General features: G+C 43.1%; 2 protein-coding genes and 1 long non-coding RNA gene across 3 annotated transcripts; 1 reads left to right on the top strand and 2 right to left on the bottom strand.

The window, feature by feature from the left end:
* Positions 1 to 10,548: 10,548 nt before the first annotated feature.
* LOC139685346 (uncharacterized) lies at positions 10,549 to 25,368 on the bottom strand. Its single transcript, XR_011700091.1, has 3 exons — positions 25,292 to 25,368; positions 19,949 to 20,095; positions 10,549 to 11,464 (listed from the first exon to the last, which is right to left on the bottom strand). It is a non-coding gene; the product is annotated as an uncharacterized lncRNA (long non-coding RNA).
* A 2,719-nt stretch (positions 25,369 to 28,087) lies between these two features.
* SPRED2 (sprouty related EVH1 domain containing 2) lies at positions 28,088 to 88,228 on the top strand. Its single transcript, XM_071582079.1, has 6 exons — positions 28,088 to 28,733; positions 61,516 to 61,693; positions 63,022 to 63,190; positions 65,976 to 66,040; positions 84,194 to 84,343; positions 84,750 to 88,228. Exons 1-6 carry the CDS (start codon positions 28,687 to 28,689, stop codon positions 85,398 to 85,400), a joined length of 1,260 nt encoding a protein of 419 aa, XP_071438180.1. The 5' UTR covers positions 28,088 to 28,686; the 3' UTR covers positions 85,401 to 88,228.
* Positions 88,229 to 108,758: 20,530 nt separating this feature from the next.
* ACTR2 (actin related protein 2) lies at positions 108,759 to 133,826 on the bottom strand. The gene is made up of 9 exons (XM_071582078.1): positions 133,650 to 133,826; positions 126,181 to 126,291; positions 121,074 to 121,289; positions 117,414 to 117,486; positions 115,446 to 115,582; positions 114,347 to 114,496; positions 113,498 to 113,643; positions 113,016 to 113,148; positions 108,759 to 111,799 (listed from the first exon to the last, which is right to left on the bottom strand). Exons 1-9 carry the CDS (start codon positions 133,695 to 133,697, stop codon positions 111,629 to 111,631), a joined length of 1,185 nt encoding a protein of 394 aa, XP_071438179.1. The 5' UTR covers positions 133,698 to 133,826; the 3' UTR covers positions 108,759 to 111,628.
* Between the last annotated feature and the right edge of the window lie 10,353 nt (positions 133,827 to 144,179).

Here is a 144,179-nt window from a genome sequence, read left to right as displayed (position 1 = left end):
GATAATTAAACCTGGCACACAAGAGAATTCTTTCTAATTGACTTTCTGGATCAGATTTTGCTGGCAACCATTGGAAGTGAAGATTAAAAGAGTTTAACAACTTCCATCTTCAAAAAGTGATTTTTAAGGGGAAAATACCATACTTCATTAAGACTTTCATTGCACTTGCCATGAATTATGTTTTAAACAAGACATATTTCATCACTATCTTTGCTTACACTGGTCCTGTAGGTTCAAGTGCATTCTAGGAGAGATTTTTTGTTACCATGATGAAAATTATTTCAACTGTATAGGATCACCATTGCTCCCTCTGTTTGCTCATAATCTCTTCTATTCCTCCACTTTCCCCTTCCAAATATATAAGCATCAAGATCTTTTCCTTCTTCTTTTAACCCACGCAGGTAACAGAACATCTCTCAAACTTAAGCAGTGATGACACCTGTTTATTTACTGGTCTGGATAAAAAACAGCTCTCTTTGTATTCAAGTATTTTAAAAAAATTTTAAAAAATTAATAGCTAGATGCTAAAGTCTCTTTTTTTCAGCCTGGCTTCCAAATGAAATGAGGCTTATGCGATCCTTCTGTTAGTTTTCCTCTCCTTTCCCACCCTCCTCCTCCATTCAAATGCTTTTAAACCTGTTGGCCAATTCCAGCTAAATTTGGCATTATCTTTGCAACCTCACCAAGCTTAATGAAAATCTGCACTGAGCTGAGAAGAGATACCCAAATGAATGCCCTTGTTTTAGGAAAGACCCTGTAGTTCCAGAGTCACCAGTTGGGTTAATGGGGTGACCCAGACAGGTGGACACACCAGCCAGTCTATCCACTGGTTACTGGAGCTTTCCCAGTACGCTGCCAGTGTCTGCTACATGGCCAGCTGGCACTGTGGTTTAGGAAAGCAGGTGGGACTTCTCTGATGAGGGAACCAGAGGTGGTGTGGGGCTGTGCAAGTCACTGGGTAGAGCTGTATTTAAAGGGTTGTGTGAACAGAGGAATGGGATAAAGATTCATAGGAAGCAGTTTTCACTGCATCATCTGCTCCCAGAACAACTACTTGCAGTGACTGATACAACCCACTTGGTAATAGCCACCTTCAAATAGCACAGTAATCCAAACAGGCACGACTCTTTCCCCATGGTACATTTTGCTGTTCTACATGAGCAATTTGGGTAGGATATGTACAAGAAGGTTTCCTGTATAAAATACTGAACAGGAATATTCCTCATCTTTCATGGCCACTGCCTCCAGACAACCTATATTACGCCCTTTGCATCCTGGGTGGGAGCCAGGACTGCTAGAGTGATGAATCAATAACATCCATAAGGAAAATGAAATGAAGGAAGCTCTTATCCAGTAGATTTTGCTTCTGTTAATTGTTGCTATATTTCATTCCAGCCCCACATTCTTTCAGACGGCTGTGACTGTGACTCAGCTTCAGCAACTTACATCCTCAGAAGAGAGAGGAGTCACCATCCTGGGGCTGATTTCACTATGGCTTCATAAGCTCCATCACTTGGCAGGCTTGTCCATCACACAGAACCTTTTGCAGGTCTCACCCATCCCACATCCCAGATCCCTGTCTTGTCCCAGGCAGCTGAGCACAACGGGCAAGGAAAAAGACAACTACAGCACCAGGAGCCAGCAAGGTAGTCCCACCAGCATAGGGAAATACTAATTTTGCTCACCTGGTATCATTGTCCTATCCTCAACAGACAGGCAATGGAAATGACAGAGTTTGAGCTGGGGCTAAAGACAGAGAGAAGTAAAACCAACTCTCCTACCCTGCTGCAGAAATGTCAGGACCTGATGGACAGGCAATCCAAACTAAGAAGGGCAATTATTTCTTTGGCTGTGGCACTTAAAGCCAGTAGATTTGGTTTGTCAGTCATGAGTCAGCTCTGAAGCAAGCTTGTGCCTTCCAGGTATGGTATAGATGCTTCAGAGTTGACACCTCATAAGTCTCTCTGTGTATGGAAAGCTTAACATTGCTGTTCCTAGGTAGCAATTACACTAGACAGCAGGTTGGAAGGAGGGGTTCACATAACTGGCAACCAGAAAGGAGTCAAAATAAAATTAATTAGATTTCTTTTTAAGATAACTGCTATATCCTCCTCAAAATAGATCAAGGCCCCTTAGGTGGAAACTGAGGGAAAAGCATAATGAAAGCAAAACAAAAAAGCAAGAGGAAAATAAACTAGAAACATACGTAAACCAAGCACAGAGGCAAAACTGACAGGCCTTTCCAAGCCTCACCCTTTAAGCCCCAGCTCCTAGAGCCAGGAGATTGCATATGGTTCCCAGTGTCATCAAAGAAAGTTAGTTTCTTCTTCTTGCTATCCTCTGCAAAGAAGACTTCAAAAACCTGACATAGATGTGCTTTAAAGAAAATCCAGAGAAGGCACCCAGATTTGGCCAGCAAACACTGAGTCTTTAAAACCAGATCCACCTGGTCATTCTTTGAGTTTTCCCCACAACTTTCAAACAGCAAGAAAGTGTTCAAAATGCTGGTAATACTGCATGGGTTGGATGAATTAATAGTTCAGACCCTGGAAACACTATACAACTATGCTGCTTTCTAGACATAATGAGATTATTTTCATGGGGAGGGCAGGGGGAAGTGTTTATAAAAGGTGTTTATGTGCAAACGTAGAGCTTTCAGGTCAAAGAGAAACTTAGTATCAGAATGTAAACCAGGAGGACTGAGATGTCCAGAGACACACTGAAGTCTGTGAGCTTTGTATTGTAAGGATAACATTTCCCAGTGCTTCTGGAAACAGTACATTTATGTAGCTAAAAGACCCAGCTCACACCACAATGACAATGGGACAGTATAATGAGATTGGTGAGACACTATAATGATATTGGCAGCTGCCTGCTAGTTTTCTACTGCTAATGTTTTAGAATAGGTCAGACACCACAACCCATATTTAGAGCATGCTTTTCAGAGACATTGGCCACCCACAATTCCTACAGGGCTGGGCACAGACACCAAGCCAACAGCTGTAAAGCTCTTATTTCAAATGTTGTGTTTCCAGTCAACACACAAAGCTTAGGTAGGGAACATATTGTCAGGAATGCCTTCTGGGTTTGTCTTTTTTTTTTCCCACTCAGCCTATTTCCCAGATAGTTTTACTGAGGAACAAGAAAATCAAATGACTTGCATGGAGGTCACAGACTGAGTCATCAGCTCAGCCCAGTGACGGTCAAATAATGCTTATTTGTAAAACTATAATTTTATAGTGCTCTACTGCATAGCTTTAAAAATGAATGTATGGGAAAAATACACCCACATATGACAAACATACTTATACTCTCTCCACTTTGGGTGGACATTCTGTTAGTCACAGGGAAGCATCTGTGTGAAGCTTTTTTTGTTGCTGCTTCTCTAGACATTTCATCAAATGGTCCCTGAGTCAGAAGAAGTGGGTTTTGCTATTAAAGTCTGTGTGGAGGCTGCATTCCAAAGCTGTTGGAGGATTCAAAGATAAATAATCCTACTTTGGGGAAAAAGGAAAAAAAAATGGAACATCTTTGATTTAAAAAACAACAACAACAATAATCCAAACTGAATGTAATGTTTACAAGATAGCAAAAACCTAATGATCCTCCCTGGTAGTCTCTTTGGAACTGAAACTCAAGAGGAGTTTCATTAAAGAGCAAGTTCCTTTAAAACTGGTTTCAACTGTATAATGTATGCGCCTACTGCACTAAGAAAATGGTATTGATTCATATTGAAACTAATTCCAACAGCAACAAAATATTAGCCAGCAACCTCATACAGCCACTGTGCAATGAACAAAGCTCTTTGGAGCAGGAGCCATCTCTGTTCTGTGATTTGTATTTTGTGTGGTAAGGGTGGAATGCAAGCCTGCAATAATCTGTCTCAAGGGAATATTTGGGGGTGAGCATATAGGCTATACCTCCTTTGGCTCACTGCTTTGGAAGCCTCATGTATCCTTGCAGATACACAGTTTGTAACAAGAAAAGGAGGGAGAGCTCTGCAGTGGAAGATAGTGAAACCATCTCATCCTGTTGAAAGCATTTCCCATACATATACAAAACCAGCAGCTACAGAACACATAGGAGGTGTAACACAAGTAGGTTGCACTTAAACCCAGGTACCTTGCCTTAGTTTAGAAGATTCAAACCACAGTTCTCCCTGCTATCACCTCTCATAAACAGCAGAAATGACAAGGAAAGTCTGTGCTCTCTCTGTGTATACCTGTCATCATCCCTTCCATGGGAACACTTAAGCATAGATGTGCTTGGAAAGATTTTGCCCTCCCACCTGAGGCAGAAAGTGTTTTCTTTTTTGCCCTGGGTGTGCTGATGCGCAGGATGGACGGACTGAATTGTTCAAGGACAGAGAAGCCCACAGCAAAGCTGGGCACAGAGGCTGAGTTCTTACCCCATCCTACTTTGCCTGTGTCCAGCAATATCCCAAGGCTGGAATAATCTGCTTCATACTAAAAGTGTTCTGGATGAGAGGAGGCAGTTTAAGAAATTCATCTTGTCTCTCTCACTTCTGGAACTTTAACTCTTTCTTGCCTGGCTTAGCAGTGAACAGCTGAAGAGCTCTGCTCCACCAGCCATTCAAGATGGAGCTATACAAGGGAAGGTAAAGCGTCTTTAAAAGTGGAGCTTTGTGGAAGGAAAGCTGTTGAGCTGCACAGGAAAATGGGACAATTTTGTTTGAGTTGGCCTGGTCCCAGCCTCAAATTGCCATTGTGAGCACAACCTTGGCAGAAATAGTCCTAAAGTCACTTTGATCACAAAATCACAGAATCACAGAATATCCTGAGTTGGAAGGGACTGACAAGGATCATCAAAGTCCAACTCCTTGCCCTGCACAAGTCAGCCACAAGAATCACACCATGTGCCTGAGAGAATTGTTCAAATCCTTCTTGAATTCTGTCAGGCTTGTTGCTGTGAGCACTTCCCCAGGGAGCCTGTTCCAGAGCCCAGCCACCCTCTGAAGAACCTTCTTCTAATATCTGACATAAACCTCCCCTGACACAACTTCAGGCCATGGAGATCATCAATAATTCAGCCCAATTCTATATCATCTGCAAATTTAGTATCCCTTCAAGTCCAGCAGCCAAGTCATTTATGAGGTTGTTGAAGAGCACAGGGCCCAAGATGGAGCCCAGCAGAACCCCACTAGTGACAGCTCACCAGTCTGATGTTCCCCCATTCACTATTACCCTCTGTGCTTGACCCATGAGCCAAACACCTCATGATATGTGTTCATCGAGCTGTGCGCTGGACATTTTGTCCAGAAGGATCCTGTGACAGAAGCTATCAAAAACTTTCCTGAAATCCAAAAAGATTACATCAGCTGGTTTCCCTGGATCATTTAGGTGGGTTACCTTGATAAGCTGGACTTTCCTCTCCTGAAGCTGTGCTGGCATGACCAATGATTGTGCTCTCCTTCAGGAGTTTTTCAATACCTTTCAGAAGAATCTTCTCTATAACCTTACCAGGCACTGAAGTGAGACTGACAGGCCTGTAGTTTCCAGGGTCATCCTTTTTGCACTTTTTGAAAACTGGGACAACATTAGCCAGCTTCCAGTCAACTGTGACCTGTCCAGGTGATGAGCCTGGTGCATCTCACCTCCAACAGCCAGTCCACCAAGCCAATTATAGTTCACATCCCAGAAAAACTAAGAAGATGAATGAATAAACAGATACAAACAATGTTATTGCTTTTTTTCTTTTTTTTTTTTAACTTCACACTGTAAACCTGTTTGGGCCAGAACTCTTTAGAATGCTACTGAATGTGCCTATAGTTAGGAGATAAAAAAAGAGGCGTTAAAGCTGTTAGGAGATGTGATCATCACAATGAGGGACTGGTTGCAGCCTGCTGGAACCTGAAAAGAAACTGGTGAGTGCAGGAGTTAGAAGGCATTGCTATGACAACAAAGCAAACCACCCCTGAAGAGAATAGAAAATATGTATAGCCATGCCAAGATCATAAGCAAAGAAAAGTATATTCTAAGAGGAGGCAAATGAAACATTGACTTGGAAAACAAAATTATGCCTTTAGCATGATTTCTTCTTTATGCATGGCACCTCTTCAGGAAAAGCATGCATTTAGCAGAGGGAAAGAAACTTTCCTTAAAGCACCTTTTTGACCAGTCTTTACACTTGGAGGAGGTGGCAGAAAGACTGTGCTCTATGTTGGCTTTGCACTCTTAGATTTTGGTCAGCTGTGGTTGTTTAAGTTATCTATAAGGTGGTCTCTATGCTTTTTTCCAAGCAACATTTACCATACTTGTGAATAAATTTAATGCTAACTTTCTTACATTTTCCCTCCTACTAAAATTAATCTCTTTTACCAGAAGATGCCTTTTCATTCACATTCAAAGCCTAGGATACTCCATGGAGGGTTAAATCTATAAATTCCTCCAGCATTCTGGCAGAGAAGGTTTCCATGTTCTTCTACAGCTGCACATAAGTCATTAGCAAGATCAATCCAAGGACTTGTCTGGACCATACCTAGCAGAGAGCTCCCTGGTGGCACTGATGCTTGATGACAGTCAGCTCTTGAAATCAGAGCCAGCATGGATGTTGACATAATGGTCCACACTTTGTGTGCTCAGCCAGGAGGGGGAAAATCCTCTGGTTCCCAAAGCGAAGGAGCAAATGAGCAAGCTGGAGTAATACACCAAACAAGAGTGTGCTGACGAGGTGGTGAGCAGCATCTCGGATTTGTGTCAGGGAGCAGAGCTGGGCAGCTTTGTGCACAGGATTGTTCTGCAGAGGGGATGGCCTGTACTAGGAGAATGGAACAGATGCTGCTTGAGACAGAGCAGTATCAGGCCCTACATGGACAGTCTTATGGTGACTTTTGAGACATCATCTAATTTAGCTGTGGAATGATAGGAGAGAGGCTCTCAGTGGGTTGTCCTCTGTTTCTACAAGATCCTCGTGATGCAGCCCCCTGCCCCTCTCCAGCAGACCTGAGCAGTTCTGCATCACTTTCTGGCATAAATACTTTCCTGCTTCAGTCTGAGACTTCATTCCACTGTGGCTCTCCTTAGCCAGAGCCTGAAACACAGAGCTCTACTGTTAAGAACATGTGCTGTACCCCGTAATACATCTAAAACATCAGCAAACTAACACATGAGAAACATTGTCCTGGGCTAGGAGGTATCTTGCAGTAACCACAACAGCAGCAACAACAACAAAATAAGTGAAATTGTCCTTGCCTGTACTACTGCCATGGAGGGGCGTGGGCTGAATGCCCTCGCAGAGATGTGGCCTGTGCCACCAAAGGGAATTTCAGCCTACGGCAATGCCACCGACGTACTCAGACATGCTAAACTGTCAGAAACACTCATCTGTCAGCACAGCTCTGTCTACACCAGCACCTTGCCAGCAGTGGGGGAGTTGATTTCTTTCCACACCCTAGAATTACACTGGCAAACTCTGTAGGTTACACTAAGCCACAGAGTGCAAGCCACGTGTGCATACACTTTATTGGCCTTCATTTTGTCCTGTGCATTAAAGGCAGCTGGGCTTTCTCTCCTTCCAACTAAATAATAATTACACCTATTGTTCCCAGTGGGCAAAGAGACCCTGTTCACACATATCCAGAAAGACAAGGCATATAATTAACACCTTACTGGAATAGAGAGCTTTTGTTCAGGTTAGTCATTGCATGTCTTGCTGCCTGAAAACAGTGCTTCTTACATTCATTTCAGCTCATTTCCTCCCTGCCTCACAGCTTAACTCCCTGATTTTTTCCAGGTCTTTGTATATGACTGTGTCCAGCAGCAGTGCTGAGTAAGCTGAGGCCAACAGCTTCATCCCAATGTCCAGAACAGAGTCCTGAATCATCACGTACATCCCATGGTCCTGTATGCCAGTAGGTACAGTAACTGTTGCTGATGCTGCCAGACCCATTTGCCAAAAAATGGCAAAGGTTTTTGCCGAAGATGCAAGGCAAAGGATGGGTCTCTTACCTTGAGGGAAAAAGTGAAGTTCCATCAAAAGGATGTACTTAAATAACAGCTCTTTGCTCTCCTCATCTTGTCTTGCCTTTTTTTTTTCCTGATCCCAATTCCATCCTCACTGCATGTCTCATTTGCACTCTGCATTTTGTCCCATGCCATGTGCTGGATTCCACCCGCCGCTGACCATGCTGACCAGTGTGGTCAAAAATCTCCTTTTATTTTTTTTTTTTGTATGTGTGGATTTAGGCTTTTTACTGTTTCATTTGTATCAACCCCTTGTTCAGTGCTTTCAATTGAAAGATCCCAAACAGGCTGAAGACTGGCACAAAGGGGGAAGTAGAATAGTCATAGTTAAGGACAGAAAGGGGGTGGACAGAGAAAAAGGGAATATGCCTCTCTCTTCCAGCAGGAACCTGCCATTAGATCAGCTCAAACTCTCTCCTGTAACTTAGCCACTTGTTTTACCAACACAGTGATTTGGGTGGCAGTGCTATGAGGAGGTAGGGAAGACTGAACATCATTTTGTCAGTAATAATGTTGCACAGGTACGATTACAGCAGTAAAGAATCACTCCAGGTCCAAAATTGCATAGATAAAAGCATTGTATTGCCAGAGTAGGGTCTGTCCTTATGACATGAGCTTACAAGGAAGAGAGCAGGAGCTGAAGAGCAGAAGCTGCGCTAAAGACCTGAGGAACCAAAGCAAGAGCAGAAGCCACTCAATACAGGTTTGGACCACTGACTGTCAAAGGAGCAGCTGTGGCTACACCTTCCAGCAGTGAGTCCTGGCAAGCAGCAGGGCTACCAACACCCAACCTACAGGCATTTCATGTAGCCAACATTTCATCATTTCATTTCAAGCTCAGTCCAGCTGGTACTACCAGATTTGGCAAGATCTCTGCAAGGCCAGGGTGATGTTTTGCCCAATGACAGCTTTAACTATAAATACCCAAAGCATAATACCAGTACAACCTGAGTGAGAAGGAGCACTTACATCAGCTTACAGACACCTAAGTACCAAGTTCCTTTGATGGTGCCACTCTCTGCTGCCTGTCATCAACACGAAGCTAGAGGTCAGCTCTGTATCAGAGCACTCCCAAGTCAGTTGGATTAACTTAAAACCCCTTTGTCAGCTCCACAAACTACCATGGTGCACAGCTGGGCTGGTAGCATATAACATTTTCTCTGCCTCAACACAGATAAAGCAGTGCCACTGCTGTGAGGAGAAAAGGTCTAAAAGAGACCATTTCACACCTGTACTAACTTAATAAAACAAAAATAGCTGTGTTTTGTAAATGGATAAATGGAAAGTTCAGCCACACTCATGCAAGCCTGGCAGACTAAACACTCCTGTAGCACACAGTTCTGTATTCTTTTGTAGCCTCTAAATGCAATGGCATCTGCTGCCTTGGAGTTTCAGCCCTTCCCTTTAACTAACAAGCTTTATCTCCCACTCGTGCAACCAAAAGGTGTCTCTGTGATCGAAGGAAGCACTAATTGATCTTTTTTCCCTCATCCTAATTTAAAAAACATGCAGTCCCACCCTACCAAATATCCCCTGTAAAGAGCTTTACAGGGTCTGTATTTAGCACAAGGAGATTGCAGCAGACAGGTAAGAAATCAGGCAAAATAAGCAGCAAGTTTTTCTAATACAACAGCCATGCAAAAGTACTGTTAATTTTCTGTGGCAACTACTGTATCTAGATGATGTAGGATGTTTAAATGGATTTGACATGTAATATTTTGTTCATGATCCCTGGTTTCAGACCTCAGTGTTACAGAGTAGCGTGAAGGTCCTTTGTACATACCCCACCCAAATTTATAGGAACTAGACAAGCACCTAAACCCATGACATCAATATCCTTAAAACAGATGATGGTATTACTGGACTATGATTTGAAACAGTTTAAAGCCTGATGTAGCAAAAAACCCAAACAATAACAAACTAAAATAAAAAAACCCACCAGCATCAGTTGTCCTTATTTTCCAATATTTCAGCAGCTGCCTCTGGAGAGGCTAAAATATCCCTGCAAGAGTCAGGCACTGCCAGGAGAAGGACATAGAGTGCTGAAGATGCACACTACTCCCCCCATTCCACGAAGGTAGCCCAGGACAGCAGCCAAAGGAGTGTTAGTTTGGATCCTTTTGCAGCAGCAAGTAAGGAGTGTTCAGCAGTGCTCAATGGGAGAGGCAGAGGCAGAAAGGATTTGTCCCAACTGCTTGGGACACTCCTTTCCTACTTTCCATGAAAGCATGGGAGGTTCCTAATCTGCTTTTGCTGCTACTATCTGGAGATAACAGTAGCAATGCTGCCTTAGGCATTTTTCTCCAGGATCTCATCTGGTTTCTTGAATGAGGACAGCAGATTCACTTCCCTAGGTTCCCAGTGCATTCCTTGGGTGAAAAGTTATCTACCATCCCAGTTATCTCAAAAGGACAGTTCTGGGAAGTGTGGCTTAGCCCTGGAAAAGGCCCTGCTGTGAGGAGACAGGGGAAGTAAAATTAAAGAGAAAAGCAGCAGCAAAGTTGGACCACAACATCTGATTTAAATCTCATGTTTTACTCACAGTTTACTGGAACTTCCCCCCACTTCCAATTTTCTCATGATAGAATGAATTGGTCTATCAACAAGTGTAAAAGGAAATGATTAATCTACCCCTCCCATCCAAACTGATTAGCAAGACTTCCATATCTTCAGGACCTGCGTAATGAATGAGCTTCCTGTGATTATAGCCAGGCGCAGCAGAGGACTCTGGTGTTGGCATTCACACCTCTGGGTCAAAAGCTGTGAGGGCCACACAGTGTATCTGTGCTCATCAGAGACAGCAGCACCTTTTTAGCATAGCAAATGGTAACTCCTGTAGTCTTTGACCTTGTGCATGTTAGTAATCTTGACTAAAATATTTAAAAATCTCTGTTTCTAACCACACAGTGTGGCACAGGGAGCACTAGGCTAATGGAAAAATGCTGGAGTCCTGGATTGCCTGCCATGCAGACCAGAGCAAGGGGAACATGCCAGCTTGGACTTTCTTTACAAAATGTGAGGCCCAGCTTGCTGGGAGAAACACAAGAGGAATCGGAAGCTTGTATCTCACGGAAAGACAAAATGCTGCCAGCAATTAATGGATGGTATCTTGCTTTCTTACACAACAAGCCTCACTCCTGGTGAGACAGGAATTCAGTGTGAGCTGGAAGCTGCAATTTCTGACAGCTCCTTCTCTTGTTGGTGGCATGGTTCCCAGTTGCTGATCTTACCATGTGCCAGGCAAAAATCTGTCCTCCTGTTATCTTTGGCCTCCATGCTATCAAAAGCTGCCCTTGATTCAGAGCTGCTCTGGTCTGAGTTAAGTGGCATCACAGTGAGACAGTGGGACTTCTCTGCATTAATGTGCTCCTGTTGCCAACAGCGATGTGAAAAGCAGGCTGGAGATCCAAGCAGGGACGTGATGGTCACTCTCCTCTCTTCTGTCCTTCAGTACAGATGTTGAGCCAAAGCCTCTTCTCCAGCTGTGTTCAAGGCAGAAATTACAAACTGTCACCATCATTCTCAAAAGAATGAAAAAACAAAGCTCAACCATAGTACATAGGCCAGCATCCCCCCTTTACCCCTGGAGGAAAATGGTTTCTGTGTTAAACTTTCACAACTAAACCCGAAACCCAGAGATGTTTGTTTTAGGTTTTGTTACAAAGCTAGAACACAGGCCAAGTTTGGAAAAGTTAAAAAAAAAAGAAAAAGAAAAAAATCTGGGCAAAGTTTCAAGCAAACCAAGACCGATTTATGGTTTTGAGTGGAAACCCTACTCAATTCACTACTTTCACAGGGGTTTGATCTGAAACCAGGCACAATCTGGCAGCCTCAAGCTGACTTTTGCTTCAGGTTACACTGCAAACCAAACCCAGCACATCTCCCCAAGTATCCAAACCTATGGGGTCCCCCTAAGAAGGAAGGATATCATGAGTTCTCTAGAAATCCCATAATTGCACAGCAGTACCTGCACAGTGGTCTGTCACTCCAGTCTCACAAGGACAACAGATCTGCTTTCAAAACAATACTGGAATATATGCTGAGAGTTTTTAGTACAAAAGGTGTCATATAATTAAAATTCTAGTCTGTAATTTATCATTTGGTGGAGGCATTTTTTTCTCCACTCCATTTCCTTTAATTATTTGTTTTGTTTTTAATCTCTTTGCTGCTCTGGTACAGTTGTCCTTTTATCAGATTGCAGGCCAAAATTCTAGTGGTCTTGTATCAAAGTTTTAAGTTGTTGCATTAATTCAGAACACTGTTGTGGCACTGATCGTAATTTACCAATTTTGCTGAACAATAAGGTGCATATCTTACCATGTGCACATACTGCATTTATCTCTGAGCTTTCTCTCCCTCTGCCTAACACTGACACTTGTGGATGTTTCAGGCCTGCTTTCAAAATATTAAACAAAAATGTCCATTTGGAAAAAGTTGTGGCATCTGTGCCATTACTAGATGGGCAGTCAGCATTTCACAGAGGCAAAATGAAGGCTGAAGTAAATAATGGCAAAGCAAAGCCATTACTTAATGAACCTGGGCCTGGCTTCTACTGTTATTTCACATCATTAAATGTAACTTCTTGCCTCTCTGTTCCAGCCCTCCGTTTTCCAAGTCCTACTTAACACCCTGTAGATCCAGACAGTGAGGGTTTAGGCATCCCTGAGTCTGAGGATACACTCCAGACATGAGAACACTCACAACTGACAGCCTTAAGTCAGCACATCAGTATTAGGGCCGTGCAGTCCGTGCCTATGTACATGTACATGTGTACTTGACTATATGCTGGGAGTAGACTTTCATGGGATTAGCCACTGGGAACATTAAGTGCATGTTTAAATTTCAGTGGGACTGGCAGGCCTATCTGTTAACAAAAGAAACAGATACATAAATACTACTGTGTAAGTACCCAGTCCCCCATCCTAACTCTTCATAAAATAATCAGATTCAACTTTGCAGAAACATATTATTTCATGACAAAAACAGCATGAGGAACAATTCTTTGTACAGGATATCAAAGAACCATCTTGAGACATGGCTCCAGTCGAGTTGGCATGGAAGAGGCAAAGCATCCCCAGCCATGAATCCTTCCCAAGCCGGCATGAAGCCACGGGGAAGTTTGATTGCTGGAGCAAGGCTCCTGGAAATGTGCTGCTCTCTGTAGTGGTTTCAACAAGAAAAACAACAAAAAAGTACTACAGTGAATATGATGGGCTTAGCACAGGAGTTGTTCTTCATGCAGCCCACTTTATATGCTTCAACAGGTGCAGGTGAATAACCTTGAACCCCAGGTCCCTACAGTGGGTTTTACCTCTCAGGCAGTCCTTTCCAAGTAGGAAAATATGAGTGGAGCTGCACATCCTTCTCCAGCTGCAGCTGTGCTGGTCAATTTGCTTCCACCACAAGGCCCCACAGGTCCTTTGACCTGCTTTCTTCAAAATCTGCTCTTTTAAGTCACTTACCAAGTTTGTTTTCACCTTGCTGTGACACACAACAGGAGACAGGCTTTGAGCAGCAAACATCCGCCTGCACCTTCACAGGCACATTTCCCACAGGCCAGGGGGCCTGCCAGATGCTTTGGCTTCCTTCTCCATGACACCCTGAGCCCCAACAAACCATGACAGCCACCTCTGGGCACTCCTCTGAGCTGGGGGACCAGCCAGTGGGTTTTCCCTGCAATTCTTCACGTCTACATGGACTTTGCAGGGGGTTAAACTGAAGTAGTGAATAGCCAAGCACTGCCAAGAAACATGAGTAACCATAATGCTTGCCAGTCAGAAGGCAGTTTGCGTTGCTATTCCTTTATTTATCCTTCCCGAATTTACCAGGCTATGTGATCTTTTCAAGTGCAAATCCCCTGAGGTGACTAAGGTTAGGAATGAATTTCTAGATGTTAATAACAACGGCCAGCTTGAGCACGGAGCTGCCAAGTAGCAGACCAAATTCCTCCCTAATATAATCCCAACGAAAGGAAGGTTATTCCAGCAGTAATTCTTACTTCTTCATGCTAGACACATGCCACTTCTTAAAACCAGTTTTCTATTTACATTTCAAGTATCCTCCTCAGAAGAAAAGTGAGTTAAGCAAACGTACTGTCTACTAAGGCTGACTGAAAAAATGAAAAGAGGAAACTAGTCCAGCTGAAGCACAGCTGGACAACTTTTCTTGATGCCCTTCAGGATATAAAGAAAGTCCACGCTCCATTGTTCCAGTGACAGAATAAGGCCTGCTGAGACCCCACCACTTCATTACAAAACATCTCATGATGGAGCAACCACAAAAGGCCACAGCTGGCCAGCTTTGGGAAAATCAGAAAAAGAAATTGCTAACTTTAAACAGCTTGAATTTAGAATGTCTGTCCCCTGCTAGTCAAAGCACACAGCATTATTTGTTTGTTGGGAAGGAAAGGCCTGTGACCTAAGCTACCAGTTACCATACATCTGGTTTTAAAGGGTTACTGCCTTCACAGTAGATGTTATGGCTGGAAAGAGAAGCTCTAGGACCTGACTGTCTGCTGGACATAGTAGTGCAGCACAGTACCCCTGGACCAGCTCTTGCCTGCCCCTGCCTGAGAGTGCCAACAAGTCAGGCAAACACTTGAGCTGCAAACCACATTTCAGCTTCAGTCAGTTGCTTGGGATGTTTCTCTCGTACCTATCAGCATCACCTCTCTTATCTGGAGTGAGCACAAGGCATTTTGCTCCTCCATGCATCCCTAGCCTGCCTGCTGGTGAGCAAGCAGGCCCACAGCTTGAACAGAGGGGTAGCTCCAAGGTCACCTCCCCATACATAGCCCTGAAGGAGAGAGCCCTGCAGATCCCCACAGGAGATGGGGTGCACAGTAATAAAACCGGATCCCAACACCTCTTGCATGACTCTACACATCTACCTCTCTAGGACCTGCCAGCAAACTGAGAAAACCTGGGATAAAATGTTTGTGCTGGTGATCTGATGATGCTGGAGATCTGCAGTGGCACAGACATTTGAAACTGGGCGCCCTAAGGCCACACACATCCATCCCCTGTGCCTACAGTTCTTTTCTCACTGCTGCTACTTCATTAGATTTGCTGGGGAATAAGAGGGCACTGGTAATGCTTTTACCTTCAGCCATAAACTGGCCTCTGCCCCAGGTGCTGTTGTCCTGTGCCCTGAAATCTTGTGATTCTCCCATTCCTCAGGTCACACACCCCCCTTTTGTTGTTTCTGCAGGGCCAGTTGCTTCAGCAGGAATTTAGTGAGGCCAAAAAAAAAACCCCTAAAGTATCTAGGAAAAAAAAAAGACAAACTCAAACCATGCAGTTTTGGAGCTTCTAAGATTAATGAAACATGGCAAACATTTTCAACTCTATCCAAAATTTATGGCAGAAAGACATACATAGCTACATTTCTTGAAAGAAATGGTTTGTTTTGAACATGCCACAGCATTTTATTTCACTGCCTTTTAAATACAACCCTTTGATTTGCTATTTTGAAATGGCATTTTCCACTCAAAAGAGACCTGAAATAAAAGAAAGTGTGAGAAATAAGAGGAGCAACTAACCTCAAAACAAAACATTACATTCAAAATGCTATTCGGGTTGACCCAAAATAATGCACTGGGTTTTTTCTCATTTCCCCAGAACAAAAACAAAACAAAATTAAAAAAAAAAAAAAAAAGGAAAAGGAAAAATTACAATTTCTTCTGCTTTGACCCAATCCAGTTGTTTTTCTCTCCATTTTCCAGCTCGGCCCCTGTACTGAGGTAGCTTTTATTTTCCCAGGTCTTTCAGTGGGCACACTTTCTGCTTTGTGCCTCTCTGCCATACAGTGCATGGGCAAACATAGAGCAAGCAACAAACCTCTGCTCCTTTGGGGCAAACTGAACCCTTAGGTCGCTCATTTTTACTCCATCTTTAGCTTCTACACATGAAGTGAGTCAATACTATCCAGGCCACCTGACTTCAGGATTTCAGGAGCAACTGAAGCGCTCATTGCAGATACCACCTTTGCATGAGTGTGTGAAGCAGGCAGGGTAAGGGCAATCTGTTCATATTTAATCTTTCTAACTCTGTCACACTTGCTGTGTGCTGTTGGCAAGTTAATTTGCTCCCATGGCTCAGTTTGCCTTATTCCAGAGCAGCGACAAGCTTTATCAGCACAGCAAGCTGCTGTGCCTGCTTATGAGTGCACTCTTCTGAAAACATGTTAACCACTGCACTGGTGTGCAGTGAAATTTCTTTCCCTCTATTGCAACCTCTAGGTTTAATAGTCTAAAACTGCCTAACATGTGTGTCTCTTTTGTGATGTTACTCTGCTTGCAAGGGCAGCCAAGCTTTGAGAAAAACAGCTTCTTCCCTCCCTGGCTTTTTCTCCCTTTTTTTTTTTCTTTTTTTTTTTTTTTTGCATCTTCCTCCACGGGTTTCCGGCGGTTCCTTACAGCCCCACAACAGACAGCTGTGCTCACTGTACCTGTGTGTGTGTCTGACTTTTCCTCCCCAGGAGATTTGTCTGCAAGATAAGCACAAGCTTGCGGAAATCCTGTGTCACCGACCTTAGGGCAGCTTCTCATAGTGGGGATCCCAGTGGTGTTTTGTCCCTCTGGAGGTCCTGCTGATGGACACATCCGTGTATTTTGCATCTCTTGAAAATCTGAAGTAAAAGTTTGGGTGTTTTACACCATCTTCACAAACATATGAGGCTCCAACAGGGCTCTGTGGTTTTGCTGTGGCCAAGCTTACTTTCGTTTTCACGTGGTAGGAGGGGAACATGGTGTTTGGGTTTTGGCCAGGGACTCCTGGATTGAGATGCTGCATGATGCACCCTAAAGTCACTGCACACACAAGAATGTTCCCTCTGCATGGAATCAGCAGGGAACTTACCCATCAAGACCTGGGGAAGCAAGGGTATAAATGCACCAAAATAATAAGGTGCTTAGTTGGGTAATGGCTCTGAAGCAATGAAGGGAGGAAGAGCCAGAGAGGGTGGTGAGGAGGGCCAGGCACAAGTCTCCTACACAGGAGATTCCTGTCTTCTTGGCATGGAATAAGGTCAGATTAAAAAATTATTAAAATTAATGAAATGAAAATGAAAAAGGGTTTGCTGGGAGAAAAAAACGTCCCTAATAAAAAAGACACACCCCCAAAAAAAGAAACCAAACAGGACAAAACAATATCCCAAAGACTCTTGTTAGGACTCCAGAATGGACCTAGACCTTGGACATCTGGTTGCCCTGAGTCAGAGAGAAGTGAGGTGCAGAGCCCCTTCAGTTTGACTCAGGTTTTAGAGGGGTTCATGGACATCTGAGGGCAGGCAGCCACTTCAGCCTTTCCAAAGGAGCCCCTTTAGTGCCTGAAACAGCCGCCTTCTCTTTAACATCACAGCAAAACTGTTTAAGAGTGACTATACAATACTGATAACAAAGACAGAAAAATACATACAAAAAGACAAAGCCAGACTCTCCTTTTCCTGATGCTGGCACTGCACATGACACAAGACTTCTCCAATTCCACTGCAACCAAAATGGTATACACATGCATTTCTTCTCCTAGTTAAAAAAGCAAAAAAGTATTTCTGGGGCTTTTGTTTCAAAAATCACTATGCTGTGACATTTTTCAGCAAAATATTTCGATTAGGGTTTTATTGTTCTTCTCTTTCTCTTTTTTTTTTTTTTTTTGTTACTTTCCAGTAAGATGGATTTAGTATCTGGTTCCACAGACTCAGCAAGAGAGTAAATCAGAATTTATAGGAAACTGGGAAGTCCCAAGTGGAAATACCTGGGTACAGAGCAAAGATTATGACTTATTTGAGGATGTGGAAGTAAAAAGAACAACATTTCCTTTGGGAGGAGCAGCTCTTGTATTCAAGGCTTCCAGTTTAAGAAGAAATGTCTTCCTCAGCAATTTTACATCACGGGTAACTTGGGAGAGGTAGCACAACTGGAAAAGGACAGGGAGGGAAATTCCCCCAGGACTTGATGACAACATTAAGGAATTCAGAGACTCTCCTACAGGAAACAAATATCCAAAAATGTAAAAGAAAAAGGCCAACAACACCTTCCAGTTCAAAACTCTCTGTAAGCCATTGTTTTGCAGACAGAAATGTCAAGGGCAGCAGTGTCTTCTGGTGGCAAATATTCCCATATTTCCTCTTCCTTATGAGCTTAGCTAGGACACTTGTGTCAAGCCCAGTAAACCCACAGGATAACCACATTTACTGCAATATTTAGACACAGGAGGGTCTTGCACCTCCAAAGTTAGCCCGGAATACTCCCCAGCCATGGCACTCTAGGAGAGAGATTGTTAATATCCATTAATTGAAATGGATTGCAAAATCTTTCCCTGCAACAGTTATGAGTAAAAACTGACATTGAATAGGGGCAGGAAGGGAAGTCTCACTCCCATTGGAGTTTGGGAGTTCCCTCTGTAAACCCACAGGCTCATGGCTCTCTGAAGCTGCTATTTGGCTCCTGGGACCCATAGATGTGAAGAATGAACTTGGCATTAATTCCATATGAACCTAGAAAGGAGGTCTCTCGTTCTGCAAGGCTGTACCACCTGTGGCAAGGTTTCCATATCTGCATACTTTCAGGGTATGTTAAAGGCCAGCTGCTGGTCCCAGCTGCTGGTCCCATGATGTCCAAAATAAAGGTGCTGGTGGTCATACTCCTGGTCTACACCACCACACCACAGAGGAAAAATTTTCTCCAATAGGCTTAATGAAGAGAAAGCACCTAAAGCTAAACAAATAATTCTTTACACAGGGCCTTTAAACTAGCCCTTCTCAGCCTGCAAACCACTAAGCAAAATATTCCCACCATGGTGAGCCACCAGATCCTGATTCCTGAGCCTGAAAACCATGTGGAGGAGGAGCTGAGAGCCAGAAAGTGAGAGTTACCCCACCCCTGAGCTCTGCAGCTCTCTGGGTCATGCTGGGAGCTGGGCCACAGGGGTTCCTGCACAGGTTCACATCCACCCCCAACCCAGCACTGGGCGTCATTTTCACAGGCACACACATCTTCAAACCAGTGGGAATTAGAGGCTTTATGATCCAACTTCCATGATTCAGAAGCTTACAATTTTGCGGGATGTGGGTGCTTCTCTTGCGTGGGACATGTGAAAGGCCAAGCCTTGCTCATCTTCAAAATTACAAGTAGTGTCTGGGTATCTTTCATGTCACAGTGCAATTTCCAGGATGAATGCATATGCTGCACCCCTTTATGGTAAGTGTGTTTTAATTTAGGTCTCTGTGATGTAAGACCCTGAAAAGTGCATTTAAAATTGAAAAGGCAGCTCGTCTTCAACACTAAAGGCACAAATATGACACCACAAAACATTTTCTGAAGGGTGTGCCTTCTTCAAACACACCTTCGTTGGAAAGATTAAAATTCAGGAGAGAGAAGGCACATGTCTTACAGTCATTATTAAAAAAAAAAAGTCGGGGAAAGCATTATAACTAAGATTCTGAGTTTAATTCTTTATCCAAGTTACATGTTGGCACAAGTGCAAAGGAAAGGGCTCTTGTTTAGGCAGCAAGAAGTATTTGTAGGTGCAAACACTTCTTTGAAAGGTGAAAAATGTGTTTCATCTGTAGAGAGTTATTTTTGAACTTGGAAATCAGGGCATAAAGAATTTTCCTAAGGTGGAAATGCACACTGGAGCACTTTTACTCAGGCCACACCAGGCAAACAGCTACAACCACATTCAGTTTGATGGGGCAGCTTTCACAGCAGCATTAAATTTTAATCCATGACAATATAAACTATAAGAAGAGAATTAGCAGAGTGGTATTTAGGCTTTGAAGCATTTAACTTTATTCCAAAATTCTCCTAAGTGTAAAGTAATTCTGATATGTCTTACAAACATGTTAGTATTTATTTCTGTCCTTTCTGATAGTAAATTACAGGGAAATGGAGGAGCTTAGGGCATTTAAATACCTCTCACAGCCAAGCAACTAGATACACATAAACAAGCATAGGGAGTTAAACTCACACGAATGTTGTTTTCCTGTCCTAGATGACTCCAAAATGCTCCCAAATGCTCGAGGTCAAGTCCTCTCCTGGACACCTGGGTATCTCCTTGGACTGATTTCTTCTACTGTAATGGAAGACCAACACTCTTCTCCCCTCCTACAAATGACTGTGAAAGATACTAATGAAAATTAACATATAAGACCAGACAAGATTACACTAACTATATCAAAAGTCACAATATATAATTTATTAAAATTTTTGATTATTTTTCAAGATCTCATGTTACCTAATGATTCTTTTCCCCCTGGTACATGGAAAATTAATATAAGAAAATTCTGTATAATGAAGCGTCATTGTTAACAGGTCAAAACCCCTTTTGGGGTAGTTGTGTGCAGCAAAGTAAGTTACTGCAGAGCTTCCATCGCTTCCTGCTGTAGCAGATTTTATGATCAAATAAACCTCTGGTTGGGATTTTGATGACAGCTGTATGGTAGTGGCATGAAGCCCTTTCCACTGCTAGCATTCTTCAGAAAGCACAAGACAACAGGTTCTGGTGACCTTTCTCGAAAGGTGCCTTGCTCATCATGTTACTTGGGGAGGTAAAGTCCATCCAAAGGGGATGGAGTTGTCCTGGCTCCAGGAAGGTGAAAATCAGCTCTGCTTTCCACCCTCATGGGATTTTAAAGACAGCTATTCATGGTTCTTTCAAGAAGACAAAGATTTGTCCTGGTTTGCCTTCCTCCAAGAGAGGAAGGGCCATAATTCAGACTGCCATCTCACAGGACTTTGATCAAGTCTTGTAGGAGAGCTTTCACATTTGTTCCTTTCTTAAACTGAGAAACATCAAAGAAAAGACCCAAATCTCTTTAGAGCTGAGCAGGAACCAATTCATAAGAAGCTTTTCAATGCCACAGCTATCCAGACCATTTTGTGTAATAATAAATTAAATACTGGTAGCGTGGTAATGGCTTTGGCACAAGGAGAACCAATTATATGCAAGGTAATGCATCTGGACCATGCAGGCAATTCTTTCACCTCTCAATGAGTTTTGGACTACAGCTCTTGCTGTATGGGAGGAACAGATGAAGTGGGAGAGAAGAAGCAGAAACCAAAAATAAAGAAACAGCCTAGACTTTGTGATATGTTTGGTGAAGACAAAACCAATGGCATTAAAAAAATATATAATTAGTCACCAAAACGTCATTTTCATAAGCTCTCTGATTCAATGTTTTGCTTTTTTTTCTAAAAAAGGTGATAAAACGCAGCGATTCTTGTCCACATTGAACATGTGTGACCTTGAAGACATGCATGGCTCTGGCATCCATGTGGGTTCTCCAGTGTGTGAAATCAGGAGGCAGGAATGTACCATAAGCCACTGAAGGTGCATAATTGCTATCTAAAATAAAATATCTCTTTTGGTTGGCCTGATCCTGCTGCCACTGCCTTCAGTGGGGCTGAATCAGGCAGTTATCACCAGTGCCATGTAACTCCTCCCTTACAAACCATCCCTGCAGCCATACTTTGTAAAGCTGCAGTTGAATAATTATCATGTGTTAAAAGTACATGCAGGAGGGGATGAAATTCTCTTCCTAAACATAGCTTACAGCACATCCATTTAAGTGTAAATGCTGGGGTTTTTAGACTTGAAGAGAAAAACAGAATCAAAGGCAAATGTTTACCTGCAATGGATCCAGGAGGTTTCCTTCACAGTCCCTGCAACTTAAGTCAAGTACTCCTGACTACAGAAATGAAGCCTATTTTTCAGAATGTGGTCCATTTGCTGTTTTCTAAATAATTGTTCTTGGTCACACTAAACCTTAAATTAACCCCCACTCCTCCCCACTTGCAATTTTAGCACGATGGTATTAACTGTAGAAGGAACAAAAAAAGCCCTTCAGCTGCCACTCCAGCACACCCCATATCTTGGATTGTTTTTACTTTCTGCTTTTACGGTCAGAACATACACCCAGCAATAACCAGCTCTCTTTTTTTTTTTTTCTCTAAGAGACTGGAGAGTCTGCTATCTAAAACAAGGGAGTTTTGTGAGCAGGAGTCAAGCCTGTGCTTTCGGCATTGCAGGTGTGAAGCTCTCAAAACCTGGGCTTGCATTTCTGGGCTTTGTTAAGCCAGCAAACACAGCTGGAGATGCAGCTGGCAGGGAGCATGTGGAAGGCCTTGCACCTAGTTACTGGAAATGGCAGCTTCTGTTAATAACCATGCACAGAGCAGAGCTGTGTGTCTTTATTTCTTTCTAGACAGAGCTGGATTCCATACTGGAGTATATGTCCAGTCCCAAAAGGCTTGTGTGGAGTGACTAATTACTTTTCTCCTTAGAATTGCGCAGGGAAGCATAATATGTGTGTGATTACAAGGACATAAAAGGAATGTAGGATTATTTTCCATGAGAATCCTTGGGAACATCTTAGAGGATGGCTGTTTAAGGTACTGCTCTCTGCAGGACCATTAAACTCTCCTCCCAGCTTCTTCCTCGTGTGCTGCGACTTATCCCTGGCGAAGCTATTCAGTGGCACATGGGGTTAACCATGAACCTTCTTTAGCTCTAACTCTCCACCTCTGAATCCTTCCAGACACTCATAAGCCATGTGCTATATTTGCGTAGCTGGACTTGTTATGAGGATGTTGACACAAGGCAAAATATCTGCCTGGAGAAGAGGGTGGACTGGCACCCTTTGAAATCAAATTTTGTCAAGTATCTGTAAAGTTCTCTGTGGGTCAGTGTCACTAACCAGCATTGAGGTCTGGATTAAGGATACAAATGGTACATACAACTTATTTCCCCTGTGTACCATGTGTTGCTAAACACCTGACTCAGCCATGTCCTCATTTCCATATTTCAAAAGCTTAATTTAACTCCAGAAGCCTTTCCTGATCGATACCTGGGTGGGGGGTGGGTTTCTCCTACAGCTGGGCCTGGACTGGGTAATCCTGCAGTTACAACTGCTCAGACAGCAAAGAGGACCCTCTACTCCCAGCAAGACACCAGGTGGGAAAAGGAGGTCAAGCCACAAAAACTGGTTCTGCTGAAGTAATTAGTCAACTGTTCATCATCATGTCACCTGCTGAGGCCAATCAAAGAGCTTTGCAATAAAGGAGAATGGGTGTTCGGAAGGGCTGAACAGCTATGCAAGAAAGGGAGGAACACCCAAGTGAAGTTTGGCAATCAGAGGCAACATTCTGAAATACACTTAAGGGTTCAAGCCTAATTCAAATAATCCCCAAGGAGGGGAGAAAAAGGTGTGCACAGCTCCAGTGTTTTTCCAAGATCCATCCATCCACTTTTGTGCTCCCTGAAGTAAAAACAGATTATTTGACATCTGTTTGTTCAGCTCCCATGAGGCCCTGGAAACAGCTGTATCAAAAATGCAGAAACCTCTCGAAGGTGGAAAGGCATCTCAAGAGAAGAGCTGCTCTTCCCTCATTCCAAAAGTAGCCCAGCTTTAGGACTCATCCTAAGGTTCTCGTGACACTTGCAGAGTTCATGCACGTTATTTCTTTGATTTGATGGGCCAGGGCATGCTAAGTTGGAAATACACAGAAGCAAAGCACAGCTGGGGAACTGATAGTGGTAAGTGAAGGGTTTGTAGCAGTTTTTCCTTCTAAGCATGCAGCACAAAAAGGTAAGCCAGAAGCTCAAGAAGCAGCTCTGCACCCAATCTCTTGTTGAGTCCATGCCAGGGACTCAACTCTAGTGGGACTCACAAAAACGTCATCCTGTATCACCACGTCTGAAGGAATCACCCACCAACACTGCTGTCTCACTAAACCTGCTAATGCCACCCTCTCCCCAGGGTGGGGTGGGGGTGGGAAGGCTGAAGTGCTGAACTCAAGATCAGAGTATTTTCCTGCTATCTGCACCACAAAGACAATGTGTCATGTGCTTGTGAGATTACAATTTAGGTTTGTTATCATCCATTTATATCAAAAAGAAGTTATGCACACAAAGGAAACACCAAACCATCGTGTCAGGAGCACTATAAATCACATACTGCTGAATATTATGAAGGCAACAGAGTGCCCAGTAAAAAAGCATGGGTTTTGAAAAGACCCCTTTTCCTCAAAATTTCCTCATTTCAATAAACTTTGCTTTTATTTTGGGAGAGGGTGAAGGAAAACGCATAGTTTTGTGAAATCAACTACAAGTGACACTGGATTTGTCCCATACAAGTGACTCATGGCTGACTGAGCATGCTGGTCAATGCCTTCCCAGCCATCAGCAGAGTCATTGCTGTTGCCCAGACTGGTGTTCTGAGACTTGGTGTTCTGAGAAGTCACACAGGCAACAGCACAGAGATCGCCTAAGCTTTGTTGCCACTTTCCAGCCTAGTAAAACCCAGTGTTACAAAGAAACAGAACACAGAACAGTGCAATAGTCAGTTCTTGGGCAAAGCAGCCCATCTGGCAGTGAGGGTCCTTTCTGCTTTCCTGCTCTGATCTTACTACCTCTCCAAAAGGACATCCTGGAAGGACTGCAAAATGCTCTCCACCTCCTCATCCCCTGGCAGGTGCCTGAAATGATTCCAACAATTTTCCAAACCGTATGCTGAAATCCCACTACTGCTGAAAAAATCCTTTAGTATTTCCAAAATCTGTGACCTCCCAAAAAGTGTCAACTCTGAAAGATTTCAAACTGACTGCAAATGTTGCAGATTGTTTCTGTGGCTCTTGAATTCTGAACCATTATAATGGGGGAAAACACAGATGTTATCATTGCTTTTAAAATACGATTGCTGCTCGAAAGAGTTATTAGGGAGGGGGGTATTGTCTGGAGAATGGCATGATTCAGGACTGCTGACTTCCACTCCTCATTCATTCAAAGTCACTGAGTGAGTCAGTGGAAAAACCATTGAATTCAGCACAGTCAACAGGGTACCGAAATTCATATTTAGGTTCCTAAATCAACTGTGTGGAAGATTTCACCTCAAATGTTTTAGCAGCAAGACTAAGTGAAGGTAGGAGGTTACGTTGCAAGCCTGTAGTAAATGCCATCCTAAAGTTTGCCACTTCAAATTCCAGTCCTTCTCACCCTAGATAAGTGCTAGCTAAAGGTGTAACAGCACTCAGGGAAGTCCATTTCAATCCAAGTAGAATCAAGGTCCATATGCCAGATTCTCTGCCACAGCTAAAGCATTACTTTGCAAAATAAATGCTTCTTTTTAATATAAAACATAGGATAGTCATAGCATGCAAATAGTTAGTATGCAGAAGCTGCTGCCTTGAAGCTCTGCCACCAATGGCTAATTAATTCTAGGTACTATAAAGATCACAACACAGGGAAGCGCTATTCTGTGCCTGAGCAGAAGCTCTGTATACAAACAACACAAGGCACAAACAGAAATCACACCTTTGAGAGGGAGCCCTTTCATTCAGAAAAGTCAGTCATCTTGAACGCGCCACTCGCAAGAACCGGCACAGTAACCTGAATATCAGAAAAATAAAATTGAGTATCTATTGGCATGAAAGAAATAGCAAGAGGGTTGTGCAGTGAGAGAAATCATTCAGACAATACATCACTCAGCAGCTTCTAAATTAACAGGACAGTGAAAGCAGAGATCAAATATGAGATCTTGCAAATCCACAGAAAATGACTCAAGAAGCTAGATCGAGTAAAACTTCAACTTCCAAGCCTCAGACACATTTGCTTCTCACCATTGAGGTAAATGTGTACACACAAAACATGAATACATAAAAATACATCCAGATCACATAGACAAGCTCTCAAGTATTAATCAGAGAGTGATTAATATCCAGTCCTCCTCGGTGGTATATATATTATGATGGCCTTTTAATTACAAGATTGTACCCTGGGTTTTTCACATGGCCATAAACTCTCCCCTTATTTTGTAGTAACTGACTGCTAAATGCCACGCTCGCCACTTCAGACATATCGATGTTTCTGCTGACCACAGAAATTTTTGGCATGAAAGATTTTAAGGATGTTGGAGGTCTGTGCAATCACAACATCCTTTGGGAAAAAAAATATATATAGGATGGGGAGAAATGTGTCAAATCATTACATCTGGTCTTTTATTGTACAGCAGCTGAAGATGTTCCTGCCATTTCCTTGCCCCCAACTGCTTACTCCTACCCTAACACTTCCTTTTGCTGCCAGCTCAGATATGCCAAGATGTTTATCATGCCATTCTGCAAGCTGGATCCTTGAATAACTTTCCAAAATAAAGAGGTACTGCAGGGTATTATTAGCTGGGACCATTCAGCAGATCCAGCAGTGTCACTCTTCAACTGGGGGGATGTGTTAGCAGAGCCCAGGGAGTGACAAACGGTGCATTGCAGAGGAATGAATGGGTGGGAAGAGGGTGGGGAGATAAGGCAGCATTTCCACCCAAAAATGCTCAGCCATGGGCTGCCAAGGGTTGGGAAGCAGGCTTGCACTGTCACACATTGTCTGGTATTACGGCTGAACCTCTGGCAGTGGCAGGAGCATTACCATAGTATTGCAATGCCCCCAGAGCAGTGGATTCTGGTACCAACCTCTGAGGGACACGCTGCTTCTCCTTGAGGCATGACTGCCCAAAAAAAAGACTTCAAAGCTTTCATTAGTTCTTGCCTTCATGGCATAGCTAGCAGTCCACAGATTTTTCTCCAAGTTTCCATTCTGTTCCTGAAAAGAAAATTAGCAGCACTTGGAAACTGAAACCCAATGGAGTAGAAACACAATTTCCACACCAAAATATGAAGGCCCCTTGAAGACTAAATGCCACAGACTAGACTTTATAGATGAATCAGTAAGTGATTCCCTCAGGAACTGCAGCTGTATCGAGACTGGATATCCCTATGCAATGAGAGTAGAGACAGTGCATCTCCCTACCTGCAGTGGGAAAGGAATGTTCCAACTGGACAGCCCTGTGGAAGCTGAAAGGGCAAGGACATTCCTTTTCCCAGGATTGCCAGATTACAGAGGAACTGGTGGAGAAAGCAAGTCCAAAACTCACTACTGGTTACTCAGCTTCATGGGCCAAACTTTCTCTTCAATACTCCCTCCACTGTGGACCAAGTAAGTCCCAAGGGCAGATGTCAAGGTGTAGCTATGGACACAAGCTGGGAGGGTGTTTACAGTTATAGCACTGTTCATGGCAGCAAAAAACACTTAAACTGGCCTACAAAAAATGCTGCATGAGGCTACCAACATGCCAGCACACACCCCACAGTGATGCTGAACAAGGCTACAAGGGCTGATTTGAGCTCTTGTAAAAGACAAGATGCAGTGGGAAGAACACAATGGTGATGAGAAACCAGATGTATGGGTTGAGAAGCCACATCACCCCAGAACACACTGCTGTGGGGGCAATGCTGGGTCCCTGGGCTCTACTACCGACCAGCTGCCAGAACCCTCAATGGGCACGTGGCACCAAGGAATGGAAACTCTTCCTATGGGTCCCATCAGCCATGATGAGGAGCTGCGCCAAGCCAGGCTGCCCTGGGCCAAACTAAACCTATCTGAGCCAGGCTGGAGTGGTCAGGTCAAAGTCAACCAAGATGTCCAGAGAAGGGCAACAAAGCTAGCAAAGGGTCTGGAGCGCAAACTCTTGTGAGGAGCGGCTGACCGAGCTGGGGGTGTTTACCCTGGAGAAAGGAGGCTTAGGGGTGATCTTATCACTTTCTACAACTACTCTACAACTGAAAGGAGTTGTGGCCGGATGGGGATTAGACTCTTCTCCCAGGCAACCAGTGACAGGATCAGAAGATGTAGTCTTAAGCTGCACCAGGGGAGGGTTAGGTTGGACACTAGGGGGAATTTCTTCACAGAGAGGGTGATTAGAAGTTGGGATGGACTACCCAGGGAGGTGGTGGAGTCACCGTCCCTAGAGGTGTTTAAGAAACGACCGGACACGGCACTTAGTGCCGTGCTTGAGTTGGCACAGTGGTGCTCGGTCAAAGGCTGGACTCGGTGATCTCAGAGATCCTTTCCAACCTCAATCCTGTGATTCTATGATTCTGAGCGCGGCCTGGCAGAGGTGGGCCAGGTCCTGCTGGGTCAGGCTGAGCCGGGCGGGGCGGGCCGGGCCGGGCCGGGCCGGGAGGCGGGAGGTGGGAGGCGGGAGGCGCTGGGCGGGGCGCGGGGGCTGCGGCGCGGGGGGCGGCGCCGGCGGGCGGGGGCGAGCGCGGCGGGACCGCACCCGGGGCGCTGCGCTGCGCCGCGGGGGCTCGGGGGGCCGGGCCGGGGCGGCGCCACCGCCGGCCGCGTCTCCTCCTTCCCCGCCGCCGCCGCCGCCGCTGCGGCTCCGTCCCTCCCTCCCGGGTCCGGCGCTGCCCTGCCCGCTCCCGGCGGCCGCGGCAGCGCCGCCGCTTCCTGCCGGGACTGCCCACTCCCTCCCTCCCTTCCCCGCTCCGCCGCCCCCCGCGGCGCCCCGCCATGGCGTGAGCGCGGCCATGGGGCTGGCCCGGCGCCGCCGCCTGCCCCCGGGCGCTGCGCCGCTCCCCCGGGCCCGGACCCCGCGCCGCCGCCGCCGCCGCCGCGCCCCGCCGCGCCCCCGCGGCGCGCTGACCGCCGCCTCTCCTCCTCCTCCTCCGCCCCCGGCCGCCGCCGCCCGGCGACGAGCGCGGCCGTAGCCCCCCCTCCCCTCCTTCTCCTCCTCTTCTTCCCCCCCGCCGCCGCCCGCGCTCCCGCGCCGTCGGGCCCGGCGCGGCCGCCAGCCCCGGCCCGCCGCGGCGCGGCCTCCCTCGCCATGTGAAGCTCGGGAAGATGCGGAGGCGCAGCCCGGCCGCCCGCGGCGAGGGATGAGCCTAGACGGGGAGAAGATGACCGAGGAAGCCTACCCTGACGAGTGAGCGGGGCCGCGGGCGGAGGGCAGGGGGTAGGGGGGACACGACACGCTTTGTTGGCCCGGCGGGAAGCGGTGCGGGGTCGCGCACTACCCCCCGGACAGACGGACCGGCCGCGGGGCGGACAGAGGGACGCGGACACGCGCGTACGTGTGCGCGCCGCCCGCCCGCGCATCCGCCATTTCGCGCTCCCCCCTGGGCCGCGCTCATTTGCATACGGCCCTTCCATTCATAAAAACCCCCGGCGGGGCGGCGCGGGGCTCGGGGGCGCCGCGGGGAACGGGGCGCAGCCGCGGCCGCCCCGCAACGCCAGCGCCGCTCCCCGCCACGGCCCAGGGGGTCGGAGCGCCCTGCGGGGGCGGCGGAAGCGGCGGGGAAAGGAGGAGGGGGAGCGTGGCGCGGCCCCAGCCCCGCGGCCCCCGGGGCTGCAGGGTGGGGGGGTCAGGATGCGGAACTGGGGAAGAAGGAGGTGGCGGGGGGGACACACACGACGTCGCGGGTCCCCGCCCCGGCCGCCGCCGTTTTGTGAATAGGAGGGCGGCCGCCGCCGCCGTCACATGACGCCGCATTCATAAACCCGGTCACCGGCGGCCTCCCCATTCACCGACACCCCCCGGGGGGTTGCGGGTGCCGCCCCCGCTCCGGAGCCCTCCTGCCGCCTCCCCACGAATAAACCACCACCCCCCGCCCCGAGAGGCCGCCCCGAGGCTTTCAAAATGCCTGACGGTGCCCTTTTCCCTTTTTTTTTTTATGTTTTCTTCCCTAAAATAAAACCTTAAAGCTATTGTATTAGGATGGCAGGAAGGGCTTTTTCACGCCGTGCTGGCCCAAGGGCTGCTCCTGGCTATCTCCTTCGGGGTTTTGACAGTCAAGAGGAATGACTCACTGGCGTGCAGGACTGGGCTGATGCCAAGCGCCATAGGATGTACTGTGCTTTAAAATGACTCCTCGCAGGGCTTATAAAGCAGCGTCAAAATTGTGCAACTTTTTGGCTCGTTTGGAGCCTGAAAAAATATCATAATTGGTGGCATGTGCCACACTCGCACCTTCGTCATGGTAAACTTATTTTAGGGAGATTGACTGGAGAAGGAAATGGCTTCTGCCTGCAACATGTGTGTTGAGAGGAATTGTTATTTTGGCAGCTCTTAATGAAGAGACTATAAATACGTGTTTATATGTAGCTTCTAAAATTGTGGTTATTTTGAAGTTGGTAAGGTTCTTGCAACAAAAAAAGAGAAAGTTGAATTTCTCTCACATGAATTGCCATGATCTAACAGTCTGGAAAAATGTGGCCTACTCGTTTCCAATAAAAACCTGCTGGTTCCTAGTTTGGTTTTTGTTTAATTTTGCAAATTGGACAAGAGGACGAGAAGTGGGTCCCTGTCTCTGGGTTTAAGAACATGGGCCCAAACCTAACCCAATTAATTCAGTGGACAAAGTCTAGCACTCACCAGCCTTCATCTTGTGGCAAGATAGTGCTCCAGATGTGTTTTCCTGCAGGGCTTGGTGTAGAGGTGAGTGTCGGTGCAAAACAGCAAGCTCTTGGCTCTGATGGTTGGTTGGGGTTTTTTTGCATTAATTGTAGACTGCAGTTTGTTTTGCAGTAAATTCTTCCTCCATGAGCCACTGCTCTGCCGTGCTGAGGGAGACTTCAGCTGATGGGTTTTGTGTGTGTCCCCACCTGAGCTGGGGAGGGGAGCTCTTGGGTCACACCACCACTCCCAGCACCACCAGTCAACCCAACAACGTTGTGCTTCAATCCCTGGGAGATGGGGAATGCTGGTGGCCATGAGGAGCTGGTACCCAACGCATTCTCAGGCCACCAATAACCTTTTTATTGACTTCTGGATGTATTGGCTTCCAGGGTAAATGATGCCTCATGATCCTTGCCCTGGTGCAAATCCCAGCTCCTTCGGAGGCCGTGGTTGAGCTTGTCAGAGTTTAGTCCAGGCCTTTTCCTTGCAGGGCATGGCGAGATGTTTTAGGTAAGCCATGGTTTCCTCTGTAAGCTCCTCGCTTCCAGCCTTGCATTGATTGATAGCGTCGCTGAAGCCGGTGACTCATGGGTTGTTTTTTCATTTCAGTGGTGGGTGAAGTGATTTGATTTTTTTTTTCTCCAATATATATGGTGTTAAAAGAAATAAGGACAGGCTCTCCTGATAAGTTTTCTCAAGCTGTCAGAACAATGGTAGTATAGCGTGCTATTTGCCCCAGATATCTGGCTTTAATTTGCATAACTATTCTTGTTTCACTGAGTGCACTGTGAGCAAATGTTAACAGCCAGATTACAAAAAAAAAGGTCCACTGTCAGGATGCCTTTTAAAATAACCCTCTTCAAGTAAATAGCAAGGGTGTCTCCCCCCATTTTTTTGCCCTTTTTTCATCATTACTTGAGAACAGCTCAATAAGATTTTGGGGTTTGAAACAATTTATAAAACAGAGGAGGGGAAAAAAATAGGGCTTAGGATGCTAGAAACTCATCGGTCCCTTCATGACTGCACCATTTGAGATCGATACTTAGAGGTCAGTTTGTCATTGCAAAGCAAGCGCCTCGTTCTGCATCTCAGCCTTGATTTCTGCTTCCCTCCTTTCCCCCCAACACGTTGCAGGGTGGCGAGAGAATGGGGACGCCTGGTTATAAATCAGAGGCTCGAAGCTGCGGCGCTGCCTGTAAGTGGTGGGAGAATTTTGGGCAACGCTGCCTCTGCACCCAGAAGATGGGCAGCGAGCAGTGACCTGCTCCAAAACCACTGGTTCCCACGTGGACTGCTGGTGTCTTTCCATAGGAGAAGGGAGCTGAAGCCTTAGAAGTGATTCGGTTATGCCCGGAGGCTGCCGCCTGCTCGTTCCGATGCATGGTTCCAAGAAAGTCACAGGAAGTAATTAAATGGAAAAGGTCAGAGAACGAGGAAGTGTTGGTCTGCAGCCTTTTGCTGGCTAGGATGGAGCCGTGATGCCCTGCCCGAGCCTGGTGGCAGTCGTGTCCCTAGAGTGTCCCCACTGCTCCTCCGAACGCACACTTGATTTATTCCAGCAGGCACGGAGCGCGCCTGCCAAGTGTTTGCAAGTGGGACTGGTCCCCCAGAGGTTTTTAACCAGCTGGGTTAAGTGGGATATGTGTAGGGCTGCTGTGGTGTTGTCCAGGATAGCAAAATGTCGTGTGAGATCACACCAATGCATTTTCTCTGGTCTAGGGAGAGAAATTTAAGCTTGACTGTCATTTTTCTTTTGCTGGTCACCAAACCCCACTTCCCTCCACCACTGAGCAGAGCCCAGTGATGCTGACTCTGAATACTGAGTCCATCAATGTTGCAGTTTGCCCTTTACACTGAAAAAAATACTTTATTTCTTTTTTTTTTGCCTCATTTCATTTTCACTGTTTTTGCCCAGTCCAATACTGATGATTTTTCTGTAGGTATCAAAGGCAGCTCATTCAGCCAAATTATTTTGCTGCAAGTTCCAACCAGGGAGGAAGGCATGGGACACGCTGTGTGTCATGACTTGCTCGCAAATAGGACAGGAAATGAAGGATTGCCAAAATATAACTGTTTATTTCTTGGACTGAAAACATGCCTGTTTAAAATATGACATGTAAGTAGCTGCTTTGTTCAGTCACTGGAAGAAGTTGCTGTTTATAAGGCAATAATAGCTCTGTTAGATGAAAAAAGAAGAGGGAAGAAGGGATTTACCCTTTCTTTTCTCTCTACCTCTGTCTTGGAAATGCCTTGAAAAGTAGTTGCAGGTGGAAGACGTATGGAGAAAGTATTTTGTTGGACAAGTGGAAGAGAAATCTGCAGGAAGAGGGTTGCCACAAGCAGAAGGGAGGTGGATTTTGAATTTCTCAGCACATTAGTCCACACTATGGGCCTGGGCAGCCCTTGGATAACCCTGATTCTGGATTGAAGAGTAGAAACCTAAACAACCCACCTTTGGGTCAAAAAGTGAGGGATTTTGGTGTGACTCCCCTCCTCCAGCAGTGCTGTGGATTGGTGGTGGTGGGACATTGTTGGAGCGTGGTGCAGATCATCTTTGACCTGTTTTAGCAGCCTGTTTTTTATCTTACCGGGGCACACCCTCGAGCGTGGGTTAAAAGGTAGGTTTTATCTACCTGTTTAATTAAATCCCGAGGCTGCAAACAAAAGTACGTTGTGTGGCAAGGCTCACTCTTAACATGGGCTTGGTTTGCTGTTAGCTGGATTTAAACCACAAAATCGTTTCCTGTTGGCCACCAAATTGTAGGGAGATGATAGTAGTTATCCTCCTTCTTCCTGGACCAGGCTGGAAAATAGGAGCCTGGGAATGAGACACAACTTAACTATTGCTTTTAATCCCTCCTGTTTCTTACACACTCTGGCATGCTTGAGGAATTGATAAATTCAATTTTCTTCTCTCCAGCGGAATGGCCATAGGAACAGCTCCCTACAACAAATTCACTGAAAAATGTGAGGGGGTTGGGGTTTTTTTTTCTTTCTATACCCTACTTTTTTTTGAACAGCAGAAGGTGATCCTTCCTGCAAGAGCAGGGGTAGAGAGGGCACAGAGATCAGTCAAACTAAAAGTATGGCTCTGAAGACTGGTTTTGATACATGCCCTGTTTGCATTGTGAAGCATTTGATTTTTGGAGGACTTACACTTCTAAAGCAGTGCAGAATTTTAAAAAGAAGAAAAATAAAAAAGGTCAGTTGACTAAAAAAAGACACAAATAGACTGCAGAGTTGATTGACAGCAGATGCAAGCCGCAGCAGTCCCCATTTCTGTGGACTACCAAAAGCTAGCAAGAAGCTGTTTGTCACATAAATCCCAGCAGTGGAAAGAGAGGTCTGCTCCAAGCTTGGCATCATGCAGGGCAGGGCAGCATCTCCCAGCATCTTGCTTTCACTGACCATTTCTTACCACCCTGGCCATGGGTAAACTCAGCTGATGGTTTCTAATGCTTGCTTTTTTTTTGTGTGTTTCTTTTCTTACGTATTGGTTTTCTGCCAAGATCTTGTGAGTTTTCCTTCCTTCCCGTTTCTCTACCCACGTCCACCCCCTTTCCTTGTCAAATTTCCTTTAATCATTTATTTTTCTGGTGCTTGCTCAGTACTGAAAACCTGACCCTCTCAAGCTGCAGAGAAATGCAGCTGGGCTGCGCTGGCCTCCTTGATGCTTTTACTCTGCATCTGACCCTCACCTTTAGTTTGACATCAGCTTTTCAGAGCAAAGGTTGGGTTTGCCCATGTAGTTTCTCAAAGGCAAACCATCCGCTGGCCCCTTCTGCTCGGGGGGTCAAGGGTGCTGGGTTGCAGAATGGAGCTGGGGAAAGGGGCAAACCGTGCTGAGGCAGCAAGAACAGCAAAGCAATGCCCAAACACTGCACTTCTGCCCACTGGCAGAGCTATTTTGGGGGGGTTTATCATATCAGTGTGACCATCATTGTTGGTACCCAAAAATAGAGCAATGCTCCCAACCTCTTTTTCTTCTCCAGCTTGTTGTCAGACAAATGTTGGGTGGGCAGATGAATGTAATCTCAAAGTCCGGAGGATGTCTTTGCTGTATCCCATTTGCTGTCGCCATTTCCTTTTCCCTACACTCTTGAAGGGTGTTTTTTTGCCTCGTGCTTATTTTGTTTCTATACCTTTATATGGCACTCTTGACTGGAAGCAGGGCTTCTCTCGCTGCTGCCAAATGCTCCTGACGGTGTTTTCTCCTTACATCAAGAGAAGGTGATCACCATAACATGGATCTGGTGTAGCCATTGGAGTGAAATACTGCCTTGCCCCGTGCAGTAGAAGTAGATGCTTCACCTTAAAATAAGGTGTGCTTTATCAAAAGCAGCATTACAAAGTCTGCTTTCAAGGCTGTTGGAGGTCTTTCTGCCAACAGCTGGCAGGTTCTACCTGTTGCAGTGAGATTTAACCCAAATTACTGTTTTTGTCTCCAACCTGCTTGTTTTTAGACTCTTTGAATAACTTTAGTCTTTGACTTTCTTTGCTTGCAACTCACACTTCAAGGACTGTGTTTTGGGGGTTTGTTTTGTCCCCCGCCTCCCCCTTCCTTTGTTCTCAACTCCTACCTGTGCTGTAATCAGAGGAGAGATCTTGAGTCTATCAGCTGAGTATTGCTGATGGCTATTCCAGGTAGGAAGGGAACTTCTTACTGGCAGGCGTGGGGAGGAGGGCTTACAGGGCTTTCTAACAACATAAGTTGATTTCCCCATCTGTGGTGTTTTCAAAAACTGGGACTGCAGAGTTGCCCAAAGTGCTTGGACTTTGACAGCAGTGCCTGGCAAGGAAAGAAGCATTTCATGACCTGAAGACTGATGTGGTGATGGCACTTGTTCCTTGGTATCTTCTGCTTTTTGTCTCAGGTACTACAAAAACTAGGCAAAAACGCAAGCCAGAAGTAGTGTCTTCAGGGAACTGCCTAAACAATAAATGGATTTTTAAATTTGAGAATGCACTAAATGGGCTTTCAAAAGTAACATTAGGACTCATTGCCTGAGTACACCTTTCCCTAGGAACAAAAAGTGTGTGTCTCTTGTTGAGAGCAACCACTTCCCCCCACTTTTCTTAACAGGAAAGTTGAGTTGGTCGCGGTTCCTCTGCTGCTGCTCTTTGCCAGACGCGCTGATGGTGCTGGGAGATGTGTTGTAAAACCTGATAGCGTCTTTTGATCCTGCGTATGGGAAACGCATCCCTCTGCTTGTAAGAACCTGCGCTGCCGTGCAAGGACAGGAGCATGTTCTGCACATGCACTCAAGTACCAGGGAGATCTGGAAACACTTAGATTGGGTTTTTTTCCTTAACTGCATTATACATGCATCCTGTTTGGAGAGTCCTATTACTTCTTCTCTTGCCAGTTAAAAGGTGGTCTGAAGACTAGGCAGCTTCCATCCCAGTGCTGTACATTAAAATTTTGAGCATTGCTTGCCTGTTTGTTGAGTAGTTGGGGGCAAGATTAGTTTCTGCTGCAGTATCTGAAATACACTGAAGGCATTTGCACAGCAGTCAGAGTTTCAAAACACTGTGGGAAATCACAAACCTTTTTTCCCTAAACACCAGAGCCTGTTGCAGCACCACAGTCTCGACTACCAGCTCCTTCCTGGTCCTCCCTTGCCTGCGGAAAGACAACATTTCTTAAATGGTGCGGTTTTATAGGAGTTAAGTCCATGCTTAGGATTAGTTGATGCCACTAGTAGCAATTAGCATCTGAGCTAAAGCACATCTGTGAGATTTTTTTTTTCTTTCTGAGTCTCTAGACTATTTATGTGTTCTAGTTTTTAATTCAGATGCTGGTGGTGGAAAGCATTTTTGGTGTGGGGAGAGACATGAGGTGAAAGAACGGTCTCCCATAGCCTTGTGTATATCTGTTTTTAGGGGTGAGGTTCCCCCCTTTAAATATTGGCAACACTCATTTTTCTGCAGCTGTAATAACTCTTCACCCATAGCACTTTGAGCAGGTCCCTGTGGTGAGTGGGATGCTGCTCAAAAAGATACTTATCGTGTTCACCCCCCTGACTGAAAGCCAAGAGCTCAGCTCACCTCTGCTTGCTGCATTTCTTCCACTGACATGTTCAAACACTCCCACCTGGGTTTCCAAGTGCTTGGAAGGCATGCTGGCTGTTTACCTGGTTTTACAAGTGGAAAGCTATGCCCTCGAGCTGATGGAAGGATACTAACTAATGCTTCCAATTGCAGCATGTAGGGAGTGTGTGCTTTGCCTCAAGTTGGGACAAAATGAGGCAAGGAGTGGGTGAATTGCTGGGATTGTGCCTTGGTAGAGAGCGGCATCCTGGGCTCACTGCTGGGCTGGTGTGCCAGGAGGGTAGCACTGGGACAGTTGTCCTTGGGATCTTTGTGAAACCTTGAGGTCTGAGAAAAGGTATCCAGGTGTTAGTACTGCAGAGCTCTCTCTTTTGTCTTGCAGTAATCCAAGGGATGCCATAAAAAGCTGCTGGAAGGCATCAGCAGAGCCGGCGAGTGCACTCGGCTGCTGCTGTTGCAGTGATCCGGCTCTGGAGTTGCAATTATTTACAAACTGTCTAGTTGTGCAGAGATCTCAAAAGTATCACCTGGGCTAACTTAAAGCATGCTTGGAGTTTCTTAACGGTATACCTTAGTTTATGTTCAATTTATTTGAGTGATTTCTGTAACTCTTGGATCTTTGCATCTCTCCATCATTTGTCTGTGTGGGTGAGGGTGTGAGGTCACAAGTCTAGTGGCTCAGTGAGGCGATGAATGCCTGAATTTGCCTTAGATGCCCCACGCAGTGGGTTCTGATCATGCCAAGCTGAGACATCACCCACCTCTGCTGCCAGGTTGGCTGTTGAAGAACTGCATGGGAAAAGCATGTTGCTGAAAGTGGGGCCGCCTTCCATTCTCTCCACAATTTCACCAGTGCAGCTGCTTATGTGATCACATTCCTAGAACCCAAGGTGTTTGACTCCTTAGTGCTGATTTTTATTTTTCCCCAAATTTTAATTCTTTAAGTTATATTAAAACCCCTGATTGCCTCCATGGCAATAGAGAGCTAGGATAGACACCCCTGTAAGACCTCAGTGTAAATCCCTGTGTTTCAGGAGCTTTTTACACCCCATGTATTTAAAGTGTGTGTGTATAAATTACTGAAAAGTCACAGATACTTCAGCAGTGTGCTTTTTTTTTAATACTAGTGAAATAACAGCAAAAACTTTATCCCTGCAGATTTATAGTGCTGCCAACATAATTCATCCTTGACTGAAACTTGGCATGGGAGGTGTTAAGCTGGTTGCAGCCCGTCATTGCTTTACATGTTGTTACTGGATGTATACAGTTTCATGGCTGTAAAGATAAAAAGGTCAGGAAATGGGACAGAGTTTTATAAAACAGTAATTCTGATACTTGCATTGCTTGAGTGACCTCGTGTTTTTAAAAAGGCACTTGGTGTTTAATTGAACCACAGGAAGAAGTTAGTGCAGAGATTGTTTGGTCTGTTTAAAAGCAAGAATGAAATGATGCAGTACAATTAAACCACTAGAGCTTCTTAAGAGAAAAAACTCCTTTCTTTTTTTTTTTTGGCCATGAAGGTATTTGGCATTATGGTGTAGTAGTACTTCATAAGAGTGTGTTGAATGGCTGGAAAGTTATTAATCAGTGCTGGATATGAGCTTCTGCTTGTTGTCTGAAGGAAGTGAAATGTAGAGAGTTAGCTAGGTTGGTTAAAAGCAATAAATCAAATAAAGGGGGAGTGATAGGAGAGGGCAGGCTGGTGTGGAGATGAGCTAGAGACATACAGAGAGCACGATCTCACAAATGCAATCAGGAAGTTCTAGAAATACCCTGTATAAACACTGCATCCTACAGGAAGAACCTTAAAGCCCAAATAAACCATTTCCCCTTGTGCCTATGTATACATAAACTCCACTGGTTTGGAAGATCTTATCAGGTCAGTGATGTGCCTTTTTACAGTAGTTCCTAAAACAAGTTATGTGATAAATGTCAACCTTTTTTTTGTTGGTTTTTTTTTCCCCTGAGCTGTTCATCAGGTTTGTGTATGCCTTTATCTTGACCTTAGCTAGAAGTCCCAAACCTTCCCAGGTCAGTCTGTCTGGCTAAGTGACCATTTTTGGTTAAAATCCTTCCAAACACACAAGTTGTGTAGATGGACAGAGTCAGGAGGGAGGTGGGGGATTTTATCCATTCAACTTGATGTGTACGTGGGGGAGGATGATCTTCCCCCACCTAAAACTTAGGATTTTAAGTATGTGGTATATGTAGAAATTTTTAAGAGACAGCACATAAAGGGGAAGCAGAAATAGACTTCTTTTGATGCCTTGGATCGAACTCCTGGTGTTGCCGTGTCCATCTTTGCACAATGCTGGGCTGGATGATGTTAAAATATGTGTACTTGCCACACAGTGATGTTTTACCCAACTGCTCTGCTGTGCTTGAGCACTAAAAATCTTCTTGCTTTTGTCCAAGATTTATTATTAGGTCTCAGAAATGCTCATTGCCCAGAGGGCAAGATGTAGCCAGGGTCTCCCAGTATTTGGGTGTGGAGATAGTGGTTGGTGTTCCTGTTGACCTCAGCTGTGCTGATCCTCCCCCAGCAAGCGGTTGAGGAGTCCTTTAAAATCACAGCCTGTGAATGAAAAAAATTATGGCTTAACAGAGTGTGCCACCAACCATTCATTTTGTTTGGTTCTGCATGCACGCCTTTAAACAAGATTCCTGAAATAAATTTCCAGGGCATGCAAAAAAGCCTCCCTCTTTCATCCCAAACTCCCATAAGCAACAAAAAAGGCTGTTCCCTTGAGTTAGAAGCCAGAGGGACTATTTTAGAAATGGTGGTCCTGAAGAACCATAAATTGAAACACAAAAAGCCCCATCTAAGGCATTTTTATCTTGAATACAAGGGTTTGACTGTGGAGCACTGAGGTTCTACAGTGCTTAGTGCCTCTACATCTGTGTGCTCTGTATTTTCTTGTTCAGGAAAGCTCTAGGTGAACTGTAAGCTGGGTTAGTTTGCTGATAAAATTCACTGTTCTGTACAAAAGTCATTAAAATACATCTATGAGCTTTGTTGCTGGTGAGGGTGTTTTGGTGGTTTGGGGTTTTTTTTCCTCCTTCCCTTTGCTGTATCTGTAAGGAAGCGTGGGATACCTTTATCAGAGTATTGGTGGAATAGCTTCCCCAGCCTTTCATAAGGTCAAGTAAAAAAACAAACAGCCCTCCTTATGGGAAGGAAGGGATGGGGAAAGAAGGGTGTTTGTGTACACTTTCCCATTCATGTTTTAAAAAGAAAATATATAAACTTCTGGAGTCATTGCCATGTATTTTGTGTGATTATAGGAGCTGAGAGTTGGAAGCTTAATTTGCTTTCTCAGTGCTGACTTAAATCAAAGGGGAACAGCGGTGAGCAGGAGAGCACTTACTGCTTTGGGTTTGCCTCCGTTGGCCAAATGCTCTCCACGTTCTGCAGTGATTGAAGCAATAAAATCACAAGGTGCTTTTCTGAATCAGTTCTCTTTGGGTTACAAATGTATCTGAGGTTTCTGTGTTGATTTGAGCTAAGATGATACAGAAGAGAACATGTCCTTTGTTCCAGCACTAAAATTTTGAGATTTCAGTAAGCACATACCTTTTGTGCAAACTTGTTATGAAGGAAGAAAAAAAAGCAGCTAAATATTATTAGACTGTTTCCCTCTTCTGCTTATTCTCTGCTGCAGGAATGGGGAGAACAATTTTTCACAAGACCAGTTACCAGGTTGTGATTCTACATGAATCTGGTACCTTTCTGAAAATACTCAACTAGTTGTGAGTAACACTTGCCTGTACTCAAGAAGGAAAAAGTTGCTCTGATTTCTGTGCTTGGGGTACAAATCATAGAGGTAGGACTAAAAATGATCACCCCTAGTTGGACCTTCTCCAAATGATCATGGGTCACTGATAGTGAACCCTGGCTGTACCTACTCATGGTATGGATGTTTAAAGTAGTCAGGTGCCACCTTTGTCCAATATTAAAGCAACCCTTGTCCTGAAAGCAAGGGTGGGAAAACCCAGCTGCTTTGGGAGAGGCATCTGGATGTGTTGTCTCTGACCAGTTCTCTGTGGAACAGTTGGAGACAATCTATAACATGTGCTGTTTGTTGTGATTAATGATATAAAGGACTCATTAATGGACTTTCAGGGATCTAACTGAAAGCTGCTGCTGGTGGTTGCAGGGAACGTGCCTGTGCCTGGAAGAGGTTGTCTCTTCAGATGGTCAACATTAACTGGCCTTCAGCTGAGAACTGAGCATCAAAGGCAGATCCTTTACATTCTCTCATCTTTTTATGAAAGGGACAGTCCAGATCTTAGCATGCATTAAAAAATATTTTGCAAATAGCTACCAGTGTTACTTTTGAGTGTGCTTAGCACTGGATTTTTTTTTTGCAGTGTATATTGAAGGAAAAATCTCTGAATGTTATGAGAGCAGCGGGGAGAGTAGGCAAGGATATGATGGCAGAGAAATTTAACTGGTGATGGGTCAGCAGAAAAAAAACACTAGTTTTTTGGTACTGATTCATTCCAGTTTGTTTTATTAAATGCCGCAGTGTGAACTGGGGCTGGTTGGGTCACCCCTTGCTACAGGGGCACAGGAAGGTACTGACTGTAATTTTCGTAGTCCAGGAGAAGTGAATCTTCTTCCTGTCTGCAGATGGTATATTCTAGTGTCAGATGTGATGAGTCTTCTTTGGCTTATCATTCAAAGATGTATTCCTCACCAGATACAGAGCACCTGGCTTTTTTCTTACCTGTTAAGCCTTACCATGTCTTACTTTCTGGATTCTGCAGCAGGCAGATGCACAGCAGTGTGACAGGAACATGCTTTTGTCTTCAACCCCAACTGCTAGTTCAAGTTTGCATGCCTTGGGTTCATCCTCATCACCTTGTCTGCTTGATGTCCCCCAGATGCCTGATAGTTGTGCATCTCAGGTGACTCCAGAGGTACAACAACACTAGTTTTGTGCATTTCCATGGCAATGCTGAGTTGCATGCTATTTCCAAAAGTAAAGCAACTCTTTCCCATGAAGTGGTGGGAAGCAGAAGGTCACACCAAACCCCTCTTTGCAAAATGTCCCAAGAGAGAGGGGACCTTTGAGTTTTTGCAAGTTCTTTAATTGAAAAGGGCTCTCAGTGATACACAACTGCTCCTTTAAACTCTTGTTTCCTTAGGTGGATGTAATAAATGTTCAGCCCCTTTCCTCTGCTTGTGCGTGTGACTTTGTCAGCAAGAAACTTCTGCTCCCTGAGCTGCTGAGTAAAACCAGCTCCTCAGGGCAGAAGAGGGAAACTCCTTGAGAACACTCTCCAGGCATCAAAATGCCCCGTATAAAAGCCCATTTGTACATTTTGTTACACGAAGAAATTCCTGGCTGTACCCAGCCTTAGGTAAATAGCCAGGGAGAGGCAACTGAAGCATGACGGATGGCTGTGGTTGGCGAGAAGGGACGTGCGGCGTGGAAGTCCACAGAGCAGAGCAAACAATGGAGGGAACCGTGCTGTGTTTTACAGAAGTGATGTTGTGTTAGGAGGAAACTGTCTGGTGCCTCAAAGCTCTGCTCAAGATCTCTTGCAACAAGTACGGAAAATGCAGAAAAGTTTGTTGGTTTGTGTTTGGGGTTTTTTTTAAATCCATAGGTGAAATTTCCTGTTATATCATGCATTTCAACGATACTTAAAAATCGTAAGTCTTCATCAAGGAAAGGAAGTCACCCATGGGGGTGTTTTACTGATTTGATGTTTAGCCCCAAATTCTGGACAGCAGAACACTTGGAAAGTTTATAATATTTTTCTTGAGGGTGTGTTATATAAGGACCAGGAAATTCATACCTGTAGATTGCCAGAGCTGTCCTTACAGCTCCCTAGGTTGGTGAGATGGCAGAAAACAGAGCAGTGTTTTCCTTGCGTGGCTTCAGTGGGATTGTCCTTGGTTGAGCACCTGTTTTAGACATCTCTTGCTGTGTAATTCATAAAGGGGGTTTAGAAACTCCCTTGACAGCAAAGGTAAATTTTTAAAACCCAGAGAAAACGTACAACTGGAGAAAGGGTAAAGTGCGGCTCGTTGGAAGGTGCTGCATTGCAGGGAACATGAATGAATTTCTTCACTTAATTGAATAAAGGAAAGTTGAAAAGATTGTGCTTTTTCGCAGCTTGTGCACACTCTTGCTGCTTTATATTTAATTTACTCTGAAAACTAGACCTTATTATGGGGAAGGAAATACCTAAAAGGCTAAAATCCAGTCCCTCTATTCATTTTATTTTTGAACATTTGAAATACAGGAAATTCTTTTGCAGCACTTGTGGCTTTGTCATTCATGATCTAATTAAAATGTAAATATGCTAACCTCTTCTGTGCTTCAGAAAGATATTTGCTTCTGTATGTGGCAACTTTGCTGTGCAGGATAGCCTTAGTTTTGTCAAGAGTGCCTTGTTGGTAGCCACAAGGCTTTTGTAGCTCCAAGGTTTGTGCAACCTATCTCTTCACATTGTGTAGCACAGAGCTTTTGGCTTGTGTTGTCCTTGGTTGTACCTCTAGTTTTGTGAACACTTTGTGGCATTTATCTCTCCTCTGTATTATGGGACATGCATATATTAGTTTGCTCTTGTCATGGAGCAGGATTGTGGCAGAGTGGATTTTCTTTTTATTTTTATTTCTTTAGCTAAGCAGTGTGCTGAATGTGTTCTTCCTTTTGGCTAAAATTAAAACTTTTCTGCACCCCACAATGCTCTCCCACTCTTGGACTTCCACTACACAAGGCATGAGACATGCAGAGCAGACCATGGGTTGGCATGAAGTTTCAATTAACTATTAAGTTTTTTTAGCCAGGGATAGGATCTAATTAAACTCGAAGAGCGTGCTTGCCCCAGGTGAATAGAAAGCCTGCCTGAACAAGCATTGTGGCAGCGAGCAAAAATTACTTCCTATCAAAGGAAAAACTTAATTTTATCCCTACAAATCTCAATGGGATGTAGCACTTTCAGCAACCCATGGATGCAGGTTATTGCATTGCCAGCTGTTAGCAGGTTGAAGTTAATAAAACCAACTATCTGGAAAGCCTGTGAGCACTGCTGAGCTCAACAGAGCCATCCTTGCCTGTTTCTTGTCAGCATTTCAGGAAAGCAAGTGAGGAGCCACATGGAGCTTGGCATGTGCTTGGCAGAGGGTCACTAAGAAGTCAAGCACTATCCAGGAGTGAAGTTTTTGAAAGAGTCTGTATCATTCCCCATATTGGCACAGCAGCTGGTCATTATAGGCATGTTGGGCATCTGGGATCCATGGCACCAGAGCCAAGCCTTCCCCTTGCTACACTGGTTGGCAGGAGAGTCCACAGTCTGTAAGTACCATGAAGATTTTTGAAGCTGCTTGACTTTTATTTCTGATGTCATTGGCATGCAAAGTACCCATGGACCTCAAACACTGGTTTATTTAATGGATAAGGCAAAAATGCCCCATGCAGCCAGGGTTGTAGAAAGCCAAGAAGCCATGAGATGTTTCAGAAGAAGAAACGTTCAATGCTTTCAGCCTCCTGTGGCTTACAACTGCCCTGGAGACTATGTTCTGTCACCAGGGCTGCCAGAGTTCTGGAGCCTGCTTTGGACAAGGCACCCAGCATTTTATTTTGCTTTTCTGTTACTTCATACTATTTTTATGTGCTTTGAAGAAAGGGACTTGAAGAGCCAGTCTATGACTTGTGAAAGTGTCTCTTGGGATTGGCTCTCACCTGATGATCTGCCTGAACAGCAGGAGACAAAGTTTGGTATTTTTGTGGAAGTACTGCACATATTTTTTGGTAGCTCATTTCTCCATCTTCGTCTAGAGTGAAGAAAAGATAAAGCCAAAATATCTGGGTGTCATTTCAAGGTTGGAATGACATTTCTGGATGACTTTTAGAAGCATGAGGAACCTTGGTGAACACTGCATACAGGTCCACCTCAAATACTTAATTAGCCAGAAAGCATAAACTTTAACAGTCGTGATAGTGATTTACTAGAAGCTGATGTTCAAGGGATCTGTTTCTGGGTTACTATTATTCTAATTTCTGTTTGTAATTGATGTGAGATGTTTAATTACCAATAGTTAACATGAAATGCTACAAGGTGGTGTAGAACGTTTGGACTCATAAAACCCTGGTACACTGGGACATATGGGAGACAAAACCAAAAGGTAGCAAAGGTAACAGCTTGTCCGTTGAATGTGCAGCAATATGACGGAATTTTAATGTAAGGAATCACATGGAGAGGGAATATGAATGGGCAAAAGGCAGGTACCCACTGTTGACCATACTGTTATAGTTCTACTTAATCCAAAGCCAGAAGACATGTGGCTCTGTATACTCTGTCTCAGATGAAAAGCAAATGCTTACTATTTGATCCAGTATATAGATACATAACATATTGGTACAAATGTTCCATGCAGTAAGCATGCAAATAGCATCTACACCTTCATTCCACTTGTGGTAGAGGTCAAATCCATGTGGAAAGCTGGGTTGATGGTATTGCACTTCCTGTTTTTTAATGTAGATCACTTCCGCCCTGATAGTTAACTAACATCCACTAACCAACATGGAAATTTAATTATATTTCCTAAACTATGAATGCCCTAGTTCAAAGGGATCACTTTTGGTGAACAAAAATAATTCAACTGTAAAGGACATATTAGGAGCATAAATATTTAAACCTTTTTTTCGAGATAAGTTAAACTTATTTTCTGCATTAATGGCTTTCTGTGCTCTGGGACTTCTGCAGACAGATGTGAGTTTTATTCTTTTAGGTTGGCACTCCATACATGTGCATAGCATTGGTTGCAGTGGGAATTATCTAAATTTCTTGCAGGCTTTTGCAAGAAAAAGGTGGAGAAGTTGCTTCAAAAAGATACTGTGTGAAGACAGACTGATGTGGTGTCCCTGTCTCCTACTGCCCCCACCTCCTTTAATAGCAGAAGACCCCTGGGCAGTGCTGTCCCTCAGCCTGACTCACTTAAGTAAGATGCCTTATGTAGAACACGACAAGACTGGCAAAATCCTTCATTTCCAACAATTATTACCTTAATATTATTACAATAAATATACCAAAATACATATCTGGAGGGAGTGCCCAGTCCTGTGGCTGTGGGGGGAAATGCAACAGCAAAAGAACTTGATTTATTGGCGTCACTTACCGAACATTGTCTACACAACAACTTGTAATGACTTCAGATGAGGTGAAAACCAAATAAAAATGTTGGTTAGGGAGGCAGCAGATCTGTAATGTACAGGATGGCCTCCCCATCTGACAGCTCTGGGGACCTGGGTGAGGAAACTCTGTGCAGCTGCTTTTGTATAGAGAATAGTGTGACCTGCAGATGGAGGCTTTTGGTGGTATCTTAAGCTTCAGAAAAACAAATATTCCCTCAAAATAACATAAAAAAATAAACTTCCACTTCTTCCTGTTTTTATAGTTCGTTATTTCCTCAGTGTCATGGTTTTGTCTCCAGAACTGTAGATTGTTAATCTTCAGAGGATCAGGATCTTCATAGAAGTATTTCCTGTACATGTTTATCTGTCTTTTTAACAAATTAGTATCTACTTGTTCTCTTCTGAATTTTCCTGCAAATAACAGAAAACACTCCCTTCAGTAATAAGACTTTTTGCTAGAAAAAATATCTTGATGAATCACTGCCAGGGGTTAAAGTACCTTTTTTGTGACTTAGTTGATGGCATCCTTTAGGACATCTGCAAGTAGCACCAAATTCCAGAGGTCACTATCTTTGTGTTGGTTTTGGCTTACCATTGTTTCAGCTAAACTTCATTTATTTGGTTGTAAGTGCATCTGGAGGTCTGCTGTCCAAGTGTTAAGCTGGCCTCCTGGAAGAGGGATGCCACTGTGTCTGGGCTTTCTTTTGAAATCACAGAATTCCACCTGATTTATTAGCAAGATTGAGTGTTGGCCATTAGTTAACAGAGAAGTGCTCATTTTCTACATCCAGCTCTTGCATTGCCTTGTTATAATGGGATAGGGACAATCTTTTCAGCCACTACATTACCAACTTTTGTTAATTCTGGCTTATCTCAGCAGTTTTAAAATACATGCATTAAATGTGTGCATGTAAATACATTCCTCCTGAAACGTGCACGCACGAGTGTGTTGGATGGAGACTGAACTCCCAAGTCCTCCATGGACTCATTACAGCCCAAGCACATCTGGAGAGGGTGAAGACGGGAGAAATGTGGTTTCTCCCCTCTCAGAATTGATGGTATGCATCATCCATGCATTTCCAAGGGAGAGCACTGCATTTGGATGAGTAACTGGCTTTCCACCTCAGCTTTCTATTTCGAATGGAGCTGTCATCATCAGACTCTGTCACTGAATCTGCTGGAGCTGGGCCTGTAGCTCAGTCCTCATTCTGGCACTGCCTCAGGTTTCCATGATGGGATTCACTGGGTTGCATTGATATCCCACAGCATCTTCACAACATCAGCCTGGTGACTCCTAGGGCTGTCCCCACAGTGAAGGGAACACTGGTTGGGCACCAGCCTCTTCATGGTGTTAACATTAATACAAAGGCATCCCTGGACAAAGGAGCAGCCTGCAGGTCCTTGCCCCACCTTGCAGATTAATATTGGGAATAGCATTTGATCAGCCTCAGACTCTTGGATGAGGGGTTTTTGGGGTTTTTTTTTCAGACATCTTGTCAACTTGTGATCTCCCATCATGGTGCAAACTGTTGAGCAATGCTTGTATTCGTCTTGCTTTTGGGCACTGCATGCATATGTCTCTCCCTTAGGAGGCCAAAAAACCATCAGTGTTTTCTCAAATATTAATTTGTAGTGCAAAACAAGGCCTTGCAGGGCAGTCTTGACACCATCACTCTTCCACTGCTTTCTTGTCTGGTAGCCAAAATATCAGGATTGAGTTGCTGAGTCTGGAGCTGCCCTCCCTTTGCATGAATGCAGCAGAGACCCAAGACGTCAAGGTCTCAAAACCAAGGCTCTTCCTTGCTATGATTTCTCCAAGATATTAGTGCACACAGTGGTAGAGGCAGGTAAATTCTAGACAAGGAAGTCAGACTTGTAACTGGATGAAACTGTCTTGAGGAAAAAGAAAATGAAGTTTGTAGATGAACCATCGAAGGCCACCTCCTGTCAATTTTGCATCCTTAATAAACAGGATTTAAAACCCTAGTTAAATCTGAGTTTAAGGGGAGGAAAAAAAAAGCCATTTTAGATTGAGATAAACACTTGTGGTTTCATTATCATTTGCTGAAAATGCGTGGAGTGGTTGTAGCAGAGCTTGAGACAGCAAAAAACCAGTGGGAAGCTGGGAAAAAAATCAGGATATATTTTCTTTCTCCCTTGTAGATACTACTGTAATAATTTATCGGAAGTGGGCAATGTATGGCATAGATGGGGCTTTGCATGAAGAGAAAAAATACTTTCCTCTCACAGATCTTCCACAAGAAGATAATGTTGCTTTCCTTCAGTATTCATTTTTTTATTTTTTTAAACAGTGATGTGGCCTGTTAAATGAATAGACTTGGGTTAGCTGTTGCTTAGCACATTTTTTGGCCTTATGGTGAGCATCGATGTTATGGTATTCCCAAAAAACCCAGAATATTTGAGATGTCAGCTCCCAGCTGATACTGAGTGCACCAAAACAAACCCCTGATGGATGCAGGATGAGAAGTTCCTTCAGTATCTTTGGTGCTGGAAGGAAATACCGTAAGAGGCTTCAATCTCCTTCAGGTGCCAGAGGACTCCAGTTGTGGCTATGCTGAACGTTTTTGGAAGGAATTGGTGTCAGAACATGAATATACAGCATGTTGAACAACTCATCCTTACCTGCCAGAATGAGAATAGGGGATGACTGACCCCAAGATGATCCCCCTGACTGTCTTCTCTGCAAGCAAAATGCCTCTTGTCAATGAGACGTTCAGCAGGCACTTTGCACCATCGTATCTTTTAACATTTCAAAGATACGCATATTAAAGCAGATCCCAGGAAATATAGGCTGTTAAATGCATGTGACACTGTTGTGACCAGGGGAGGGGACGGCTGTAGGGAGAGAGGCACAGGCACGCAATTGCCAGCATCTTGAGGAAACGCTTGTTTGTTTGTTCTTTTTTCCAAAGCCCTCCGGCTTTGCAAGGGAAGCGACGGCGGAGATGTAAACAGGAAAGCTGACTGCAGGGAGAACAAAGCAGAGGTTAGGAGATGCACACAGTGGGCCAGAGGAAACCAAAGGTATTGGTGCTGCCTCCTATAGAACTTAAATAATAAAATCAGAAAGCTAAGAAATAGAATCATGGAAGCATAGAATGGTTTGGGTTAGAAGGGAACTTAAAGCTTATCTAGTTCCAAACCCCCTCCCACGGGCAGGGATGTGTTCTACTAACCTAGGTTACTCAAAGTCCCATCCAACAACCTGACCTTGGACACTTCCAGGGATGGGGCAGCCACAGCTTCTCTGGGCAACCTGTGCCAGTGCCTCACTACCCTCTGAGTAAGAATGTTTTCTTAATATCTAAACCTGCCCTGTTTCTTCCTTAAAGCTGTTCCCCCTTGTCCTATCACTGTATAGCCTTGTAAAGATAGTTAATGCTGGATGTCCTGATCCAGAGCAGGCGTGGTAAAGCTTGCCGTGCTCCATAGAGGAGAAGCCTGCCCAGTGTTTCCATGCTCTGAAGGAGGCAGACTGTGAGCATCACTATCATAAATGAGCAATAAAATAAGTCCCACGCTACTAAAAATGAAAGTAGAACCATAAGCATTAACCATCTTCCTTTAAGTCTATAAAGTAACAGCTTGTTCCCAAGAGCACTGGAAAGAGCTGGACAAGGTACATTTTAAAGGCAAGATAATGTTTTACTGACCCTGACAGGAGAAGCAGAGTGATCCTGCAGATTTAGTCTGGTTGGCTCAAATCAGTCCGCAGCAAAACAGAGAAGAGCTGGCTGACAAGGTGCAGTCAACATCAGAGTGAGAGTATGAACTTAGAGCTGGTCAACAGGGTTTTGTGGGAGTTTTCAATGAATTTAGAAATGTAGGTGGATAAAGGTTATCGTATCATAGTGCTTGCCTCTTGGTCTGCTTTTGCAGGTGCTTCCAGCATGGAGTATTGAGTCCTGGCATGGGGGCTTTGCAAAAGAAAGCACCAGTCCTCAGAAAGCAGTAAAGATGATTTGAAATCTAGAAGGAAGAAATTAGAGAAGATAAGAAACAGATATGTGTTGTCTAGGATGGGCATAATTAGTCTGAGAATGCTTGCATGGTAAAAAAGAAAGAGAAAGCAAAGATGCAGTGGTTAACAAGATTCCCATGTAAAGTACCTCTACTTTGAGTTGAAGTGCAAATAAAGGGGAGGAGGAAGGCCTTGCTTTTTTCAGTACCCTCTTTTTTTAACCAGTTTTCTGTCAAAAAAATGAAAGTTTGCAGTGTGCCCTGTGATGATTAGGTCCATGTCACACAAGTAAAACGAAGTACAGGGTTAGATTTCCTGGGGTATATTACAGCTGTTTGTCCAGGTATCAATTAGGAGCCATGGAGGAAGGGTTTAATTAGAAGAAAAGCGCATGAGGCTCTTCCGGTGCGGAGAAGCTCCGTGCATGTCATTTGTGTAACCTCTTTTCTGGTCTTGGATGTTTATTTGGAGTCAAGTAAGACGCTCTGAGCACTTTCCTTTGATCTCTGTGCAGGAAAATTAAATCCATATGGCCTCCACCCGGAGCCTTTCTGCGTCCTGGCTGGAAATACCCATCTATGCTGGAGTCATTTTTTTGTTGTCATCCATATGTACAAAGGTCCATTCATCCATGAGAATGTCGTGGAAAATAAAGAAAACATGGTGATGATATCCAGGGAGGAGCATTTTGGTGCCCCCAGAATGTTCGGCAGCCCCGAGCACATCATACAATGTTTGAAGTCTTTTCTAAGGATCTACTTCTGTGCTCTTTTTCCTATCTTTACCATACTTCTGGCTGTTTCCTGGAATGCAACTCTTAAGCAAACTTTGCAAGCAACAAGGACAGCATGAGTGCAGTGGGTGTGTCTGAAGTGCTGGCATAAACCTACACTGACCGTGTCTGTAAAGTCTTCTGTTTGGGTTTGTTGCTTTTTGTGGGGTTTTTTTGGTTGTTATTTTGTCAGGGTTTTTAGTTAAAACAAAAATGGAGAAAGGCAGCCTTCTTTACCTCTCACAAGGCACAGTAAGCAATGTTCAGGCAATATTCTGTAGGTAATCTGGAATGCTACACCTAAGGTAGGTCACCAGGTGTTCCCAGATGATGGGGCATGACAGGTTTGTGTCACTCATACGGACCTGCGACTGCAGATACCCAGCACTGCACTGAAATTATGTGGTGAAACATCTTTGTGCCTGGTTCACAAGCTGTCAGGCTTGGTCTCATGCTCTATGTTAATGTTGTGCTGTGGAAGTTCAGCCAATTAGTGTGACTGGTATTAACAAAGTGACTGAATTTCATTTTCTTCATCACAAGTAATCCAGCAACCTCAATGAAAATGGGCTCCTCTCGCTCTGACCACAGTCTCAGCCCTTTGAACTGTGCTTGCAGCTGCTGGTAAGCAGCAAAAAGCAGATCCACCATCTTGTTGGTTCTCCAGTTGCAATGTTTGCTTTAGATTTTTAATAGCAAAACCCAGTAGCAGTGTGCACCTTACTGAGAAATGGGGAAAATGTGTGTGTTGCAACAGCCACTCACCAGTCCAAGGTAGGAATCACCGGAAAGCTTTGGAGGATATTTGTGTAGCACCAAGCTAGTAAGGATGGGTCTGCAGTCTGCTGGACAGGGCAGTATTTAAATGGAAAAGTAATAATTACTATTACAGTAATAATTAAAGGGAAAAGTGCTGCAGCATTGCCAACCCTGGAGCTGAGGTTTGTCAGCTTAGACTTAAGGTTAAAGAACATGTGCAAAGGTGAGAACCCAACCAGTGATTCAGTTGATGCTGATCCAGTGACTTGATACCTGCTTCCCTTTGGAGAAAACCCTTGGGAGCAGGGCTTGAAGGAGGCAATGAAGTGGTGGTTCTTCTTGACTGATGCAACAGTGTAGGCAGAAGGCAAAGGCTTTATTTGCATCCCTTTGGATTGAGCACTCTGTAATATGTATAACAGAGAGCTTTTCTCTGTCTTGCATTTTTGCATGCAGAGTGTTTCTCCCTACCTGCTCCTGACCCTGGGCAGACCAGCAAACAGGCAACTTTGCAGAGAATACCCAGCCCAGCCCTGTAAGCGGAGAGCTGCCCCATGGCAGCTGTGAGCCCATGTTACCTGAACAGTGTGATGGCTTTTCTGTGTAATGTGTAGCGCTGGAATCCTGTTTGTTAATGTTGCTCCTCCATAAAAACCTTCTGACAGCCCCAAGTTTCTCCATGTGCTGAGTCTTGAGTGTCTAGGAGGACCAGTGGCAGGATGGTCTGTGGAGCAGTAGGAAGGCGAGAAAACATGGAAGCTTTGGGGAGATTTAACCACTCAGGATTATTGTTTCAAAAACATGATTACAACACAGCTTATTCAAATATAGTTTTGTCCTAACACAGGGAGACTAATTTCATCTTCCATCCCTTGGGAAAAAAGCTTTAGAAATTGGACTTGCAGCAAAAAGTGCCAGGCAGCTTTTTTAAATTTTTCTGGCTGATGGTGCTTGGATGGACTTGTGTGCTGAATTCTGGTTGGAGACAGCTGAGAACAGAGCTGGTGGCTGCTCCTTTAAGGATTTGAGGGTAGAAGCAGGGCTGCTGCAGAGTTTAAAGAGAAAAGTAAGGCAGCAAATGTTACTAAACCTGAATAGGAGGATGAGATGTGGACTGGGGATGTACAGTTAAAACTTAAAAAAAAGAAACAAAAGAAAAACCAGCAAGAACAAAAAACCCACCTATTTTTAATTGCTTGCATAGCATGATACTCTGACTAAAGAGCTACCCACTGGTTGCAAATGCACTGCTATCAACACAGCACCCTTTTCCAATTAAATTAAAGACCATTTTATGTTGTATATTGAAATACAGTATAAGCAGCTGTCACTTGATACCACTATAACAAACTTAACATACTGCCTGTTGCCTTCAGCATGACTTTGGACTGAGCTTGATTGCACTGTCATGACAAAATCCAGCCAAGCTGCAAATAGGTGCCTGTGGCTACACCTGCACATGTGCTTGCTGGGTGCTGGAGAGAAGCAGTGCACAAATGGTGGTGACTTGGAATGTCATAGAATCATAAAATAGCTTGGAATTGAAGGGACCTTTAAAGGCCATGTCGTTCAGCCCCTTCAGGTGTCCTCAGCATCCTCTGTGCAGCCTGGTGTCTATGCACTGAAGCTGGGGTTGTTATGTCTGTAAAGTGGGGATGCACCCTTCAAAGGATGCTTTCACTTTCAGGTACCATTGCCTTGGTCACCATTCTCCATCTTGGGGGGGAAAAGGGATTTTTGCCCTGAGTCAGGGTTAAAACAGTTTGGATTTAAGGAAGGCAGAAGTAGCTGAGCCTGGAAACACTTAAGTTAGCTTTCTTCTCCCTTCCTGCCTAATCATCAACATAGATTAGTTCAGAAACTGGACAAGTATTTTTAGAAGCTGCTTTTAGAGCCCCAGTGTCACAATTTTTATTCTTGTCATTGGTGCCGAGGTAGCTCCTGAGCAACATTTCTGCTTTAATGAGAGGGTGTTTAGGGATGATCATATAACTTGAGGGGGGACTTACATGACACACTGGCTGAGCTGTGAGGAGTTCCAGCAGTTCAGAAAGCTTTTGAGCAGCAAGGGAGCGCTTTGAGACCAACTGTCCAAAATGAAGGTCATGTGTAGGAGGGATATTGTTGTGTTGGCACCCGAGTAGCATAGGCTGCCTGCAAAGGTGTGGTATACAAGGATCTATAGCTGATACTTAGAAATATCAACTTGCTGCAAGCTGGAAGTATTTAAAATCTCATTAAAAGCTCTGATGGAGGCTGAGTGCCTCCTCCAAGCCTGTTGAGTTGTTTGGACCCTTGGTCCCAGCGCTGTGTTAGCAGCTTTTGGGGAATAAAGTGCTGACAGGTTTACCAGAGGATATGACACCTGCTTTCAACTTTGGACCTGTTTGTAGTCCTGTGTGAGTGGGTGCCGCGCCTGCCGGGCTGGCGCAGCCTCGGGACCGCACGTTTGCCCCGTCAGCTGCTGCTCAACACCCCCGATATGACTTTATGGGGGTTGTATCATAATTATTTTATTTTTTTTCCAACCTATAACGGGGTGGGGAAGCAAGGATCTTTGGTCGATGCGTGCGCTTGTGCTCTTCGAGCCGGGAGGATATTGCGAATGAGTAATGGTCCGGCTGGGGCTGTAATGTGCAGAATACCTCTGGGATGACTCACCCGGTACAATGCAGCACATCCCTCAAGGAGACTGAATCACGCATGGGGGGAAGCCGCTTCCTCGCCCGGCAGAGGCCAGCTGGGACACTGGGACACGGGGTGGCCACTGCCACGGGAGGCTGGCGGTGGCAATGATGGTAAAACGCAGCAAAGAGGGTGTAAAATGTAGAGGAAATGGCATCCCCCAGCAGGTAAGTGTGTGCTCTGGCTGGGTATAGTTTCGAGGGTTTTTTTTCTCTTGGGTTTCTTTTTTTTTTTTCCTGCCTCCGCCTTCCCCCATCTGCCCCCACAGCCTTTCTGAATGTTGGCTAAATCAGCATATGATTTATCAGTGAATATGTAAGACAACTTCCATGACACAGGCTTTTATTTCTGGTTACATATATTTTTTTTTCCCAGAAGTAATGGTTTAGCATATATACTTATTTACTGAGAGGAAAATAGATGCTGCCTGGGCAGCTGCTTCCCTTGATGTCCCTGTCCATGGACACTTGATCAAGTGGGGGATTTAAAGGGAGGTGGAAGACAAAATTTATGTGCATGCTGGTTTTGATGTAGCTAAGAATGTCTTCTTTTTTTTTCTTTTTAGTTAATTTATCTGGCAAAAGATAAAACCCTTAAGATTTAGACCACAGTTATCCTCCTTACTCCCTCACCCCTCCTCTGATAGAGATTCAGCTGGAATTGAGTCAGAGAATTTATTTTTCTTTATATTTGCAAAATATTGTCTGCCTTTGTAGTTGTAACGTGCATGTCATGGAGGATGTTTACAGAGGGATAAATAGTTGTAGTCTCCACTGATCAAAATGGAGGAGAGTGGGGGGAAATTTGTCTTGCTTTGGGTGAGCAATTTCTGGATTTTTTTTCTTTTCTTTGTAAACTTTGAGTTTTCAGAAGTGCCTTGTGTATGTGGACACTTCATTATTTTTAATTATTTTTATGGAATACAGGTGCTGTGCTTATCAGTTTTCTTACTTTTGCTAAATTCATTAGGTAACGTAGGTTAGCAGTAACAGGGTTTATGTTCAGAAAATGTTAGACAAAAAATTAGGATAGAACTTAGTTATGTCTTTTTCTTGAGGTGTGGGGAAATCAATTCAGGATGCAGATCTTATGGATCTACCTCTTTGGCTGGCTAAACTTTTATGTGATCTTTGCTTATCTTACATGTGATATAAAACAAATACCATCTGTCATGCAACAACTTCCTTTCTCATTACAGCAAATGAGAGTACTAATTAGCTTCCTTGTAATCTGTTAATATTTTGTACTCTTGCACAAAAACCAGAGAACTTGAGTGTGCAACTCTTGCCTGTACTGGATGAGCTGCAGGACAAATTATTGAAATGTATTATGTTATTGAACTGATTTTTTTGTGTGTTTTGCTGCTCTTTATAACTTTTCAAGACATACCGCCATGTGTAGCTATAATTTATTACAAAATTGATCCATTCAAACAATTAGAAGAAAAGTCTTTTTTAACAGATTTCATTAAACGGGTTCTCGTTAAAAGTTTTCTTGTTAATGTGCGTCCCAGCGATGTCACATCTGTCTTTTAGAAAAAAAAACCTATTTCTTGGGAATTTTTGTAGCAAGATTTGCTGTGGATTTTGATAGCTCTAACACAGTTTGAACAACATGTTACATAGATGCTTCTATACAGACATAAGTCATAAATTAATCTCCTCTGATGCCATTAGACTTTCTTTTTAATTCAATGTTGTTTGCATAATAAGGTGATTGCTGTGAGAGCCCTTAAATTCTGTGGGCTTGAGCTGCATTAGTGGATCTTTCCTTGTCCATCAGCATGCTTGCAAGCCAGAATTTTTCCATAAAAAACTGCTTGCCAGTTCATTTTGAGGTTTTGCCTATGTGTATAGCACTTTGTGGGGATCACCAGGCAAGCCTGGCATGGGAGAGGATGTTATGCTGGCCAATAAAATGGATTTAGTCCATGCAGGACTATGTATGTATTTTCATATATATATATATATTAAAATGAGTTTTCATGTACTTCGTGGAAGCATCTGAAATAATTATGGGATTATGAAATCCCATTTGAGCTAGTTAGGATAGAGCTGTTTCTTGTAAACTCAATAAAATCTCCCTTAAATGTTGAGCACACGTTTTGGTGAAAGGGTTCCTTTGTTCCTCATGCCTTGGTATTTAAGGGAGCTGTGGAGGCGGGTGGCTGGGTTGTTGCAGGTGTCTTGATTTTTTTGAGCGTCCTTTTCCTTTGGAAAAAAAAAACCCAAACAAACAAAACTGCCATTAATTTTTCCTATGGAGGGTTTTTGGATGTGCTACAGTGCTTGAAGCAAACCCAAGCTTGCTGAGCACTGGCTGTGGAAGACCTTTCCCCGCTTTGGGGCTGCTCTAGACTCAACCAGCCTCTCTGGAGTGAGGAGTGTGGACACTGAACTGTCTTGTATTTACTCTGACCCTGTGGAAACTAAAATTTCTTTTTATTCTGGTGGTATTAGATTTGAAAAACAGAAAAATACAGGTTGCAAATTTGTGATATAAGAGTTGGGCTACAGATAGAGTGATTCTGTGTTCCTGGTGTGGTGCAGAGGAAAACTCTTTCATGGTTTTCTTCAGGCTCCGTTCTAAGGTTTGATCTGACCAGAGAGACACAGATGGCTTTGTTTTCTTGGTGATACTTACTGAAAAAGCTTCAAACCTGCTGGAAATCTAAATGGTATGGAAATACCAACTTTATTTTGCTGTGTGCGCTCAGCAGTTTTCTTTCCAACACATTGGTAAGTTAGGAGAAAATGCTGGTCATAATCTGCAGGTATTTCACCCTTGCTAGAAAAGTCATGAACCAAGCATCAGGTCAAGAAAGTGTGATTCCAAAAATAGCAGTTTTTCATGTCTTCCACCAAAATGTCGCTGCTTTCTGGCTGTGGGAGGGACTACAGAGAGGATGCTCACAGTATAATTTGCAGCAATCACCTGGGCAGAATGGGATGGCTTTAACTCCAGCTGCCAGAGGTGCTGGGGCAGGGTAGATACCTGACACTGTGAATACATCCATCTCAGCTAAAGACAGGTTATGCCCCAGTAATCGTAAAGTTATGTTTCTGTGGATCCAAATAGTTTGAATTGTGTTTATGAGCCCAGTTCAGCTGAATAGCTTGACCTCTGCTGCTGTTGAATTAGCAGCCTCCTGCTGTCCTTTTGGCTCTTCCCAGAAACCTGGGATCTGGGAATGTTGATGCATTTGTTAAATATTTGAGAGCAGCCTTGCAGTCTGAGACCTGAATCTCTTCTGGCCTTTTGGGCTACAGAGTTGGGAAGGAAGGAATATACCTGCATTAGCATGGATGTTTATAAGCTTGTATTTTGGTCAAGTAGCTTGGCTAGAGGAAAATACATTACTGAATTAGGGAAGTGGTTTAGATGCTAAATGTGGCTCAAAAAAGAATAGTAAATGCGGTGGGTTGGACTACTTTTATTTTTCCCCGTGGGATTTCGAGACCTCTCAGATGGTATTTGCAGTTGCTGCGTTGGAAGGAAAGTGCAAAAGAAGAGCAGCTGGTGGAAGGGAGCTGTCTACTTTGACCATCCCTTTCCAAAGACACTGGTGAAATGAAACCCCAACTACCAAGTGAATTATGTGGTGTTTAGTCCTAGATGCAGGATTGCAGCCATAAGCCCACACCGGGCATACAAGGCAGCTCAGGGCTTTGTCCTCCTTTGGTGTTGCTGGAATGGATGTGGCTTATGTTGGAGAGTGCTGGATGGTGTCAGCCCCATTTGTACCTGCTGCGGGAAAGTACTTCCATCAGCCTTAAATGTCACATGTCTTTTAGACACAGAGATGCATTGTAAGTTGAGCTATAGGTAGTAAAATCGGGTTCAGTAATGGCAAAGGTAATCATTCAGTCACTTCTTGTTTAGGAAAATTCTCACTGTCCTCCAGAATAGCAATTATACACACACACACACATACTCTTTTTAATATATTTATCTATATATTTATGCACACCCACGAGCTACAATTTTTAAAGAGTTTTCCTTCCAGTAAAAACAGAGCGTGCTTTTCAGCACTACCTTTAACTCCCCAAGTCCATTCTGGTTTGTTTTTTTCACTCAGGGTGGGGTGGGCAGACAACCTGGAGCAGCCCTGGAACATGCTGGCCAGCTGCCATGCAGCTGGGTAATCCCTTCAGATACTTTCTTCCCAGCTTTTAAGGCTATTGGAGACAAATCTGTAGGGGTAAGATAGCAAAGTATTCCATTTAAGAGCATAATTGAGAATAGTTTGCATGAAACACGTAACACGTAGGCCATAAACCCGACAATTAGAGTAGTCTTAAAAGTTTTAAGAAGCCAGTAAAACAAGGGGAACTAAGGCTACTGTGGGGTTTTCTTCAGCTGTTTCATTTTTAGCTGTTAGTATCTCATTAATTGTAACAGACCAAACATTTTCACATGCCTCGTTAACCATTTCTCCTGAAAGAGTCAAATTGCAGGTGCCCATGATAAAAATGCAGGTGTTTCACTGTGTCAATGCCAGTGGAAAGGTTTCAGCAGTGACTCGAACATGGAATTTGCAGATTGCCCCTTTCTCCTCAGGATTTTAAATGCTTAGAACCAGCCAGAGCAGTCCCGTAAAATTAAATAGCAAAGAAAATAAACAACTTTTACACTAAGGAAGCAAGGTCCTTATATGGACCTGAAATATTTGAGTACCTCCCAAGTATTTATCAACACTGGCATGAGGGAAAGAAGCATTGCCTATTCTAGGCTTGTGGATGGAAGCAGCAGGCAGGATTTAGACATAGAAGCCTGAAGGAAGCTGTGCGTAGCCTTGAAAATTCAACATGCAACTTCTGAGTCCTAATCCAGTGATTAAACCAAGATGTCAAGCCCTGAGAACCCTTAACCACCTCCTTTCCTTGTATCTTTTTTTTTCCCAAGTCCCTTGGCACAGGTTGTGCTTTGGGAAGCGTGTGCCTGTGGCTGGAGCACAGTGGGAGTGGGGATGGGGCTCTGCAGGAAGCCCAGCGTCACTGATGACTTTTGATCCTGCAGGAAAGTGTGCCAAGGGATTACGTTAACAGAGCCAGAGCTCTCTGCTTGCCCTGCCAAAGGTGAACCCTTCTGCTGGACAAGGCTCTTGTCTAATAGGGGAACAGAGGTCGACTTGCCATGGTAGGGGGATGGAAACTCGGTTTTCGGCTTGTTACATTTAAGGAGGTAGCCTTCAGGATGGGAAGAATGCAGTTTATGTGGTGTTGTCTTGGCATGTGGTGGCAGAGTTTGTAAGAGCTACAGGTCATGGTATCAGTGTGGATATGAAGATGAAAACCATGTGGCTCTGTGCCCTACCAGATCATCATGATAATGGGCAGGCATGGTAGTTGGGGCACCTACGTTTAATGTGTAAGCATCCACTAGTATTCATATGTAGCTACAAGCCTAGAGAATTCACTGAGAGATGATGGAAACACAAATAATCCCAAGGGATCACGAAGTACTGAGTAGCTGCTACTTGGTTAATTTCTGCTATAACTGGACAATTTTTGCAACAGAGTAACTGAAGACAGACATTACTTCTGGGACAGCCAGAGGCTCTGGCTGCTGCTGTAAAAGTGAATGGTAAATCCTGCAGGAAGCTATAATGCCAGTGGCAATTTTCAAGTGTGGAAGGAGAAGCAGCAGTTCGTGTGGATGACATTTGCGGAAGGATGGGAGGGAAGGTCGTATTGAGCGGCTCAGACTTCAGAAGAGAGCTAAAAATAAGTCTGGAAAGGATCCTTGGGGAACAGTAGAACGATATAGAAATGTATAGTTGGCTTTCTTTTTTTCTTCATCTGCTAATTGCTAATCCTTATAGACCATATGGGAAAGGTATAGAGAAGAAAACAAAAACTGTCTCGCATGGAAGCAGCTCAATTTTTGCACAGGAGGAAATTAGCTGAGGTATTTTGCTTAATTCTGAGTACCAGGAAGTCAAGAGATTTAAGTTGCTGTTGTAAAATCTAGAAATGGGTTTTCATTAAAAAATAAAATGTAACTGGATCTATTTATAGACACACTTGCCCTGTTTCCTGTACCAGGATGCTGCTTTAAGGACTTGAGCAAAAATATTCTTAAAAACAGTGTCTTATTTCTGTGAATGCCTTTTGTGTGTCAGCTGTGGTTCCCCATGGGCCATGTATCTGTCTGTGCTGAAAAGTTTATCAGCCAGTGCAAAGTCCTCAGAGCAACAGAGCATGAACTTTAAGCATCTTGTGCACTGCCCTCTTCGTGTAGGTGCAGTGAGAAAATTGGTGTATCCATAAAATAAAGGTGGTGAAGGGAAAATTGCAGCATGTGTTTGGCAAGATCTGTGTGGCTGCAGAAGGGATGAGCTGGTCCTAGAAGATGCTCGCTGCTTTTCTTGGTTTGTCCTCAAAGCTGCCTTCAGGTAGGATCTGTGAGGCTCCTTGCTTAAGTGTTAGATTTGGTCATGTTAGAGAAAGATAATCTTGGACTTCTAAGTATTAGCACTTGGATTACCAAAGTGTTACAAAAATAATGTCTGAAAACGAGGCTGTTCTACCTGGTGTAGGATGAAGAAAGCTACCCCTGCTTTTAAGGTTGTACAGGATCATGGTTCTGTTGTCATGATATACACAATGCTGGGAAAATACCTGGATAGAGAGCTTCTCTCAGGGAGGAATTTCTTTCCTTAAAAGATGATACCTGTTATTTTGGAAAGCTGTATTTTGGAGCCCTTTGCAAGTTGATCTTCCTCCTCCTCCTCCTCCTCCTCCTGGTGACCTCCCCTGGTGCCTTGGAGATGGACAATCCCTGGGTGATTCTTTTTGTGAGTCCTTTTTTTTGTGTTCCCAGGTTTGAGTGCCCTGCAGCACCTTTGTGGCAGCATTGCAGCCAGCAGTGCCACGGTTGTGCCTGGTTGACATCTAACCACACCGTGGTGACCTCCCCACAAGGGTGTCACAGCTGTCACTGCTGTCCTGAGCATCACTGTGTTAATGGATGCCCAGCATGTGAGGGGCTGCACTGATTCGGTGGCAGCATTGAGGACAGAAAAGCTAATTTGTGTATTTCCCAGCAGTTCTGTGCTGGGGACAACCCGTTCTGGCCTGAGGTCTCTTGCATGTTCTGTGCAAGGTCCATGGCTTTTGTTTGTGTTCCGTAGTGGCTTTTCTGTTTCTAAATTACCCTGGTGATGTCCCCAGCAGATGATGGAGCAACTGCTCTGCAGAGAGGGTGCAGCAGGAGACCTGAGGGAGCAGAGCCTCCCGCTGTGGGGGCTCTTTTGAACCCTTGTGGGGTGCACCTGGATTATCCACAAATCTGAGGTGCTTCCAGAATGGTTTTTTGTGAAGTTATGATACCCTGCCTTTCTTTGAAATGCTGGTGAAACTGTTTTAGGGACATGGTGTAGTCCTGATGACCTGAGCTGAGATGATTCCCAAGCCTGTCCCAGATGTAGAGGAATTTGAATGTCATCTTCCAAAACCCACTTCACGAATTTGATCACGGAAAACTTGAAACACTTTGTTCATGGGTTATTTGAGATCCATATGTTCTTCCAGCATTTTGGAGACTTGATGCTCCAATGCATACTCTGTGGAAGGTGGCCTTGGGGTGCTGCCTGGCTCACCCCACTCTTTTGGTCACTGTCCTCAGCTGCATGAGGGACAGAGTGTCAGGAACCACATGTTGTTTGATATATATATTGACATCTGGAAATCCAGTGGATTCATGCCTTACTGCTTGATGGGTCTCTTTCCTATGGTGGCTTGAGTGGTCCAGGCCATCCATCACAGAGCTGGATTTCCATCCTGGGCAGAAACACTCTGTTGGGGTCAGCCCAACACCATCTAAATGCCGCCCTCGAGAAAAACGCTGTGATGAGACTGTGTGATGCTCACAAAAGGTTCTGTTTTTGTTTTGTTACCATTGCAGTGACAGCTATATTGTGCGAGTCAAAGCTGTGGTTATGACCCGAGATGACTCCAGTGGGGGATGGTTGCCGCAAGAAGGAGGCGGTCTCAGTAGAGTTGGCGTCTGCAAGGTCACGTACCCGGAGGGCAATGGAAGAAGTGGATTTCTAATCCATGGTGAAAGGCAGAAAGACAAACTGGTAATAGACCCTAATTCAACTTTTGTCTGTTCTTATAATGAGAATTATCCCAAATCTATTGCTATTGTATTCTTGTGCAAGGTTTTTTTTTTTTTAAACATGAAAAACAGGCGTATGCAAATTGAACAAAACACGCCCATCCTCATGTAGAAGGGCCATCTTTTGCTGTCTAGGCTGGCATGCTGCCACCTAGAAGGAGCAGGTAAATTTTTGACATCCACGTGCAAAGATCCCCTTTGAATGAAAGAGGGCCTGTGGTGTTTTTTTTTCCTTTTTTTTCTAAGACCTAGCGGGGGTAAGTGAGAAGTGAATTGAAGTGTAAAGAACCCATGAAGCAAGTCACATTGCACTGAGCAATGCAGCGCAAGCCTTTTAAAAGGGGCATGAATTATTTATGCTGTGTGCCGTTCAAGGTTTGAACAAGCTGAGTGAGAATATGAAGACAAGTTGTCTCTTATGAATTGACACACTCAGTTTCTCCTGGTAGCTGTTTATCTAAAAAGGAGCTCTCTTCTATCCCTGCACAAATCAAATTAATAAAGCCTTTTCCTGATTTCCAGGGGCTGTTTTAGATGTTATAGTTTGTTATCTTGTTTTTATGTATTTGATTCTTCTGAAATCCACTCCTGTGAAGATCTGAGCTAGCTTAAAAATAGCACTCCCTGCACAAGCTCCAAAACTGCATTATTTGAGTCAGAAATCATCTTGCTTACAAAAAGACTGGCATTTTAAAGCTGTTGCAATTATAGTTTGTCTTTTGCAATTCTATTTTGCTGAGGATGCTTTTCTTGCCATTATTTGGGAGCCATGTTTATGGTTTTGGGGGATGGAGTAAGACATGACAAGCCATTCCTGTTCTGCCTGGGCATCACCCTTGAGCTGGGTTTTGGCACAGCAGAACTTGAGATGGGTGTCTGTCTGGGGGTGAACAATATAAAAATGGTGAGGTGAGTGTTGTAGCACCTCCAAAATCTGCTCCTGGTGGTGGATAAAATTTCTGTTGAGCAAAATTATGGAGGGAAGAAGTTCTCCCTCCACCTGATCCCCCAGTAGCTTAACCTGTGCCACACTGGGCCTGAGTCTAAAATAGGCTTCAGGGCTGTGGAATGAGCGCCTACTCAAAGCACAAGCAAAGGATGAATGTGCAGTGGTTATGAGAACAATTACAGTGTCTGGTGTTTATTAGTCATCATTTGGTAGGGAAGGATGTTCCCCTGCGCGAGGCATGACTTGGCTTGCTTTTGAGTCCGGCCTGAGACGGTGCCGGCTTGTGTCCTTGGGGTGGGAAAAGTGACTTTGCTCCTCTTTTGGGGCTCACGCCCTCCCAGGTGGTGCTGGAGTGCTTTGTGAAGAAGGACCTGGTATACACGAAGGCAAACCCCACCTTCCACCACTGGAAAGTTGACAACAGAAAGTTTGGGCTCACTTTTCAAAGCCCTGCCGACGCTCGAGCCTTTGACAGAGGAGTGAGGAAAGCCATCGAGGACCTCATTGAAGGTAGCGTGGAGGTGGACACTTCCAGCCTTGGAAGAGTGGGGAAGGGGTTTGAGTCAGGGAGCTGGGAAAAGGGATGGGTTTAAAATCAGTTCTTGGGCTTGGATGTTTCTTGTGCACATGTCCAAGTGTAGCTGGGCACTTAATCTGCACTGAGCAAGCCCCAGCTTTTACGAACTGAGTTTTCTCATCCCTTAAGATGTTTCAGTCTGAGTATTTTTCAGTCCAATCTTCTCCCCCTTATTTATCCTCAATTTTGTTACTATTGCTTTCTTTGATAGACTTGGGTTCCACACTAGTGATGGCAACTCAAACAGCACAGTCACTTCTTTATATGCAGTCAAATTTCGTCTTACTGGGTCTTCGTTAAATCATAGGATTAATTCCTGCCTGGAGTTGAATAAAACTTCGGGGGGTTTTTTTGGTTTTATTTTGCAGTAATTATTTTTGTCTGCATCCTCTTAGTTGAATGGTAGTTCTTGAAGACTTTGTTGTGTTTTGGGGTGTTGTTTTTTTAATTCTGTAAAAAATGCATTTGAATTGTCATTGCTTTGAAGTTGTCATAATTTTTTCTTTTTCCCATTTCATTGCAATCAGGCAATCATAATACAGCTATAATTCAGTTGTACTTTATTTTAATGAAATTTGGTTCTTCACGGGGGGTTTTTTTCTTCTTTTTTTTTTTTTTAACCGTGCCGCTATATGTAGGGACTTTGTGAGCCAAAGCCTTCTGCCTTCTCAGCCAGTGTGACTGGGATATTTTTATGTACAGATGGTATCATTTTTTGAGGATACCAGCTCAAATATATGTCCAGATGTGTATTATTTTTAAGGACACCAACTCCATAAGACAGCTTAATGTTCGGATGCCCTGTCCTTGCTTTAACATGGGAATGGCAGATACTGTGAGACGATTAATCCCCCAGGGCTCCCTGCTGGTAAATACCTCACAGCTAAGAGGAAGGATGCTCTGAAATAGTTACTCATTTGCTTTTTTCTGTGCCATCAACGTGAAGAAGTTGCAGCTAGACTTTCTGCTTTCTTCTAATTCTAAAACTGAAGCATTTTGAGTCATAGAAGTAATGTTTTATATAAGTGGCATGGGACTATGCAAAGTTTCAAGCTGATGATAACTCAGCTGTATTGAGTAGTATTTTGGAATTGCTGATACTTGGCCACTCCTATTTTGCTCTTTTTGATCCATTTTACAATGGAGGTATTTAAAATCAAGTTCTGATACATCTCAGATACTTCAAAATCAGCAAATCTATATTTATCCCATTAACAGTGCAGGCTGATCCTCATGAATGTGTTCCTCCTTAACTTCCAAATAAGGCTTTCTGAATGAAAAACAATAACTGGCTCATGCACACACAGCATCGGGCAGCAGATTTCATTTGTCATTCATTTTTTGTTCACATACTTGATCAAATTTAGCAGGTACTATTAAGGACAGCTGACTGTGCATTCAGAACTTCATGAAATCACTGGTTTGTTGTTAATTTTTAACCTCTGGTTCATTCCTCATAGCATCAGAAGTTTGGTGCACAAGTACAGGAATCCTGTGCAGCTCCATAGAGTGTTGGGGGTTTTTAATTTTAAAGCTAATGTAGCAAATGGCACAAATGTTTCCACATTACTCAGTGTTTTAAGTGGGCTTTCACACTTAGCTCTGTACGTCTTCATGGTGATGCAACTGAGAGCAACCAAGTCTGGTGCTGATAGCATTATATAAAGCACGTTATTTTAACAAATTTCCAGAATGAAGGCGGTACAAACCGTTCAACTATTTTGGTTAGAGATGTGATGTGGCTGTAATTCAGTCTAACAGTGGGCTTACATTGGAAAAATAGACCTTGGACTTGGAGTTTCTCCCCCAAGAGCATCTTGCTGCACCCGCCTTCCTTGGCGGCCTCATGGATGGTGAAGCCCCCAGGAAGGGGCTCTGGGATCCTTGGTCTGGTATAGGGAGTGGGGTCACCCCCTTTTAGCTACAGCATAAATTACGTGTTAAGTCCAGCAATGGTGTGTGCCTCCTTCTGCAATGCCCTCCTATGATGTGGGTGCTGACTGGGCTCTTGAGCAGCTCTGGAGGGGAATACCCAGGGGGTGAGGAAAGGCATCAGAGGAAGGCTTTTTAATATGCTTTCCCACTTTCCCAGAAGATTGCCCTGTAAAAATTGCACCCGAATATTTTACTCTTATCTATGGTTTTACACATACCAGCTCCTTTCAAATACTTTGCTTATGTGGGGCAGAGTGGTTCTCTGAGAAGCAGCTTGTAACAGAGAAGACCTTTACAGTGTATAACCACTCCCAAAATTAGAAGGAAAAAGCCCAATCTAACTCTCCATTGTCAAATTCAGGTGGTTTTTTTTAAATACAAGATTATTTTCCCAACAGATTTAGGGAATATGTGAAGAATAACTCATATGTGGTTTCTTGACAGCTGAAGGTATAGCCTTGAGCACTGATTAGTGCATATCTTTACCATTCTACAGAAATTAATATCTTCTGTAGTTGAAAATGGTAACTCCTATTTTTAACATTGTTAATTAGCATTGGCAGCTACACAGTTGCATTTCAAGAGACACTTTCAGATTTTTACCTCTCCAGCCCAGCTACCAGCAGATGGATTTGACTTCCTTACTTTGAGCCACTCTTTTTACACATCTACAACACACAAACTTCTGAGAATCCAAATGTTTTCCAGCCTAATAAAAATAAAAAAGGTTGCATGGAAATGTCATGAGTTTAAAAAGCTGTTGGATTTTTTTTTCTTTCCTAGGATCTACGACTTCCTCATCCACCCTGCACAACGAGGCAGAAGTCGGCGATGATGATGTCTTCACTGTAAGTACATGTCACCTGAGGTCGTTCTCTCAGGCTTACATGGTCAAGTTTGAAAGTGTTTTTCTTTTTATGCCTCAGGATTGGCTTTCAGCCACCATCGTGTTTGGCTACTGGGTGTGTTTTATTTGATGGAAGTATATCCTCTACAGAATGTGAAGCGTTGTGTTTCTGTTGGCCTCCCGCTGCCACGTGAAAAGCATGTTGGAGCAGATGATGTCAGGGGCTAGAAGTGAAGAAATAATCACCCTCAGATTTCTTATAGCTGGCTGAGTAGTGCACACACCTCTTAATATTTCTCTCTGCCCTTGAGAAGCTTCCTACAAACTAAAGTATGTGGCTGCAACTCACGTACACAAGTCAAGATTTTGAATCACAGCTAACAAAATCCAACTTTAAAGGTGTTTCACCTATATGTGAAACATACAAAGTTCAAGCAAGTGTTTTTCAGGTGGAGGAAAGCACCGTAATGTGCTGTCTACCTAAGCAGCAGTGACTTAAAAAGGAGTGAGTTGATTGCAGTTAATTTGTGGTATTGTCTAAAATGTATTTTGGAGCTTTGCTGAAACAGAAGTGGCTACACTCACACACTTTAAAAGGAAATTTAAAAAATAAAAAAAACCCTGTCAGGTGAAATTCTGAGTGATCAGGGCCATTCCACAGGCTGAAAACCAGTTGCCTGTAATGTGTACTTTGTCATACTGACTTTATTTGCTCACCTTAGATTGCAACTGCACATGCACATATTTATGTGCATTAGTTGTATTATAAATGCCTTCCTTGTCTCATGGGGCCTGAGCGGCAGGAAGGTGGAAGGTGGGATACACTCAGTGCAGCAACAGCAAACTCAGAATTGTCTTTGGGATACTTCCCTGAATGTTTAGGGTGAACAAGGCAAAAATGAGTACAAGCATCAAGCTGCTTGAAAATGGGTACCAGGAAGCACTGGAAGCCAAAAGGTGTTTTCGAGGGTGATGTTTCACCAGTGTGGGACCAGCTCAGGTTCCTTGCTGCGTTTTGACCGGATCCTCCCGGCGCTGGCACGTTGTCCGCATCTGTCCTTTTGTCACGGCTCAGGGAGACAAACAACAGCAGGCAGGGTTAAAAGGTGACTTCCTGCACTCCCGCAGCAAAACTATCATTAGCAGCTGCTTCCCAACTACCTGCCAGAAGTGATTTATAGGCCCTGGGATGGGACAGAGCTGCAGGGAGGCACCGGTAGAGCCAGAGCAGTTTATCAATATTGTTCCCTAATTCGCTGGATGAGCTGTGCTCTGCTGGGGATGGACAGTCATTCGATGTGTGTGTGGCTCTTCTATGCTCATCAGAAAGGGATGACTGTCAAAATGTGCCTTGGGTGTGTGTGTGCTGGCTCTCACTGGGTTGTACATGGGAATACCCAGTGTTTAAGCAGTGAAAAGTAGCCTGTGGAAATGGGAAAGGATATTTTTACTAAAATCCTACTGGCTCATGTTTAGGGACCTGGGAGCGCTCCTGAATTTCTCCACACACTCAATCTTGTGGTTGAGTGTTGATTATTAAACTCGTAGGATGCTCTTTACCAAGAGGAAGAACTTGTTACTTTTTAAGTAGGTGTTGTTTTGCATTGGAAAAGTTGGATGAATGGTGCTCCAGCTGCATCAAAATCACTCAAACGCCTGTGTTCAAAGTGAAGAGCCTAAAATGCTAGAGAGATTTTTCCCACCTACTTGACCCTGGGGAGGTGACAAGTAACTCCCTGCTGTGCAGATATTTATGGGTAAGATGCTTGACAGAGAAGGGGAAATAAGCTACTGGAAGGCATCTCATTGGGATCTGGTGGATGAGTTGTGCCCTACCTGGCAGGACTCTCTACATGGTTTTGTGAGCTCCAGAGAGCAAGAGGGATTTCACTGGTGGTGGTTCTTCTCATGGTGCTATTAGTCAAGCTGTTGCATCGGGGCAGGTATGTTGTCATACTCCAAAAATAAGGCTTCAGAGGCATCTTCTTCCCCGATATTTCTTCTTCATTTTCCTGGGATGAAGTCTTTCCTTTTCCTGCAGTCCTTAATCTCTTTGAAGCTCTCAGCTTCTGCTAGGTTATGGTGGAGTGAAGTCTGCATAAGCCAGAAATAACATACTGAAGATCTGGAAGAAGTTGATAGGACTGTGAAATGTTTTATTTTTACCCTTCTGTTTCATTCTTTCTTTGCACATATTTTTGACTTGTGCATCATGGTCCATTTGGTCATCCTTCCACGCAAAACTTCTCTACAACTTTCTGTAAACTCTTCCCCAGCCACAGCAGTGGTTTTTTGCGGGCTGGGGTTTGTTTTTTTTTCTTTGCCTCTGTTTTAAAGAGAAAGTACATTTGTTCTTTTTTATTTCCTAAGGTAGTTATTAAAATCTTCACAGTCCTCCCCCTCTCCCACACATGCATGAATAAACTTAACTGCGTGCGGCAGAATTTTCAAAAGCATCTGCATGATTGAGTCATTTAATCAGTCATTTACCCGTGTCTGAAAATCCCAGCCATTGCTGCTGCACTGCTGCCTCAAGTATTTGGCCGGAGGTCCTGCTCTCTTTGAAGATGTTTCAGTCTGTTCAACCTCAGCAGTCCAAAACTTCACATTTCTTAGGCTGCTTTGTGACCAGCCACCCCGACTTCATCGTGCACCGATGTTTGCACCGACCAGTTTTAAAACAACCACCCCCGTTACATACAAGCCCTGCCCCCGACATGGCTGTTGGGTATTGAGTGACTTAATAATGTCTATCAGTTGGTTTTTATGATGTCCCTGATCCTGTTATAACTGCAGTACCACTCCACGAGATGTGCATGTTTTTGTGTGAAGCTTGTGGATCATCTGTTTAGTTTATTCATCAGCCAGCATGCAACCCTTCTAGGCACCCAGCAAGTTACTTCCATGGAAAAGAGAAGGTTTGCCCTAGAGCTAGAGCTCTCCTTCAGGCTATGACCTTGTGTGGCTTAGTGGAGTATCGTTTTCTGGTACCAGAAGGTGTGGGGGGGGGATTTTTGTTTTTGAGGAGATGAATCATCTGCAGCTCTGGCTGTGTGAGCATTTTCTTGGTGTCAGTAGCCTTATCTCCTCCCATTGCTGTAACTTGCAGTGCCAAGATGATGACTTGGGCAGTAGCACCCTGCCCCATCCCTGTGGTGTATGCACCCCATCCATCTTTCTGAAGCATGGGTTATATCTTTAAAAACAGACCTTTGCCATCTAATGCTTTTCCTGTAGCTTAGACCTACAGCAGATCCCTGTTCTGAAGTTGATGCCTGACAGGGCAGAAAACAAAAGTATATTGAAGTAAATGTCACTGACTCAAGTTGAAAAAATGCTTATTTCTTAACTGAAATCTCCATTTAGAAGTTTTAACAATATGTAGTTGTGTTTCTTTAATTTTAGATCCTCAGAAGAGCCCATAAATGTTTTCCATATGTTAGCAAATAAATTTCTCCTGTCTTTTACATTATAAATCGTCCTCTCAAGAGATGCAATCTGAGTAAGACTGGCCATCCGTTCTGTCTCCATGGGGGAAAACACTGTCATTGCAACGGGCTGAGATTGTTCTGTTTGTCTTCATCCAGCCAGCCTGCATCTTCAACCTTCTTTAAGTAACATTCATTTTAGAAAAAATGTTTACTACAGACTGAACACATTCTGTAGTTCCTCAGCCACAGAATCTGCCATATAATTGAGGTTTTGTGTAAAATTTTTCCGTTAATCTACACTTCTACTTTCAATTACAGATAATAATCCCACATGACCATGAAGTGAAAAATGTGAATTGAGTCCAAGGGAAAAAGGTCAATGTCTTCCAGAGTCTGCAGAGTGCCTGAAATGGTCTCTTTTAGCATCCCACCTGAAAAAGCAGAGGTGTTTGTTCCGAAACCTTATGACCAGCTCAGCTGAAACACCACCACTCATGTGTTTTTCAGATAAATCTGCAGCCTTGTGCCTGCTTTAGTGCTATAGAAAAGACACCCACTGGCAGGAGGAGCAGCAGCTCCCATGTTTGTTCTGGTTTGTGGCTCTAAAAATGACTGCAGTCTGCTTCTGTGTTAAGGGAGAAAACACCAAAACTCAGCCTTACTTAGTTTGATATGCACAGTACAATCACAGCTGTTTCATGTAATCAGTAATAATGTTGTTAAAATCCTAGTTTTTGTTCAGAATGAGGCATGCAGAATTTTGCAGGTAGAACAGTCTTGAGCCACAGAGTTGAATTTCAAGGCGCCTGTATTTGATCCATTTCTTCTCTTTGTTGATTCCTGGCTAAAAGCTTGCTTATCTTGGTTGCCTGACTACAAGGCAGGGGAACTATTCTCTGGCTTCACCTTCCTAATTTGGAGCCGCTGCTTTTCTCCTCAGGTTTCCAGCAGAAGTCTTCAGACTTGTGTTTTCACCACCAGGTTGTGTTTTTCTAGTAATCCTGCACCTTTTTCTCATCATGAACGTGTATTCCTGTGCTTGGGGATGTTTGAGTTGGGAAGTTTGGATGCTGCTGACAGTCATTCAGAGACAGGCACAATTACCCATTCTCCACCAGAGTGGTGCACACTGGGGCAGATGTTACCATTACAGTCCTCCTTGCATTGCATCTCTTCTCTTTTTTTAATTAGGAAAACAGATTTCTCCCTGCTGCCTTTCCATGAAACTTTTTGTCTACTTTCATCTCCTATGTGGGCCTCAAGCATGTCACAGCCTCACTATTAAAATTTATAAGATTTATGTTAGATAAACACTAATTTTTTCTTGCTGGCTTGGTCGTTTCACGTTCAGATGGTTCTTTTAAAGAACCACTGTAGCTTTTTTCTGTAAAGTAGACATGTAGAAACCCAGTCCAAATACTTTGGGATATATTTGTAAGTTCTGTGGGATGCTGCAGCATCTCATCCCACCCCTCTGTGGAAAAAGATGTTGCCGAGAGTAGAGAAGCACCAATGTATTTCTGTCAGAATTTGTGCTCAGGGATTAAGGAGCTACAAAAGTCTGCAATTTTGCTTTTTCTTAAGGCTGTGCCAGAGTAGCAGAAAGGAAAAATGCCTTTTGGAGTATCAGAGCTTTCTGTGGGGATGATGGGGTTGTCACCTCGAGCAAATTCACCTTGTTTGCTCAGGGAGGCTGAGCAAAGCAACAAGGGGATTGTCACAGTGACAGGACTCGGCCTCACTTCTGTTCTTCTTCCTGCCCAGCAGCCAGCTGTGCTGTGCCTGGATGGGTTCATTGCTGCTAGCCACATCCTCTGATGTCTGGATTTTGGCCTCACATTGTAAACCACAGCTATTCTAATTCAGATTTTAAAAGGAAAAAAAAAGTACGGACTAAGAAGAGAAAAACTTGCACACAAGCCAGCAGGCTCAAATCCCTCTCTCCAAACAAAACAAAACAAAAAAAAAAAAAAGAAACCATTTCTGGCTTTGACCAATGAACTGAACTAAGATTTATTCATGCTCTTCTGTAGCTGGGTCTCAAGTTCCACACAGTGCTCTGGGCATCCCTGTCTGGCACTTGAACAGTCAGTGCAGCACCACCTCAGCAAACGCTTGTCGTGTCTGAACACGGCTTTGGCTCTTCACACTTCAGCGCTGGGAGCTCTGCCTTGATGTGTTCCAGCAGGCTGGCTACCAAGGTAGTCCCAGAGGCTGAAGTCATTGGTTTATCTCTAGTTTAATTGGGGGTTTTTTTCTTCATCCCATTAATCCCAGGGTGTATCAGCTTTTCAGTGGAATTCTTCCTGCTTGTATGCCAGGGGTCAGAAGGCAAGAGAGATGCCACTAAAACAGTGAAAAGGTCCTGAATATCCAGCTATTTTAAGGCTAACTGCTTTTTATCCCTTCCCTTGTTGTTTGTGGGGGTTTTATGCCTTCAGGTTAAGTTTGCTCACAAATTCACATCAGTCAATGGGAATGGATACTGAGGCTCAAAGAGATTTTTCAGTAGGGAAGGTCAAGTGGAAAGTTTTTTCTCTGGCTGTCAGGTTTATTTTCTCGTGTTGTGTTTCCTCCTTTCTTTCAGGACCTCCTGTTTCTTTCAAGTGATGCTGGAATTTTACCCATTTTTTTTCTTATTCTTTTTACCAATACAAGCAAGGTTTACTCACTGATAATTTAATACTGTTGTCACTAAAACGGAGGTATCATTTAGGATGGCAGCTGCTCTTTTGCTTAAGTTCTTCAAAACTGTGGGGGTAATTACTGTCTACTTCAGCCTGTAGATTGTCCTGTATTGCTTGTAGCCTGTCATCTGGACAGAAGGAAATATGAAAACTACTGTGGTGTGGAGGTATACAAAACATAAAATTATTTATTCTCATGTATATAACAGATTCATGAGATGTAATGAAGTGAAGAGCTCCAGGGAGCTGATAGGAGAGAGATTCATGGTGTAAATTTGAAGCTTTATTTGCTTCCTTTAAAAGAAAGGAGAAAGAGGAGGGGTCTTGCACAATTTATGTATTGCTTTATTGTATTTATCATATAATTTTTTTTTTGTTTTTGTGTCACTCTCTGATAGGCAAAGCATGCTTCTCTTGCTGTAGATCAGGAATAGGCAGTTTAACACAATTCCCAAATGCACTGAACTTCAGTTACTTTGGCACTGTTTCACTCTAAGTGAATGAAGAATAAGAACAAAATATTAAGCAGAAAATATCTATATTGCTATCAGATATTGTAAGTCTTGCTGTCAAGTAGTTTTTATGTAGCTAATTATAGCAACAACTGGGATGTGTTGAGCTACCTTGCTGAGGGTAAGCAATTTCTCTTGTCACTATTTCCTCTCAGGACCATGTTTGTAGTGTGTTTTCTGTACTGTTCCCACATACAAGCACAGTTGGTTGTGCACTGGGATTGGGATATATCCTTCAGGAAGCAGAAATTTGATCTTCTGCTGTGGTGGAAGTTTCCTTATAGCTGCATCTTGCCAGAACTTGTGTTGTAATTTGTGCACCAGTTAAGTATTGAGTTTCATTCAGTTTGTTGCAGCAGTTCAGAGGACAGCTTGCTTGCTTGCTTACTTTCTTGCTTCCTTTCTGGCATATTTTAATGTGCCATCTAAAGGGTTTACCCCTTAATTATTTTTGTTATGTATAACCAGACTTGTCCTCATTTAAGTAATCTTCAAGTTACTGAAAGCCTTCTTTTCTTGTAATAGAGGCTTTAGGATGAGAAGAGTCACCAGCAAACCTGCCTGTAAGATTCCTCATCCAAAGGTGACTTGACTGGTGCCTCTCCATCTGTAGTTTTTAGTGTGGTGAGTTTGTGATCAGTGTGTTTTAGCATCATTTCACACTTGTAATTAACCAGCTCCATGTTTGTATCTTGAAAAAATAATTTGGCTGTGTAGTAATGTACTTAAACTATGTGATGAGTTAAAGTGTGAAGTTGTTTGTGTGTTCCCTTTGAATTCATCTGGAGCCGAATGCCTTAGTGCATTTGTGTGTTAAAGACACAAATGTGTTAGAAACAAAATACAGCCAAAATGAGATTGCCCTTTCTTAACATACAGTAAATCAGAAGGGAAAAGGACTTTTTGGTTGTTTGGTTTTGTTGTGTTTTTTTTTTTTTTGCTTTTGTTAAGCCATGTTTCCCAGGGCATTTCTTCAGCATTATGTAAGGGGGGCCTGATTTGAGGCTGGATTCCTGTGAAAAGCAAGTTGTTTTCCAGCCAGCTCAGTTCCCCCACCTTGCTTTTGCAGCACAGCCATGCCAAGCGTTGAGCTGATGTGGGGGAGAAGGATTTGGGGTGACAGGAGTTATTTTAGCACCTATGTGAAACCATAGCCGAGGGATGTGACTTGACTGGTGCATCTTCAGCCTCAGCAGAGCAGAGAGGAGGCTTCTCCATCCCCCTTTTCCTAGCATGGCTGACCCCATGCTGAGCCAGCCTGGGGAAGTGAACCAAAAACTAGTCCTGTAAAAGAACACAAATGCTTTTCCGGTGGCTGAGCTCCCAGAGCCAGCTCACTGTAGGGCTGGAAAAGCAGAAGTGCTGCCTCAAGGGAAACTGTAAGAGCTGACAGACTAAGCAGGTGGCAGAAAATCTCTTCCACCCCACTACTGCTCATCACACCACCTGAAATTCATTGTGTACCCCTGGGCCCTGGATACATCACCCTCTGCAAGACCTTTGCTTGAGCTAGTGGTACGAGTAGATGGTTCTTGCACTTGTGTCTGAGTCTGGTTTAGGATTTATGGCATTTTCCTCCTCCATGTTGCTACTGTGAAATTCATCCCTTGATCGAGACAAGAAGGAGATGACAGAAGAACTGTGGCAATGTCAATGTGGGTGTGTTATGGCCAAATGTACTCTTTTACCTTGAAAATACATGGTTGATATGACTCTAGTTTTCCATTGGATTCCTTCTTTAATCTGGTCTATGCAGTCAGCCTTTGAAGTGTAAAGTCCTTTCCTTTGGCTCTGGAGTGCTTGAAAATTTCACAAAGACAGAAAATAGCCTTTTCCATTATTTTAATATTCAACCTGAGGAAGTGGCTTCCAGCACACAGCTGTATTTGTGAGCTACAATCCCTGCTGGCTGCTGTGTTGGAACAAAACTTTTTGTCCCAGGGCACTCACAGGAGGAGGCACCAGGAACGCCAGCTGGATTTGGGGTGTCTTGTCTGGCCCCAGGCACTGCCTTTGAAGGTGCAGGCAGTGTAGACCTCGTACAGGGTGTAAACTCTGTTGGAAAGAGACAGCCTAGGCCAGGAGGGAGCAGAGTGATGATTGACAACTTCCTGTACTGCAGCAGAAGGGATTAGGGATTGGCTGCCTGGCACATAACCCGGTGGGACCGGAGGGCTGTGCAGGTCTGGAGCGAGCAGGCAAAGCTGTGCCCGACCTCACCCTCTCTGCCTGATTCAGAGGGGGAAAGCATTTGGCTGTGGTGCTGAGCAGGAGCATCCATGTTGGAGGGGACATAAAGGGAGCTGAGTTGGAACTGCACAGCAAATGCCTGTTGTTGCTCTCCTCCCCATGAAGGAGCCTGTAATTCCATGTGCTGTTTGAACACTGGCAAATCAGATTTGAATCTGTTGTCTCATGTAACTGGTAGAAAAGAGTTGAGACTTCCCAGAGTGTGGACCTGAATTTTGCTTGTCTAACCGGAATTTGATTGTATCCTCTCAAATGTTTTTTGGGGGTTGTTTTCATGTTTGCAGTTTTCTTTTTTGGTGAATTTGAAAAGGAAAAGAAGGACTTTGGTAAAGCTCAACAATGAAATGTGCTTTTACATGAGGCTTCAAGATTTTCCTTTAAATTGACAGGCTTCCCCTTCCACCCATTTAAAGAAGGGAAACAAAAAGAAAAAAAACACAAAAAGCCTCACAACCTTCTGATTGACAAAATACTGCAGGTTGCTGTCCCCTCTGCCCCAGGTATGTGTTTGGTAGTAACTGAAGATGTACAACAAAATATGAGTCTGGAGAGCTCAAAATGGACCTTTGGCCGTTACAGAAATGCATTATAAAGAACTGCCATCTAAAAAGCCCTGTTTTCTTCCCTCACCTGCCTAATGTGTTTTGCCAAGTGTCTGCTTGCCCTATATCTCGTAAATATTTTACGAAAATTAAATCAGATGTGATTATAGGAAGCAGTTCATCTGTCTCTGGCTCTGTCTGCAAAAGGAGAAGGAAAGGCAGAAGTAAATAAGTACCATGACTTTTTTAAGCAGAGCCTGACATATTTGCAGAGCATGTGAAGAGGGTATTTTAAAAGTTTGCATCAGCTGTTGGATTCTATTTTGGTGATAAATACCAGCTAAAATAACGTTGATGTTCATAACTGTGTGAATAAATGACCCCTAACTGACTTCCTAAAATATCCTATCAGTCTGCTGTGGGAAGTTTGCATTTAGCTGCATTTTTCCCCTCTGTTTGTAAGCTGGTGTATTATATAGGGAGGAGCACTGCTGAATTTATAGGCTGCAGTGTTGAGTTTTTATGTAACAAAGACCTTAACGATGGATTAGGTGCATTAATTCTTTGACTAATTTAATTTTCATTAGCATTCCCGTCCCCCCCCCCCAGTATTATTTCCTTCCCCCCCTCCTTGAAATGTTCCATACAGAGGAGCTGAGATTCAGTGGTGGGTTCTGTGGAGCCATCTGTTCCCAGCTGGGCTCAGCAGCAGCACAGGCTCCTGCCATCCCCTGTGCTTGTCCAGTGTTTATCACCCGCCTCTGAACTTTCCTCCTTAATTTCCTGGCATCCTTACCCGTCTTGCAAAAGGGTTTTTGGCAGCATTGAATGTGCTGAGTTCTCTGTTAGGATCTGAAAATTAGGAACTCCTCCTCCACTGCTGCCCCCTGCATTGCCAGGAGACCCTTCTGTGCTACCACATGGGTGGTCAACTGAGGTCAGGGAGAACTGATGCAGGAATGATTTGGGGCTGGATTTCTGTGGTCCTCCACTCATGTATGCACACAGAGCAGGTGATGGGACTGGTGGGAGGGAGAAGCAGTGACCATCACCTACCCACAGCAGTGCAGACCTTGGTGGCCATTCTCATGGCCTTAGCAGAGGACATGTGGTAATGTGGCTAATAGCACTTTTTAGAGGAGGGAGACTTTGCTGATCTTTGTGGATCTCTACTACAAACACAAATATTGGTTGCTGACCATCCCAACAATGCTGTAGTCTGCACCAAGATGTCATTTCCAAAATGTCGTTGCCTTTTTGCAAAAAGCCTGCCTCTATCCCTAGATGGTTTTAAGCAGTTGGTTAGTTTAAATAGTTCCCAGATTTAGGTAAAAGATCCTGTTGAAGCAGTATAGCTCCTCTCAGCATGGAGAAATCTACTCAGGCCATGACATGGAGGAGTTACAGGAATGAAGAACTCTCGATGTTGATAAGGACATCAGTGCCTCATAGGTACACAGAGCCACCCTACTCTCCACTGTACTATGGGATTGCTGTCCTGGCTGAGGGAGCAGCCCCAGCTGCTGGGGCTTATGGTTTGGGGGCTTTTTCCCCTTACAGCATTCTGGTTTTCTCTTATAAGCACCTGATGCAAAGGCTTTTCCTTCTATTTAAGTGATGCTCTAGCCCAGTGGTGCAATAAGGGCAAGGGGAGGTGGTGGTATATGGGAAGGAAATGTTGTGTGGACCCTCTCACAGCCTCTGGTCCTGGGCTGAGTCTGCGTGAAATAGGGTACTTTCTTAGTTCAGTCTTCTCTGACTTTTGCAGACATTTCTTTTTGTATCTGTTCAAATGCTTGCTGTTGCAGAGTTGTCTGATGCTTTGTATGTGGCAAGTACTGAAACAGGAAAATCTCACTGAAGTTTCGCTCTTACCACATCTGAGTTCGCCATGTCATTTAACCGTGTCTAATTCTCATATATTCTTTTTACTCCTCCAAGTGAGCTGTTAAGCCATGTCTGTGGTCCATGCAGGACTCACCCATGATGCCAGAATCGGGTTTAGCAGGAGTTTGATAGAGATGATTTTGTGCACCAAATTTTTGTAAGTGTTCCCTATGTTTTGCTGACATCAGCCAGCACAGCCACCAGCATCTTTCTGGCATCAAAAGATATAACCACAAAAACTTAAAATAAAAGAAACATAGCAGTAAAACTAACTGGCTTTCTGCACTTTATATTGGTATTTGTGTAAGGTATGACTACAGTCCAAATATTTGAGAAATTCTAGTCTTATTCTGGTATTAGAAAAGACTGAATCCGTGCCTGTTGTAATGGTTGTGTACAGCCAATTTGTCTTTAAACTGTGTGGGAATATGATCTAACATGAAGCTTTTCCTTCAGACTCTCTGCTAAGGAGTAGAACTAGATTCAGCTCCAGCCATCCTCAGTGGATAAGAGTGGCAAAATCTTTCCTAAATGTATGGAAGCAGTTTTTTGCAATACAATTTCTGTCTTCAGTGGTAGGAAACAAACAGAAATTTGACAAAACCATTTTCTTCCATGGGTTTATCTTGGCATGACAAATTTAAAGCTTATGCTCAGGAGACAAGACACTCAAGTCTTAAAAGATTTTTCACTCTGAACCCTTTTCTTAATACTTGGATAATCTAAGCTCCCTTTGAAATGGGCTGTCATGAGTATAAGGGGTACACTTAGAGGTGGATGGAAAATGTCAGCTGTTTCCTTTTCTAAATTTCTTGAATAGAGAGAAAAAGGCATTTTGAGACAAAAATTAGGATTTGTGCTGTTCACTCCCTATGAAATTCAAAAGTCCTGTATCTCATTAGGCTTTAAAAAAAAAAAAAAAGAAGCTAGAGGGGAAGGGAAGGACTTGTTTTGGTCTGGCAAGATTAAGCTGAAGGAGTTCTGGGAGACTGTATTTCATCTTAATTTCTTTGGAAAGGTGGAAGTTTCTTTGCCATGCATCCAAAATAACTCTCAGACTTCCTCTTTGTGAAGTTCCTGAACAGCAGAGGCTCTGCAGATAAGCCCCAGGCCAGTGCTGAGCTCAGTATCACTCCTTGCTGCGCTTTCTCACCGGCTTTATCATTTTTCCTTTCTGTATTGATAGCACAGCTGTGCCTCCCCACATGCCAGGGAATGGAACAGGTCAAGTGAAGAAGGTCTGGCTTGTACCTGGGGTCCCAAGGGATTGCACCTGAGCAGAGCACACCTGGGGCTCTGGCTGCCTTCACAGAGCCCCTTGTGGGAGTCTCAGCCGGAGGTGGTTGGGCTGTGGCACCGGAGGATGCAGCTTTCTGGCTCTCATTTTGCCAGGGTCATCCTCAAGCTATGAATTGATATGGAGCAGGGTTTCTTTCTCTTGGGAATGGTGGAGATGACAAGGTGATGATGGGCTCCTCTTTAACATATCCAGACTTCCCAAAGTGAATCCAGAAGCTGCTGTGAGGAGCTTGGGCTGTTGCAGAGGGTTGCCTTGGTAAAGATGAGCCCCACCAAGTTGTGCATTCCCGTGCTGCATGTCAGCAGTCTTTGGGTCTGGGTGATGTGGTGGGTGGGCTTGCATGGCAGCGGGAGATGAGCAAAGTGGAGTGTGGCAATAGAGACCAGGTTGGCTTGCAGAGGGCCTGTGCTTTGCAGAGGCCAGAATGACATGGGATTTTGATTCCTTTAGAAGCATTACTTGCAAAACTAATTGTTCAACATCATGATACTTCTGTTCCCCCCTGCTTCGTGTAACCATTGAAATCCCGGAGAGAGAAAAAAAAAGACATCTTGCCTGACCCACAATTATTTTTGACAGCAGACTTGCTGGCTGAGAGCACTTCTGGAAGTTTTAAGTGACAGAGCTCCATAATTGCCCTCTGGCAACCAATTTCTGACAAGCTGCCACCATGTATTGCTTCATAATTGAGAGGAATCTTTCTTCTTTGTCATAGTCACCCTTGGATGTTGCATCACAAGGGGTGAACCTAATCTGTGAAGCCATTAGAGACAAGGTGATCAGTCCAGTTCACAGCAGGAGAAGGCTTCTCTTTCTCATTCTCTGGTAGATACTTATCTATGCCGATTACTTGGTATCTGATTAGCCTTCTTGTGTAGCAAATCCATTTCAATGAGAAGTAAACTGCAGTAAATGATTAACATAATCTTCTTTACTAATGACTAGGGGTTTTTAATTTAATGAGTCACTTCTGAAAGTCTGAGGGGGAAACAAGGACACGTTTTTCTCTTTTTAAATTACCACAGTGCCATCATTTGCCTGTAAAAGCCCAGTGTTGTTTCTTAAAGCAACCATACCACACATGTGGTACGTGTGCTCACTCAGATATGTACAGATCCCTTGCAACAGGAAATGTGTTGCACAGGTTTTATAAAATGACTCTCATGGTCATGATTAATGATTTTGTTATCCGAGCAGCGAAACCACAAGACTTTGGGACCGCAATAGCAATCACAAAGCTCTGGTACGTGCAGCACAAATGTCTCATAATTGAGCATTTGAGGGCATGTTGAAACAGTTTCTTATCGGACTCCCTGTTCCAACTTTAGTTTTGAGTTCATTCCTCTTATGTGGCTACTGGGCATGTTTTCAATAGCTTTCCCTCAAAAACCAAATGCTGGAGCTGGACTGGTTTCAACACGTTTTAGAAGAAGACAGTGTTTCCCTGACAGACCAGTGGCTTCAGTTTTGGGACCTGAATTTCTGTCGGTGAAATAGCCTAGTTCTGGACATCATGCCCTTTCTGGATGTATTCCTGTAGGCGAGTGTGTTGTGTTTGGATGACCTGCAGCAAACCTCTCATGTTCCCCCTCTCCACCATCCTCCCCAAAACTTTCCCTGCTATGCTGGTGGTAGAAAATCCCAGCCAAGACCCAGTCTCGTCATGGGGTACAGAAGTTGTTCCCTGCTTCCCTCACTGACAGTCTTGCCATCATTTGTTCTTAGTGGCACTTGGCTGAAGATGAGTGTGCCTTTTCTTTGAGAACATACTTGACTTTCAGCAGTCATTAGGTCCAGGTTCAGTCCCAGTGGAGTGGTACTGAGAGAACAGTAGACTTTGGAAAGCCTGAGGCATCATCATGTCTGTGATCCTTGGTTACTTATTTTCTTCTGAGGGTTTCCCTATGGCTTCTTGAACTACATTTTAACGTGGGCACCATCAGAAGTACCTCCTTGTGCCTGAACCTTATCTGAGCCAGTTCTAGTGAATGCTTCAGGATCTTCCTTTCTGAAGGATACTAGAATAATCTCTTCCTGCTCACTTTCCATGGGAGTCATGATTCTGTAGACTTCTCTTCCCATCTTCATCATCCCTTCCATGATCTCTTCATAGCTGGAGAGACCAAGGCTACGTAGTAAGCTGTTGAGAAGCCATCCCATGTCCTCTGTTGTGCTGGCCATGGCTCTGTGAGCTTTTTGTGTTGGAAATACCCTTAGTGACACAGGGTGGAGGGGAAACAGGACCGCAGATGAATTGGAGAAGCACAGCAGATAGGTACTGTGTCTTGGTGATTGTTGCTGCTGCTTTTTTTTTAATCTGTTGCTGTCACAGTGTTGCCTGTTTCAATCTCAAGACCTCTTTCCTGAGCAGCAGTAGCTGGCTCAGAGTGCATCATTGCATATGTCAGATCAAGGTGTCTCCGTCACATTGCACTTCAGCGGGTTTTTTTTAATATCCAGTGTCTCAGCATTATGAGATTCTTAAGCAAGTTTTCAGGGTCAGCTTTCATTTTTACTCCCGTGAATAGCTTCAGTGTCATCAGAAAACTGTGTCATCTTGTTCACTTCTCAGATCATTGATGAGTATTCTCACCAGCACAGGTGAGGAGCCTGTGGGATTCAGTGGTGACATTCTGCTTGGGAGCTGGGTATTTCCTGTGGGTTTTTTTTCATTTCCCTCAATTTTCAAACCATTCATATGTGTTGAGAGCTCTCTTCTCCTGTGGAAGTTTGAAGCTTCCATGAGGGACATTGTTGGAAAGTAACAGCACTTATCCCAGTTGTCAGTCAGCAAGGTAACCCTGCATTTGTCAACCAGCTGCTGCCTTGAGTGTCACCAACCAGGGGTGAGCATGAACTTCTTTGTGGACCAGTGAGCAGAGCCCTGGTCTCAGATAGCTTGATTTCACTTCTGAGCTCTTAGAGGAAGTATTTGTGTTGGCAAACTGCCCCTCTAATCTGAGGGCATTGAATGTGGAAATGCAGCAATTTTTAATAAGGTGAAAGCAGAGACCAGCGCCACAGCCTCTGTGGTACTCTGCAAACAGGTTCTGTAGCCGTGTCAACACACGTGGAGGAGGACAGGCTCGGTTGCCCTGACAGGTCTAAAGGAGAAGAAGGTGTGGAGGAAAGCAAAGGTAGATACGAATCAGGCAAGATGGAAATCACTACAAGCTCTTTTCCAGTTGCCTGTTGCAGAAATGCTGCCTTCCCCGAGAGGCAGCAAATAGCGCTGCTTGGAGGGCTGGTTATAGCTCCCAGCTGCCCCGCTGAGATTATCTAGGAGTTATATCCAGTTTGGGTGGGATTTTTATTTTCATCTAGGACAGCAAGGGAGTTGCAGGTCAGTATGTGCAGCCACCTCCAGTTAGTTTTCCCAGACTTCGTTGTTTCGACCATGAGCACCCATGATGTTTTCGGAGCGAATCCACAAAAGGCTTGTCCCAGCAGGGCTCAGACATGAATGCAGGGAAGGTGAAGGGTTCTCCTGACTGTTGCAGCACTGTTTTAAGGCTCTGCCTCCTTTTCGGTTCATGTCAGTCAAAGTTTAAATTGGAGAGCAGGCTGAGGCTGCCTGGACTGTAAGATGTGTTGTGTCCCATTCTGTTGTTCTGAGAAGCTTAAATTACAGCTTTGCATCTTGGTCTGCACCATGTACAGCTCTGCAAAAAAGGTACTTGTATGAGTACCAGCATGGCTGTTGTAACTAAATCCTAGCTCTCCTCAGGTTTTTCAAACAGGTTGTAAGCTTAATTTTATCATGAAGTATTTGTAAAAGCTGCTTATTTTCTTTTGAAATGTCCCCAAAATGTGCTGGGTATTGTAGGATCTGAAGTTACATGCACAAGACTTGACTTTGAAGGGTTTAAACCCTAGATTTGAAGTGCCTTTATCTAAGAAGTTAAGAACACTGGGCTGGTGAAACCACTTTTTTAGAGGAGCCTGAATATTGCAGTTACATTTTAGAGATGGTGTTAACTATATTAAGAGCTGATCTGTTTCTACATACTTGTTTTAAAAAGAAAGGAAAAAAGCCCACAAAACAAACACACACATTAAAAGTCTGTTCCTAATGGGTGGGTCAGCCATTCAAAACTCATCCTGCTTGTAGTACCTCTCAGATAACCCAGGCTGGCTTTACATCACACTGCAAACATGTCTGTGTTTGCTTTCAGCAAAGTAAGTTGGGAGTTCAGTGCTTTCTAAGTGCTACACCAGTTAAAGGAACCAACATCTATTTTTGTGTTGCAATGCTTTAAGGTGTTCTCACCTTTGGATGGAGTCTTGCAGAGCATTGTTTTCAGAATAAACGAATACCCACAATGAAGGTTCTTGTATTCTTGGAGTAAGAGATGTGTCTAGTACAATGCATTGGAAAATAGTGTTTAGAGAGTGCATTCTTGACAAGGAGTAAAGGTTTTTCAGGTAAAACCAGTCTGGTACTACCGACACAACTCTCTGCTCTCAAGGTTGTGTCTTTGGCTAACTGTGGTGCAAATGGAAAGCTTTCTTTTGGACTCATAGCTGCAGCACATCTTGTTAGTTGAGGGGGATGGGGTGGAGATTTTTTTATTTCAAAGCTGCAGTGGTTTAGGCACATTCCGTGCTACAGTTGTTCTGATCCTTGTGCATGGAGGGTCTTTTTTCCTGCTTCCAGTTTGCTGTTGCATTTAACAGCTGTCGATACTCATGGTCATATGAAGAAGCCCGAAATCTATAAATAGAACTAATGGGCAAAATCCTGAATTTCTAGATTATTGTATGGCAACTATCGAACGAGGAGGGGCTATAGAGAGATGGTGGTTAAAACTGTATTTCTGCAGGAGAAAAAGCACATGTGTCAAGAAGCTGCAGGTATGGGCAACAGCATGTTATTGTGTGATATTTCACCCTTTCATGATCATCATTGCCTAATGGTGTAACTAGTTAACCTAAAGAAAGTGTTCACCATGAGCCAGGAATGTATAAAAACCCAAGTAATGTTCATTGCACATTAGAGATTGGTGACAAAACAAGAGGGTGAAAAAAACCCTGAACTTTTTAAAGAAAAGCTGATTTTTCAAGTACCTTATGATGAACTGGAATTTGGTGAGTGTTTGGAGAATGTGTAAAGGTTAACAAAATTACCAGTATTTTTGTAGCCTTAGTAGGTGCTCTGTCTGAGCCCGCAGGACTTACACGATTGCATCATTCAATGGAGTTTAACTTTTCAGAGGTAGCTTCTAGTGAAAACTCATCGTCCTGCCATGCCCAGGATAACAAATAACATGCCAAGCAAATACAAGTAATGTTGGTGAATATGTCATGGGCAGGCTATGGCATATTATTTTTCCATGTGTGTGGTGACAGCTTTTATGGCCTGGCAACAGATCTGCCTCTTTCAAGTATTTTATGTGAAACTTTATGAAGCCTCCAGCCATGAGGTGTTGCCAGTATTGCAGGTGTGCGCAAAGCCAGTGAGTGGCAAAACATCTCTTAATACCATGTGCGGTAACAGCTGAATGTGTGACCATTTCTCCCCCCCACCCCTTTCCATTTAAAACAGAATGCTACAGATAGCTCCTCCAACTCCTCTCAGAAAAGGGAACAGCCCGTGCGAACTGTGGCTTCTCCTGCATCCTGCGAACATCGAAGAATTTGCACTCGTGGACACCTTCACGATCATTACAGCTCTGACCACTACCATCTAGAACAAGTAAGGTTTCTTCCCAGTGTTGCTACCTAAAGGTCTGTGTCTGGCAGAGCTAAGGCTGGTGTTCAGGTTTCCCCCACATTCCTGAAAGACACCCCCCTGCTTCCACTCTCCAGGTTAACTTTAAATGGCTTCGAGTTATTACAAAAACAGAGAGGAGAGATTACACTGTGGTTTAATGTGTTAGGTTATACCAGGTGCACACATTGGTGTGGCCATTGTGGGACTGCAATAGTTGTACTCACTCCTGAGCCAATTCTGTGATGGATCATGGTGAAGGTTGTACAAAGAAGGAAAGACAGAATTGTTAAATATTGGTTCTTCACGAAGCAAGGAGACATTGATTGCCAGTAGCAAAGTGGGCTTATTTATCTTTTCTCTCTCTTCATCTCCATTCCTACTTCCACAGTCAGTACCACGATCCTACCGGCACGTCAACTTTCCAGACGATGATGAGGAGATAGTGCGCATCAATCCTCGGGAAAAGATCTGGATGACTGGATATGAGGATTATCGCCATGCCCCAGCACGAGGAAAGAACTTTGATCCTGATGACATGGACTCCTACGTACGTTTTGCCAAAAGCGAGGCCTCAAAACACGAATACACTTATCCTTATGTAGACAACTCAGACTTTGACCTGGGTGAAGATATCAAGGGTGCTGTGATAAAGACTCAACCTGTCAAATTCAAGCCCAGGCGGAAGGAAGATGGTGAGAGGTCACGGTGCATGTACTGCAGGGACATGTTCAACCACGAGGAGAACAAACGGGGTCAATGCCAGGATGCTCCGGACCGCGTCAAGACTTGCATCCATCGAGTGAGCTGTATGTGGTGCGCAGACACTATGCTCTATCACTGTATGTCCGACCCAGAAGGAGACTATACAGATCCTTGCTCGTGTGACACCAGTGATGAAATGTTTTGCCTCCGGTGGATGGCCCTTATCGCCTTGTCTTTCATTGCTCCATGTATGTGCTGTTACTTGCCGCTTCGGGCTTGTTACCACTGTGGGGTCATGTGCAGGTGCTGTGGTGGAAAACACAAAGCTGCTGGATGACTACAGATGCATTCAAAGTGTTACGTTTTTTCTGTAGTTCAAGGAACATGTTGGTTTTGGAGCATTGAGATCACTCATTTTGATGCAGCCACTGTGCCCGACAGCATCCAGAAACCACCAGTTTGGATCACTTTACATTGGGTCGTCTGGGCCTCACACTGCATTGATTTGCTCATCAACTGTTCTAACTAACCTACAGCATAGACTTTTGTATTAATAATCTGTAATCAAAACAGACTGTCTTGTACATGTTGTTTTTTTTCATTTAAAATGAGTTTGAGAGAAGAACTGCTTTAAATGGTGGTGGATTGTACAACATCTCCAGGTTGTGTCTGTCTTGCCTCCGCTTGTGCGGTACCATCAGTGTGTTAGCAACCTTTGGCATTTCTGGAAATGGGGCGGTGTAGTGGATGGAATCTCACTCGGAAGATATTTTAACTTGCCGTCGAGTTACTGTGTGTATAGAAGGTGTGCTAGTAACAAACTTGTACCACAACACAGTATTTCTGTCACTGGTTTTCTTTGGGTTTTTTGTTCTGTTTTCCAAAGCTAAAATAGCCATCTAAGCTGCAGTTCCTCTTCTAGAGTCCATCGTCATTTCCTTCAGCAAACATCTTAAATTATTTCTCTGTTCACAAAGCTCTGTGAGCAGAAAGCAAGGCTCAGTTACCATAGTCACATAACCATTGAGAATCTGGTAGTCCTCCTTACCTGTAATCATTTCAGACCACTACTTGAAAGGGAAACTTAAGTTTTAGCGTTTTCTTTTTTCCCTAAATAACATTGAAAAAATCAAACTGTGTTTTCAGAGCTCTGCCCAAAACGAAAGGGAAGTTCTTCATTAGCCAGCAACGTAATGATCTGTGAATAAAACACTAAGGTTCCAGATGAGAAAAATTGTTGATATGCAAAGAATTACTAGCAATGCAATGTCAAAAGCACTATTATGGCAATTCTGGGGAAATGCTGCATTAAGTGGTGGATTATATGGAAAATTGTGTTTGTTTATTTTCTGTATACATGAGCATGAGAACATATGCGTCCACTGTAGAAACAACATCGAGCAATCTAAACAGGTATTTAAAAATCCAAAGCCAGGATCTTAACTACCACTTCCAGTTTGTGACCTCTGGTTCCAATCCTCCAGACACTTACACGTCTCAGTGCACTGGACACACAGACGGCGTTCCTGTGAGTCTGTATGTAGGATGAAGCATGTGAGTCTTTGCAGGAGCCAGACCAAGGTGTCTGCCTGGCTTTCCCCCTCCCCAGTTCACCACCCAGGTTTATCAAGTGGATGCATAAGGTGCATACAGCAGGATAATATTACTTTAATTATTTTTCTTTTTTATTTTTTTAATGTCATGTTGTCTTGTGTACAAGGCTTGTAATTAGCTTGGAAAAAGAGTATTTTTCTAATATATTACAAGGAATAGCCAAATAATTTTTATTAAAAAATAAAAAAAACTGATTTAGCGCAGTGAGCTCTAACTAGCATAGTACAATCTGAATACTTTGAGGCAGCTAGGGATTGGCTTGTCAAAGCTGGCACTGCTGTTCCTGCCATAATTTCTTTCTGCAGTAAATTGCCAGTGGGCGCATGTCCTTTCCCTCCCTCTATTGCACATTGACATCAGTCTTAAAAGAGAGGAATTTTTTTTTTAATAATTAATTTGCCAAATAAATGTAAAAGGAACGCTTGCCATTCTTTCTTGGTGGAATGTCCCAACGGTTCCTCTGAGAGTTAATCACAGCTTTCTAGTCAACCATGAATTAAGTATGCAATGTGCTTATTTTACACTATAGAGTTGGGTAGGTTTAATTCATAGCAGTTACTGGGGATTTTTTCGGTTGGAGAGAAAAAAAAGAATGATAGTGGAAAAGGGATGGAGTGTTACACTCTGGGTGATGTGTCTGGGTTTGCTGAATGAAATATTAAATATTTTGTGCCTAATAGCAGTTGACAAATCTCTCAATGGTGTCTAGTTAACATCAAGCCAGCCTCGTAAAAAATAAATAATGAAACAACCTTTTCCTTTTATTTCTGTTCTCAAAAGTTGTTTCATGTAAACAAACATCTGTAAGATCTTCTCTCTATAAAGCACAACACTACAAAAAGATCTTACAGTTTTTTGTCCGGTCTTGAAGTGCCCCTATTTATTTAAATAAAGTAGACATACTCCAAGCCTTTCTGTATGTCTGAAAATAAAAGTTTAAAAAAAAAGTCCCTCTTTTTTTTTTTTATTTTATTTTTCACCCCCTCCTCCTTCCTCCCTTTTCTCTTGGGTTTTTGTAATACTTGTAGATTTCGCTGCGTGCATTATTTGGTTTGTGATGGCAGTGGTGTAAGGGCACAAGGATAGAAATGGGTGGTTTTTGTAAATATTTCTCCTTAATTTCCACACTGCTGCTGAACAGTGTGTAGCGTTCTCCCAGTCAGCTTTGCAATACTGACATCAATCATTTGAGAGAAATTATTCAGATTTTATTTTTGTATCTGTGGTAACAAAAACATTAACCAATTTTTTTTGTTCCTGTTGTGGAAAGGTTTTGGTTTTTTGTTTATTTTTTTTTCCAAGCTATTGCTCACGTTAACAAATTAAAGTGCCTGAAGCCTCATCATTATGTATCTATATACTAAAAGTTAAAACCCTGTTGTATTGATTTTTATAAGCCTTTTTACCTCTGTGTAAAAAAAATATATATACAAGTGTATGATGTACATTTTAGTTCTTAACTTCTTTTTTTATTGTTTCTAATATGTATGATCAGTGTAGCTATTGCTTTAAAATGTACCATGTAAATATAAATACATCATATCAAAATGATGCCGTTTATTGTCAAAATTATGCCATTTATTGCTGTTCATACGTGTGGGAAATGAGGGGGAAACGGAATGGGGACATCTCTGGAGATGCCTCAGGGCTTCTGAGGCAAAAAGCTGCTTTATTTCACATTTTTGGGTGGCAAAGGCTGCTGATCTTGGGCATGGGCTGTTATCACTTAGACACAGTGGGGAGGATGAGGACAGGTCTTCTGTCAGGTGTTTTTGGGTGGTTTTCGGGTGTTGGCACGAGGATGTGTCTCTGTGGTCCCACGCGCCAGTCAGCCCTGGGCTGTGGCAGCAGCTGGGGCTCCCTCCTGCTCTCCCTGCTCTTCTTCCTGGGTCCTCATACCACACAAGGTAAATATGCTGTGGGGCTGTTTTTATTTTACTTTGTTTCACCCAAGCAGGGTGGAGGGGAGAGCAGGAAAAGGCAGCAGATGTGTCTGCCAAGAACCACCGCAATTCCTGAGGGCACACGGAGAGGGTCTGCAGCTGCTGGTACGGAGAGATGCCCGAAGTGCCTGGCACTGCTATCCCTGCTCAGAGAGGCTTAACATGGGAGATATCAGGAGAATAACCCAGTTAAAACAGACACCAGTGGACTGGGGGAAAACCAGTGAGTATATCCAAATTTTTATAATTATTTCCAACAGGAGTTGCTCAGGCCACCACCAACCACATCTGCAGAGCTCAGGTTTGTTTTTCCATAGGTGAGTGGTAACACAGCCAAGCTGTTGCTCCTTTTTATGTGTTGCTGCTTGTTTTGCTGCTGAACAGCAGAGCTGCCTGGAGCAGTGTGTCAGAGAGGAGGCAAAGAGCACACTTTTTATTTACATATTCCTAGAAATATTAAATGCTCATATAAGCAAGTATTTCTGTGTACATTTATTAGACGACTATACGTATGTTACGTATTTTTAAAAAGACCTGGAGCCCTCATGACAAAGGCATACACTGAGGGTCAGGTGCTCCCTGCACACAAAATAATTCTGTCTGTGTTGGTGTTTGGCTGTAGAGTGACTCTGACAGCCTGTTGCTCAGAGTCCATGCTCTGTGAACTAATTATGGCAGGAGGACTCCAACCCTCTTCTTTGGCCATTTGGATTTAGCTTGTCCTGCAGAATGTCCAGCTAAGCCACATTTCTTGCATTGTAAGAGGACATCTGCAATGTCCTCTTAGCTTCATCTGTGAATCCAAGGTGTGGGTTATGCCTGGAGACTCCTAAACTGAACCAGAAAGCTACCTTTGGACCCAGGACCTGTGGAAAATCAAAGTGCCACCAAGATACAAAGCAGCATGAATGGCAACAAACTTTTCTGCATGCTAATTTACTCCTGCTCATCTGGGACAGGTACTGTCCTCTTGGTAGGATGGAGTTACAGAGACTGAGTTTGGAGAGGACGTATGGATATTGTAAGCTTGCAACCATATGAAATGATTGAATATTTTAGAGGTTTTTTAAAAAGCCTATTTTACTAGGAAACACAATACAAATTACATTTTAGAATAATGTCCTCTTACCCAGGCCAAGTTTCAGGCACAAACAAATGCAGGGTGGCTTTTTATAGCAGAGACTTGACACTAAAGGTGCCTGGATCAGAGTGGATCTCCAAATCTTCCCTTTCCCTGCTTTAGCAGCAGCATTGCCAACCCAGTTCACCCCCAGGCCTGTCTCCTGGGGATACATCCTTGGCTTCACACAAACACAGTCCCGCTTTGTGTGTATTGTTCTCCTTGTAGCTTGTGAAACCAAAGAGTTAGAGGGGAAGGAGATGATGCTCCTTCAGGAAGCATCAAATGCTTCCAAGAAACTTCTCATAGAAGCAGAATTGGGTCAGGAATTGTAGGATGAATGGAGAGCAACTGGAAGGGGTGAGTGCCCGTGTGTGTCCCTCCAGCTACAACAGCTCTGTTTTCCTGCAAGGGACCAAGGTAAAATTCCAAGTGTTTCTCAGGAGTGTAGGTGCCTGCTGTTGCCTTCAAGGGCAGAATTTTTCCTTGAGGAGAGTTCACCTGGCCTCCTTTAATCACTCAGTGCTCTAAGTTTTTCTCGCTCTGCTTGGAAAGCTTGTAATTTAAATAGGCAAAATGGACTTATCCCTGTTGTGAGGACAAGTAGGTTCAAGAGTTTTAATGAAGTCATATGGGGATTTTGTGCCACAGCCTGGCCTGGAGTATCCTGAGCACAGGTTCACCACCATCTCCATCCAAAGGTCATTTCTCTTGTCATTCTGGAGATTAATTGGGAAGTTTGAGCTCCAGCAAGAGCTTCCCTGCATGGAACACAAACCAAACCACCAGCCAGGGATGTGTAAATCTCCTTTCTCTGCTAATTCCACTTAGAAATGCAAATTGGAAGTAGCTGTCAGGATGCCTGGAAACAAGAGGTATCATTGCCTGTGTTCTCAGTGCTTATCACAGACAGAACTTGGCTTCTTGTACAGAAGAAATGCAGCCTTTGAGAGCAACAAGGAGACACTTTGTCCAGCACACAATGCCAGGTGAGTTAACATCCTCCTAACACCTTATCCTTATCCAGGATGTTTAGCTTACTATATTTTCTTAACATTTTGAATTGGGCAATTAAATTCCTTAGAATCTTGGTGACATACATGGAAATAAATAGAAAAATGTTTGGCTTCCACCCAGAGACAAGATATTTAAATGGTGGAAAGTATGTGTGTATTTTTGGGGTGGTATACTTAGATCCCCACAAATATTTTTAATTGCTTCCCTGCACTCATGCACAACCATCCCATACCATTCATCTCATTCCCCCATTCCCCACTTGTAAATTCATTTAGGAAGAGCTGACAGACTTTGGTTTGGCTTCTGCTTGATTCCAGCACTGCTGCCTAACATCATGTGGGATGGGATCTCACGGCAGCGCTCTGGGTGGTTGTAAAGAGAGAGGTTTGTGAGGGCTGCATTATATCCCATGTCTCTGAATGAGCAATTACAGCCCTGTGCTCTCAGGTGGCAAGAGAAATAGAAAGTCATTTTCAGGCTTAATATAATCCATGTAATCACCTAAGGAGTCACTGATGTTAGGAGTAAGTATCATTGCAAGGGGAAGCTGGAATTAATGTATACTTTGGGATGGCTAAGACATTGCCAAGTCATGCACAGCCTTGAACTTAATTCTTGTCTAGATTACTTAATTATTATTAACTATATAGAAAATGTCATATCAGCTGACATTCCTTTTTTTTTTTTTTTGCATTTTCTAAGGTTATGTCATGATGAGCTGCAGAATTGGCCAACATCTGTTTTAAGGCAACTGATGGGATTATTATCAGGCTTACTGCTTTGAGCCAGCGCTGTGCTGATTTTCACACTCTTTAATTTCTCCAGTTCAGTGCTGTGCCAGTGTTATCTTATTGACTGACGGAGCTCTTGATGTGACATTTCAGTCTTAGAAAAGAACAGGGGTAGGGAACTTGACAATACAGTGAGATCCTTGAAGTATCAAAGTCTGGTATGTTCCCAAATGTATCTTCAAATCTGAGATTTCCAGTATGCAGATTATATTTAGCTCCAACTTGATTCAGAAACTAAAAGCTCAGACACTTCTAAAATTTGAAGCATTAACATCCTTGTGCCCCAGAGAGTCATTTCCAACCTTAAAAGCCCAATTCCAGAACTACTGAGCTCAAGTGATTTCACTTTAAAAGTGCTTAGTCTTTACAACTTCCTGAGAACAATGATAAAAGCCAGGTTACAAAGTATAACTTTCAACCACATTTTGCAAAAGTGCTGGCCACAACTTAAAGCAGAGAGTATTTTGGTGTGAGCAGCCAAAAGCAGCAGTACTCTGCTGGTTTTGTGCAGGAGTCTGAACGTTGCAAAATTCAAATCCCAATAAATTTATTTCAGAAAACACTGAGAAGCTAAAAAAAAAAAGGCAGAATAGAAGCTAGGACTGAATGCAGTTGCAGGATAAATGTTTCATCCTAGGTATGAAACATAAGTAGAAAAACAGTCCTTTTTTCCTTTGTATTTTGTTTTCTGGAGGGTTACCTAGAAGGAAGCTCCCAGTGGCACATTCACATGTGGGTATGAGGTCTTGATGTTCAAGCTAAAGTATCTCCAGCAGTTCCCATGTATTCCTGCCAGGAAGGGGAGATGGTCTGTACCTCTGAGAGGAGCACTCAGCCCAACGCTGAGGTCAGGTTGCCAAACTGGAAATATATATACATATAACACATAGAGATGCACATGTGTGTGCACATCCTTTTGGAGCCAGAATCTGAAATTACCAACATGAGCTAAAATCCCAGGTTATAGTTACCCTTTAAATAACTAAACAAACAGGTAAAACTCCAGCTGTGTGGCTGACCTTGGTGGCTTGGCAACAATGAATGAGGTTTTCTGTGCAGTGACCCCAAGTCTTGGGGATCGCTGCAGGATTTCTCTGTTCGCTCAGTGAATAGTTCTCAGTGAACATCCTCGTCTTGAGGAAAACCCCAGAACCCTATTAAGTGGTTGAGCCAGCCACAGACATGAGAAGGGTTCCAAAGCAGAAAGCAAAATAGCTATAGGGTGAAGCAGAGAGATATATTCTGCTCAGGGGAATTTTCTGCTTTGCTGTGGCTTGAGGGTCATGTGCTGGATGGTCAGTGACGCTGTTTCTCTGAGGCCAGGGACTGAGTTGTGGGGAAACCAGGGGCATTTTGGCAACCAGGAAAGCCTGTACATTCACTCATTTATCTGTCTGAAATGGAGGGGGTTGAGGCAAACCATTTGGCCAGAGCAAAGGCAGCCTTTGCAATGATGCCAGTTCCACAGTTTAAATACAGTTTCTGCCATGGGGCTGAAACATAGTTGTACTTCCATGTGTGGCCAGAAGTGCCATAGGTCTGGAACAGGCTGTAGGGTTTCAAGACAGGGTTTCAAGCTGGCAGCAGTCTTTTCTGATACCAGGCTGAAATTCCAATCCAAGATTTAAAAAAAAAAAGTTGAAATGGTGCCTGTGTACAAAATGGTCCTGAAACAAAGAAGCACCTCTGAAAGGGCTGTGTTTTCAAACTCACTCACATACATAACATTTTAAGAGCTGTCACCATCAGAGCACGTTTTATGGCCAGTTCCTGAAGGAAGTGGTTGTAAAGATGTGGCACGAAGAGCAGCAAATCCAGGTGCTGAGCAGAGAGCTTTTGAACTAATAGTAAATGCGTGATACTTTTTTCTAACCAGAACAACTGCTGTTTGGGACCATCTGAACTTGGAGCTACAAGAAATGTTTGGGGTTTGTCAGGCTGATATCCTGTCTCTAACCACAGCCTCTACCAGATACTTCAAAGGGAGAGAATACAAGAAACTCTGTATTGGAATCATCTGTTAGCAGAGGAAATTTCTTCCCAGCATCAGACAACTTGTCACTGATTTATCCCCCCAAACAGGAATGTTTATGTGCCTCTTAAAAAGAAAACCAACAAACAACAGTGATGTTTGTTCATTAAACCTAACAAATTTTTATTTGAAATATATTTGATTTCTCTAAAATACCACAACAACCCTTCTACCATTTTCTAAGGTGGTTTCTCTAGTGTTGAAGTGATAGCTTGAGGTTTTATCCCAGCCATTTTTTATACAGGCGGCCCTGCAAACGGGATGATGTTCAGGAGCTGTGACCCTATAGCAGCCATCATGCAAATGCCAGTGTCTCCTCCTCCAAATCCTTCTCCTGGCAAGGGTTTTTAATCCCCTCTTATGGATCCTTTAACCATAATTTCTTATTGTTGGGATGATACTATGTTCTGCTTTTCTGAAGCCTCCTGTGTATCAAAAGACCCAAAACAGATTGAGGGTATGAGGCGGGTAGTGAAAAGGCAGCAAATTTATTGGTTTGTTTATTTGTCAGATTGCTGACACTGAGCTGGATTTATAGTATTTGTTTTCTGGAACTCAGATACTTTCCAAAGCAGCTGTGCTGTAGCTGTGAATGTAAATTAGGATGGACTGGGTGTTTGAGAGGAAGGTGTAAAGTGTGTGTTTAGGCTCGTAATTACAATGGGCTTTGCTCAGAGAGATTTTGAATGTCTTAATTTTTTTCCTGAAACCATAAGCTTGATAGATGTAAAACACTGGCCCCACTGAGGTCAGTGGCAAACTTCCCACTGGCTTCAGTAAAGTATAATCAACCTCAAAATACAGAGTTAGTGGCAGCTATTTTTCTAAGAGCCTGGCTAATACACACAATACCAGAATGCCTCTGTGTGTTTTATTTCTTTGTGCAAACGTCCTCTATGCATTTTCCCATACCCTGTAATGAAATACAGGAAAATTCTGCAGCCTAAGTTGCCATCACAGTCTATTTAAGGGTCATTTATTCAGTCTTAGTCAAAAGCAACACAAGTGAAAGACCTGCTTTGTTTAAAACAAGCCTGGTCACATAAGCAGTTCAGCCAAATAGTAGAAACTTAGTGGTTCTGATGCAGAAACTCACTGGTTGATGTTTGGATCCTAATTTGAGACCTCTAATTTGATTGTTTAGTGATTTTTAATTGCTTCAATATGAATTACAGCTGAGCAGCATCTCTGGAAATCAGGCCACAGATCACTGAAAATAGTAGGTGTGGGGTTTTCTAAGATGTGGGTCCTAAGGCTCTGCGCCTCATTGCATTTAATCACAGCTTGGAGTAAAGAGGCAAATTCATCTTTGGCTTGGTTTCTGGCAGACTTGTATTTGCACCATTAATCTGCTGCATGTAATGGTCTTCTCCAGTAGTGATTCTTGAGCCACATGTCCAGGGAAAACCAAACTGAGGTCTCAAAGACATTAATTTCCTACAGGCCTCCCAAAATAGGCAGCTGGGTAAAACAGAGAGCTGTTAGTAAGTACTCTTGCTGAGCTCACCCTTGATTAGACACCAGGAAAACTGTGGGAAAACCCTTGTAATTAATGCCTTACCTGTGGATAAACTCAGCTGGCAGTCATGCCCTGCTGGACACTAAACAGCAACCCCACAAGAGCAGCTTTGCTTTCACACCATACCTCTCACTTAAACAGCCAGTCATGCTCAGACACATCCTCTGGAAACCAAGCCCTGTTTATTTCATCGCTTGTGGAATACTTGTTTTAACATATACCAGTGATATCTAGGAGGGAAGTGACATGTTTTCCCAATCAGGGCAAAGAAATGTGTTAAGTAATGCCCTGGTGTTTTTCAGTCTGGCTGTAGCTGCTAAAGGGTCTGCTTCACAATTTGTTAATTCATAGCTGAAGGGCTGTAGGTGGATGATTTTCTTTTTTGTTGTTGTCTGTTTTCGCCTTTTTTTAATCACTTTCTCGTGCATCAATATAAGTATCTTTCCATCTATGAAATTAAATTTTGGTAGTAGTCAGTGATTCCAAGGGATTTCTATGGGCCTCTACTTGCATGATGAGAGAGATTCCTGGTCTCCAAAAGGCTTAAAATGTCTGGGTCTTGCTAATAATAACCACCCAAAAGGGAATAGTCCAGCTGACTGTATGTAGGCCAGACTTAATCAATTAACACACTGAGATAATGACATACCAGCTTATGGAGCCTCCTAAATATAATCATGTGTGAGGAAGCCCACCAGCTCCAGGAGGGGTGATGGCTTCACAAGTTAAATAGCCCAGAACTGCCAATATTTAAATCTGGGGTTTCCAGAAAGGCACACTGAGATAGAGAGCAACAGTGATTTCTGAAGAAATGTGCATCTTTCCATGCTAATATCCCTACAAAAAACGTGGCTCGGGGGACACTGAGAACAGAAATTTGTTTACACTGCCATCCTTTATGGCTGGTGGTTGCAAACTGATATCTGTTGGGGTTGTTCAGTCCAATGGGACTGTTCCCACGTCCATCTTTCCAGAGCGCACGGAAACGTTGCTTACTTTGAAAGTTTCACAACTATGCACCTCCATATTGTTCAAGCTCATGTGAGCTGAAGTTTGCATAACAGTTCTTAAAAAAGTGGGCCTCAAAATGTCAAAGGGAGCCCCCTTTCATGTAAAAGATGAAAGCCACATTGTCTTGGCTGAATTCCAGCATCTATCCTTGTGTGTTGGAGCGGATGATGGAGGATTTCTGGTGGTGGCTCCTGAACCGGGTGCCCTTTTACAGCCAATAAAGCTAAGTCGATTTGCCTTGATTTTGCTGTGGGCTAAATTGTGTACAAAGGAGTTACAGTAAACTCTTAATTGGTGGCTGCTTGAATGTGTGTGTGAGCCCTTAGTTCACCCATCTGTACAATGAGGGCAAAAGAGGGGTCCCTTCCTTTCTGACCCTTTTGTCTAATCTGGTTTGATTGTATGTTCTTCCAGGCAGAGATTACCATATGATTGCACATGGTCTAGTGGGATGGGGACCCTGGTTCCAGTGGTAAATAACAGCCTTCAACAATTACTCTCACGTGGATAAAATACGACCGTCAGAGTGATCTGAGTCATCTATCAAATAACCCACAGCTCCACCCATGTACAGCATCTCCATATGAATCCTGAGGTTAATTAAAAGAATCTAAGGAATTATGGGTTTAGGGTGATTTAGCTTGAGTGCTGAAGATTGATGTAACCTCACAAGCTCCCCGTGCTGTTCCTCCAGGCTTGGGGTTTTGCATTGTTGCTGGCTAGTCCCCAAAAGACCAGGACTAGGTTTCTGGCTGCTCTGAGGAGCCTATGCCAAACTACAGGTTTAAATATTCATCGCATTCTTCACATGCCAAATCACTTAAGTTGGAAAGCAGAAGTCTAAGATTTTGCAAAGCTGCTCTTGCACAGAAAGAGCATTAAAAATTCATCGTGACAGAACAAAAACAACAACATTGCCAGTAGTAGGGAACTTTCTGTTGACTTGGCTAATGCTGTGTGGAGCTAAGTTAGAGCTAACCCACATTAATCCACTTAAATGGAAGGGTGAGCCTGATCCAGTAAAAGCAATAAATCCTCTTTAGAGCTGACCAGACTCCAGTTGCAGTATAGAGAACCAGGCTGAATGGCAAACAGTTGGCAGGAGCTAACTGGACAGGGCCTGAATTTCCAATGCACCAGGTAATTTAACCCACAGCATCCCCTTTCCCCTCTATGTGCAAACCGGTTGTGGGTAGGACCACATCCCAAAGTTCTTGGCAGCAGAGGTGGAATGATAGACTGTGGGATGAGGAAACTCCCTGCCAATATAGAGCTGGAAAGGCTGAAGCAGGTCTCTGTCATCATAGGCGGTGGGTACCTGAGGTGCCTGTGTTGGCAGAGTTATTATCCCGGGCAGCTCAAGCCAAAGCAGGGAGATGCAGTGAGCTGACATGGACAGACAAACGCCTGACCTGAAGGTGGTGAGGCTCTGCCTTGCCTTGGAGGCAGCCTGCAGATGTTGGGAGATAAGGGCCAGCTGCTGCTGCCTTGCTAAGGGTGAGGGACTAACTGGGTTGCTGTTAAACTCCACAGAATTACATCTGAAGTCGAACTGGCTTGGGAGCAAAGCAGCCCAGGAAGTGGCTCTTACTATCAGAGAGCAATTTTCTCAAGACTGACCCAAGACACGGAGCTAAATCCAGACTGGGTGAATAGCTCTGTTTCTCTATTCCTCTGAGAAACCAGGCCTGAATTTAAAAGGCTGTTTAACACTTTGAAGCCACCCACAGTTCTGTCTTTGCCTCCCACGCAAGCTCCAAGGAACTGACTCATTCCCACCGTATTTTCAGCTGCGCGTAGATCCTGCTCCCAGCCCGGGAAGTTCCCCGTTCAGCCAAGCAAATCAAGCGCACATTGTGACTCGAGTTAGCTGAGCTTGAAAGGGTTTTGCGACACCGACTAACAGCCGACAGTATCTGAAGACATCTGGCCTGCCTTTTAAAGTCGAGTAGGAGCCATATTCTTTAGCTGGCTGTATAATTTATGCCTTATCTGCTGTTCTCTATTCATTACGTTTCCTTATGTTAAATAGCTGTTTGTGAAAATAAGTGACACTCTCATCTGCTGTTAAATGGAAAGAGGTCTGCTCACGAGCAGGCACTCACCTCTCCTCTCCCCTTCTACGTGGCAAACTCATGTTGCTTCTGTCCCCATGGGGACACTGCTTTGGGTTTTCCAGAGCTTTCTAGGGTGTGAGTGATACGTACAGCTCGAGGTGGTTTGCAACTCAGGAAAGCTTTTCTGCAAGGGGAGGGCTCTGTCCACTGCCAATCTGCTGAGCTCAAATGCTCTGTGGTTTGAACTGACATCCCTGGATTTCTAACTCACTGATTCTTTCACTGCTGAGGAGAACAACTCACTTCTTGCTGACATCATGCTGTCCTCCTGCTATGCTGGATCCACTGTGAGTCTTTAAAGCTTCATGCTATGCCTGAACAATTACACCCACGTTTTGACTGGGAAACAGAGACAAATGAAGGCAGTTAGAAGGAGGACGTGGGAGCCTTGCCTTCTATTTTACTGTTCTTCACACTGGGCTCATTACTGCCGTCTTTGCCTCTGCCTGGTAGCAAATTTCCAGCAAATTTACTGGGATCACAGCTCTGTGCCTTTTCCGTGCTTCTCTGTAGAAATGTCCCTGGTCTGTTTGGGCTCCAGACCACTTCCAAAAGCCATTACACCACAGCACAGCCTTTACAGATAAACATTTGCAGGTTTGTGAGCACAATCCTACTCACTACATGGTTACAGAAGAGAGGGGGAGTAAATGTCCCTTGCAATACAAAGGAATTGTCAACAAACTCAGAGAAGAAGGGGAGAAACGTCCAAAGGCACGCTCCATTTTTGGCTTGTTGCATTTGTTTTCTTTCATGCAACTCACTGAATGTTTGCCCCCTCTGCAAAAATCCGGGGCAAAGGCCTGGCTCTTGTCTCTATTAGCTAATGAAGTCAGGAATTTACCTCTGTCACCACCTGGGAATTGAATAATATAAATCCCAGCTCCTCCATCCTACTGGCACTGGGCTGAATTCCATCAGCTTCTGAGGAGATTTCTGAAGTGCAGAGTCCTGACCTGCTCACAGTGGCTAGTATGAGCTGAGACATGAATAAACAATACAGGAGATAAAGGAGAGGCTGGGTTGAAAGCAACAGCTGTTTCCTATGGACTCCTGAATAAACTCCAGCTCCTCTTGCTGATGGGCTGGGCTTTTGTCCTTGTGCAAAGGAATGAGCTGCTCTGGGAACTGCATTCTGATACAAGAGCAGAGTGGTGTTTGTTTATCACTAAATATAAAGGGTCAGTGCAAAAGGTTCTAAGAAGAAAAAATGTCTAATTTAAAATGTATTTATTTCAGGTAGTTCCCAAACTTCTAGCTGTGTTGTCTCACTTCAGCTGCATTAGGAGCAGAATCACACCCAGACTTGCACGTGTAGTTCATATATGGCAAAGAGCAAAGTCCTTGGCCCAGGATAGCCTTTTTCTGACTCCAGATGTGCTCCTCTGTCATGAAACACTTTGGAGACCCAAATGCTATATTACATTAAGCCACTCAGTGGTTTTAACATTGATTTCAACAGAAGGAGCGATCCCATCTCTGTGTAACTAAGCAAAAGGTTTGTCTTGAGCCTGTTGCTATAATGAATTTCTTAAACTGGGCTTGTGGGAATGACTCTATCAGTAAAGCACGAGTCTCTGCTCTGCTCTACCCCAGGAGTGCACATCAAGTTTTGGAGCTTTAGGCATTTACTCCTGATTTCCACTAGTGGAGCAGGGAGATGAGCTTGGCCAGGAGAGGTGGATTTTCCTCGTACTTCTCTTGTGTAAGCTCATTCCATTTGTGTGGAAATCAAGCACTTTTGTTTTATAGAGAGGCAGAGGGTTTGGTTGTGTCAACAGTACAGCAAGAGGAAACTCTAATACCGTGATCCAGGAAACAGATAAATGCAACATATCTTAATTTAACAATGTCATTTTCAGTTTACTACTACCAAGTTACTGAAAATCCTTTAAAAGTCTATTCACTCAGGCAATCTCTTAGTTTGATGAGGGCTTGGTCACTTTTGTTTACATGTGTAAAACCAGCAACAACTTATTCCAGACTAGCCAGTCTCTGTCCTCCCTCTCTGTCTCTCAGTTGCAGAAGGGTGGCTGCAAATTGTCATTGTCACTGCAGAGCCCCACAAAAAATAAAGATCTTGTAGGGATCCAGAGTTTGAAGTAGCCCCATTTTTAATTTTTCCTCTTTTTTCCCTTTTATTTTTTTTCAACAGTTAATATAATCTGTTTTAATACACAAATTAGCAGAACCTCGAGTGGGTCTCCTGATGTATCTTCCTTTTCAATATGAGGCATTTGGCTCCAGCTGCAGTGGGAATTGAGGGCAGCTGGGTCTAGTGGGCTGTGCTGTGGGCCAGGGCAGCCACAATGAGTTAGCAATGAATTTGTGGCTCTTTGGGGTGGCTGCAGGCAAACTGGGCTGTCGGTAAACCAGCCACCCTGGGAGAACTGAGCAACCAGCCTCATGTCCTCAGTGAACAGTGAAATGGAGCTGTGATTGCATCTGTCACATCCAGGTTGTCTGTATCTCCTTTCATTTTATAGGGGGGAGGGTAAGTAAAATCCCTGGAAAAGTAAAATCTAAGCCTTAAAAATTCTGCTATTTGTATATTTGAAAATTATTTAAGTAATACCTTGCCTTAGAGAAACCTAAATATACAGAAGTACAAACCTGCTAAATTTCTCATGCTGTTTCAAAAGATAGTGTCTTTGTTTTAAAGTTTAATATTATTTAGAACTCAAGTCAGTCTCTTCAACATTTCCTTTTTAACTTCTTTTTTCTATTTTTCACCAAGCCTTGCCCATCTCAACTTCTTTCCCGAGGCTCTTTTTTGTTTATCCTACACAATTTCCTTCCTTCCTTCAAGTCCAGACCCCCTTGCTCCCCTGGGACTTCCTATGATAGCGAGGCACTAATCGTGTACTTCTGCCCCAGAAGCACAGATAGAGGCTTCCTCCCCCTGCTTCCAGTCAAAGGAGGATGTAAGGCATAATGGTAATCTTAAACAACACTGCTATTCATTGTTTGGGAGATCTGGGAAATATCCTTGAATTCAGCTTGCTAAATTAGCTGCTTCTTGAGTAACCCACAGCTGCCGTGTATCTGTCCCATTACATTTTACAAAAATGCAGCAGTTCTCATTACAGATGATATTCTCTCAACATATGGACCTTCCACTAGTTTATGTCTCTGTGTAACTCTGTTGCCATGAATGTACACACAGAAACATTTTCTTTTGTACTTAAAAAAAAAAAAAGAGGGGAAAAAAGGAAAAAAACCACAAAGCCAACAATTCTTGAAAATAGATTAAAGACAGGCATTTGCAATTACTTAGATGGAGCAAAGATGTTGGAGTGTCTCAGAACACAGCCTCTGTCAGGAGCCAATACTTGGATTAAAATGTTACTTCTGGCAGTAAAAGTGTAACTACTAGTGGTTTTAAAGCTCCATCCTGCCTGTTGTGCACATGAGTATCGCCCTTGAAGTTGGCAGACATCGTCTTGTGCTTGCAGATACTGAAAGTCAGATGCACCATCAGTGTAAGGTGATGCTTAACTGTCTACACAAGGCAATGACATGGGTATTGGACTTGGTCTGGTGTGTTTGCTCCTTCACAGAGGGATTTGGTTTGAAAGACAATGTGTTCCTGGTGTTAGTGGATTTACACTCCCTACCCTTTAATAACTTCTCCGTATGAGCAGGGAACTTGAGCAAACCTTGGGGAGGTTTCTATGTCTTCTCCCTCTTGTGCACTTTTCTAGGCTTTGCCCCTCAAAATGGAACTGAGGAAAAGCCAAACTTCCATCTTTCCTGTGACATAGCTGATTCCATCACGGAGTAATCATTGATACATCAAGTACTTCAACTAAAAGTGCAGGGCTAGAACAAGTGAAAATTTTCTCTGGACCCCTTGAGCACCATTCGAAGCCTTTCTTAACCCATCCAGGGGCTCAGTTCATTGACTTCAGGAGTCTGGCCAGGGATGAGCATGTGCTGTACCTTAAACCTTGCTAAAAGTGCCGCACGTTTGTACATTCACTGTTGTCACCTCACACAAAACAAGGGGGGACAGGCCATGCCTTCTGTGGTGCATCCTTGGGCTCTGCTTGATTGCATGGTCACAAGCAAGGGCCAGAAATGTGTCTGTCACAGAGGTCTTGACTGTGTAACTATGGTTAGTAAGCCAGTGGTATCCCTCTCATTGGTGTCCCTCCCTCCTTCCCTGGTCATTTCTGTTGTCCCTCTTCCCTCTCTTTGTCTCTTTCTCATTCTGTTCAGTTTTCCGTGCTTGAGTGGTATTTTTCTTATTCCGTTTCTCTCTTGCCATGAGCTGATGCCTTGACTTCACTGCTCTGAGTTTGGGGCAGTAGATACCTGTCATTCTTTGGGATGTTGCCTCGCTTCTTAAACCTGTTTGCTTCGGGAATGTGATTCAGGGGCCTCCAATTAACCACAGTCAAAATTTAAAATATGTCATTCTGTTTTAACACCTTTTTGCTCCTTTTCTATCTAAACATATCCCCTCAGGCATATCCATATAACTACAGGTATAACCTGAGTTAATTCTGTATCTGAGCTTTCTGTGACTCACATTTATGTCCAATACCTGCTCAGTGCTCTGGTGCTCCAGGAGGGAGGATCATCTCTCTCCTGCAGGAGCTGCAGAGCAGTTGGAGATCTGAATTTATCCAAGGATGTGGCTTCCCTGTAGCCTGGAGGAGCTGCCAGTTCTAGGGGTTACCAGGTACCTTTTCCATGCTGGTGCATGTGGGAGGGGGTGCAATGGATCCTTGGGATTTGGTCAGCTGTGGGCAAGGAGCTGCCAAACCCTTGGAGAGCCTGAGGACAGTGCTCAAAGCCAGCCAGGTGCTTCATCCTGTGTTATAAGGATATGTCTTCTCCTCATCAGGATGCACAGGCAGGAACTCTCTGCAAGAGAGGCCCTTCTCTTGAAATAGAGGAAGAGGGTTTGGGTTTCCTTTCAGTGGCCTCTAAATCATTTGTCCAGAGCACAGAGCTGCCTCTTCCTGGAGGTACTTAGGCTCATTCCTTTAGAAGTCCTCTATGATTGTGTTAGTATTTGTGCATAAATGAATATTAATGGTAAATGTGGTCTGACTACTGGCCCCATTTCCTCCCACAGCTGTTTTTGTGAGAGGCCTGATCCAAAAACATCTTGTGCACAGATCTTCCAGCCTGGCTCTGCAGGCGAGCTTGATGGGGAACGCTTTGCTGGTAGGGGCTGTTGTGGTTTAGGCATGGACACAGCACATACCTGCTCAGTGCTGTCAGGGTCTCAACAGATCTGCATTTGCCTCACAGCAGACCTTTAGGTACCGAGGGAACTTGGGTTTTAACTGGAAAAAAGCTTATGTGCCAAAGGCCTCCTGTTATAGAGGATGTTGCAGCTGAGCAGAGGTTTGGAGGGGCTTAACGCTGGAGTTGGCTGCTGCAGCTGGCAAGAAAAGCCCACCCACAGCTTAGGTGGGACCAGCACCTGAAATCAAGTATTGAAACACCTGCATTATAGCACATTTATTTGATTTGGATACAATTCCATGCAGCTCTGCATTTATCTTTTTTTTTTTTTTTGTGGATTTTTCCCAAAGATATTGCTGAGACTGAGCCTGGGATTCCTGCAGCAAAAGATGGTCCCAGAGACAACAGATTCTAAGACCAAATACTCTAGACACCCTATTTTTTAATCATTAAATGAGCATATTTATACAGATTGAGATTTATTTCAGCAGGGGAAGGGATTTGCTGTATGACTCACATGTCTGAACTATTGCTACTCATTTTTTGGTGCAGAACCCTCCCTGGTGCTTGTGAGTGATCTGCAACGGATGTGTGTGCTCGGAAACTCTTGAGCAAGTGATTTTGGCCTCGAAGACTTGAAGAGGTTGTTTGCAGACAATGCACATGCTGACCACTGCTGTTGAGAAGGGGCTTAGTTCAGAGTGTACAGCAGGCAGCAAAAAGGTTCCCATTGCCCAAAATTAGTCACGACTAACTTGCCTGGCTCTTGGTTTTAATCACATGATCCAATTACAACTTAACCCCATCACTACGAAGTGAGTGTTCCCACCTTTGGCTTTTCCTTGGTGTGGAAAGCTGCTCACAGCCTCGTGCCCAGCAATGAGTCTGTGTTTTCTGTTCCTGTTGCGAAAGAGGAAGGGGGATGCAGGAAGGCTGGTTGGGCAAACACACAGCTTGAAAACCTTTCTTTTGGCCCAAAGTGGGAGTGGAGCAGCCCTTAGAGATACTGTCACAGATCCAAGCAGGCTGGGGTTAAATGGTTTCCTCAGCTTTTCTTCCTAAATCAATTTGAATACTTTTGGCAAGCTCTTGTACTATGCATGGTGGGCAGCTGTGATTCAAGCAGGGAATTTTTTTTCCCCCTTCTACTGTCCCAGTCTTCCTGTCTTGTGCAGATGTAATCCTTTCCCTCTGTCTGCCTAACAGCTAATTATTTTACCAGATGAGCCAATAGTCTGAAGAAAACAGACCATGCATATTCTTGAAAGCAACAACTGTGTTACAATGTCGGGGGGGATGGGTAATTAAAAAAATAAGGAGGCACTTCCTTCTGACCCACTCCACTCCTTAGGAAAACCTCCAGAAATAGCAAGTGTTCTGATTTACAGGGGACCGACCTACCTCCCAAGTTAGTACCCCCCACCTTTAATAGCAGAAACTTGCACTATGCTTTTTGGGAAAGTAGGGGAAAAGCCATCCTGAATATGAGAGATCCAACTAACAGCTCTGCAATCAATGACAACCCAAAAAAGTACACACCCCTGTAGCTCCAAGAGTGTGGACAAGAGCACATCAGCTGCTCCCCAGAAACTGCCTGGGTGTTGCTGCTTTCACTGAAATTTCATTCCTAATCTAATTATGCTTTTATGATTAATATCATTAGTCCCTGGCTCTGGAAAGGGCAGAAATCCTGCTTCTCATGTTTGGTGGTCATGTTTGAAGGGTTTTTTTCTGGTGGTGTGAGTATCTGGGCTTTGTAGCTCACTCCAAAGCCAGCAGCTCTAAACCACTGTCTGCCATGATGTCCCAGGTGTGAGCTGTGAACTACCAGAGAGCACCATAACTGTGCAGGTGTGTTTTACAGCCTACAGACTCTGTTTTGAGAATGCCTACAGTATTGGGTTACACTGGCAGGACAGGCAGAGCAGTGCTTCATTCCCCAATCCCACAGAAGCTCAGCACCTGTTGCTTGCCGGAGCACCACTGTGATTCAAGTTGAAGTGCTGAGCCACACTTTGCTGCCTGCCTTCATCTCACAGCTCCAGGAACAGCAGGTCAGGGGTGTTTGCTCTGAAAAGGCTGGCCCATCCCTTGTATTTGGGGCACCCTGGTTTAAGCAGTGAGGGCTTGGTGTTTTTACCAGGGCAGTGATAACACATGAATGCTGAGAGGCAGGAATGAGGGCTCCAAAGGAAGACACGTGGCTCAAGGTGAGTTTCTTGGTACTTTTTGGAAAGTTAAACTAGAGCCCAAGGCGCTAATCATTGGTGGATTCAGCACTCAGGAGAAGGCGTTTCACAGAGGTCTAGTACTGCTGGAGCAAAAGCTGCAGGGTCTTGAATTATATGGAAAAACTCCACTGCTTTATTTTTGCCAGGCAGTTTTTTCCTAGGTGGAAACCACATGTCTCAACATGGGGTAAAACCAAGGCCTGTCCCCAGCGCCTGCATCCACACCAAGGGCCCAAACGCTCCAGATGCTTCATCTTTAAAATTCTGCACAAGCAAATGTGAAAGGTGACCCATACTGCTCTGAGGGCCAGCATTGCCTGCCTTCCTGGATAACCTGGGCCACTCAATCCTCCTTAATTTTGACTTGTAGCTCCAAAGTTGAGCTGCTTTTGAGCAAGCAGATGACTCTCCTAAAAGCAAGCTCCCTGCCTCAATCCCTGCAGCAGGATGGGAAGAGTTTTATCCATGCTGGACTGTCTTATTCACCTTTCAAGCAACACGTGACTTTGCTGACAGTACTGGAACAAGAGCCAAAAGAGTGAGTTTTCCTCATTTCTTTGTTGCCATTTTAAGACCGAATAACCATTTAATTAGTTTTCACCCTCTGGGGCTGTAAGTTCTCATATAATTAGATAATGAGCAATTATCATTACAGCATTTTGTTCTCACATGGCACTACGTGGATTCCAGCACTGACCACGTTTTTGCATTCCAGGTTATTACCCAGTAACACTATGAGAAGCACCAGCACCCCCTTTACAAGATGCATTTAGAGGGAACAAACCTACCACCAGTATTACAGGTGCTACCATAAATCCCACCTGCTCTTACTGGACTTGCCCCACAGTAGCTGGAAGCTGTGCTGATACCCACCACACCAGGAAACCCCTAAAATAATCCAAGGAGATTATGTGGTTGAGCGCTTCCCGAAATACTGCCTTTCATGTCCTTAATGCCACCCTTGCTTTTCCTGCTTTGGCAGGGAAAGCCAAAATCAGGGTTACACAGAGTGGTGTTTAGAACAGAAAGTTATTGGACAACACAAAGGTTTCAATTTGTAGCCCCCAGAAGTGCTGCTGTGCTAAGAAAAGCGCCTGATGCGAGTCAGGACTTACAGGATCTACTTGTGTTGAGGTCAACAACTGGCATTTAATTAATTCGTTAAAATACCTGCAAAGATTTAAAATGGGCACATGGTGAGAACATGCGTGCAAGAGGAGGATCTTGAAACCACTTAAGCCTTAGGGCAAACAAAAAACAGATGGGAGATGGGTGCAGAGATGAAAAGGTGTAGGCAAGGGGCCCATATCTGTCATTATTCCTGCAGCTACAATTTAATTACTATTCCTAGGCTTTGGGGAACAGAGATTTTTTTTTAATTAAAAAAAAGGTATGGGACAGAACATGAGTTCTATGGCTGGAAGATGGAACCTTTGTATCATCCCAAGTCTCTGCTAAAACTTAATATGCTTAATTCATGACTCAGAATAGAAACTGTTTCCCTAATCTCCCATGTTAAGGAATTGCTTTCAAAGGGCAAAGAAGAATTTAAAAAGCAAATTGAGAAACAAAGCCCAGTGCTTCCTCTCCTCCTGAACGTCTCCTCCTTTTTCCAGCAGTACCAGAACCCTGCGTGAGGTACAAGGGAGGCAAAAAGCTCTTCTCCAGATTTTTGGGGCAATAAGCAGATGTGCACTGCAATCTTGTTTTGTGCAGTTGTTGGTTGGGACAAAGGGCTGCAGCACCAGGTTAAAGCAAGGTAAGCAATTTACATAGGCTTGATCCTAATGTTGTAATGAAGTGAAGGTAAAAGAGGCAAAATTAGCAGGCTACTCTGAATGGAAGAACTTTTCTTCTTGTATAATGGCAAAGTGATAGTGACTTACACCACCAGAACACCAAACCAATCCATTAGAAAGGAACAAGCATCACATGGCAGGGCTCAAATAAAGCAAAATTTTAGTCAAATACTTGCTGAAAAAGGCTGAGATCAATTTTTTCTACATCATTTTCCCTCTAGCTAGAATGTAGAAAGAGATATATTTGGATTAAAAAACCCCAAACAACAACAACAACAAAGCAACAACAAAAAAAGCCAAAACTTGATTTTTCACTGCATTGAAACAGCTAATGGCACTAGTTTGTGGAAAATAGCTGAAGTGCCTGCAGGGAGGAATTTGCTATTGAAAAAGTTGACTGGCAAATGTCAACTGAGTTGTATTTAGTGCTTTCCACACAAAAGCCATGTCAGGCAAAACAAGCTAAAGGGGAGGAGCAGGGAACATGAATTAGTACTCAGCAGAGGTATAGCAGATGTATTTATTTTCTCCCAGGAATGAACAGTTATGAAACACAGATTTGGGGGCTGAGAGGCATTTTTTACTCTTTTTGCTATTAAAATCCTGTCTGCCTGAATCTGTCCCCAGGATGACAAGTGCTTGACCCAGCCACTGAGACAGATGCACCCCAAGCTAAACTGTACATCCCAGGTCCCTCTAAGAAATCCGAAGCCATTTTCCTACCAGGGATGCCTGGAGAACACACAAGCTGGGAGGTAGGAGGCTGACTGAGTTCCTTTCTAAAGCCAGACTGGGGGACCAGTCACTAATCCACACAGAGTCACAAGATTTCAGGTGCAAGAGCTGCTTCAAACCAGGGCATCCTACTCAATGCAGCAGGTTAACCCCCCACACAGTTTCTCTATCAGTTAAGATACAGGATACACGTGAAGCAGCACATGAAGTCACAGTGCTAAGGAGACTTTTCCTAAACAGAGCATCACTATGTGGCTTCTGAGCTTAGCCAAGGATGCTGAGGCCAATACAAGTTAAGGACTCTTCCCATTTTGTAGTACTGAGGTTCAACTAGAAAAAGATTCCTGTCCAAGGATAAGGATTTTATTTTCTTTTCAAAGAAACTAGGATGGAAGGAGTGGGGTATTGGCTAGAGAATGGAGTATGACAGCAATCAGTAGAGAATGTGTTGTCATGTCAGATTTCCTCAGCAAAAGCTGCTCATGATAGTTTTGTCATGGAAGTTAAGTTAGAGAAAAACTGACAGAACTGTGATTTCCCAAAGGAAACAAAGCAAACATAATCTACTTTGAAAAAAACCTGATTTTATTTTCGTATTGAAAAGACCTGTCAATTTAAATAGATGTTTATTTCCATTCATGGTCTCAACCAGTGTTGTGTGTTAACATCATTCAGAACTGTATAAAAAGCCATTTGTGTTACAATGGTTAACATCCTAGAACACTGGGGGAGGGGAGGGTTTGAAGCAGCTTAACATTAAAAATAGGATGTTCCAAAAAAACTTAACAACTGATGCGGCATCTTCTAATCTAATTTTATAAGAGCTGAAGCATTTTGCAAATACAATTCAAGTTATTTGGTCTTCAAAAAAAACAAACTTTAAAACCAGATTGCTTTCATAGCAATATTGAAGCTGTCAGCTGAGAGAACACACTCTGAGTGTGTGCAAACACACGCATGGAGAACCACACTGAGCACAACTGGAACACCCCATTCAGCACTTGGATTATGTACGTGTTCCTCTGAATCCATGATAAGTTAATTTAAAATGCTAGTTGCCTTTTTTTTTAATATACACATGGTTTCCATGGAAACCCAAGATTCTGCACAATCAACTGACATTTATTACTCATGGTGCTGTGAAGTTCTCTAGTGAAAGGGCTAAATTCCAAAACCTTTACTCAAACATGCACATACGTAACCCAATGGACAGGGGAGAGATGGTTTAGAAAAGGGGTTGCAGGGTCAAGGTGTAGATTTGAAAAATCACATGACAGATTGTCATTTAAAAAAAAAAAAGGGTTTTTTAAAGTCATTCTTTGGTTTATTTCCATGATTCTCAACACTGTCTGAAAAGCCCAGAGACAGTCACATGAGAAATCACAGCCCTAAAGCAAGCCCACAGCATGTTTAAGTCTTGTGTATTAAATGTTTAGAAGACTACAGGAATTCAGAGTACCCCTTACATTCATGTCCCCAAAAATCTAGTAACTGCTTAAGTGCATGCACTGAGGCACGACCGGCATGCCTGTAAATTCATATTGTTCAAGTTAAAGAGTAAATATAGCTGCAAAAAACCCCACCCACCTATAATTAAATGGCCATTACTAGCAATACTATAGTGACTGTCTTGTTATTAAAGAAATGCAGACATGATTTCTGCCTGCTTGGCTCGCTCAGCCAGAGGAAGCTGTCTGCTCCATTTAGAAAGAAAGCAGATTTTAAGAATCCAAGGGAGTTTAATATTTCCGTGTTGCTGGGGTCAATTATTAATGTAAAGATGTAGACAAATGCCAAGTCTATGAAAGCATCTCTTGTACATTCCAAGGTTTGGAAGTCAAAAGCAGACCTTAACTTCCTTATCCTTAAATGTTATGGTAGGCTTCGAAAACCAGTAAGAAGTAATGTATTATTTCCATGGAAAGCAAAGTAGAACTAAGTCTAACTGGCATTTGTATGCAATCAGTTTTTGCTATGCTTAATGTGAGGCAGATTTTATTGCAAAGTCTGCTAGTAGGAAAAAAATTTCAGGCAACTATACTCAGAGAAGGTGGCTGATAATTACTAGTGACAACTTCTGTTTTTTAGAACAGCTCAGCTTTAATGTACTTTCTGGAAAACAGCATTTTCATCACTGGTTTTCACTTCCTTCCCCAACCCACGTTAAGTATCAAAAATCAAGACTGGATAAAATGAATTGTGGCTATTTACCAACCAACAACATCTCATATTCCAATGTTATTTTTAACTGGAAGAAATATAAGTCATTCTTTATAACCTACTGCCACTGGTTGTTTATAAATATCTGCTTGCTGCAATAAACACTGGTCATTGAAATATTCATTTGCAGTAACTACTTGGCACTAGGTTAATATACTTGTAAAGTTTAATGGAAGTGCTTCTGATGTACGTACAAGCACTTGAAACATCAGACTTTTAAAACTTAGTTCTGGGGGTTTTAATATCTATAGTTACAGTTTTCACAAGCATTTCTGAAAGTATTAAATCACTTCAATAAGTTTAGAGGCTCCTGTCTCAGCATATCTAAGTTTCTCAACAATTACAGAAGAGCTAAATTAACATTCTTGCTCCCTATGCTGAGACAACATGGTACCAAAATTTAGTTATAAAAAGAGGCATTTTTGGTCAGGCTGATCCCCCCCAGCTGTCCCTTAACGAAAAAAGCAACACAGTTCAAACCTGTCTCCTCTCTCCAGAAAAAATAAAAGACACCTAAGGCCACAAATGTACATTTGCCAGAACATCAGGCGTTGTCTCCATTTGTGGCAACTGTACATTCCCACTTAGAGAAACACAGTCTGCAAGTGCCACCACCACCTTTAAGGATAAACCCCCTCAGAAGCCAGTTTAGGCAGCAGTGCTTATGGAACCACGTTACATGGAAACAGTGTGTTAAAGCCATTCCAGCTACTTCAACTAGTTTCTAACAATGTTTAATCAAAAGTCCTAATTGCAGAAAGAAAAAAAAAACTTGGTGTAGAGAGAGGCATAAAGATGCAAAGATAATCACCGCAATGATCCAATAGCAAAAAACTCTTGTTTAAAGGTTTTCTTATGCTAAAAAAGGCACACAACCCCTTGTGAATTAGAGACAAAAGCTAGCAGGACTACAGCAATAAACCCAGAAGAAAAAGCCTACCAGAATTACCCAATTGCCTACTGGGAAGGAACAATGAAGTAAACAGGCTGCTCTTGCTCCGTTTTGTTTGCAGGGAAGTGGTCAAATTTAATAGTCAAATTTAGCCACATTAAGAAACATTTAACAAAAGCTACCCCAAGAAACCAGAACAAAACCTGACGTTTGGGTCAAAAGGCCGCAGACAGGCCCTTCCATAGCATGTAGCTGAGTGAGTTCAGAGATTGGCAATGAAAGAAAAAAGCTTTAGACATGTGATGGGAACAAGCTTTGGGATTTATCGAACAGTCACACCAAGCTTCTCCAGCACACGCACTCCCTTTTCCTGGTATTCTTGTCGGGTCATCCAGAAGTTGTCTTTGTCTTTCATGATGTCTGCTAGAACTGCCCCCCCCAGGAACACCATGTGCTTCCGACGAGGTGGATCCTCGATTCGGATCTTAAATTTCTAAGGAAAAGAAAAGAAGCTGTTACTGGCATCCTTGAAACAAAGCCTTGCAGGATAAAATTGGGGTTTCCATTAGAACAACAAAGTGGAAACTGCCTAGTGAGGAAAATGCAACCAAAGAAAAATGTTAGCACAGGGAGCTTTGTGTGAGCTTCCAGTTTGCACATCTGAAGTAAAATAACTACTTTGCACTGGAAATTAGAGACAGCGATTGACACTTTTTCCAAACTTGTACTTTCAGTATATCCACAAAAAGTCCAGGAGTCAGAATGCAAAATTAAAGACTGAATTTTTGCATTTCATGAACACAGTAAAGAGTGAACAACTTCCTAAGCTTCAATGGCTAAAATGATCAAAGTTACCAGATCATCAAATTACAAAATATTTTAGAATTATACTCAGTTTTAGAAGGGCAGATGAAACAGATTTTAAATTTACACAATCTAGACCAGCTTAACTAATTAATATTCCCTTAAACTCTTCAATGCTAGAACTCTAACGTCAAGAGCAAAAATGAGTGTACAGTCAAAGCTACGTGTGTAATATTGTCTCAGTTGTACAACATTCTTTACAACTGAGTCATTCCATATTGTCACAAAAGATCTTTAGAGGACACTGTATTAAGAACCAGGGAAGTTCAATTTAGTTCAACATTAGAAACTCCACTCAAAGGAATTTTCTCTGTAAATATCTCCTCCTTGAAAATCAGACAGCATTGCAACACAGCACCACCTCTGCAATGTGTGTGGCTGTTGTCTCCTTATCACAGTAACCAATGGAAAGGAGAAACTTATTCCACTTGAAGGTGTGTCAGAACTCCAGCCTCTCACTTTTGAGTATTACGCTGGTTGTATGAATCAAAACTTTCACAGATGAACAAAAAATTATTTTTGCCCAATGATGACTTTAAGGCACAAAACGCTCCTTAGCTTTGTTTAACCTACATTAAAAGTTGTGTTTTAGCATTTATCAGCCCATTTTACATTCGAACTAACATCAAACTTCAGGAATTACTTGCTCTTAGGACCAAAAGGTGACCTCTTTGCAAGTATATACAAAAGAAATGCAGGGGGTGTGAAGAATCGAGAGGAAGCGATTTTGGAAGTCACATGGAGGGCCACCCGCAGCCTCTGCCATTTCTGACTACTTGGTTCCCTCTAGTGGGGATTCCGGATAAGACTTTTCCCCCCTCCAAATGCAGCCACTCGATACCTACCGAGAGTTTTTCCACATCTCCTTTCAGAACTCGTTCCAGGTAGAGCTGTTTCAGTTCCCGCTCCAGCCGCGAGGGCAGCCCAGGGTACATGGTGGACCCTCCAGAGAGCACAATGTGCTTGTAGAATTCAGACCTGACCCAAACAAAACAGTCTTTATAGTGTTGTATAGTTTATTCTGTTTAAGGGGTAGGAGTAAATACAAATCTAAAAAATGGTCACCACACAGACAGATTTGCTCATGCTTTACCAGAAAGCAGCAGTAATACTGTGAAAATATCTTGAAATATTTTCTCTGCTCATTCACACCAAAACAGTTTCCAGACAACCTACTGAGCTCCAAGATCTCAGCGTAAGCTCCTCTCCCAGCAGGCACCCTCCTCTAGTAACACACATTAGTGTCTAAAGCAAAAGATGTTACTTTGAATGCACCTCTCATATCACCCCTGCACCTGACAGAGGATTTTACACATTCTGATCTTACCTGGTATCAATATCAGCGGCCTGGATGGTGTTAAACAGCAATTCAGCCACACCAACCCCTTCTACATTGATTAAGTGAGGCTGGAAAAGAGCCTCTGGTGCCTCGAACCGTTCTCCACCGACTTTGATAATCCTGCCATCCGGGAGCTAGAGCAGAAAAAACACCATTGAGAAGACTAATTTTAGCCACTTGAATGCTAAAAAAACCCAAGAGGAAATGACCTACATTGCTCCCTAGTGTTTTAAAACAGGAAATTGTTGATACTTGTCAGCACTGCAAGAAGTTGTTCAGTACTACTGAAAGAATATACAAATTCTTTAATCACTGCAATTCACTCTGAGACATCAGGGACCAGACACATCCATGCTGATGTACCAAACATTTCCTTGCAATACTAACTCCTACAATCGATTTAAAAGATGATCTTAGAGCATGAGTAATGTTTTCCTCCAAATTCTTTTCTCCCCATGTGTGATCACAAGAAGTTTGCACTAAGAGCAAGTTCACCACTCCTGACACCAGACATCACTCTCGTACATCTCACTGCTACATGGATGAAGCTGAAAGAATCTGGTATGTTAGAGTAAGTCCACTTTCTCTACAAATTCCTACACTCTATTATTCAAATTTCAAAGATCTACAAGGACAAAAATAAGTACAAAGTCTTATGGAAAATCTGAAAAGAAAAAAATGTTTCTAGAAGCTTTTCCCAGAACCGTACAATCTGATTCTACAGATCCTGTGGCTGGGAAGCGAGCCAAGAAAAACTGTCAAGGAATGAAAGCTAAATGCCACCTGAATTTAAACCTAGGAAGTTTAGGACAAGAAAAACTGTCTCAAGACACTTACTGTGTAGGATTCAACTAATACTGTGGTCTCTAGTGCCAGTTTCTGCTCCTGTTCAATGTTGTATCCCACGTAACAGAGCTTTTCCTTGATCATGCGAACGGTCTCAAAATCAGCAGAATGGTTGAAAGCGTAACCTCGCAGCAGGAGGAGCTGGAGGGAACACAGCAGGTTAGCAGGAAATGAAGGGAACAGTCCAGATCTCTCTCTCTCTCAGCAGAGGGCTACATTTAAACACGTATCTTGAAAAGTTCATCTCCCTTTTTTAACTGCAAGTTCAGTATTAAGACAAATCCATCCCAGTGTATCCATTACGGCCAGAAAAGCAGATTAGCAGCAGCATTTATTCCAAGTGGGAAGTTTCCCTCACCATTACAACTTTCAGTATAACCATTCCATAGACAAATGAAAGATAACCAAAATAATTCTTATCTTTAGGACTCAAGATTAGCTCAGTTGGTTAAAACTTGGTTGTGATAATGCCAAGGTCATGGGTTCAATCCCCTGTGTGGGCCACTGACTTAAGAATTGGACTCAATGATCCTTGTGGGTCCCTTCCAACTCAGAATAGTCTGTGATTCTGCGACTTCACTTCAGAATGCTCCAGTATTTCAGTTTAACCATAAAAATTGTGAATGCAAAATGTTGCTTATGTTTAAAGCACCCAAACAAATTATCTATCAAACATGCTGTCTTATTTAACAATCAGGGAAGAATCACTACACTATTTTCCACACTGTGAGAAAGTCTTCCTGAAAATAGATGAATAGAACTGAAAGAATACAATTTAGCTTCCATTTGATGTATCAAGAAAGCCACCTTGTGAGGTTTTCCTTCCCAAATATGGAATAAATTCCCTTCTTACAAGACTGGCACCAAGAAAATGTGATGTTTCTGAGTAACATCAATGTCATCACACATGATTTAGATGAGGAAACATAAGAATAGACTGAAGTAATACAGAGAACATAGGAATTCTTTATGTAGTTAACATATGAATAATAAAGGGAAATGTATAGTGGTTTCTTGCTATCAAGGGATTTAACTTGAACCAAAGCATCACAGACACCAGACTCAACCTAAGAAACTCTTCCCAGCTTACCTTAATGAGGTACCTGGTGATATCCCTCCCAGCGATATCTAACCGTCTCGTGAGATGAGGGAGAGAGAAACCTTCATAAACTGGGCAGATGTGGGTCACACCATCTCCAGAGTCCACAACAACACCAGTCAACAAACCTAAAAGAATGAGAGGGTAAGAAAAAGCACAACTTTTATTAGCACTTTTATAAATAGAGCAAAATAGGAGAAAGTTTAAGATTTTTTCACTGTAATATTAATACAACCTCTGTTCCCTCAGTCCTCACTGGGTTTTGCAATTAAAGTTCTCATAGTAACAAATGCTTTCATGTAATTTTATAAAAGTATTACCTCTACTTTTACCTAGATGCTTAGAACCCTACCATTCACAATTTTATCTGGTGTTTTGACATCTCAAATTGCACTCTAATTAAAGAGAGTATCTGTGCTCATTAAACACTGTTTGGGGCACAAGTTCCTTCACAGATTCAGCTGTGTATGTGCAACCTTGTACTCATTTCTCAATATGAAGAAGCCTAAAGATATTCAGGCCACAAATTTACCTTGTTACAATTCTTAGGACTTGTTGATTCTGACTGGTATTCAAAAAACCAAAGCAATGCTTTCATAAGGTAGAGAATATTTGGACTTTACAGCACATGCTTAGTCTTTTCCACACAGAAGTACCACTAGGCTGACTCAGGTCCACTTTCATAGACTAAAAAAATCAACTTTCATGAAAAAAGTTTACCACAAAACCATCAAATTCTAACATGTACAAAACACATATCATAAACATGTAGAAGTTTCTATATTTAAAGGCAAAAATCAATAGTGAAAGCTGATAAGAAAAGTTTTACAGTTTCCCACAAGCTACTTGAAGCAGAAAACATATTTTAAGGGGAGACCTTAAAAATGCACTGAAATGAGGCACATGTCTATGTAACTTCAGCCACTACCTTAATCTTTAATGTAACATAAATAAGTAGGAGGTTTTAGAGGGCTTTTTTTTTAATTTTCCAAAGCAAATGTTTTATTTATGTGACCCTTGATTTTTACATCTTAGATGATCTTCAACTTTGTTTCACAAGAAGATATGCAGAAACACTGCAGACAGCTCTAAGTTGTCACACATTTTGTTATTCATTGAGTAACTGAGCACTGCACAGTAACAACATGAACAATTACAGCAGATTTTAAGACTGTAGATGGTAGTCAACTCAAAGGAAGCAAACCAAAGAAAAAGCAAGGCCCAAAAAAATGTAATAGCACAGATTGCAGCAAATAAAATTAATATTCAGGTGTGCAAAAGTGGGTTTGGTTCAACTAGTTTTAATGACTTGCATAACAGAACCACCTTTCCAGTACCTCATCTCTTTGGCTCTTGGAAACTAAAGTGACATGTTCATGGGCAAGGATATTTATGTCCTGCTGTGTGGCAGCTAAATACACTAAGCCACTAATAAACAGATGTAAGGAGTTATGGTATTGGAACTGATGTGCTTGAGGAACTTCTTAAAATCCTAGATGGATTGCAGTCAATGGCAAAATAGCCACTGGAGTCAGTCAATCTTCTGCTCAGGCTAAACGCAAAAGACTCAACTTTCTATTTATTTTTTATCCCCTGAAAATAGCGCAGAAGTCACACAATCATCAACTTGAAATTCACTCATGATCAGAAAGGCAAAAGCAAGACATTATTAAGACTTGGTGCCAAAGGCAAAACAATTATACCTTGAAACAGTAAGTTTTGATGAACCAGGAGTTTGCATTTACAAGCATGTCCCCACATGCCTGCAATCCATGAAAATAACATGGACAGTGGGACCTATCAATAGTTCCCCAAAACAAAAAGCAAACCTGTCAGTCAGAGCTGAGTTTACTTAGAGAACAGCACTGAATTAAGCCCAAGACCCAGTGATGCCATAAGAGCACTTTGGCTCAGCAACACATCTATAAATTAAAGAGATTTTTGGTCATTATTGCCTACCTTGAGCATACAGAGTAAGAACAGCCTGGATGGCTACATATACCCCAGAAAACTGGTATGTCTCAAACATAACCTGTAAGATGAAGGCAAAAATTAGCTTCCAAAACATGCCAAGTGTTTGAAAATTGTATTTCTAAAATTTCGTAATTTTACCAATCAAAAACACTTTCCAAGAACTTTCATCACACAGATTCTGCACAAACATTAGAAACCCACTTGCTTTAGGGCAGTAAGCAGTACATTCAGTTCTGTACCTCACCTGTTCACACCAGACAAGCCAGATGAAATATTCCACATCTATGGAACACAACGAAAGCGAATACTTCCAAGAAAACCCACACACCAATTTCTGCAGCTTTACTAAGACCTTTTCCAAAGTGCTTAATGAGTGGGAGGCTGTACTTGTAGAGCAGCCAAGCACTTCATTACTGAAGTGTGACTTGGGAATGAAATGTTTGTTAAAGGTGTATCCTCTGAAACGAAGTTCAGCGTTTTATTATTCTGCATATCAAGCTGTACAGACTTTGTTCAGCTGCAGACTCTGTCAATAAAGACCAGACTCCTGTGCATCTGGGTCTAGAATAAACCAAGTGTCACAGGTTGTTCTCTTCATCTGAGCCACCTCTTTCCTTACTTTATAGCACGACCAACAACAAATTTCTAAAATTAGTGCAAAATCCACTACAGACAGAAAACTGCAGGTTTGCAGAACTCTTACTGAAACATGAAAAGCAACTGCTTGTCTTGCACAGTAGGTTCCCTTAACCACTGAACTAATTTCAGTGAAGAAACAGACCAAGATTAAAGGATGTAGAGTTTATAGGATCTTGTCTTCTTTATAAACACAAAGAAGGCCAAGTAAACAAATCATACTGTACAGCAGTTTTCCTCCCAAAATGCTTTACCAGGAAAACCGGATGAACTCTGATTATTCCAACACATACAGAAGTTCTGCTTTTGCTACTCTGCAGCCTCCTGAGCCCTTCTGCAACTTCTAGGATTAGAAACTGATTAAATCCTAAGTACTCCCACAGCTCAAGTAAAAGATATCTAAATATTGTTGAAGCAAAAAAGCTGATGCCTGACAATTTTAGAATTCTGAACTATTTAAAGAATCTCCTCTGCTAGAATAATGTGAAAAGGAACAGAACAGGAACAGCTGAAAGGGCAGCAATTTAAAGAGATTCCATGTGAGTAGTCATTGTCTAAACCCAACACTATTCCAAACAGAACAGGCTTGCAAACAACATCAGTACTTATTAAATGAAAAAATAATTTAGAAAATCTAAATGATCAACTTCATACAACAAAATGAATATTCAAATGGTATTAGTTACTGCCTTCATATGTTGTACCAAACCCTAGAAGGCACTGTAAAGCCCTTTTATAACCTATACGCAGGCCTTCTGGGTGGTGTTATTCTTTCTTTCAAGACATATTTGATGTGAAAAATGCCTTAACACAGGACATGGATGTTAACAAATCTTAAGATGTAAATACTGAGCAGGACGTTTTCCTGAAAAGACTCTTCTTCATGTGACAGCAAATTTTGGATTACCTACAAAGTGATCTTCTAACTGGGTATAGAAAGGAAGAACTAAAAACTGGGAAAAATGGTAAGGAATTCTAGTTTGGGATTAGAAGTGACTGTGCTCAAGTATTTCTACAGCTACTTGATATGCCATTGCAGTCTGGCTGCTCCTGAGGGTGTTACAGAATGAAAATGCAGCAGAGAGAGACAGACAAATAGAAGTCAAGCTGAGGAGCAACCAGTGTCTTGTACATGCTATGAAAGAAAAAGCACTTTTAAAACATGTATTTTACAATATAGCTGTCACGTGAACATTTGCTGCCTTACTCTGCAGCTGAGTTTGATGATGATATGAGCTCAGGAAAGAGAATTACTGGAAATAGAATGAAGGACAGCATATGTAATTATCTATCATCTTGATATGGTCCAGATGACTAAGCTTTCCTTTTAAAATGCAACTGCACTGTATCCTAAATTGCAGAGACATTAGTATATCTAATAAGGCTTTAGGAAACACCTTCATTCAGTCAGTCCTCTGCTTCATACTGAGCTCCTCCCTGGAAAGGAGGAGGCCACCTCAAAAATGGAAGGAGTATAAATATGTTCAACTAAATATTGCAAGTCCTCATAACATTGTGTTCTATTAAAATATTAATAGAAACAAAGAGCTTCTGTATAACTTCAACTTGGATTCTAGTTCTCTGTAATCCTCTGGATCACAATTAAGTATCTACAGTCTCTGGAGTGGTGTAAAAAAAATGTTCATGAAGCAACACAAATATTTTATCAGAGTTCAAAGGCCATACCAGACTTTTCAATTTATGGTATAAAACTACTTGGTACCAGAATAACTAAACTCCAGCCTCTTGTGTACAAGCAGGAAAATAGAAACAAGAACACTATTGTAGACAGCTGAAAAGCAAAGAAGCCTGGACAGGAAATACAGCCATTCCTGCTACGTGGACGCCACCCAGAATAATCTGCTGTGCCCATCACAGCACAGCTGACTGATGGACAGCACATGGTATTACCACTGCTGCATTACACAATACCTACAGAATAGCTCCCTCATGTTCTTAATGGCTACAAAAGGCTGAATTTAGATTGCACAGTTTGATTTTTTTTCGCAGAATTTTTTCCAACTTTGCAAAACTTCATTTGATCCCAAGCCACTGAAAGAAAGGATTAGTGCAAATATATTCCCTGCCCCATTGCAGAAAGCATTGCTGTAGCTATGACAGCAAAAGAATTCTAAGGGAAATGTCAGCAGGTAATGATAAACTTAAATTCCTACTAGATTAAGCAACATATTTGGGGAAAAAAATAAATATAATCTTTGATATTCAAAGTTCTGATAAATGGATACGGTTTCAGACTTGGAATCCATTTTTTCCATCCTGTCATTTTTTTAATTATGTCTTTGTTACCCTGAATACTTACATTAATTGAAAATATCTGATGCCTGAGAGGAAAAAAAAACCAAACCAGGAAACTAAACTTCTTGTTCTCATCAAACATTATTGCTCTTCAAAATCGAGTTTTTGTCACATAGTACTGGAGCTAAACAGTGTAAATCTGACAACCTACATAAACACAAAGCACAGCTGGAGCTCAGATCACCCAGGGCAGCCCTCTGAGATGGAGGATCCAAGAACCAGGCTTTCCTTCTTAGAAGGCTTTCATTGATAATCCCTAATCTTTAATTAGTGCATTGGTTGTCATCACACCTTTGCCTCAACCGCCACCTCCCACCCAGCTCCATCTGGTGAGCATCATCCAGCTCCAATCCCCTCTGCAGCATTATTGGCTTACAGAACTCCCAGTCATTTAAAGTAATTAACATTCATCCAACAGCTAGTAATCAATCTATCTTGGGTATGTGAAAACAGACATGTATTCCCAATACTGTGTTTTAATGCTGATATGGCTTGAGACAAGAAGCCTGTACAGCTTCTGAATGAGATCAGTTTGTTTGAATTTAAGCTCAGTAGCATTCTTGATTATGGCTGGGGATGGGTTTTGGTTAGAAAACAGAACTGCTTTGCCTCAGACAGTCACTGTGTGTTGTTGGAACAAGAAACCTCTTAGCAATACTTCAGTATGTGTCAGCTTCTACCAGACAGACATACCTCCACAATCTTCTCCCTATTTTTAGTTGGATTCATGGGAGGTTCTGTGAGTAGAATTTTACAATTTTTTGTGTCAATGTTAAGTTTTTCTGGTCCGAAGGTGTAATCCCAGAGGTGCTTCATGTCATCCCAGTTCCGAACTATGCCATTCTCCATGGGGTAATTCACTTCCAGCATTGACCGTAACTCACTGGCTTCATCACCCACCATGAGATCCTGTGAAATTTTAATACAGAAACATGTCAGTGCTTGCAAAGTTTTCTGAACACCAGACTCCTCAAGAATGACAGTGAACTGCTTCAGCCTGTGTCCAGCTGTGTTCTTAAGCAATGCCCACATTTTTGAATCATTTTCAGGTACTTAGGAGAGAAGTAGAATATATTTCATGTAGTATTTAAATTTGGCTGTTACCCATCCCAAACCTTTTCCAAAACAAACATTACTACTTTGATTTTTAAATTAACCTTGAACATACCAATAAACCCTGTTAGAGACAGAAACTGCAAACACCTTTGTAAGTACAGATGTTTCTCCACTGACACCTCCAAACTCATTTTATCAAATACTAATTTCTAAGAGCCGAGATGCAAAACAGCACATAAGGGTAGTAGGTGGGATTGGCAGAGTATTTTTCCATGCATGTTGCAAATTTCTGTGCACAATACCAAAAAAGGAATAATGAGTGGTGAATAAGCATACCAAACAGTAGCAAAAGCAAGTAAGAGATTATAAATTCCACACTAGACATTAAAAGAAACAATGGTTTACATATTGCCTGTGTCAGGAGAGTGTGAAGAGACACATCTAAATATAAAATAGAACCTCATCTATTCCTTGTCAAAAGTCTCAAGCCAAAAACCCAAGTAATGCATTCTTGCACAAACACAACCAACTAATGCAGTTTGTATAGTCATTTCACACTGATGAAGCAATCTGTTTATTAAAGTTAGTTATGCAAACATTGCAAATTCAAATTAGTACCATCACATCTTCTCCTTTCCCACGTATTTCCCAGAGGAAGTAAGTACAACAGCACCTCATCTTTGCTCCCTATTATATCCCACACTTCTCTGAAGAAGCCTGAACTGACTCACTTGTACTCAGCCTATGAGAACATATTTGTAGGTACCAATAGCCCTGTGTTCATACTAATATTAAGTGGGAAAAAAAAAAAAGCCAGCTGCTTTATCCAAAAAATGGCACCACAGTTTGCAGTTGCTGTGAAACAGCAAACTTGGAAGTGAGGGTTACACAACCTACAACTCAATGCCAGGGGAAAAAAAAGATGGCACAATGAAAAATCTGGTGTCTGGCTTAACATCAACCTAAACAGTTACTGTTGACTATATAAAAAAGAAGTTAATTGAAAATAGTTTAAATCAAACCACTCCTCTTCCACCCCCTCTCACTGACAGGGTGTTTTATTTGTTTTCCCTTGCACAGCAGATCACACTTCAGCTCCCAACAGTACAGAACACAAAAGTCAAGACTCCAATGTTTTAAACCAAATGTACTCTGTTGAAACCAAACTATGAGAACTCCACCACGCAGCCACACTACTCATGAGAATTTAAGACGACAGAAACTCCACCAGTGAAAGAATTGGAAGCCTTTTTGTGCATTGTTCTCTGAGGTTCTCTGCTGCTGAACAGGATGTAGCCCAGGAAAAGCTGCTATTCAAGGGTGCAATGTGAAAGTTGCACAAAACTTTCACATCCTTTTAAAACAAAGCCAAAGGGCAGAACAATTGTTCTCTCTTGAGAACATCAGTGCTAGCACACTGACAAACAGGCACACTTGGCAGGTGAAGAGGAAGAAGGACAACACAACCAAACTTGCAGAGAGGAATCAGTATCGTGACATCCAATGTGTCCACCCCTTCAGTACTCAGGAACACTTGTCTAACTGAAATCTGAACATTTCTTCAAACTCTGGGTTTGTAACATTAAATAGAGCAATTTCTACAGCTAAAGATGCTGCGTTCACATTGATCTTCCAGTGTTATTCTTGCATCTTGCAAAACTACAAGTTATGTAGCATTTAGAAGCAATACATAAAATATTCTCATTAATTAGTTGCCAGTAAACCAAAGCAATGATCAATGTATGTATTCAAATGTAAAATGTAAGACAAGACAAAACAACAAACAGCATTAAAAAATAACGTAACAGCTACCAGGTCTCGTCAAGCAAAAATGGTAAACAAAAAGCACAGGGGCACCTCACTTACCATCTTTTTGTTATTCTACTTCAACAGGTCAAGAAAGGTGAAGAAAAGGTAGAAGCAAGAAAGTCAGAAAAGGCCTAAATGAAATTCTCAAATTATTTTAAGTACACAGTAGAATTAGGCTGAAAAGAGATGCATGTACAGCAGGAAATGATCTGAGTTAGTTCAGTTAGGGCCAAACTAACATTCTCAGGTATCAGATTAAATTGTCTCTTTAAAGGAAGCTACTCCTACGTGTCAGTGGCATGTCATGTTTATGCATCCTAAGTTGCAAACAGGATCAGTGTATCTGCCTATCTCTCATAAATAGGATTCTGGGTATAAATATTGTATAACAATGGAGTTTCACCCTGGGCCTGGTGTTTATCTAAACCATAAAAGACCCTGCACAAGGCAATTGACCATAACTAGCTCTGACAAACCCTAAATTTATATTTTGTTCTAAAAATTCCACTTAAAATATCCAAGGACTGAAAATTACTAATTAGTAGTGACTTACTAGTACCCTCAAACCTGCTGCAATGACTAGTAAGTCAGTGAAAGCTGAGAGCAGCATCTGTGCTTCTGGGTTTAGAGTTTCAAGGTTGCAATTTTAAGCAAAGTAATCCCAGCAATAACTGAACTGTTGGATTTATGTCCTGAACTGGGGACTCTGAGTAGCAGAAAAAGCTGTATCTTCGAGACAAAAGGAAAATCCATAAAGAAAAAACAGGCAAAGCAACTTGAAATTGGTAACTAGATGGATGTTAACCACTGTTTTGATCAGCTTCCAGGCTCTTTTCACAGAGTTTCCAAATTTCTCAGGAATGACAGCTTTCCTGAACAGTTCTGAAAAGTTAAAACTCTTGCCAGCTTCTTTTACTCACTTTTAAACTTATCCTGCAAGAACTCGCAGTGAATGCCTCGAATCAAATTTTTAAGCATAAAAGTCATCTGCTAAAATACTTCTTTTGTTTTAGGAAATCTGCAAGAATCTCACAAAGAAAAACAGCACTCACACTTAACAAATCTTCCTATTGTATTTTCCTACTGGGATACCCAAAGTATCTGTGGCAGGGATTTCTTCTCTTGATACACTGCTTCCTTGAGAAAGGTGACAAGCTGTTACAGGCAGATGCTACAACACTTGTAGGAAGAACCTAGACACAGTTTATAGTCTCTACAGTACACCCACACGATCCATGCTCCAGCAGACCAGCAATGCATGTGAAATTACAGTTTACTTGTTCTTTTGTACTCATCTCATAGTAATTACCCACTTCTGCCTCCTGTCTTTTCAATTCAACACTGTTATATGTAACAATAGTAAACTAAGTTATCAGATAATCAGGATACCAAAACTGGCAGGACAGGCTGTATCAGACCAGCTCAAAAGAAAACACAACTTCAACAGTGTGATTTTATGCACATTTTTTTTTACTTTAGACTCATAAATTACTATACAACTGTCACAAAACTTTACCAGGATCTCCGTTATGGAAGCTCCTCATACTAAGTTCAAGAAATATCTCTCCCCAGGTCTTGCAAGAGAAAGGAAGATGTTTTCCCTCTTACAAAAAATCCTCTCTGCTGTGAAAGGGAAAGATCTCCATCCTTTCAACCAAACTGTCCTAGCTGACACAAGGCAAAGCAATATTGCAGTATTAGCAACATAAAAAATCCTACAAATGCATTTTGGGAAGGTCTGATGTCTTTCAACCTCTTAACTTCCTTGTGTGGCCTTCTGCTGATACTACAACTGTTTAATAGGCAGCAGCAGAATCAGATAACTCAAGTTCTCCTTGTTGACTTCAGGGTTCAGAAAATAAAGAAAAAGACTGGGCCAACTTTTTTCTTCTTCCTAAGCTGCTGCTCAGAGGCAATAAGCAAAGCAAAACTGAAAGCCAGTGTATGTGTAGTCTTAGTCCTACCTGACCTTCTCTGGCCTAAGTGAGGACTTCTACAATTCTGCATCCCCTCCTGCCTCTCCCTCACTCTCAAACTGGAGTTTGCACAATCGTGTAGTAAGGCATTCAAAACTTCACCTGACAAAGAAATCCCTCTTTTTCAGCTGGATCAGCTCACCAAAGGGCTCACCACAAGCCTGCACAAGCAGCATGACCAGCACAAAGTGAGAATTTTGTGGCTAGAAGCAAGAAGGGAAGATGTGACCACAGCAGGGCTGAGACATTTACCGAAGCTGATATTCCAAAAGCAACTAATAACATTGAAAGCATTACTTAGTAATTATAAAATAAGTGAGAAATGACAGCTCCCTGGACTTCAGAAAAAGATCCTCAAACAATGGTTCTCCCCCCAGGTCTTGGAAGAATGTCCCAAGACAAAGCAGCCTGGACAGGATCTCCCCATCTCTAGCTGGTGTGGAGTCCCTTCGTCCATCAACAGCAATAGGAAAACCAAAACAACAGAAACAACGAAATGCAAACATAACCAAGCTTAAACATCTCATACAAGACCACAAATGATCAACTGTGAGCACAAAGCAAACTGTATAGAATGACCTGGAAGCTTCAGCAGTTCTTCAGCATTGTCTCAGAATCCCACAGTACAGCTCGGTGACAGCCACTTCTGTCCAAAGTCTGCCTTCTAATCTTGACATCATTTACATACTGGCACTTGAAGCCTCTTTTTGTCCAGAACCACTTGAGCCCTACCTGCTGCCTCCTCAGGTGTACTATCTGAAGGCCTCCAGTGCTTTAGATTACCCTCTTCGTAACTTTGTAGTTTGTGACAGGCTAAAATCCAACACAGAAATGAATCAAGAGATACTGAAACAGTATAATGGGGAGTTAAGGAGAAAGCATTTCCAAACATTATGTAAGTCAAAAGCTGCCCTATATATTTTTATTGGTCAGAAACAAATAATAATAAAAAAGTTTACCTTGATTTCAATGTTTCCTACTTTAGCAGTTGATCTTATAATGGGTCTTCCAACCAAAGCTGGAAAAATGTGCTCTGGAAAATTTGAGCCTGCATAGCCACATTTCACAAACTGAAAAGGAAGAAATGATTTTATTAGAATATGCATTGCTTCTCTTTACCAACAGAAACCTAGTTTGGTGTAAAAAATTAAAAGTCCAAATTTAAGAGTGTGTGTCCCACTGGAAACCAATTGCATTTGTACTTTCAACACATTTCAGATAAGGCATAAAATATTAAAATATTTTCCAGAATGTTTTCTGAATCAAGACTGTCAAATTTTTGAGAAACAGTATTAAAACAACTAAGTACATTGTGAGGTGTAAGAGTCTGGTGTCTGAATTTGAATTTCCTGCCACTCTATCAAAATCCTACAGCAACCTGAAATCTGTAATTTTACAATAGATCACCTTATGTACTCAATAAGACCTAATTAAATCACCTCTCCAATTAGAGCATGCAGTAGCATAATAAATTACACACCAGAAAAAAGCCCACAAAACCTTGTGAAGTCAAGTTTTTTGCTCTAATAAAAAGTGCTGGACTATGAACTAGCAGATAGCATAGGCAAGTCAGGTGGATTTCTCAAAGTTTCACAATATTCAGGGTTTCTTTTAAGGATAAAGTTTTCAGTAAGCACTTCTAAAACCAACAGCACACCCAAACCCTCAGATGATGGTAGTTCACACCAAACAGGATGCTCTCAAAGTGCCTGTTCCCCAAATATACACAAAAGGAAGCTTTACATCACCAGGTCCCAAGATAGTATATACCTAAGAAAACAATGACAATTTACTGAACATTAAAAAATATATAGTCACCAGAGGAAGCTCCCTTGTAAAACATCAACTTTAAATGTGCCAGCAAGAAGTTATAATATCAGTTGGCAGGGATCAGCAAGTTGTGCTCTTCAGCTGTCCTACTCTGACATTCATCCTGCACTCTATTAACATGCCAGAACAAAACCATTTTCACCTGCAGAATTCCTCACCACTGAGGTGCAGCAGTGGTAACCCAACACTGGAGGGAACCTCTGGAGCTCTTGTCCAACCTTGGGCTCAAACCAGTCACCACTGAATGCAGAGCAGGTTGCTCAGGGCTTGGACCAGCTGGGTGCTGGAAGCCTCCAAGGACAGACAGTTCACATCCTTCATGGGACCCTGTCCCAAAACTTAATTAGCCACTTCAGGTTGTACTAAAAGTCATCTGGCAGCATTTTCCAAACGTTCCCCGAGTTTTCTGAAGGCTGCCACTGGAACAATTATCCCAGCAACGAGTACAGCTAATTGCAGCTGAGAGGAATTCTGTCATTACATTAACGGTAACATGAAAAGTCACTTGCTGTTGCTTGTAATTATTCACCTTCCTGCAGTAAAAAAGAGCACCTGTTTTGGAAAGGAATTTATCAAGCCAGTTACATGAAGAGCCAAAAGATCAAGGGTTGGACTTGATGATCTCGGAGGTCTTTTCCAACCCAATCGATTCTACGATTCTATATTTTAATTAAATTTGGAGTAACAGAGGGAGAAAGGATTTTTTTTCTTTTTTTTGTGACCCTATTTTCTTTCACTCGCTCAGTGCTCGCTGTCTCCAAAAGGAGAGCTGTCTGGAATACCTGAAGAATGACACTGTGTACCAACCCATTTCACTCCTTGTTCTTCAAACTGAAAAGGCAAGTACTCATCAACTCTTTTGCTTAGGTTAAGGCCAGAAGTACCCAGGAGTTATACAGATCTTATCTGGGTATTCAAGAATGCAGTGCTGCTATGAGAAAGCAGAGAGCAGCCACAGGCATTTCTGGATCATGCCACCTGAATACACCAGAAGACTTTACCAGAAGTTTTAAACTCGAGGAAAACATATGAGACATTTTGAAGGATTGAACCAAGTCCAAAAATAATGGTGACCAAATTTAAAAGAATAAAAAAACCAACTCTCTTTCAGGCTTAGCAAATTGCTGCAAAAAGGGCAATCAGACAATTCTTGTTGCTTCTATAATATGTAGGTATTCTTGTTATAAACTTCATTGTGCAGGGCCTGGTCAAGCTAGAATGAAGTTCTGTGATACATAAACTAGCCCATACAATCCCATCCTCCAGCTCAGGGTTTCCTAACTTGTACCAAGAACAACCATAAGCAACTCCATGTGCCCCATGCACCTTTGCACCCCACACATTTGGTTACACCTTTTCCTCCTTTTCTGCCCCCCAGCATGAAGCAACTTCCCTACCAGTCATCACCAACCATGTTGGTCAACAAAAGTAACAGGGCAAAAAATATCTAAATAAATCTTTACAGCTTAAGCTCCTGGAACACTCCTCAAGAAGTTCCACTACTCACACTTTTAAACCCTACTCAAAGCCCAAGGTTTATACAGCAACCAATGAGTTATGCAGCCAAAAAACTACTGCACAAAAATCAGTAAGTGCCTCTTGGCCAAACTTAAAAATCCCTCTCAAAATCACATTCAACTATGTTGACCTAGAAACTCCTGACCTACAAAACCACTATTCTTTCTATTTGATCTGAATAGTAACTTCCAGACCCTTTTGGCATTTAGATCTTGATACACCTTCCCTGGAAATTAACTATGTTGGCAATGAACAAGTCCTAGATTTTAAAAACATTGTCATTTCTCCAACCATCCTAAAACACAATCAAAACACAATCAAAACCAGATCCCTGCCCAGGGGACATGGGGACATCAGTTGGGGACAGTCTGGGGGCACTGTGGTGGCACAGGGACATTGAGGTGGCACTGGTTGATGGCACTGAGGTTCACCAAGGCCACCTCCTCGCTCTGCCCCCCTGATAGGAACGTGATCCCTGGGGTTGGGGACACTGGGGACATCAACTGGAGACACTGGGGGCACAGGGACACTGAGGTGGCACAGGTGGCACTGACTGATGGCACTGAAGTTCACCGAGGCCTCCTTCTTGATCTGCCCCCCTTACAGGAACATGATTCCTGCCCAGGGGACATGGGGACATCAGTTGGGGACAGTCTGGGGGCACTGGGGTAGCACAGGGACTCTGAGGTGGCACAGAGTGGCACTGAGAGTCAGGGATGTCCCTCCTCACTCTGCCCCCCACCAGGAGCATGATCCCTGCCCGAGGGACACTGGGGTGGCACAGAGAGAGTAATCAGGCATTGGAATGGCCTGCCCAGAGAGGTGGTGGATTCACCTTCCCTGGAGGTTTTTAAATTGAGATTGGACGTGGCACTGAGTGCCATGGTCTGGTAAAGGGACTGGAGTTGGACCAAGGGTTGGAATTGATCATCTCGAAGGTCTTTTCCAACCCAATCTGTTTAATCTATGAAATGAGTGAGACTGAACTTGGACACTTGCAGTCTGTTCCCCACCTCTGTCAGGCTAAAACAGAGCACCTTAAAAACTACATTTTACAAAGTTCTATAGACTCAGCCATAGATAAAGGGGACAGAATTTTAGCTTCCCTTCAGAGTTGAAATTTCCCCCTCCAGGCTACATAAAACTCTGGAGAAGATGAGAAAAAGTGAGCCTTGCACATCAGCTTCCCCATCAACAGGAACATTCCTACTGCATATTTTCCCTGTCACGATCCTAAATATTCAGCTGGTTCAGTAGGTTTGTGATGACCCAACACTGGCTATTAGGGCTGAAGAACCAGACTCAGAAGCACAACCAACAGGTAAATGCACCTAAAGAACAGAGCTCTGTATAACAGATGCTGAAGAGTTTTTGATATTTTGAAGTGGTACAAGAAACATATTTCCCCCTCCTGTTCCTTACAGAAAATCCTCCAAAATCTTCAAGTGAATGTTATGAACTGTAGTCATCTGGAACAGAATCAGCTTCTCTTTTCTAGTGCCCAACATGAAACGCTCATTGTTCCTGCCACTCTCAATTTGAAACTCTGTAGTTAAGTACAGTGTACTTGTTTCTCTTCCCTGTCTTACTGTGCACACCCCTCACACCAATTACAATTTTAGTACAATGCTCATGTTTCAAACAATAACATGAACATTCAATGAATTTACCCATTTTGGCAAGGACCTCATCACCATTTATTTCTGCACACATTCTGAATGTTTTAAAAACAGCCACCTCTCTTGCCTGTTTGCAAGGCCATGTATGTAAGGGCTTTTACCATATATAGTTTCTTCTCCATTTCACTGTGGTTTATAGCGACTCTTTCACTTCCTACTGAGTCATCAAACACCAAGAACTTGCATGTAGAAGTGTTCTTTCAAACTAAAAGAATGAGGAAGCTCACAAACAGGTCATGTGACAAGTTTTAAAATGAATGCTAATATTCTTATCAGATCTCTCTGCTTGATTCTTTCCATTGATGCAGCTCCCAAATAAAAACCCTAAACACAGTTACAGCAATTTTACGGGCCACTAAGTAACTTATCATTTGTCCTGGAAGAACATCCACCTCTAAGGCTTTAGACCTTTGAGGTGCCATTGCCTGCCTCTCTCCTACACTCCATGTTGCAAGAACTTCCTTTTAGTCACCTCTTCCTCAAAGGTTGGCTGCAGCCTGACACATTAGAAGCCCCTGTGCAGCCTAGTTCATAGATTCATAGAATCATAGAATCGACTGGGTTGGAAAAGACCTCAGAGATCATCGAGTCCAACCCTTGGTCCAACTCCAGTCCATTTACCAGATCATGGCACTCAGTGCCACATCCAATCTCAGTTTAAAAACCTCCAGGGAAGGTGAATCCATCACCTCTCTGGGTAGGCCATTCCAATGCCTGATTACTCTCTCTGGAAAGAATTTTTTTCTGATCTCCAACTTCATTTTCCCCTGGCAGAACTTGAGCCCGTGCCCCCTTGTCCTATTGCTGAGTGCCTGGGAGAAGAGACCAACCCCCACCTGGCTAGAACTTCCCTTCAGGTAGTTCTAGACAGTGCTGAGGTCACCTCTGAGCCTCCTCTTCTCCAGGCTAAACAACCCCAGCTCCCTCAGCCTCTCCCCATAGGGCCTGTGCTCCAGTCCCTTCACCAGCCTTGTTGCTCTTCTCTGGACTCGCTCCAGCACCTCAATATCCTTTCTGAACTGAGGGGCCCAGAACTGAACACAACACTCAAGGTGTGGCCTCACCAACACAGAGTACAGGGGAAGGATCACTGCCCTGGGCCTGCTGGCCATGCTATTTTTTTTCTTTTTAGTTAGAACAGTAGGTTTCAAAGACAAGCCTAAAGTGACAACCACCATCTGATTTTGCCAAGGACATTCTCCATTTTTTACCCAGTATTTCTGACACCTGGCAAGAGATTTAATTTCAACCACAGTTTTAAGTATGACATATCAAAAATCATCCTGACATAAAAATACCTCTTGCCATACAGGAAAAACATTATCATCAAAATACTGGTTTGACAATATAGAGCAACTTGATAATCTTCAAAAGCAGTTGAGCCTCAAAGATTTACTGAACAGAACTTTCTTCCAGCTTCGCTATCCCAACACTAGTTCAATCATCCCAATTTAACCTAAGTATTTTAACCTAACTAATTTAACCATTATTTCTTGATATTCTGCTCTCCCACCCAAGGACTCAGTGGCCAGACAGCTGTTCTCAGAGGTCAAACACGACCCAAAGCCACACAACAGGCTGAAGTAACTCAGGCCCCTCCTCTTGCTCTGAAAATGCTCCTTCCACTGTTGTAGCTTTTTATACCCTGCTGATACAACTCACAGAGGGGAAAAAAATGTCTCAAACTAAGATGCCTCTGGAATTACAAGCAGACACAGATGTGTGAAGTTGTAAAGAAATCTGTGTTGCATCCCCAGCTTGGGAAATTTGGTAAGAACCATAAGAACCATAGCTTTTATCCCATGTCTCACACCTGAGACCAGTCAAAGCACAACACTTGCTGTCACTACCAATACACTGAACATTTCACAACTCAGTGATTGTTGCCATATAAAGTACTACAGTAAAGGATGGAGTACTATTATTTTATTTTTTTGGGCCTGACAATAGGAATATTAAATAATAAAGATATTAAGAAAAAAAAAGGAGCTTCCATATCCCTTTGTAAGAAAGCACTAAATGTTATACTTTCTCATTTCCTTTTTCTAAATGATAGTGTAAAAAGTGCCCAAAGGTTCTGGACCCCAGCCCTATTAACAATAATTTTGGCTAAACAAAAAACATAAAAAATGTCAATCCCCAGACCTGTCAAATGTGATGTTCCCCTAATGAACCATTCTAATAATTTCAGATGTTAACTGGAAAACCCTCTAATTCAGGATGCTGAATGTCTAACAGCTACATGCTTTGTCTCAGCTGTTCTCTCCCAGGCTTACGAAAGAAAAAAAATATTTTTTATTCCAAGTGTCTCTCTATATGAAAATTCCTTTTTTTGGCCATTCAAAAGATCTTAATATACCACTAGTTATGTTAACACTCCATGTAATACTGCTTTGCTAGGGGAAACCCGAGATTGCTTAAAAATTTACCATGGGGAAATAGCATCTTATCTTTTTTTTTTCTCTACAACGGTATCTTTTCCACTTCCTGTCGAGGTGTCTCACAGCCTGACAAAATGATGCATTTCCAGTGGGTGCCTGCACGCTCATGGAGGCAGGAAAAGGTGTAAAGGATGGAGAGATTAAAAAAAAATTGCCAATTTTGAGGTAAGCTGCAGATCAGAAAGGTATTAACGATGATGCTTAAAAAAAACCAAACAAACAGAAAAACGAAATAAAATATAGCCCCAAAAACCGAACAAAAAACCCCCCAATAACCCAAATAAAGCATTTCTCTAAACCAACAACCCTGCACACAGAGGACACATCCTGGTTGCCCAATGTACAATGCGCTCATTGAAAATTTTTGAAAATCGGTGCTTTTGGCTGAAGGCTTGTCGGTGGAGAGCCGGGTTCGGGTCACGGAGAGCGCTCGGACACCGCCTGTAACCGGGCCGGGGGCGGAGGGGCCGGGCAGGGACCGGGGCCGGGGGCGGAGGGGCCGGGCAGGGACCGGGGCCGGGGGCGGAGGGGCCGGGCAGGGACCGGGGCTGGGGCCGGAGGGGCCGGGCAGGGACCGGGGCTGGGGCCGGAGGGGCCGGGCAGGGACCGGGGCCGGGGGCGGAGGGGCCGGGCAGGGACCGGGGCTGGGGGCGGAGGGGCCGGGCAGGGACCGGGGCTGGGGGCGGAGGGGCGAGGTTGGGACCGGGGCCGGAGGCGGAGGGACCGGGCAGGGCCGGAGTGGGGCCCGGCGCTTCCCCCGCCCATTCATTCCGCGGCCCGGTATGGCGGCCGGGCCCGGCAGCGCTGGCGGCGGGGCCGAGCGGGCGCGGCCCGCGGGCGGTGCCGGCAGGAAGCAGGGCCGGGTCCCGGGGGGCAGTGCAGCCTCCCGGCTTCCCCTTCCCCCTCCGCCCCGGCGGCAGGGCGGGGTCCCGGCGCCGCCCGCCCGGAGAAGAGACTCACCCCGGTGCCGTTGTCGCACACCACCACCTTCCTGCCCAGCGTGTCCATCGCTGCGACACCGACAGCGCCGCTCCGCACCGGAGGGGACCGTCACGGACGAGCGATCGCGACAGCGGCGACAGCGGCACCGGCACCGCCCCGACCTCCGCCGGGCCCCGCGCGCGCCGCCCGCCCCGCCCCGCGCACGCCGGAAGCCGTCAGCGCGCGCCGCCCGCCCCGCCCCACCACGGGCGCTGCTTCCCCCGCACCCCCGGCCTCACACTCACACCGGTTGCCATGGCGGCGGCGGCTCCGGCTGTGCTGGGTCCCCAAAACTGAGTCCCCGGGCCACACCGGGTCACCCCAAGTCGCCGCCCCGCAACGCCACTGCCGCCGCTGCCCCGGCATCCCCCCCTCCCCCGACACACACACCGGTTGCCATGGCGGCGGCGGCCGCGGATGTGGCGGGTCCCCAAAACCAGGTCCCCGGGCCACACCGAGTCCGCCCCAAGTCAACTCAAGTCACCCAAGTCGCCAGAGCCGCTGTTTGGTTTCGCCTCGTACCGGCGCCCCCGCGGGGACGGGTCCGCCCTGAGGGGCTGCCCGCGCTCCCCCCTCACGCCGCGCCCTCCCCTCCTGAGGGAAATCGGGCAGGAAGGTGCTAAAAGAACTATTTGTCATGAATATTGTGTTGTTTTCAGAGATGGGCATCCCTGAAGAGATGTTAGTCTTCTCAGGTTTTGCCCAGGTTCGCCTGGCAAACAGTTTGCGGTGGGCTCCGGGTAAAGGAAAGGGTCAGTGAGAAGAGGAGGCTCAGAGGTGACCTCAGCACTGTCTAGAACTACCTGAAGGGAAGTTCTAGCCAGGTGGGGGTTGGTCTCTTCTCCCAGGCACTCAGCAATAGGACAAGGGGGCACGGGCTCAAGCTCTGCCAGGGGAAATTTAAGTTGGAGATCAGAAGAAAATTCTTTCCAGAGAGAGTAATCAGGCATTGGAAAGGCCTGCCCAGAGAGGGGGTGGATTCCCCATCCCTGGAGGTTTTTAAACTGAGATTGGCTGTGGCACTGAGTGCCATGATCTGGTAAATGGACTGGAGTTGGACCAAGGGTTGGACTCAATGATCTCGGAGATCTTTTCCAACTCAGTCGATTCTATGATTCTAAGTGTGGTCTCCTGGCTCCTCTCTGGCAGCCCAGTATGTGTAAGGGATATAAGTGTGATCTCCTGCCTTGTCTCTGGGAGCTCAGTACTTGTTTCTTGTGTTGCCCAGAATCCCACTGACCTCCATGATAATTTAGGAACAACTTCCCCCCTCCATTTTCACACAGAATCAATTAGGTTGGAAAAGACCTCTGAGACATCAAGTCCAGTGGTGACCAAACACGACCACAGCACTGACTTTTTCCATGCCATAAGCTGTGCCAATGCACTACAAACAGCAGCTTGTCACAACCAGGTATAACAGAAACTACATAAGCACAAGGAGGTTTGCATAGTTAGGAGAGTTACATATGTCTATATTATTATATATGTATATGGTTATAGTGGAGTTTTTCTGCCTTTAATGTTATAGAATAGTGGAAACAATCTGAAAAATACCAGAATATAGGCCATAATATTTGACTTTGTTTGATTTTTTTTTGCTTTAATCACACCCACGTACTGAGAATGAGGAGACAACAGGGCATTACTAAGTAGGAAGAAGAGGCTATGGAAACAAACATGGGCTAATCCAGTGGCATGCAGCTGTGATGGAAGGGCATCCTGGTCACTCTGCAGCAGCTTTACCTGAGTATAAAATCATAGAATCATAGAATTGATTGGATTGGAAAAGACCTCCGAGATCATCAAGTCCAACCGTTGGTCCAACTCCAGTCCCTTTACCAGATCATGGCACTCAGTGCCACGTCCAATCTGTGTTTAAAAATCTCCAGGGATGGTGAATCCACCACCTCTCTGGGCAGCCCATTCCAATGCCTGATTACTCTCTCTGTAAAGAATTTTTTTTCTGATCTCCAACTTAAATTTCCCCTGACAGAGTAGGGATTGCTTTGTAATATAAATGTGGTTAACATTCATATTTTAATCTACTTTTCAGGGATGACGTTTTGATATTTATACCACTAAAGGGTTTGCATTGCTGGTCGAAGCCAGATGTGTAAAGCAATTGCCTTAAAAGCCTGCTCTTTGTCCAGAAAAATTAACTAATTGTATGTCTGAAATCACTTGGCTTGTTGAACCCAGCACAGAGGGCTCACTCAGGGAAACTACACCCTATTTACTGCTCTGCTGTTGGACTTGCTGAGTAACTCTGGACACCCATCTATATCTTAGTTCCAGTAAGATGGATATGGTACTGTGCCATATCATACCAATGCTCATGAATTAAGCACCTGCAGTCTCTGAATGAAAAATGTTTCATTTGGGGTTGAAATCACCTGTTGATTTGTCAGGCAGAATGATTCAGCTACAACTCCTTATGTTCAGTGATGGAAAAATTTACTCTGCACTGAGGCAAACTACCTTTTAATTTGGCAGACCTGGAGTAAAAAGGAGTAAACTGCCTTCACTAACTTTTCTGAGGTTAGATATTCAATTTAAGATTTTCATTTTTATAACATGTAACTTTTTAATAACATTTTGTATCTTTTATCACCCGAGCCTTTTCCTGCCAGGGATTTAGACTATTAGTTAAAACGCTGTATGACAAAAGGTTATTTTGAGAACTGCCAACAGAAATTACAGTATAATTAAAGTCACTTAAGAAGCAGTGATATTGAAGTCTGTCAAATATAAATGGTTAATTTGCTATTCATAGCACAGAATATAAGATTACTTATCAAAGGGGTCCAAATTCTGTACCAGAAGTGCCTGAACTCACATACTGCATGGTATAGTCAGTAAATTCATCACTGTCCTTGCTACCAACTGTTGTTTGCTGTTGGACAGCCTTAAAATATTTTTGTTTTATATGAAAGCTCATGTACAACACAGGAGAGGAAATACAGTGTAGTTTGAATAGACATCTATTTTAAAACTTATTTTACTCATTTAGCTGAACTGAGATATCACTTCTTGTTCTAAAGAAAAACAAAGCAGTGTCTGTAGGAAGAAAGTTGCAGCACATGGTAAGAACTTTTTCAGTAACAGGAAGGGAAGTTTTGTTGTGGTCTGTACGTGTCAGGCTCATTTGCTGAGCAGGGTAACAGAGTGAGATTTAGTTTAACTACACCCCAAATACACAGGAATTTGTAATACTTTTGTGGGTCAGTGATATGAGGCAAACAAGTGGAAAAGCTTAACAATCAATGAATTGATGGGTACCATATACATTTGAGTTATCTTCTTTGTGTATATATTGCACATATTCCCACCTGTGCATATTCCAGTTAGTGCAGCTTGCTTAGAAGGTTGTAAAGAAATAAGCAAACAGAAGAAAAAAATTTTTTCCTATTTTTTTCCTATCTTCAGAGTAATTTTGTGTATCTACTTCATAACTTACAGGTTTTGCAGGAAGATGAAAAGTAACCTCTGCATAATATTGTGTAAATATAAGATTTCTCTTCCAAAAAGGTACTGTCTTCTCGCTGCTGCTCCTTGTAAAAACCATGGAGGGAACTACCCACAGCCTCCTGGTAGAAGAAGGTGTGGTGACTTGCTGAGACTTTTGTAAGCAACCAAGACTTCGTGAGAAAAGACAATAAAAGTGTGATGACTAAGCAGAGTGCTGAAACTTATCACAGAAAGTACTACCACTATCTTATACTGAGTTTAATAGACTTTTATGAACTTGCCAATTAAATGCTCTGTGCTTATCCTAATGTGCAGGCATAGAGAAACCATACAAACTGGGGCAGGAAATACTCAGAATAGAAAGGCAAAATGAGTTACTGGGACAGCTGTCATACAGCTCTGCTCAGTGTAGCAGAGAAAGAAAGGTCTGTGAGGAATCGATGTATCTCACACTCAGCAAAGCAAACAGTGTGTTTGTTCCTCAGTCCCACTTCCCACAGATCCCTCTCTCTCAGTGCAGGGCTGTGGGCTCTGCTCCTCCAAACTGTGCTGGATGGAGAAGCTGAGCCCAGCTCCTGTGCTGGTTCCAATGCTGTATTGGCAGGACAGGAGAAAGACATTCTGCCTAAGAATTAGCATTAATCTTTTCTCTGCAGTAGTCTGGTTTGCTTCTTACTGAGGCATTTTACCTTTGCCTCAGAATTATGTAATTTCTTTACCAAAAATAGCAGACTAGAAATATTCCTGGAAATTGTCCCCTATCTAAACAGTGGATATAATTTTCTGAATTTTTGAAACTGCGGGTAAACATCTAGGAAGTCTGAGTGTTTCTGAAGAGATCATGGTTTAAAGGGCAGAAGAGCCCTCAACAAACACACCTCCAACACTGCAGGACTACCTCATTAGCATTAAGGACTCTGACCTTCACCAAATCTTGAATATCAGTAACTTTCCAGGTTATCAAACCCAGCCTTGCTCAGGTGCCAGAGACAGTGTGGTCATGGGAGCCTATGCAGGATAATTTACCTGCTAGGAAAAGACAACTGGGTTGTCAAACTACATCTGAGAAGAGTCCTCAGCAGGCCTGGATTTCTCTGAAGGACAAAAAGGTCTGGATTCTCCTCCCTATAAGCACCACCCATTCTGAGTCATCAGAGCTGGAAGTACTGGCATAATTGCAAAACATCTTCACACAGATGGTATGATCCAGTATAGCTTACACAAGGATTCTTGAGTGAGATATTTGGCTGATTAATTAAAATGTTGTGAGAACAGGTTTCTACTGTTGGGTATTTTTCACTAGCATTTCTTCAAGAGGCTGAGAAAATGTTTTTCCTTTTTAGAGTCACAGGGTTACAGAGTAGAATCTTTTGTTGACTCATTTTCCAGATAAACACAAGAACACAATATAAAGGTCACTTTGTGTTTTAAATTCAACTAGAATTCTGTTCCAAGTAGTGTCTCTAGCATGTGTCCCATCTGCCATTCAAAACTTTTAAAACACAACTTCAAACAAAGTTATCTTGAGTGCAGACACTGCAAATCATCATGAATTTGAGCACTGTACGTGTGATGATGTTTTGTCACAAAGGCCCAGACCCCTGCAAGGCATGGTCTTGTTTTGATTTCACTGAAAGTCGGGGGTCACAAATAGTTTTGTGGTGAAGAAAATCTGCCTTTACAGCTATGGCTTCTTATCTGAAACAGTTTCATTTCTGACAACTTAAGTGGTAGCACTGAAATGTGCACATGAGATGTGTGGGACACTGGACTCATGGCAATCCCTGGATGCTCCCTCTGGACCCTGCTCTCTATTGCCCTAAATATTTTGTAGTTGTTTTGCCATGTGCAATGGATGCAAAGTATTAATAAATCTGAATTCTCCACTTACATCACCGGTAACATTTTGAGGACACTTTGCAGAGATATAAATGGCAACCAATAGAATTTCAAAGTTTCAGGAACCTGATTTCCAGAGATTTTGAGTTCTTTTCATACCAGCTGAAATGAATGAAACCATTTTCTGAAAATTGGGTTCCAGATATTAAAGTCTGGCAGACAAAGCTGGGTTATCCAAAATTAGAGGCCAATTCTGAAAAGAGAATTGTAAATGATGATCTCATAGAGGAAGTCTGAGACAGAGCCAAGACTAGAATCTAAATCATCTGATGTCCAGTTTTGTGCATTAACCACAACACTGATTTTTTAATACTATGAGCTTGAATATTAAGTTATTAAAAAATAAATGCAGTTTTCAAACCTCATCCATAGCATATGCAAAACAGTGTTTTGATGTAATTTGCTGAATTCTGGTAGCTGAAGTCAATTTGCACCTCAAATTTTCAAAGAAAGGGGTTTCAAATAAATTCATTCTTTGCTGCAGTGAAGTTAAGCCCCATTCAAATGAATGTAAATCTTAACAAATTGTTTAATGGGTTTTTAACCATTCTCTATCTGTTTTCTGCACTCTCAAATTCAGTTTTTAGCAAATTCTTTTACATGACTGTATAGGTGGTTGCTGTAAAATACTGTAGGAGGTGAGAACACCCATTCATTGGTTTCCTGGTCTGTGGGATGCAGGAAGGCCACACTGTTGCTGTTCTGCAGGGGTTTCACTCTGTCCTCCCTAAGCTCTCCTGCTCAGGGTCCTCCAGTGCTTGGAGAACTCCATATAATATTTTGAAGGCCGGGCAGATTTGATTAAATGAGACACATTTCCAAATGAAGTGCAGTGTCTTTCATTAAGGAGCTTTCCAGAAGGCACACAAATCATGAACATGTGATATTGCTGTGAGTTTGAAGTGCATCTTCCACTTTTTTTAAAAGACTTGGTATTTTAAACCCTTCTGTTTGTAACAAAGTCTGAAAAGTTACTAAGATTGAGCATGAAAGTGGGGAAATAACTCAAAGAGGTGGATGCACTACCAGCTTAAAGTAAGGAAAGCCCTTCTCTTGTTACTCTGAAAAATATCACAAACTTTGAACTAGCGATTTTGCAGAGATTATTTCAAGTTTAATAAGACAAGAAGTAAAGAAACAGAAATACATGAGGATTTTTTTTTTTGTAAATTGCTGGTGAACATTGGATGTAGTAAAAACTATTGTATGAGAATTTTTATGTTTCCTGACAAGGGAGATACTGATGTCTCAGGCCAAACAGTAACAGAGGAATGTGCATTTATATGGATTCCAATGGCCAGTCTGATGCAGAGAAAGTCTCAGATGGGAATAAGACTGTGAGTTGTTGCCTAAGTGATTAGAAGCAAAGCACTAACAGACATCTGAAGTGTGCAAAGCATAAGCCTGGCTCTAATTTCTCAACTTTGGCAGTTTTGATGCCACTTGTACTTTAAGATAATATTAATTGTTGAGGGGGGAAAATGGAATCTTTCTGCCTTTAATCTTTCTCCCTTTAATCAACAGTTTATAAATGCAGTAGCACAATCCAGATGCTAGTAATGAATTTCTTTCTGGGAATTGATTAATGTGCATAATAAGATGGACAGGCCTGTCTGATGAGACACAGAACAGTGGGACACAGCACAGTGCTGCTTGAGAAGGAAATAATATTTTCTCTTATTATTTTCATTACATCTAATAGCTTTGGATATCAATGGCTCCTCCTATGATGGATACAAAATATTTCATGGTTGCTCTACTTCCTTTAGTGTATGTAAATATTTGTTTCTGATTATTTTTGAGGGAATATCCTTTCTACGTGGAATTAGCTTTACAAGCAAAGCCAGTGTTGGGAGAAACACCCTGTTCCTAATCCGCCTGTGAGTGGGGATTTAAGACAGGAGGTGGCAGTCTCGAGTAGCAACTCACTGCTGCCTCTGCGTAGTTAGACTCGGATCCAGATGGAGTCAGAGCTGGGCACAAATAACTCAGGATCTCAGCCGTCCTTCTTAAACATCACAACGACAAGCAGCCTGGATATCGAAGATGGCAACAACTAGATTTGTCCTTTGTGCCTGATAATTAAACATGTGGTTATTTAATAATTTTAATGTGGAATTTAGTGAGTTTTCTTAGATTTTTTTAAATATTTGGATCAATAGTTGCAAAAGGAAAGACTGCAGCACACTGCAGAGGCAGAATTTAATCTGTCTTGTTCTCCTCTGAGTTTGTTTCTTCTAACTAGGAAAATAATGCTGCAAACAAGAATAACTCGTAATAAAATAGGGCATTGTTTTGTTCAAATAAGAGGTGTACCTAATTTTGGTCTCCTGTTTGTTATCCCAGGAACTTGGGTGATTCTTCATCCCCTAATTGTGGTCTACAAGAAGATCATGAGCTACTTCTATCTCCCTCATGAACTATCACTACCACAAGTAATGGCAAGATAACCTACTTTTATTAATAATATCACTGATTGCAATTTTCTAATCGACAAAGTCAGCACTAAACCTTGCAACTACACAGTCTCAGCAGAGAGGGGAACTTGATGACATCATTGTTTTTCCCCTGTGAAAATGCTTAGTTGGAAAAAGACAAAAAAAGATTAAATGAATCAGAGTAGCTCCATGCAACCTCCCACTTCTAATCTTTTTGAAGAATGTGAACCAGTCAGTGGTAAAAAATGTAACCAAGAGAGTTCTGCAGCATTGATCATTTCTGCTGCGTATTCATAGTAGGAATTTTACTTGTAAATGTTATTGTAAATTTTGTATATCTATTGATTAGTTTTCCCTATAGCTCCACTTTTTAAAATGTGTATTTTGAGTCAGATCTCAATTTACAATTTTTTTTTACTCAGATGCACAAGAAAAGTCTTCATTTAAAAGTTTGCTAAGCAACAAATCCTTCAAATAGAACAAGTTGCATCTCTGCTGTGCCTGGAAAGGATGCATGCATGCAAGTCTCGATCCATAACAGAAGTAATTTTCTGAGCTTGTTTTTTGTCACGGTCTGTAGACAAAAAATAGAATTTTCTTCTTTTTTCCCTGCAGTTTGAATCTTTGTGCATGCACAAATCTCTCTGCTCTACACAGACACAATAGTCTACCTGGATGGATCTGAATGCAGGATCAGGTTTTCTGTAACAGTCCCATCCTGCTAGACACAGCAGGCATTGTCAGGGAACTTTCTGTTTAATCTTTTTATTAAGCAAACATTTCTCTAAGTTTGCATAAGTAGTTGCACAGCCATGGCTTCCACACGGTCCTGTAATAACCAGCAGGGTGTGGTGATTCAATTTCCTCAGACTTCTCTTCTGACTACCAAAGAGTAATTTATTCCTCAGTTAACATAATTTCTTACTTGCTTTATTTTTTCACTTCCCTTGCCTGTGGAAATCAGGGAGTTCGTAGCTGTCTTTTTAGTGCAAAAACTGGGTGGGTGCTGATTCTCTGAGTCCGATTCCCTGAAGAAATAAGAGCTATGTGATCATACTCAGCTTTCTCCAACATTCAGCACTAATAACATGGAACCCTCTTGGCCATTTCACTTCATGTAGAAGAGAGATAGAGGACTTCAGTCTTCCAGCTTCTCAGCAATTTTATGAAAATGGATGGCTGTGGGGAGAAAAGAAAACTTACTGCCATCTTCCACTATCAAGGCATTTGTTAATTTAGAAGATATGCTAAGTTCCAAATATCAAAAATTTTACATTTATTTGGAGTCAAGATGAGCAACTCACTTTTTGCATGTCTTTGTGTTTTAAATAAGGTCACTGAAACTGTGAAAGAATGTGCAAAACTTCCTTCATGCTAACTTCATTCATATTAACCACAATTAGATTTTAAGCAGTTTAAAATCCAGGTCTAAGAACAGCAGCTGACTTTGCCTCACCTGAGTCAGAAGTACACCCACAAACTCTTCTGTTGACACATCTGAAGAGTGGTGAGGAACTTCTGCAGTGTTAATCCTGTCCACTGGCACTGTTAGATGCAGAAGAAATGACCTCCACATAGCCTGAAGCCCTTCTGGTAATTCACAAGCATGTGGCATCATGGGCAAGACTTTTGCCTGCACAACAGATAAATGAACACCATTTGGGGACTTGAATATCTAAGTTCAACAAACAGAAAGAAAAAGACTGACTCATGTACTTTTACAAACTCATGCCAGTGAGCAGAATCCCATTTTAAATAAGGCCACAAGCAAAAATGGTTTCTTATGCTGAGAAAAATCGTGGATAGATAGAAACAGTATTTGAAGAACTGTGTAGTGGTTTGGGGCACTAAGGTGATCCATTCCTAGTATGACAAAAAGTCCTTGTTAAATATACACCAGAGTTTTTAAGAAGTTGTACTGGAAATATAGCTTGTACTGAATGACTTGAGAAGATATTTAGGGAACTCTAGTCCTGTGTGTGGTAGGAGAACCTAATTAAAATGAGCAAGAAGTCCATGAGTAATGGAATCAGTGAAGTCTGGTTTCCAATGGATTTGTGCCTCATGCAAGTTTTTCCCCTGGCCTGTGTGATCTTTGTCCCATATGGATTATATCAAAAATCGCGTGGCCAGGAGGACCAGGGCAGTGATCCTTCCCCTGTACTCTGCCTTGGTGAGGCCACACCTTGAGAATTGTGTTCAGTTCTGGGACCCTCAGTTCAGGAAAGATACTGAGGGGCTGGAGTGGGTCCAGAGAAGAGCAACAAGGCTGGTGAAGGGACTGGAGCACAAGTCCTGTGGGGAGAGGCTGAAGGAGCTGGAGTTGTTTAGTCTGGAGAAGAGGAGGCTCAGAGGTGACCTCATCACTGTCTAGAACTACCTGAAGGGAAGTTCTAGCCAGGTGGGGGCTGGTCTCTTCTCCCAGGCACTCAGCAATAGGACAAGGGGGCACGGGCTCAAGCTCTGCCAGGGGAAATTTAAGTTGGAGATCAGAAAAAAATTCTTTCCAGAGAAAGCAATCAGGCATTGGAATGGGCTGCCCAGAGAGGTGGTGGATTCCCCATCCCTGGAGGTTTTTAAACTGAGATTGGACGTGGCACTGAGTGCCATGATCTGGTAAATGGACTAGAGTTGGACCAAGGGTTGGACTTGATGATCTCTGAGGTCTTTTCCAACCTAATCGATTCTATGATTCTCTGAT

This window comes from Pithys albifrons, chromosome 2 (assembly GCF_047495875.1).
Source record: "Pithys albifrons albifrons isolate INPA30051 chromosome 2, PitAlb_v1, whole genome shotgun sequence".
NCBI classification, from domain to species: Eukaryota; Metazoa; Chordata; class Aves; order Passeriformes; family Thamnophilidae; genus Pithys; species Pithys albifrons.
The sequence above is the reverse complement of the archived record's forward strand: the minus strand, read 5'-3'. Positions and strand labels throughout refer to the sequence as shown.

Excerpts from the sequence above, each read along its gene's own strand:
- SPRED2 (XM_071582079.1), top strand. The coding sequence starts at position 28,687 with ATGAGCCTAGACGGGGAGAAGATGACCGAGGAAGCCTACCCTGACGA. Across the intron at positions 28,734-61,515 it reads GAGGAAGCCTACCCTGACGA|TGACAGCTATATTGTGCGAG; the intron begins GTGAGCGGGGCC and ends TTACCATTGCAG. Across the intron at positions 84,344-84,749 it reads ACCACTACCATCTAGAACAA|TCAGTACCACGATCCTACCG; the intron begins GTAAGGTTTCTT and ends CTACTTCCACAG.
- ACTR2 (XM_071582078.1), bottom strand. The coding sequence starts at position 133,697 with ATGGACACGCTGGGCAGGAAGGTGGTGGTGTGCGACAACGGCACCGGG. Across the intron at positions 121,290-126,180 it reads TAGGAAACATTGAAATCAAG|GATCTCATGGTGGGTGATGA; the intron begins GTAAACTTTTTT and ends AAAATTTCACAG. Across the intron at positions 114,497-115,445 it reads TCACCAGGTACCTCATTAAG|CTCCTCCTGCTGCGAGGTTA; the intron begins GTAAGCTGGGAA and ends TGTTCCCTCCAG.